The sequence below is a fragment of the Chiloscyllium plagiosum genome, unplaced genomic scaffold (genome assembly GCF_037043375.1).
Source record: "Chiloscyllium plagiosum isolate Xiang-an unplaced genomic scaffold, Cpla_swu_hap1 HiC_scaffold_39, whole genome shotgun sequence".
In the NCBI taxonomy this organism is placed as follows: domain Eukaryota; kingdom Metazoa; phylum Chordata; class Chondrichthyes; order Orectolobiformes; family Hemiscylliidae; genus Chiloscyllium; species Chiloscyllium plagiosum.
The window spans coordinates 5,981,739-6,125,917 of record NW_028270177.1 but is presented as its reverse complement, the minus strand read 5'-3'; the positions used below and the strand labels follow the sequence as shown (position 1 = coordinate 6,125,917).

Below are 144,179 nucleotides of genomic sequence, written 5' to 3'. Positions count from 1 at the left end.
TGCCTGAAACATCGATTTTCCTGCTCCTCGGATGCTGCCTGAGCTGCTGTGCTTTTCCAGCAACACTCTACTCCAGACACTGGTCTAAAAGGCATAGGACTATTGGTTCTGGAATCTGTACCATAACACAACAGTTACCAGAGCCGGTTGGATGTGGTCCATTACTCGGGTTTCTCACTTTCAATTAATACATGGCCCAAGGAAACCATTCTTCTGATTTGGTGTTTTGCTACAACCAATCAGAGAGCAAACAAAGTCAGTGTCACCTGATGGGTTAACTCTGGACTAAAATATTTTCACAACTAAAATTACTCAAAAAGCAGTTTTATTGCCACTATGATATCACCCCCACCCCACTCCACCCCCCCCCCCCCTCCCCTCCCCCAAACCATGCCTCACTCCACTGCGGTGTCCTGGAGATTAATTTCCGAGTCCTGGAAAGCTCTGGACACTCCCAGAAGGCTGCCAAACCTGTTATCGGGATGCAGCTGTTCCTGTGGAGATTTTATCTGGAACTGCAGGACTTATACACTTAATGGTAAGGTCCTGGGGAGTGTTGCTGAACAAAGAGACCTTGGAGTGCAGATTCATAGCTCCTTGAAAGTGGAGTCGCAGGTAGATAGGATAGTGAAGAAGGTGTTTAGTATGCTTTCCTTTACTGGTCAGAGTATTGAGTACAGGTGTTGGGAGGTCATGTTGCGGCTGTACAGATCATTGGTTAGGCCACTGTTGGAATATTGTGTGCAATTCTGGTCTCCTTCCTATCGGAAAGATGTTGTGAAACTTGAAAGGGTTCAGAAAAGATTTACAAGGATGTTGCCAGGGTTGGAGGATTTGAGCTATAGGGAGAGGCTGAACAGGCTGGGGCTGTTTTCTCTGGAGCATCGGAGGCTGAGGGGTGACCTTATAGAGGTTTACAAAATTATGAGGGGTATGGATAGGGTAAATAGGCAAAGTCTTTTCCCTGGGGTTGGGGAGTCCAGAACTAGAGGGCATAGGTTTAGGGTGAGAGGGGAAAGATATAAAAGAGACCTAAGGGGCAACCTTTTCACGCAGAGGGTAGTACGTGCATGGAATGAGCTGCCAGAGGAAGTGGTGGAGGCTGGTACAATTGCAACATTTAAGAAGCATTTGGATGAGTATATGATTGGAAGGGTTTAGAGGGATATGGGCCAGGTGCTGGCAGATGGGACTAGATTGGATGGGATATCTGGTCGGCATGGACGGGTTGAACCGAAGTGTCTGTTTCCATGCTGTACATCTCTATGACTCTATTTCTCTCTGTGTATAAAGGATCAATAGCTGTCAACCCTTTCCAAAACACGGATGAACACTTGTCAATATAAGTGACTGAAATGAGCAGCTTTTCAATACTTGCAGGAAGCTGGCAGTTCTGAGCTGATAGTGATGCTTGTCCCTCAGAGGAGATCCCAGCTGTTTTCTCCCTGGCTACTCTCAGATTGGAGTTTTTGGTGCCATCACAACCTGACTGCTACTTTCTTACTTTGCCCTTGTCTCTCTGACATTGACCTCACTCTCCAATGCAATGGGCTGACGTGGTGGCTCAGTGGTTAGCACTGATGCCTTACCGTGCTGGGGACCTAGATTCAATTCCACCCCCTGGGTGACTGTCTGTGTGGATTCCCGCTGGATGTTCTGGCTTCCTCCTGCAATCCAAAGATGTGCAGGTGAGGTGGATGGTCAATCGAAAATGTGGGGTTACAGGGATAGGATAGGCTGGGTGGGATGCTGTTCGGAGGGTTGGTGTGGCCTCAGTGGCCAATGTAGGCTGGTTTGGCCAGGCTACCATGCCAGCAGTGTTAAAGATATGGATCAGTGGGTCTCAGTCTTGTCTCTGGGCCAGAAGTAGTTGGTTCAATCTTCACTCCAGAAATCAGGGCTCAAAATGTGAAACTGGAACTTTTACAGAGGGAGCAACAGTTGTTGGGGACTTGGAGTTGGATGTTACACCTCCCCTTAGAGCCCAGCTCGTCAATATTACAGACTCTGCTATTGGAGAGGCCATCAGTGCACTGGTAATGCAGAGCCCCAGGGTAATGTTCTCCGGACATGGGTTTGAACCCAACCTTTGTAGATTGTGAATATTTTATTTTACGAAGTCTGAAATTAAAAAGCTAATCTAATGGCAAATTGTCAGCATTGTTGTTTATTTATTCCCTCACAGGATGAGGGGGTCACTGTCCAGGCCAGCATTTATTGCCCAACCCTAATTGCCCAGAGAGCAGTTTAACAGTCAACCACATTGGCTGTGGGTCTGGAGTCACACTAAGGCCAGACCAGTGAAGGATGGCAGTTTCCTTCCCTAAAGGACATTATTGAACACAGCAATCAACAATGGTTCCATGGTCATCATTGGACCAGATACTTTACCGAATTCAAATTCCACCATCTGTCATAGCAGGATTTGAACCCAGGACACTGGGAACATTCCCTGGGTTTTTGAATTTGTAGGAGAAAGTGAGGACTGCAGATGCTGGAGATCAGAGCTGAAAATGTGTTGCTGGAAAAGCGCAGCAGGTCAGGCAGCATCCAGGGAACAGGAGAATCAACGTTTCGGGCATAAGCCCTTCTTCAGGAATTTTTCCTGAAGAAGGGCTTATGCCCGAAACGTCGATTCTCCTGTTCCCTGGATGCTGCCTGACCTGCTGCGCTTTTCCAGCAACACATTTTCAGTTTTTGAATTTGTAGTCCAGCGATAACACCACTAGGACATTGCCTCCCTGATATTGGCTAATGTTGTCAACTAATATAAAACCCATCTGATTCACTACTGTACCCTTAAGAAATTATATCTGCTATTCTTACCTGGTCTGGCCTCCATGTGACTCCAGCCCCACAGTAATGTGACTAACTCAGAACTGCCCTCTGGAATGGCCTGGTAAATCACTCCATTCAGAGAGCAGTTGGGGATGGGTAATAGATGTTGACCTTGCTAGTGATGCCCACATCTCATGGAAGAATAAAAATTACTGCATTCTCACAAAGAGTGTACAACCTCAGAATTGACTCATGTCAAATCCTTGCAATGTCTCCTCTCCCCATGACCACTGACATCATTAGTGGGCGGAGTTGCTCACACTCTTCCAGATGTTAACCCTTTCTACACCCTTTCACTGCAGCAATATCCCATCTGCATTGTTGTCTTTTGATGTTAAACATTGATCCTGTCTGTCATCTCTGGATGATGTGAAGGATCTTGTGACACGATTTAGAAATCGAGCAGAAGAGTTGTCCCTGGTGTGCTGGCCAACATTTATCCTTCAGCCAATATCACCAGAGACCATCTGGTCATTATTGCGTTACTATCTGTGGGATCTTGATGTGTAGAAATTGGCTGCCATGTCTCCTATTTTGCAACAGAACTTTGGCCTGTAAGGTGCTATGTAAATGAAGGGCTGAAGATGTGTTGCTGGAAAAGCGCAGCAGGTCAGGCAGCATCCAAGGAGCAGGAGAATCGATGTTTCAGGCATGAGCCCTTCTTCAGGAATGTTCCTGCTCCTTGGATGCTGCCTGACCTGCTGCGCTTTTCCAGCAACACATTTTCAGCTCTGATCTCCAGCATCTGCAGTCCTCACTTTTTCTCCTCCACTATGTAAATGAAGTCTTTCAATTTCCTTTTTGGTCAGATTGCCTAACAATGTGTATGAGATCCAGAGAGAGCTGTGTCTGCTGTCAAAGAGTTGCTAAGGTGCTGCTCCCTCTACATGTTCATAGTTCTGGTCTATATTTTACAAAGAGGACAGAGGAAAGTGGGAGAACATTCAAAAAAGATGGACATGGGTGGATCCCAGAACTGAAAGGGTAAAGACCATTTGGCCCATCAAGCACTAAGTAAGATTTTGATTGATTTGTTTCTGCAACACAGAATCCCTACAGTGTGGAAGAGGTCATTTGACTCATCAAGTCTGCACCAATCATCCAAAGAGTGTTCCACCCAGACCCAACCCTAGAATCTCACAATTTCCCATGGCTAACCCACCTAGCCTGCAAATTTCCTGACACTATGGGGAATTCAGCATGGCCAATCCACCCTAACCTGCACATGTTTGGACTGTGGGAGGAAACTGGAACACCCAGTGGAAAGCCACGTGGACAACATACAAACATCACACAGACAGTCGCCCAAAGGTGGAATCGAACCTGGGTCCCTGGCGCTGTGAGGCAGCACTGCTAACCACTGAGCCACTATGTCACTCCTTCCCACTCCCTTTCCATATCAACAATCAGGAAGGTTTGTCAGGTTTGTGTTCTTTTATATAGAAAAGCAAAGACTGAGAATTAACATGCTAAGGCCTTCAAGCCTCTGGAGTGATCTGATAGGATAAACATAGAGTAGAGGTTTCTACTGAGAGATCAAGAAACTATCCAAATAAGACTGTCACTAGATGCTCATGGGAGAATGGTGAAGAACCTGGAGCACTCCACCATCTTCAAGGCATTGAAGATGAGGTTAGATAAGGATATGGGGGAGAAAGGGGCAGAAGGCTAAGCTGATTGAGAATTGAGAGTGAACACACATGGACCATAAACAACAGTGTGGGTCTGATGAGCTGGATGGCCAGTTTCCATCTAATAAAACTCAGTAAAATTTGACGTTCAGATTGGTTATAGCGTCATAGAGTCATACAGCACAGGGTTAGACCCTTCGGTCCAACTCATCCATGCCAACCAGACATCCTAAATTAATCTATTTCCCATTTGCCAGTATTTGGCCCAAATCCATCTAAACCCTTCCTATTCATATACCCATCTAGATGCTTTTTAAATGTTGTCATTGTAACCAGCCTCCACCACTTCCTCTGGCAGCTCATTCCATATACTCACAACCGTCTAAGTTAAAAAGTTGTCCTTTAGGTTCCTTTTAACTGTTTTCCCTCTCACCTTAAACCAATGCTCTCTAGTTTTGGACTCCTCAACCCTGGGGAAAAATAACCTTGGCTATTCACCCTTTCCATGTCCCTCATAGTGTTATAAACTTATGTCGATCACCCCTCAGCCTCCAACACTTCAGGATAAAACCTGAGACCTATTTGGCCTCTCCCTATAGCTCAAACCCTTCACTCCCCACAATATAATTGTAAATCTCTTCTCAACCCTTTCAAGTTTCACAACATCTTTCCTGTTTCCTTCCGTAGAAAAAGCCCTAATGGGGCTTTCAAGAGCATTTCCACTTTTCACGCAGCTGAAGCTCTGAGTAGGAAGGTGACACCCATCTCTCTCTGACCTTGGAAGGGGAGGAACTACTAAATCTCCCCTGCCTGGCGCAGGGTGATTTGGTGAGATTCCCTGAGGGACATGGACATGGACAGAGGGAATGCGTGAAAAAACCTAAAGAGAATTAAAACTAAATAATTGACACATCCTTGTAACATGTTCAGTTTTTTGATTTGCAATTCATGCTCCAAACGTAAGGAATCTGGTGGGGAATCAGTGGATAAATCTGATGATTGGGGAATGTTCCAAGTTTGTTGGAGCCATTGTGCATTGTCATTGACTATATTTAAGCCGGAGATAGATATGTTCTTGATTGTAAAGGGGATTCAAGGGTTACTGGGAGAAAGTGAGAGAATAGGGTTGAGAAACGATTCCTGATGAAGGGCTTATGCCCAAAACATCAACTCTCCTGGTCCTCGGATGCTGCCTGACCTGCTGTACTTTTCCAGCACCACACTCTCAACTTTGATCTCCAGTATCTGCAATCCTCACTTTCTACTCTATACTGAGAAACGTATCAGCCATGATTGAATGGTGGAGCAGACTCGATGGGCTGAATGGCCTAATTTCTGCCCCTATGCCTTATTGTCTTATTTCAGTGTTAGGTTTGGGGCAGGAGCTATCCACCAAAGTATATCAGTGGGAAATGGATAGATGTGACGCTGGAAGATCACAGCAGGTCAAACAGCAACTGAGGAGCAGGAGAGTCAACATTTTAGCCTGATTTTTCTATGCCCCCTTTATCTATTTGTAGATGGGGTCAGGAGGGTGAGGAGGGGCTTGTATGTTCCGAGAGGCAGAACGTACGAGTGAAACGACAGGGAAACCTCACCCAGAAAGCAGGACTCGCAGTCAGGGCAAGATGGTTACGTAATATAAATGTTGTGTGTAAAATTAATGCCAGTCATTTATAGCAATGTAAATTTTAGGCTTGATTGGTGAGAGAATTACTCAATTGTGTCCAACCTGATTTATGATGTAACTATATGGAACCAATCTTTAATTATAATTTTAATAGTTGTCCAGCTACAGGTAATTAGGAAGTATTTTAAGTTCATGAATATTTCAAATGGAGCCCTTTAACCATTATTCATTAACCTGTCTAGCAGTCCCCCACAAATTAAGAATGCAGACACAATTTGCTATCTTCTATGGACATGAGACAATGCCTAAAATTAATTGCTCATTAGAAGAATGTCTGGTGTAGAAAATGAGGCAGCACTTACAGATAGTGAGTAAATCAGTCACACACTCATAGAAGTAAAATCACTTTATTGATCAAAGCGTCTTGCTTATAACCCAATCATTGCATCACCAGTGGGGAATAAGGTCCATGTTACTGGATTTAATGTCAGTCTGATCCCACCACATGGTACTCCGTCAGTTCTGCTCTGTTCAGTTATGGAACAAACACAGAAAGTGCTGGAGGAACTCAGCGGGTCCGGCAGCGTCTGTGGAGAGAGAAACGAAGTTAATGTTTCGAGTCCAGTGTGACTCTTCGTCAGAACTCTGATGGCCGAGGAGGCAATGGCCTCATGGTTTATTCGCTAGGCCATTAGTCCAGAGACCCAGGTAATGATTAGATTACATTACAGATTACATTAGATTAGATTAGATTACATTACATTACAGTGTGGAAACAGGCCCTTCGGCCCAACAAGTCCACACCGACCCGCCGAAGCGCAACCGACCCATACCCCTACATTTACCCCTTACCTAACACTACGGGCAATTTAGTATGGCCAATTCACCTGACCTGCACATCTTTGGACTGTGGGAGGAAACCGGAGCACCCAGAGGAAACCCACGCAGACACGGGGAGAACGTGCAAACTCCACACAGTCAGTCGCCTGATCTGGGGACCTGGCTTCGAATCGTACCAAGGTAGATGGTGGAATTTGAATTCAGTAATCTGGGAATAAGAGTTTAATGATGACCAGGAAACCATTGCCGATTGTTGGGAAAAACCCATCTGGTTCACGAATGTCCTTTAGGGAAGGAAACTGCCACCCTCACCTGGTCTGGCCCACATGTGACTCCAGACCCACAGCAATGTGGTTGACTCTAAACTGCCCTCTGGACAATTAGGAATGGGCAATAAATGCTGCCCTAGCCAGTGACACCCTCATCCCCTGAATAAAAAAACGAACAGTCGAACTTAACCCTGCTTCTCTGCATTTCCCCAGCATTTTCTGTATTTGTTTCAGATTTCCAGCATCCACATTCATCAGTTTGGTTATACTCTCTCTTCCCTCTGTGTCTGCATGTTATGGGTTTCAGCTTCACTCCAGAGTCACATCTACTTCTTGCAGAGAGCCATCATGGACGTGATGGGTGGAATAGCCTGCCTCTGTACTGTAATCATTCTCTGATTTTTTATTTACCCATCAATGTAAAGTATCCAGCTATATTTGTTTTATAAAAGACTCACTAATTTTAAGACTTGAAACAATTTAGTTTATAAATGTTCCTGTATGTTGATCTGAACAATGTGAAGCCATTAAGATTGCAATTATGCAGAACTGATTCCATTTACTGTCGCTCAAACTGCTGCTAGTGATGACTTAAAGGAGGTAATTCTATCACAGTTTCTTAATGAACTGTTACAGCTGAGTGGGTTTAAGCAATGCAAGCAGAACATCTAATGCCATTCCGGGATATCTGAGATACGTGAAGGATTAGCAGTAGACGCAATATGATTCCTGTAGGCCTCCCCTCAAACAGACCTGCCAAGAGGCTTCTTCAAGTATGGGCTGATTGTTCAACTACTACTATGGCACCACAACTTGGCACCTCAAACTTTCACTGCACTGCACTCACACATTTCCAGGAAACCCTCAATAACTTTGACAGAACCTTAAAGAAAAGACAAACTTGGAGCACACTTTGTGAAAGGTACAACCTATATGTTATTTATAACAGCAGATATCGAAAATCAGAAATAAAAACAAAAAGTGCTGGAAACGCTCAGCAGGGTCTGAGTGAGAAAGGGAGTTAACATTTCAGATTGAGCCATAAGATGTAGAAGTAGGTGGAGGCCATTTGGCCCGTTGAGACTGGTCTCCTTTCACTGATCTGGCTCCAAGGCTAATCTGATAATCCTCAACTCCACTTTTTTAAGAACATTACAGCGCAGTACAGGCCCTTTGGCCTCAATGTTGCGCCAGCTGGTGAAATTAGTCTGATGCCCATCTATCCGACACTGTTCCACTATTGTCCATTATGTATGTCCGATGCCCGTTTAAATGCCCTTAACGTTGGCGAGTTTACAACTTTACAACTGTTGCAGGCAGGCCATTCCATGCCCCTACTACTCTCTGAGTAAAGAAACCACCCCTGCTATCTGTCCTAAACCTGTCACCCCTAAATTTAAAGCTATGGCCCCTCATGTTAGCCTTCACCATTCAAGGAAAAAGGCTCTCACTATTTACCCTATCTAAACATAAAACATAGAACATAGAACAATACAGCGCAGAACAGGCCCTTCGGCCCTCGATGTTGCACCGACCTGTGAACTATTCTCAGCTCGTCCCCCTACACTATCCCATCATCATCATCCATGTGCTCATCTAAGGATTGTTTAAATCTCCCTAATGTGGCTGAGTTGACTACATTAGCAGGTAGGGCATTCCACGCCCTTACCACTCTCTGCGTAAAGAACTTGCCTCTGACATCTGTCTTAAATCTATCACCCCTCAATTTGTAGTTATGCCTTTTCATACAAGCTGATATCATCATCTTAGGAAAAAGTTGTTCATTGTCTACCCTATCTAATCCTCTGATCATCTTGTATGTCTCTATCAAATCCCCTCTTAGCCTTCTTCTTTCCAATGAGAACAGACCCAAGTCTCTCAGCCTTTCCTCATAAAACCTTCCCTTCAGACCAGGCAACATCCTGGTAAATCTCCTTTTCCAATGCTCCCTGTAATGGGGCGACCAGAACTGTACACAATATTCCAAGTGTGGCCACACCAGTATTTTGTGCAGTTGCAGCATGATATTGCGGTTCCAGAACTCAGTCCCTCTGCCAATGAAACCTAACTTACCGTATGCCTTCTTAACAGCACTATCAACCTGGCTGGCAACTTTCAAGGATCTATGCACATGGACTCCAAGATCCCTCTGCACATCCACACTACCAAGAATCTTTCCATTGACCAAGTACTCTGTCATCCTGTTATTCTTCCCAAAGTGCATCACCTCACATTTAGCTGCATTGAACTTCATTTGCCACCTCTCAGCCCAATTCTGCAGTTTATCCAAGTCCCCCTGCAACCTGTAACATTCTTCCAAACTTGTCCACTACTCCACCGACTTTAGTGTTGTCTGCAAATTTACTAATCCATCCACCTATGCCTGTGTCTAAGATATTTATAAAAATGACAAACAGCAGTGGTCCCAAAACGGATCCTTGTGGAACACCACTAGTAACTGGACTCCAGACTGAATATTTTCCATCAACCATCACTTGTTGCCTTCTTACAGAAAGCCAGTTTCTAATCCAAACTGCTAAATCACCCTCAATTCCATACCTCTGCATTTTCTCCAACAGCCTACCATGTGGAACCTTATCAAAGGCTTTACTGAAGTCCAAGTATACCACATCAATTGCCCTACCTCATCTACATGCTTGGTCACCTTCTCAAAAAACTCAATGAGGTTTGTGAGACACGACCTGCCCTTGACGAAACCATGTTGACTATCTGAAATCAAATTGTTGCTTGCTAGATGATTATAAATCTTATCTCTTATAATCCTTTTCTAAACCTTTCCTACAACAGAAGTAAGGCTCACTGGTCTATAATTACCTGGGTCATCTCTGCTGCCCTTCTTGAACAAGGGCACAACATTTGCAATCCTCCAGTCCTCAGGTACTAAACCTGTAGACAATGACGACTCAAATATAAAAGCCAAAGTCTCTGCTATCTCCTCCCAGCTTCCCAGAGAATCCTCGGATAAATCCCATCCGGCCCAGGGGACTTGTCTACTTTCACTCCTTCTAGAATTGATAACACCTGTTCGTAACTAACCTCGATCCTTTCCAGTCTAATATCTCGTACCTCATTCTTTTCCTCTACAATATTTTCCTTTTCCTGAGTGAACACCAATGAGAAATGTTCATTTAGCACCTCTCTGATCTCTACAGGGTCCACACTCAACTTCCCACTTCTGTCTTTGACTGGCCCTATTCCTACCCTGGTCATCCTTTTATTCCTCACGTACCTATAGAAAGCTTTAGGGTTCTCCTTTATTCTATTTGCTAAAGACTGTTCATGTCCTCTCTTTGCTCTTCATAACTCTCTCTTTAAATCCTTCCTAGCTGATCTGTAACTCTCCATCACCTCATCTGAACCATCTTGCCTCATCAACACATAATCCTCCTTCTTCTTCTTAACTAGAGATGCAATTTCTGTAGTAAACCTTTGATCATCTTATACATCTTGATTAAGTCACCTCTCAACCTTCTTCTCTCCCTCAGCCTTTCCTCATAAGACCTTCCCTCCATACCAGGCAACATCCTAGTAAATCTCCTCTGAACCCTTTCCAATGCTCCCACATCCTTCTTATAATGTGGTGACCAGAACTGTACGCAATACTCCAGGTGTGGCCTTACCAGTGTCTTGTACAGCTGAAGCATGACCTTGTGGCTCCAAAACTCAACCCCCCTATCAATAAATACCAACACACCGTATGCCTTCTTAACAACCCTATCAACATAGGTGGCAACTTTCAGGGATTTATGCACCTGGGCATGGACATCTCTCTGTTCATCTACACTGCCAAGAATTTCACCATTAGCCCAGTACTCTGTATTCCTGTTACTTCTTCTGAAGTGAACTACCTCACACTTTTCTGCATTAAACTGCATTTGCCACTTCTCAGCCCAGTTCTGCATTTTATCTGTGTCCCTCTGTAACCGACAACATCCTTCTGCACTTTCCACAAGTCTGCCTACCTTAGAGTCATCCGCAAATTTACTAACCCATCCTTCTATGCCCACATCCAGGTCATTTATAAAAATGACAAACAGCAGTGGCCCCAAAACAGATCCTTGTGGCACACCACTGGTAACTGAGCTCCAGGATGAACATTTGCTATGAACCACCACCCTCTGTCTTCTTTCAGCTAGCCAATTTCTGATCCATGTTCCTGCCTGTACCCTATAACCCTTGACTTCTTTACTGATTAAAAATCTGTCTCTCTAAACCTTGAATATAATGAACGACTCAGCCTTGATTGCCCTCTGTGGTAAATAATTTCACAGGTACATCACCCACTGAGATTTAAAAAAAAATTCATCTCATCTTTGTCTTAAACAGGCAACTCCTTACTCTGAGATTGTACCTCCTGGTCCTAGATTCTCCCACTCTTTCACTGGAACCGACGAGATCATTGAGCAGAAATGTTAATTCTGTTTCTCTCTCCACAGATCTTGCCTGTTCAGTTGAGTATTCCCAGCATTTTGTTTAACCTCCTTTCTCCAAGTTCTGTTTGGTCCTGTCTACAAAATGTCTTGATGCATCACAACTAGTCTTCTTGGGCAGCACCTCCATCGCTGTGACTCCATCGTCAGGAGGACAAGAGCAATAAATGCCAGCAAGCTCCTCCAGCTGCAAACTCTTTTTACTTCATCAGGGGATGAGGGTGTCGCTGGTCAGGCCAATATTTATTGCCTACCTCACAAGTTGCCCACAGGGCAGTTAAGAGTCAACCACATTGCTGTGGGTCTGGAGTCACATGTAGGCCAGACCAGGTAAGGATGGCAGTTTCTTTCCCTAAAGGACATTAGTGACCCACATGGGCTTTTCCAATAATTGACGATGGCTCCATGGTCATCATTAGATTCTTAATTCCAAATGCTACTGAATTCAAATTCCACCATCAACAATGGCAGGATTCAAACCCTAGACACCAGGTAAATTACCTGGGGCTCTGGATTAACAATCCAGTGATAATATCACTAGACCATCGCCTCCCCTGAGACACCATCTTGACTTGGAAATGTATCACTGCTCCTTCACTGTGACAGGATCAAAATGCCCTGAAAATCCACCACCCTCCATGACGCACGGTGACTCAGTGGTTAGCACTGGGGCCTCACAGCGCCAGGGACCTAGGTTCGATTCCAGCCTTGGCTGACTGTCTGTGTGGGGTTTGCACATTCTCCCCGTGTCTGCGTGGGTTTCCTCCGGGAGCTCCAGTTCCCTCCCACATTCCAAAGATATGCAGATCGGGTGAATTGCCCATAGTGTTCAGGGATGCGCATTAGTCAAGTGTAAATGTAAACTTATAGGGTAAGGGAATGGGTTTGGATGGGATCATCTTCAAAGGGTCAGTGTGGACATGTTGGGCCAAAGAGCCTGTTGTCACACTGAAGGGATTCTATGATTATGACAGCACAGTGGGAGAATCATCACCATACATTCTGCTAAAAACAGACACCTCAACTTTCTCAGAGCAACTCATGGTGAGCATTCAGTGCTGACTAACTGAACTCTGAAATAGACAATTCTGTCCGACTGGTGTATGGCAGTTGCTTATTATTGTAGTCTTCTGCTTTCATCCTACACTACCACCATATCCCATTATAATTTCCCTCTCATCTATAAAGATAGTTTCCCATTGATCTGTGTTGGTTCACCAAGCCACTTCATGTGAGAATGATTTCCACATTCTAAGCAATCTCTGAGTGCTGGGATTGGGAAATATATAACAGCATTTGACATCAATGCTGACCCAGTGAGATCCACACATAATTCCGAGTTCCCTGAAATAACAGTAGGACAATGAACGACAGAGATAATTGTTGTAATCCGAGTTCCCTGAAATAACAGTAGGACAAGAAACGACAGAGACAATTGTTGTAACGCACAGAGGGAGACAATCATTAAACTCCAATTGTTGGAAATTACATTATAACAGATTAAATTCCATTATAATTGATGGAGTGTGTTTTAACCACAATCACTGGCTGAATGACAACATTCTATGTCATCATCTATCTTGGCAACATAATATTAGAATTCAGGCTGCAGCATCAAGAAAAGTAACAATTGATCGCTGTCAGATCAATAACAGTTCTGTTGTGGTCTAACGCCCTGAAATATACTCCACAAACATGATGGACCTTCTGCCTATGTGGTAGTATAAGCATCACGGATGTGTTTCTAGAAAGCAGTTATAAAAAAACACTGGTTAGTCTATACTTGGAGCATGGTGAGCAGATCTGGGCATACACCTTGGTGAGGCTATATCAACCTTGGAGGGAGTACAATGTATGATTGCTGGACTTCAGGGGTTAAGTTAAAGAGAGATTATACAAATTAGGCCTAAACGTTAGAAGGTTTGGGATGATCTGATCAAAGTCTTCATTTTATTAATAGGAAAGGACAGGATAGATAAAGATAAATTATTTCCACTGGTTGGGGATTCTAGATATAGTCTGGGAATTAGGGCCAGGCTGTTCAGGAGAGATTAGGAGGCATTTCGACACACAAAGGGTAGGAGATGTTTGGAACTCTCTTCCACGAACAGCAGTGGATGCTGATCAGTTGTTAATATTAAATCTGAAACAGATACCTTTTGTTAAGCAAAGATGTTAAGAGAGATAGTCGAAAGACAGGTAGATGGAGTTCAGTCTCAAACCAGTCACTGAATGATGCCTCAGGTTAAAGGGGCTGAATGGCCTACTCCTGTTCCTATATCCCTAAAACAAAGAACTGCAGATGCTGAAGATCAGAAACAAAAGAAGAATCTTAGCAGCTCTGGAGGCATCTGTGGAAAGAGAAACAGAGTGAACATTTAGTACCATGTTCTAAAGAAGGGTCACTGGACTCAAAACGTTAACTGTTTTCTTTGCACAGACGTTGCCACACCTGCTGAGTTTTCTCTCGCAATTTCTGTTTTGGTTACATATTTATTTCAGCTGCTAACTTCAACCTTGAATCTTGTCCTGTAGGTATTGGCTCCGTCAGGAGACCAAGCCAATCATTGTTTCCCAACCTCAATCAAAGGGATAACATTAACACTGACTGCCAGAGCATTGACCAGATGGTTTGGGCATGGAAGGGACATCTCTGGCCCATTCCAAAACCTCCCTTATGTGAACATCTACACATAGTGCTTTTGAATGGATATCATTGGATGGTATTTAGGAAGGACAATCATATCTTACCCATCCTCAGCTGAGGGACACTGAGAGAACTTTGCAGAGTCACTAGTGAATCTGTAGTTATGTCTCACCAACCGAGTACTAACTGGGAGTCAAAGCTGGTACCTTCTCATGTGCATGGTTTAGCTATCTTCCATCGGTCCCTCTTCCCCAGTGGAGCCTTTGAGAATAAGGCCACTGTTGTAATTTGGAACGGAGAGCTATTGTCTCTGTTATTCTTGTTTTGATAAGTGGAGGAACACACAAAGATCAGTCATTGACCTAACTTCATTACTCTGCAGAAGTAATTCATCTACAAATTTTAACAATGCAGCTTTTAAGAACAATCTCTAACTCTGAAGATTCAAGGCCTCTTCAAATACAACCCCGAGACTCAATGCAATGCTCTCAAGTCGAATTTTTTTGTAACGTTTAGTGTGATTGGCTATGAACAATCTGAGCTGAAAATGTGTTGCTGGAAAAGCGCAGCAGGTCAGGCAGCATCCAGGGAACAGGAGAATCGACGTTTCGGGCATAAGCCCTTCTTAACAGTGCTATCAGGTAGCACCTGCTCAGCAATAACCTGCTCAGTGATGCTCAGTTTGGGTTCAGTAAGGGCCATTCAGCTCCTGTCCACATTACAGCCTTGGTTCAAACATGGACAACAGAGTTTATTCCAGAGGGGGAGGGGAGACTGACTGCTCTTGACATCAAGACTCCATTCGAATGAATGTGGCATCAAGGAGCCCTAGCAAAATGGGAATCATTGGGTAGTAGAGGGCAAACTCTGCATTGATTGGAGTCATACCTGTCACATAAGAAGATTGTTGTGGTCGGTGGATGTAAGTCAGCTCCAGGACATCTCTACAGGAGTTCCTCAGGATAATGTCCTAGGCTTAACCATCTTCAGCAGCTTCATCAATGACCTTGCCTCTATTATAAGGCCAGAAGTAGGGATGTTCAGCAATGATTGCACCATGTTCAGCGTCATTCATGACTCCTCAGATATGTGTTCAAATTTAACAAGATCTGGGCAGTATCCAGGCATGGGCTGACAACTAGCAAGTAAGATTCACATCACACAAACACCAGGCTATGTCCATCTTCAATAAGGGACAGTCTAATCATCACTGCTTGACATTCAGTATTGTTACCATCACTGAGTCCCCCATAATCAATATCCTTGGGATTACCATTGACCAAAAACTGAACTGGAATTGCTACATAAACAGTGTAGCAGCTCAGAGGCTGGGAATACTCCAACAAATACTGTATCTCTCGGCTCCCCAAAACCTGCCCACCATCTACAAGGCACAAGTTAGGAGTGTGATGGAATACTCCCCACTTGTCTGGATGGATACATCCTCAACAACATTCAAGAAGCTTGACACCATCCAGGACAAAGCAGCCCACTTGATTGGTATCACATCCACAAGAATTCATTCCCTCCACCACTGATGCTCAGTAGCAGCATGTTGTACTATCTACAAGGTGCACTGAAGAAATTCACCAAAGATCCTGAGGCAGCACCTTCCTAACACATGACCACATCCATCTAATAGGACAAGAGCAGCAGATACGTGGAACCACCACCTTCACTCTGAGCCACCCACTATCCCGACTTGGAAATATATCACCGTTCCATCGGTATTACTGGGTCAAAAACCTGGATCTCCCTCCTTAAAGGCATGGTAGGTGAACTGCAGCAATTCACTCCCACTTCTCCAGGGGCAATTAGGGATGAGCAATAAGACCAGAAGATCATAAATCCTAAGGGCAAAAATTAGGCCATTCAACCCATTGAGTCTGCTCTGCCATTGAATCATGGCTGATAAGTTTCTCAACCCCATTCTCCTGCTTTCTCCCCGTAACCTTTGATCCCCTGACTATCAAGAAACTATCTCTCATTGTCTTAAATATACTCAATGACCTGGCCTCCACAGCCTTCTGTGGCTGCGAATTCTATAGATTCACCACTCTCTGGCTGAAGGCGTTTCTCCTTATCTCCATTATAATGAATATTTCCATTACTCGAAGGTTGTGCCCTAGAGTCCTAGTCTGTCCTGCTCATGGAAACATCTTCCACTCTGTTCAGGCTGTTCGTTATTCTGTAAGTTTCAATCAGATCCCCCCTCATCCTTCTAAATTCCATTGAGTATAGTCCCAGAGTCCTCAAACGTTCCTCGTAAGTTAAGCCTTTCATTCTCGTGAATCTCCTCTGGATCCACTCCACATCCTTTCTGTGATCTGGGGCTCAAAACAGTGCACAATACTCCAAATGTGGTCTGACCAGAGCCTCAGAAGTACATCCCTGCTTTTATGATCAAGTCCTCTCAGAGTAAATGCCAACATTGTATTTGCCTTCCTAACTACTGACTCAAACTGCAAGTTTACCTTGAGAGAATCCTGGACTAGAACTCCCAAGTCTCTTTGCACTTCAGACTTCTGAATTTTCTCCCCATGCCTCTATTCTTCCTACCAAAGATCATGACCTCACACTTTCCCACATTGTACTCCATCAGCCACTATTTTGCCCACTCTCCTAATCTATCCAAATCCTTCTGCAGCCTCCCTGCCTACTCAATGCTACCTGTCCCTCCATCTATCTTTGTATCATCTGCAATTTTAACCAGAATGCCCTCAGTTCCTTCATCTAGATCATTAATGTATAAAGTGAAAAGTTGTGGTCCCAACATTAACCCTTGTGGAATACCATTAGTCATCGGCTGTCATCCTGAGAAGGACCCTATTATCCCCACTATCTGCTTTCTGCCAGAAAGCCAGGCTTCTATCCATGGTAACAACTTGACTCTAACACCATGCACTCATATCTTACTCAGCAGCCACCTGTGTGGCACCTTATCAAAGTCCTTCTGGAATTCGAAGTAGATAACATCTACTGGGTCTCATTGGTCTAATCTGTTCATTACCTCCTCAAGGAATTCTAATAGATTTTTCAGGTATGACCCCCCCTCCCTCCCCCAGATGAGACCATGCTGACTTTGCCCTATTTTACCGTACACTTTCAACTACTCAGAAATCTCATCCTTCATATCAAACTCCAAAGTCTTGCCAACAACTCATGAGTTAGGTGGGCGGCACGGTGGCACAGTGGTTAGCACTGCTGCCTCACAGCGCCAGAGACCCGGGTTCAATTCCCGCCTCAGGCGACTGACTGTGTGGAGTTTGCACGTTCTCCCTGTGTCTGCGTGGGTTTCCTCCGGGTGCTCCGGTTTCCTCCCACAATCCAAAAGATGTGCAGGTCAGGTGAATTGGCCATGCTAAATTGCCCGTAGTGTTAGGTTAGGGGTAAATGTAGGGGTAGGGGTATGGGTGGGTTGCGCTTCGGCGGAGCGGTGTGGACTTGTTGGGCCGAAGGGCCTGTTTCCACACTGTAAGTAATCTAATTCTCTAAAAAAAAACTGAGGTCAGGCTAATCAGTCTGTAACTTGCTGTCTTCTGCCTTACTCCCTTCTTAAACAGGGGGGTTACATTAGTGATTTTTCAGTCCTCTGGGACCCTCCCGGACTCCAGTGATTCCTGAAAGGTCACAACTAATGCCTCCACTATCTCTTCAGCCACCTCCTTCTGAAGTCTGGGGTGTAGTCTATCTGGTCCAGGTGATTTATCCACCTTCAGACCTTTCAGTTTTTCTAGCTTGCTGATGCTTACCCTCATATTTAATCTCTCCCTCCTTATTTCTTTTTTAGTTGTCTCTGGTCTTTATAGGCTTCCCAATCCTCTGGCTTCCCACATCTGCATTATATGCTTTCTCTTTTCCTTTAATGCTATCCCTGACTTCCCTAGTCAGCCATTTGTTGCCTCATCCTCCCTGTACCATACTTATTTTTCCTCGGGATGAATCTCTGCTGTGTCTCCTGAATTACTCCCAGAAATTCCTGCCATTCCTGTTCCTGCTAGGCTCCTCTCCCAGTCAATTCTGATCAGCTCATGCCTCTGTAGTTGCTTTTATTCAACTGTAAGGTGTTGAAAAATGTGGTACTGGAAAAACACAGCAGGTCAGGCAGCATCCGAGGAGCAGGAGAATCGACGTTTCGGGCATAAGCCCTTCTTCAGGAATTTTATTCAACTGTAAAACTGTTACAATTGATTCCAGTTTCTCCCTCTCAAATTGCAGAGTAAATTCTATCATATTATGGTCACTGCCTCCTAAAGGCTCCTTCACCTTAAGTCTGCCTCATTGCACATCACTAAATCCAGAATTGCCTGTTGCTAATAAATGCTGGCCCAACCAGCAAAACCCACGCCCAACGAAGTGAACAAAAAAAACTGCATTGTGTTAATAAAAAGATGTCTATTTTCTCCTGTTATTTACCAGAAAAATGAAGATTTATATACAAATTTTATCTATTTTGAGTGAGGAGACATTTGATCAATAAGTGAAGTTATATATTGAGTCAATATATAGCATTTCCATCGTGTTTCATTGAGACAAAATGTTGCTTTTTGTAAAGTGCTTTTAAATCCCCCAAAGTGTTTTGCAGCTGAATATGTCACCAAGCGACATAGAGATATCAAAACAAAAGCTTGGTCAAAGACACAAGCTTAAAGGGATATCTAATGCAACAAGCATTGTGAATCAGCACAGTAAAAAAAACTTCCTCTGGAGAGAATGTCCACATAAGAAAAACCCAGTGGTACAAGATAGAAGAGGGATCATTTCTAATCTCCTTCCTCTACTTGTTTTGTGGATAATGTGCTGTTAATCTAACAAATTTTTTTTGTCCCTTTCATCCATGAATTTGATTTGTTCCAAAAGTTTGTATTTCTTAATTTTAATTATTGTATCTGAGGAGGGTTTGTGATGCATCGAGTACACAGACATGTGCGGCGGTGTAATGAATCAAGGCTGCTGTAAACCAGGAGCAATTAGATAAATCTGAATTGAACTTGGTGATGCAGGAAGAAATTTAATCTCGCATCTAAAATCAATTATAATGCTGTAATATTTAATTTCATTTGGGCCATGCAACGTATATTTTTAGGTTTTTACTGGGATTTTGTTACAGATTTATAATGTTTATCGGACTTTGTTTGCAGTTCCGTGTGTAGCCGAGGTAAATATTCCCAAAGGGAAAGCTAAAGAATTCCTGAAATTGTAGGAAGTCTATTCCCTAATTGCTGAAAAGCTTAATGGAGACAATTTCTCACAGATTTGTCAATAAGTGAAAATGTGTAGCTCTGGATTGTGATGGTGATGTTCTTAATGTTCCTCCATAATTAAAGTATGAAGCGCAGTATCAATGCCATTCTATGTATCAAACAGTTATAAAGCGAAATGACTAAATTAATAACAATCATTGTATTGGTGGAGCATCTTACCAGATCATATCATATTAAAAGACTATAGACTTTGAAGGGAAGTGATGATTGTTATACATCAAATTTTGTTTTAACTGGCACTTTATGAAGTGGTCACCATGCTACCAGAATGATGTGGATGTTTTGGGGAGGGTACAGAAAAGGTTTACCAGGATGTTGCCTGCTTTGGGGGGTTTTTAGCTCTGAAGAAAGTTTGGATAGACTGGGTTTGTTATCACTGGAACGCAGGAGGTTGAGGAGTGACCTGATAGAAGTTTATAAGATTGTGAATTGCACGGATAGAGTGGAAAGTATGAGGCGTTTTCCCAGGGTGGAGGGGTCAATTACTGGGGGACACAGGTTCAAGGTGAAGGGGCGGGCAAATTTAAAAGAGATGTGTGAGGCCAGTTTTTCACACAGAGGGTGGTGAGTGCCTGGAACACTCTGCCAGAGAAGGTGGTGGAAGCAGACACAACAACAGCATTCAGGAAGCAGCTGGACGAATACATGAATAGGAAGGGAATCGAGGGATACAGATCCTGTAAATGAATCCAGTTTTAGTATGGAAGATATGTCTGCCCAGGCTTGGAGGGCTGAAGGCCCTGTTCTTGTGCTGTATTGTTCTTTGTTCTCTTTGAACCAGTGCTCTCAATGAATTAGCAAAAATTATATACCTAAAATACTGGAAGTTTACTGCATTACCGCAACCTACCACAATGTCTGAATAGTCAGCCGAGGGTGTGAGTGAGAAAGTTCTTTGCCAGTAAGTTTTATTTAAGGCAAAGTTGCATTATTATTTAAGTGATTAATGATGTTAATAAAGTATAGCAGCGATGTGTCTAGCCCCTGCATTACATTGATTATGTGGTCTTCTTGATCAACTGGAGTATTTGATATACAGGGTATACTCAAGGTCCCACACAGGCTGCTTAATACAAACATTGCTGTATATGGACACACCATTTGCCAAGAGCAACTCCCTTTGTGTGTCAGTGTTGGCACTACCCACCTTGGAGCCAGATATCTTGGGTTCAGGTCTGTATCCAGCAAGAGGAAAGGTAGACTTGCACTGGTGTAGCATCTGTCATGCTGTCTGGTTGAGGGAAGGAAGGACGGCCTAAAGTGCCATCTTTCAACTAAGACATTAAACCAAGGGCACCACTGAGGATTGAACTACTTTCAGACAGGGTAATCAAGGCATCAAGGGAATTCCTTATTCAATGCAATGAGTTATGGGAATCATGCCCATTGGTCAAAATGTACCACTGGCCACATCAGTGGTTCGTTAAGTGGACAATCCCAGCTTTGTGAGTGATGGGAAGAGATGGGCTCACAGCGTACAAGTTAAAATCTCTTGAGGAACAATATGGGATAGATCACAGTTATATTAACTTGTTACAGTCACTGTACCTCAAGGCTTCTATGCAACATGGCTGAATTAAATTGACAATTATCCTTCATTTCACTCCCACCCCGAAGTTAAAGTCAGTTTTCAATCATGCAGCAAAGGCAGTGGAGAAGAGGAAAAAAATTCAATAACTATCAATAGGTAAAAAGCACCAGATAAGTGGATAAAAATTAATGGGAATAAAGGTTGATAAGTCCCTTGGATGTGATTGGTTGCATCCTAGGATTTTAAAGGCAGAGATCATAGATGCACCGATAAATCTTAGATTTGGAAAAAGTCCTAGATGATTGAAAAACTGCCAACGTAATATGTTTGTTTGAGACGACAAAAAAATAAGGTAATTGTAGGTGAGTTAGCTTAACGCTGATCAATGGGAAGAAGTTAGAGTCTGTAATGAAGAATATAACAGCAGAGTAATTAGAAATACAAAACATAATCAAACAAAATTAGCATGGCTTCATGAAAGGGAAATGATACATGCCAAATTCACTCAAATATTTTGAGGAGATAGCAATCAGAATAAATAAAGGGAAACCAGTAGATGTGATACATTGACATTTGCAAAAGGTATTTGATAAGGTACGGTGAATTAGACTACTTAAGAAGTGTTAACATGGATAGCGAATTGGCTAATTCATAGAAGACAGAGAGTTGGGATTACGGGGGCATTTTCAGGATGGCAACCTGTAACCAATAGAGTGCTACAGGGATAAGTGCTAGGATCAGAATTCTTTACAAAATACATTCATGACTTGGATGAGGAAAGCACTATATAAATACGGAAAGAACTGTGGATGCTGTAAATCCGAAACAAAAACAGAAGTTGTTAGAAAAGCTCAGCAGGTCTGGCAACATCTGTGGAGAGAAATCAGAGCTAATGTTTCAGGTCAGGCGACCCTTCCTCGGACGTTCTGAAAAAGCCCAGAACTCTGTTGGATTCCCAAAGCCAGTTCATCACCACCTTTTAGAGATGGGAAATAAATGCTGAGTTTGCAAGTGATGCCACATCCACAATTTTTTAAAAAGAATAACTGAGTGCCATGTCTCTGTCCTGATCTCTTTAACTTTATTAATATGATCTTGGATTTCTATCAATTTTAAAACTCTGTTTTGTGCCATTTCAAGGCTGAGACCAAAATAGAACCTGATAGAAAATATCGTCTTGGGCTGCACAATACCCTGACATTGTGGTCACAAGTGTCCCAAACTCACTTCAGAAAGGTATTTGGAGGTAAGGAAGTCAACTCTCCAATAAGCCAGCTGCATAATCAGTTTGATCTTTTCTTCAGAAAAGGATGGTCTTTTATAAAAGGAGAAAGTGAGGTCTGCAGATGCTGGAGATCAAAGTTGAAACTTTATTGCTGGAACAGCACAGCAGGTCAGGCAGCATCCAGGGAACAGGAGATTCGACGTTTCGGGCACAGGCCCTTCTTCAGGAATGAGCAGAGAGTGTTCAGCAGGAGAAGATAAAAGGTAGGGAGGAGGGACTTGGAGGAGGGGTGTTGGAAATGTGATAGGTGGAAAGAGGTCAAGGTGAGGGTGATAGGTCGGAGTAGGATGGAGGCGGAGAGGTCAAGAAGAAGACTGCAGGTCAGGAAGGCGGTGCCGGGCTGGAGGGATTCGGCTGAGACAAGGTGGGGGGAGGGGGGATGAAGAAACTGGTGAAGTCCAAGTTCATCCCCTGCGGTTGGAGGGTTCCCAGTCGGAAGATAAGACGCTCCTCCTCCGACCGTCGGGTTGTTGTGGTTTGGCGGTGGATGAGTCCAATGACCTGCATATCCTCGGTGGAGTGGGAGGGGGAGTTGAAATGCTGTGCTACAGGTTGGTTGGGTTGGTTCGTCCGGGTGGCCCAGAGGTGCTCTCTGAATCGCTCCGCAAGTAGGCGGCCTGTCTCCCCAATATAGAGGAGGCCACACCGGCTGCAGCGGATGCAGTAGATGATGTGGGTGGAGGTGCAGGTGAATCTGTGGCGGATATGGAAGTTTCCTTTGGGGCCTTGGAGAGAAGTGAGGGGGGAGGTGTGGGCGCAAGTGTTGCACCTCCTGCGGTTGCAAGGGAAGGTGCCGGGAGTGGAGGTTGGGTCGGTGGGGGGTGTGGATCTGACAAGGGAGTCGCGGAGGGAGTGGTCTCTACGGAAAGCTGATAGGGGAGGGGAGGGAAATATATCCTTGGTGCTGGGGTCTGTTTGGAGGTGGCGGAAGTGACGGCGGATGATGCGCTGTACATGGAGATTGGTGGGGTGGTAGGTGAGGACCAGTGGGGTTCTGTCCTGGTGGCGGTTGGAGGGGCGGGGCTCAAGGGCGGAGGAGCGGGAAGTGGAGGAGATGCGGTGGAGGGCACCGTCGACCACGTCGGGGGGGAAATCTCACCTTCGTTCCCACACGTTCTCGGGTCAATGAATTCAATACACGGAGTGACACCGAACAATTCTTCCGCCGCCTTCGCCTCCGTGCCTTCTTCTTCAATCAAGACTCCCGCCCACCCTCTGACGACCCCTTCTCCCGCCTCCAACACACCCCGTCCACCTGGACACCCCGTGCTGGCCTCCTACCTGCCCTCGACCTCTTCATAGCAAACTGCCGCCGCGATATTAACCGCTACCTGAACTCCCCCACCCCTCCCACCCACTCTAACCTCTCACCCTCGGAACGCGCAGCCCTCCACTCCCTCCGTTCCAACCCCAACCTCACTATCAAACCAGCTGACAAGGGAGGCGCAGTAGTAGTTTGGCGCACTGACCTTTACACCGCTGAGGCCAAACGCCAGCTCGCAGATACCTCCTCCTACTGCCCCCTTGACCATGACCCCACCCCCCATCACCAAACCATCTCCCAGACCATCCATAACCTCATCACCTCAGGGGACCTCCCATCCACCGCCTCCAACCTCATAGTCCCACAACCCCGCACCGCCCGTTTCTACCTCCTGCCCAAAATCCACAAACCTGACTGCCCCGGACGACCCATTGTCTCAGCCTGCTCCTGCCCAACCGAACTCATCTCGGCATACCTCGACACGGTCCTGTCCCCATTAGTCCAAGAACTCCCCACCTACGTTCGTGACACCACCCACGCCCTCCACCTCCTCCAGGATTTCCGCTTCCCCGGTCCCCAACGCCTCATCTTCACCATGGACATCCAGTCCCTGTACACCTCCATCCCCCATCACGAAGGACTCAAAGCACTCCGCTTCTTCCTTTCCCGCCGTACCACCCAGTACCCTTCCACCGACACCCTCCTTCGACTGACCGAACTGGTCCTCACCCTGAACAACTTTTCTTTCCAATCCTCCCACTTTCTCCAAACAAAAGGAGTAGCCATGGGCACCCGCTTGGGCCCCAGCTATGCCTGCCTCTTCGTAGGGTATGTGGAACAATCCATCTTCCGCAACTACACTGGCCCCACCCCCCATCTTTTCCTTCGCTACATTGATGACTGTATCGGCGCTACCTTGTGCTCCCACGAGGAGGTTGAACAGTTCATCCACTACACTAACACCTTCCACCCCGACCTCAAATTCACCTGGACAGTCTCGGACTCCTCCCTCCCCTTCCTAGACCTTTCTGTTTCTATCTCAGGCGACCGAATCAACACGGACATCTACTACAAACCAACCGACTCCCACAGCTACCTGGACTACACCTCCTCCCATCCTGCCCCCTGTAAAAACGCCATCCCATTCTCCCAATTCCTTCGTCTCCGCCGCATCTGCTCCCAGGAGGACCAGTTCAAAATACGTACAACACAGATGGCCTCCTTCTTCAAGGACCGCAATTTCCCCCCCGACGTGGTCGACGGTGCCCTCCACCGCATCTCCTCCACTTCCCGCTCCTCCGCCCTTGAGCCCCGCCCCTCCAACCGCCACCAGGACAGAACCCCACTGGTCCTCACCTACCACCCCACCAATCTCCATGTACAGCGCATCATCCGCCGTCACTTCCGCCACCTCCAAACAGACCCCAGCACCAAGGATATATTTCCCTCCCCTCCCCTATCAGCTTTCCGTAGAGACCACTCTCTCCGCGACTCCCTTGTCAGATCCACACCCCCCACCGACCCAACCTCCACTCCCGGCACCTTCCCTTGCAACCGCAGGAGGTGCAACACTTGCGCCCACACCTCCCCCCTCACTTCTCTCCAAGGCCCCAAAGGAAACTTCCATATCCGCCACAGATTCACCTGCATCTCCACCCACATCATCTACTGCATCCGCTGCAGCCGGTGTGGCCTCCTCTATATTGGGGAGACAAGCCGCCTACTTGCGGAGCGATTCAGAGAGCACCTCTGGGCCACCCGGACGAACCAACCCAACCAACCTGTAGCACAGCATTTCAACTCCCCCTCCCACTCCACTGAGGATATGCAGGTCATTGGACTCATCCACCGCCAAACCACAACAACCCGACGGTCGGAGGAGGAGCGTCTTATCTTCTGACTGGGAACCCTCCAACCGCAGGGGATGAACTTGGACTTCACCAGTTTCTTCATCCCCCCTCCCCCCACCTTGTCTCAGCCGGATCCCTCCAGCCCGGCACCGCCTTCCTGACCTGCAGTCTTCTTCTTGACCTCTCCGCCTCCATCCTACTCCGACCTATCACCCTCACCTTGACCTCTTTCCACCTATCACATTTCCAACGCCCCTCCTCCAAGTCCCTCCTCCCTACCTTTTATCTTCTCCTGCTGAACACTCTCTGCTCATTCCTGAAGAAGGGCCTGTGCCCGAAACGTCGAATCTCCTGTTCCCTGGATGCTGCCTGACCTGCTGTGCTGTTCCAGCAATAAAGTTTCATCTTTTATAAAAGCACAGACAGAGTTGCTTTATCCCACCTCCTGTAAAGAGGGGGTTAAGAGATAGGAGTGGAAGTGACTACATTTTTGTTGTCCCACTCACAATAATTATGAACCAGAAGGATAATTAGTGAGTAACAAATTGTTCTGTGCTTTTTGTGACCAACATTTGGAGCCATGAAACCTAATTAGAGTGCAAAGATAATGATGAAGTATCTGAAAGAATTTGCATTCAGTGTTAGTGCTAATGGGCTAGGTGAAGCCATTTATTATCCTTATTAGTCCAAGGGCTTTTGTCATACAAACACAAATCTCAAATTAATTTAAATCATCCACATTGACACACCTGCAGTCTATCCCAGTTGATGGGTGGGAAGCAATGGCTGCAGTACACAGTGAGCTGCAAGCTGGATAATGAACTGACAACTGATTGGCCATAGCGACTGGCCAAAATGGGTGAGGCATCATTCTGGCTACATGACTCTAGTTAAATGGGGAGGAGCATGTGACCAAGGGGCAGCGCTCCAAAAGCTTGTGATTTCAAATAAACCTGTTGGACTACATCCTGGTGTTGTGTGACTTTTAACTTTGTCCACCCCAATCCAACACCGGACCTCCACATCAGAAGTGAGGACGGTGAGGTAAGTGACATCAGTGGGTTACATCTTATCGATTTTACAAGAATGACATACAAAATTCAACAATTATTTGCTTTTATTGTTTGGACTTTAGCTCAATCCTAAACCAAAGGTCGTCTCTCCTGGTAAATTAGTTGCAGGTTTATCAGTGGTTAGCAAGTTTATCAATGGTTAGTTGCATGTTAACGAGTTTAATATTTCCACAGATTTCAACTGAGATCAGATTTATGACCTGGCTCAGGGGCCACATGTCAATTCACTCATAATCAACACATTTCCATCCTTGTGTTTAATGCCTTTCCACGCCCCCCTGTTTCTGTAAGTCTCCTTTAACTGTGCACAGAACCTCTCCAGCTCCTAACAATGCCAACTTTCTGTTGCTATACCTTCATGCTCCTGTCTCCTGCATTGCTTTCCTTTGCCCCATCATTGAAGGTCCAGTCGCTAGTTGATAAAGTGTGGAGCTGGTAAAAGCACAGCAGGTCAAGCAGCATCAGAGGAGCAGGAGAGTCGATGTTTCAGATAGGACCCTTCATCAGGACCTGACGAAGAGTCCCTACCTGAAACGTCAACTCTCCTTCTCCTCTGATGCTGCTTGACCTGCTGTGCTTTTTCCAGCTCCACACCTTATCGACTCTGACTTCCCAGCATCTGCAGTTCTCTCTATCTCCAAGGTGCAGTCACCAACCTCACATCTTCTGGAACTTTCTCCTGAAAGCTCTCCATCCTCCTCCCTTTGTTTAAAGCCCCCAAGAAAAACTAAGCCCCGTATGGGAATGACTCAATCAGCATTCAACCCCATTACTGGAGAATGAAAGCAGATTTAACGTGCGGTTCTGAAGAAGGGTCACTGAACTCAGTAAGGCTAACTCTGCTTTCTCTCTACAGATGCTGCCAAGCCTTCTGGGTTTTTCCGGCAAATTCTGTTTATGTTCCAGATCTTCAGCATCTGCAGTTCTTCACTTTCTTCCATGTATGATAACATCTGCGACAGCGTCCCCAATCTTGGGGGTAATTAACTGGCTATAACGTTACCAGGACATTGCAAGGATGGGATAAGGCAGGATGTGAGATTGCTTTTGCGTGCTTACCTGAGCTGGGCATTCATAGTCAATAGGTTACAATACTGTGTCCCTGTACCATCCTCTCTGTCTAATTAACACATTCAGATGAGTGACAACAAACAATAAACAAAGCATGCAGTTCAGAAGTGTGTCTGATTACAACTGTTAACTGGCTAATTAAATGCAAATTCCTGCATTAACGATGGTGTCTCTTACATTAACAATGCACTTGCTATCATAGAACCAGAGTTAGATTAATGTTAAATACATGCAAATTTCTGATTTTTCAAAACGGCATCTTATTACATTAATGATATGTTGCTGTCACAATACTGGCGGCAAATTAATTATAATTATCATTTGGTAATGTGCCTGTGCTTTTGTCGATGACTGATTTAAAATTTGACGTATTTAATTCCTTTCTGGTGCAAAGCCTCACTGTCAAAGAACAAAAGACATTGGAATAATTTCAGGAATTAGAAAGTGATACATTGAAGACTTCTGTCTCAAGGATGGGAATGGGTGGGAGAGGGCTGGTGGGGGGGTGGGGGAGCGAAACCAGATTTCTGCTTTTTAATTAGCTTTTAATTGCCATGCTGGAGGCAATTAGAGTAAATTCATTGTTTAGCAGGAGTTGTCAGTGTGAAAAGTGAGGTGGTACTACAAAGATAGACTGTGTGACAAATTCTGATCCATTCTGCCTCACTGGTCTATGCTGAGGTTTAAGCTGCTCCCGAGTAACTTAGTTTCACCCTCTCAGAACTTGTATTTATATACAGCACTGTGGTACCATTTATAAAAAGTCCCAAGGCACTCCATCAGAACATTATAAACAGCATGACACTGTCCCAAACGTCTCCACTGATTGCTATGTGCAGTGACTGTCACTGACCGAGATGCTGCATGTTGGATTCACCAAAGATTAGAAGATACATAACGTGAGCAATTCAAAACAGGTGGATAACCAATAAATGTGTTCCTCTTCAAATGTTTCATTCAGAGATTTAAATGGTGTGAGATTTTTCATTGTCGGCCAATCATTACAGGTTGGATTGTAGGTCAGACAGGCACAAGCTGCCCAGCAAGCTGGGTCCAGAGCAGCATGATGGGCTGACACTGAGGGCTATGATAGGAGAAAGGTTAACAGAGACAATTAACTAAACAATACCGAAACAGTCAAGCCCTTTATCAGGGGGATGCTGTGTCTATCCCCTGTATCAGGGGGTGCTGTTTCTCTCCTCTGTATCAGGGGGTACCCTGTCCATCCCCTGTATCAGAGGGTGCTGAGTCTATCCCCTGTGTCAGGGGGGTGTTGTGTCTATCCCCTGTATCAGGGGGGTGTTGTGTCTATCCCCTGTATAAGGGGGGTGCAGTGTCTAACCCCTGTATCAGGGGGTTCTGTTTCTCTCCTCTGTATCAGGGGGTACCCTGTCTATCCTCTGTATCAGGGGGTACCCTGTCTATCCCCTGTATCAGGGGGTACCCTGTCTATCCCCTGTATCGGGGGGGTTGTTGTGTCTATCCCCTGTATCGGGGGGGGTGTTGTGTCTATCCCCTGTATCGGGGGGGTGTTGTATCTATCCCCTGTATCGGGGGGGTGTTGTGTCTATCCCCTGTATCGGGGGGGTGCTCTGTCAATCCCCTGTATCAGGGGGGTGCTGTGTCTATCCCCTGTATCGGGGGGGATGTTGTGTCTATCCCCTGTATCGGGGGGGATGCTGTGTCTATCCCCTGTATCAGGGGGGTGCTGTGTGTATCCCCTGTATTGGGGGGGGTGCTGTGTCTATCCCCTGTATTAGGGGGTGCTGTATCTATCCCCTGTATCGGGGGTGCTGTGTCTATCCCCGTGTATCGGGGGGGTGCTCTGTCAATCGCCTGTATCAGGGGGGTGCTGTGTCTAACCCCTGTATCGGGGCGGGGGGGGGGGGGGGGGGGGGTACTGTGTCTATCCCCTGTATCAGGGGGTGCTGTGTCTATCCCCTGTATCAGGGGGAGTGCTGTGTCTATCCCCTGTATCAGGGGGAATGCTGTATCTATCCCCTGTATCAGGGGTGCTGTATCTATCCCCTGTATCAGGGGGGTGCTGTATCTATCCCCTGTATCAGGGGGGTGCTGTATCTATCCCCTGTATCGGGAGGGGGGGGTGCTATATCTATCCCCTGTATCGGGGGTGCTGTGTCTATCCCCGTGTATCGGGGGGGTGCTCTGTCAATCGCCTGTATCAGGGGGGTGCTGTGTCTAACCCCTGTATCGGGGCGGGGCGGGGGGGGCGGCGGTACTGTGTCTAGCCCCTGTATCAGAGGGGTGCTGTGTCTAACTCCTGTATCAGGGGGTGCTGTGTCTATCCCCTGTATCAGGGGGGTGCTGTATCTATCCCCTGTATCAGGGGAGTGCTGTATCTATCCCCTGTATCAGGGGGGTGCTGTATCTATCCCCTGTATCGGGGGGTGCTGTATCTATCCCCTGTATCGGGAGGGGGGGGTGCTATATCTATCCCCGTGTATCGGGGGGGTGCTCTGTCAATCGCCTGTATCAGGGGGGTGCTGTGTCTAACCCCTGTATCGGGGCGGGGGGGGGGGGGGGGGGGGTACTGTGTCTAGCCCCTGTATCAGAGGGGTGCTGTGTCTAACTCCTGTATCAGGGGGTGCTGTGTCTAACTCCTGTATCAGGGGGTGCTGTGTCTATCCCCTGTATCGGGGGAATGCTGTGTCTATCCCCTGTATCAGGGGGGTACTGTGTCTAGCCCCGTATCAGAGGGGTGCTGTGTCTAACTCCTGTATCAGGGGGTGCTGTGTCTATCCCCTGTATCAGGGGGAATGCTGTGTCTATCCCCTTTATCAGGGGTGCTGTATCTATCCCCTGTATCGGGGGGTGCTGTATCTATCCCCTGTATCAGGGGGGTGCTGTATCTATCCCCTGTATCAGGGGAGTGCTGTATCTATCCCCTGTATCAGGGGAGTGCTGTATCTATCCCCTGTATCAGGGGGTGCTGTGTCTATCCCCTGTATCAGGGGGAGTGCTGTGTCTATCCCCTGTATCAGGGGGAATGCTGTATCTATCCCCTGTATCAGGGGTGCTGTATCTATCCCCTGTATCAGGGGGGTGCTGTATCTATCCCCTGTATCAGGGGGGTGCTGTATCTATCCCCTGTATCGGGAGGGGGGGGTGCTATATCTATCCCCTGTATCGGGGGTGCTGTGTCTATCCCCGTGTATCGGGGGGGTGCTCTGTCAATCGCCTGTATCAGGGGGGTGCTGTGTCTAACCCCTGTATCGGGGCGGGGCGGGGGGGGCGGCGGTACTGTGTCTAGCCCCTGTATCAGAGGGGTGCTGTGTCTAACTCCTGTATCAGGGGGTGCTGTGTCTATCCCCTGTATCAGGGGGGTGCTGTATCTATCCCCTGTATCAGGGGAGTGCTGTATCTATCCCCTGTATCAGGGGGGTGCTGTATCTATCCCCTGTATCGGGGGGTGCTGTATCTATCCCCTGTATCGGGAGGGGGGGGTGCTATATCTATCCCCGTGTATCGGGGGGGTGCTCTGTCAATCGCCTGTATCAGGGGGGTGCTGTGTCTAACCCCTGTATCGGGGCGGGGGGGGGGGGGGGGGGGGGTACTGTGTCTAGCCCCTGTATCAGAGGGGTGCTGTGTCTAACTCCTGTATCAGGGGGTGCTGTGTCTAACTCCTGTATCAGGGGGTGCTGTGTCTATCCCCTGTATCGGGGGAATGCTGTGTCTATCCCCTGTATCAGGGGGGTACTGTGTCTAGCCCCGTATCAGAGGGGTGCTGTGTCTAACTCCTGTATCAGGGGGTGCTGTGTCTATCCCCTGTATCAGGGGGAATGCTGTGTCTATCCCCTTTATCAGGGGTGCTGTATCTATCCCCTGTATCGGGGGGTGCTGTATCTATCCCCTGTATCAGGGGGGTGCTGTATCTATCCCCTGTATCAGGGGAGTGCTGTATCTATCCCCTGTATCAGGGGAGTGCTGTATCTATCCCCTGTATCAGGGGGGTGCTGTATCTATCCCCTGTATCAGGGGGGTGCTGTATCTATCCCCTGTATCAGGGGGGTGCTGTATCTATCCCCTGTATCAGGGGGATGCTGTGTCTATCCCCTGTATTGGGAGGGGGGGGTGCTATATCTATCCCCTGTATCGGGGGGTGCTGTATCTATCCCCTGTATCAGGGGTGTGCTGTATCTATCCCCTGTATCGGGGGGTGCTGTATCTATCCCCTGTATCGGGGGGATGCTGTGTCTATCCCCTGTATTGGGAGGGGTGCATGCTATATCTATCCCCTGTATTAGGGGGTGCTGTATCTATTCCCTGTATCAGGGGGGTGCTGTATCTATCCCCTGTATCAGGGGGGTGCTGTATCTATCCCCTGTATCAGGGGGGTGCTGTATCTATCCCCTGTATCAGGGGGGTGCTGTATCTATCCCCTGTATCAGGGGGGTGCTGTATCTATCCCCTGTATCAGGGGGTGCTGTATCTATCCCCTGTATTAGGGGGATGCTGTGTCTATCCCCTGTATCGGGAGGGGGGGGGGTGCTGTATCTATCCCCTGTATCAGGGGGGTGCTGTATCTATCCCCTGTATCAGGGGGGTGCTGTATCTATCCCCTGTATCAGGGGGGTGCTGTATCTATCCCCTGTATCAGGGGGGTGCTGTATCTATCCCCTGTATCAGGGGGGTGCTGTATCTATCCCCTGTATCAGGGGGGTGCTGTATCTATCCCCTGTATCAGGGGGGTGCTGTATCTATCCCCTGTATCAGGGGGATGCTGTGTCTATCCCCTGTATCGGGAGGGGGGGGGTGCTATATCTATCCCCTGTATCGGGAGGGGGGGGTGCTATATCTATCCCCTGTATCGGGAGGGGGGGGGTGCTATATCTATCCCCTGTATCAGGGGGGTGCTATATCTATCCCCTGTATCAGGGGGGTGCTGTATCTATCCCCTGTATCAGGGGGGTGCTGTATCTATCCCCTGTATCAGGGGGATGCTGTGTCTATCCCCTGTATCGGGAAGGGGGGGTGCTATATCTATCCCCTGTATCGGGAGGGGGGGGGTGCTATATCTATACCCTGTATCGGGAGGGGGGGGGTGCTATATCTATCCCCTGTATCAGGGGGGTGCTATATCTATCCCCTGTATCAGGGGGGTGCTGTATCTATCCCCTGTATCAGGGGGGTGCTGTATCTATCCCCTGTATCAGGGGGGTGCTGTATCTATCCCCTGTATCAGGGGGGTGCTGTATCTATCCCCTGTATCAGGGGGGTGCTGTATCTATCCCCTGTATCAGGGGGTGCTATATCTATCCCCTGTTTCGGGAGGGGGGGCTGCTATATCTATCCCCTGTATCGGGGGTGCTGTGTCTATCCACGTGTATCGGGGGGGTGCTCTGTCAATCGCCTGTATCAGGGGGGTGCTGTGTCTAACCACTGTATCGGGGCGGGGGGGGGGGGGGGGGGTGGTACTGTGTCTAGCCCCTGTATCAGAGGGGTGCTGTGTCTAACTCCTGTATCAGGGGGTGCTGTGTCTATCCCCTGTATCGGGGGAATGCTGTGTCTATCCCCTGTATCAGGGGGGTACTGTGTCTAGCCCCGTATCAGAGGGGTGCTGTGTCTAACTCCTGTATCAGGGGGTGCTGTGTCTATCCCCTGTGTCAGGGGGAATGCTGTGTCTATCCCCTTTATCAGGGGTGCTGTATCTATCCCCTGTATCGGGGGGTGCTGTATCTATCCCCTGTATCAGGGGGGTGCTGTATCTATCCCCTGTATCAGGGGAGTGCTGTATCTATCCCCTGTATCAGGGGGGTGCTGTATCTATCCCCTGTATCAGGGGGGTGCTGTATCTATCCCCTGTATCAGGGGGATGCTGTGTCTATCCCCTGTATTGGGAGGGGGGGGTGCTATATCTATCCCCTGTATCAGGGGGATGCTGTGTCTATCCCCTGTATTGGGAGGGGGGGGTGCTATATCTATCCCCTGTATCGGGGGGTGCTGTATCTATCCCCTGTATCAGGGGTGTGCTGTATCTATCCCCTGTATCGGGGGGTGCTGTATCTATCCCCTGTATCGGGGGGATGCTGTGTCTATCCCCTGTATTGGGAGGGGTGCATGCTATATCTATCCCCTGTATTAGGGGGTGCTGTATCTATTCCCTGTATCAGGGGGGTGCTGTATCTATTCCCTGTATCAGGGGGGTGCTGTATCTATCCCCTGTATCAGGGGGGTGCTGTATCTATCCCCTGTATCAGGGGGGTGCTGTATCTATCCCCTGTATCAGGGGGGTGCTGTATCTATCCCCTGTATCAGGGGGGTGCTGTATCTATCCCCTGTATCAGGGGGGTGCTGTATCTATCCCCTGTATCAGGGGGTGCTGTATCTATCCCCTGTATCAGGGGGATGCTGTGTCTATCCCCTGTATCGGGAGGGGGGGGGGTGCTGTATCTATCCCCTCTATCAGGGGGGTGCTGTCTCTATCCCCTGTATCAGGGGGGTGCTGTATCTATCCCCTGTATCAGGGGGGTGCTGTATCTATCCCCTCTATCAGGGGGGTGCTGTATCTATCCCCTGTATCAGGGGGGTGCTGTATCTATCCCCTGTATCAGGGGGGTGCTGTATCTATCCCCTGTATCAGGGGGGTGCTGTATCTATCCCCTGTATCAGGGGGGTGCTGTATCTATCCCCTGTATCAGGGGGGTGCTGTATCTATCCCCTGTATCAGGGGGATGCTGTGTCTATCCCCTGTATCGGGAGGGGGGGGTGCTATATCTATCCCCTGTATCGGGAGGGGGGGGGTGCTATATCTATCCCCTGTATCGGGGGTGCTGTGTCTATCCACGTGTATCGGGGGGGTGCTCTGTCAATCGCCTGTATCAGGGGGGTGCTGTGTCTAACCCCTGTATCGGGGCGGGGGGGGGGAGGGGTACTGTGTCTAGCCCCTGTATCAGAGGGGTGCTGTGTCTAACTCCTGTATCAGAGGGGTGCTGTGTCTAACTCCTGTATCAGGGGGTGCTGTGTCTATCCCCTGTATCGGGGGAATGCTGTGTCTATCCCCTGTATCAGGGGGGTACTGTGTCTAGCCCCGTATCAGAGGGGTGCTGTGTCTAACTCCTGTATCAGGGGGTGCTGTGTCTATCCCCTGTATCAGGGGGAATGCTGTGTCTATCCCCTTTATCAGGGGTGCTGTATCTATCCCCTGTATCGGGGGGTGCTGTATCTATCCCCTGTATCAGGGGGGTGCTGTATCTATCCCCTGTATCAGGGGAGTGCTGTATCTATCCCCTGTATCAGGGGGGTGCTGTATCTATCCCCTGTATCAGGGGGGTGCTGTATCTATCCCCTGTATCAGGGGGATGCTGTGTCTATCCCCTGTATTGGGAGGGGGGGGTGCTATATCTATCCCCTGTATCAGGGGGATGCTGTGTCTATCCCCTGTATTGGGAAGGGGAGGTGCTATATCTATCCCCTGTATCGGGGGGTGCTGTATCTATCCCCTGTATCAGGGGTGTGCTGTATCTATCCCCTGTATCGGGGGGTGCTGTATCTATCCCCTGTATCGGGGGGATGCTGTGTCTATCCCCTGTATTGGGAGGGGTGCATGCTATATCTATCCCCTGTATTAGGGGGTGCTGTATCTATTCCCTGTATCAGGGGGGTGCTGTATCTATCCCCTGTATCAGGGGGGTGCTGTATCTATCCCCTGTATCAGGGGGGTGCTGTATCTATCCCCTGTATCGGGGGGTGCTGTATCTATCCCCTGTATCGGGGGGATGCTGTGTCTATCCCCTGTATTGGGAGGGGTGCATGCTATATCTATCCCCTGTATTAGGGGGTGCTGTATCTATTCCCTGTATCAGGGGGGTGCTGTCTCTATCCCCTGTATCAGGGGGGTGCTGTCTCTATCCCCTGTATCAGGGGGGTGCTGTATCTATCCCCTGTATCAGGGGGGTGCTGTATCTATCCCCTGTATCAGGGGGGTGCTGTATCTATCCCCTGTATCAGGGGGGTGCTGTATCTATCCCCTGTATCAGGGGGGTGCTGTATCTATCCCCTGTATCAGGGGGGTGCTGTATCTATCCCCTGTATCAGGGGGTGCTGTATCTATCCCCTGTATCAGGGGGATGCTGTGTCTATCCCCTGTATCGGGAGGGGGGGGGTGCTATATCTATCCCCTGTATCAGGGGGGTGCTGTATCTATCCCCTGTATCAGGGGGGTGCTGTATCTATCCCCTGTATCAGGGGGGTGCTGTATCTATCCCCTGTATCAGGGGGGTGCTGTATCTATCCCCTGTATCAGGGGGGTGCTGTATCTATCCCCTGTATCAGGGGGTGCTGTATCTATCCCCTGTATCAGGGGGATGCTGTGTCTATCCCCTGTATCGGGAGGGGGGGGGTGCTATATCTATCCCCTGTATCAGGGGGGTGCTGTATCTATCCCCTGTATCAGGGGGGTGCTGTATCTATCCCCTGTATCAGGGGGGTGCTGTATCTATCCCCTGTATCAGGGGGGTGCTGTATCTATCCCCTGTATCAGGGGGGTGCTGTATCTATCCCCTGTATCAGGGGGATGCTGTGTCTATCCCCTGTATCGGGAGGGGGGGGTGCTATATCTATCCCCTGTATCGGGAGGGGGGGGGTGCTATATCTATCCCCTGTATCGGGAGGGGGGGGGTGCTATATCTATCCCCTGTATCAGGGGGGTGCTGTATCTATCCCCTGTATCAGGGGGGTGCTGTATCTATCCCCTGTATCAGGGGGATGCTGTGTCTATCCCCTGTATCGGGAGGGGGGGGTGCTATATCTATCCCCTGTATCGGGAGGGGGGGGTGCTATATCTATCCCCTGTATCGGGAGGGGGGGGATGCTGTGTCTATCCCCTGTATCGGGAGGGGGGGGGTGCTATGTCTATCCCCTGTATCAGGGGGGTGCTGTATCTATCCCCTGTATCAGGGGTGTGCTGTATCTATCCCCTGTATCAGGGGGGTGCTGTATCTATCCCCTGTATCAGGGGGATGCTGTGTCTATCCCCTGTATCGGGAGGGGGGGGTGCTATATCTATCCCCTGTATCGGGAGGGGGGGGGTGCTATATCTATCCCCTGTATCGGGAGGGGGGGGGTGCTATATCTATCCCCTGTATCAGGGGGGTGCTATATCTATCCCCTGTATCAGGGGGGTGCTGTATCTATCCCCTGTATCAGGGGGGTGCTGTATCTATCCCCTGTATCAGGGGGGTGCTGTATCTATCCCCTGTATCAGGGGGATGCTGTGTCTATCCCCTGTATCGGGAGGGGGGGGTGCTATATCTATCCCCTGTATCGGGAGGGGGGGGTGCTATATCTATCCCCTGTATCGGGAGGGGGGGGGGTGCTATATCTATCCCCTGTATCAGGGGGGGTGCTATATCTATCCCCTGTATCAGGGGGGTGCTGTATCTATCCCCTGTATCAGGGGGGTGCTGTATCTATCCCCTGTATCAGGGGGGTGCTGTATCTATCCCCTGTATCAGGGGGGTGCTGTATCTATCCCCTGTATCAGGGGGGTGCTGTGTCTATCCCCTGTATCAGAGGGCGCTGTGTCTGTCCCCGTGTGTCGGGCGGGTGCTGTGTCTATCCCCTGTATCAGTTGGGTGCTGTGTCTATCCCCTGTATCAGAGGGTACTGTGTCTATCCCCGTGTATCGGGCGGGTGCTGTGTCTCTCCCCTGTATCAGGGGGGTGCTCTGTCTATCCCCCTGGACCAGTGGGTGCTGTGTCTATCCCCCTGGACCAGTGGGTGCTGTGTCTATCCCCCTGGACCAGTGGATGCTGTGTCTATCCCCCTGTACCAGTGGGTGCTGTGTCTATCCCCCTGTACCAGTGGGTGCTGTGTCTATCCCCCTGTACCAGTGGGTGCTGTGTCTGGCCCCTGTTTTCCTTGCAGACTAACAACATCACCTCCACTACCTGCTCCCTCACCCAAAGCAGTGGCAAGATTGTCTCCAAAAGTGATCTCAGAGGAACAGGATTCCAAGTGCGCTGGAAATCTGAAAGAAAAATAATCCCACTGGGAACCTGTAGGCCTCAGCTGTAGGCCTCACGTCAATGGCCAGAATCGAATCAACAGTGAGGGTCCAGCAGGAGATGTGAAGCTTGGTTACAGAGTTGTGTTTTGAGGAGTATAGAGAAGTGCAGAGGAATTGGGTGGTTATCCTAGAGCCTCGGCACTCGGTAACTGAAGGCACAGCTCAGCAATAGCAAAGGGATTAAAATCAGGAATGCTATCCAGGCTAATGTTTGATGAGTGCAGAAATCAAGAGTTGTGGGACTGATCGGGAGCACCCAGACTGTTCATTGGAATGGGAAAAAGGATCAGATGTTAAACACCAAAGTATTGCTCACTAAAGTCACAGTGAGCACAGGGAGTGATTGGTGTGATCCTGACCCTAAACAGCAGAGTTTTGCACAGGCTAGAGGGGAGGCCAGGCAATGGTGCATTGGATCAGGGACCTCCCTGATACCACTGAACCTAGAAACAGGAGTAGGCCACTTAGGCCCTCCAGCTGTTCTATCATTTAGTGGCTTATATGTGACCTAACTCCATATACCTGCCCTTGGCCTGTACCCCTTAATACCTTGGATTTGTTTTGTTTCACATTCTCAGATGTAAAATTAAAATTAACACCTGATCCAGCATTCACTGTTGACTGTGGAAACCTCTCCCACCCTTTGTGCATCAAAGTGTTTCCTAACGTCTCGGACATGTGGGCGGCACGGTGGCACAGTGGTTAGCACTGCTGCCTCACAGCGCCTGAGACCCGGGTTCAATTCCCTCCTCTGGCGACTAACTGCGTGGAGTTTGCACGTTCTCCCCGTGTCTGCGTGGGTTTCCTCCGGTTGCTCCGGTTTCCTCTCACAGTCCAAAGATGTGCAGGTCAGGTGAATTGGCCATGCTAAATTGCCCGTAGTGTTAGGTAAGGGGTAAATGTAAGGGTGTGGGTGGGTTGCGCTTCGGCGGGTCGGTGTGGACTTGTTGGGCCGAAGGGCCTGTTTCCACACTGTAATCTAATCTAATCTAGTCTCTCCTGAATGGTTTGTCCCTCATTCTCAGACTGTCCACTAGTTCTAGAATTCCCAAACAGTGGGAATAATTTCTCTTTATTTACCCTGTCTTCTTCAGTTAATACCACAAGAAATAGGAACAGGAGTAGGCCATTCGGCCCCTCGTGCCTGCTTCCCTATTCAATAAAATCATGGCTGATCCAACAGTCCTCACTTCCATTTTCCTGCCCTTTCCCCGTGACCCTTGTTTCCCCGACTGATCAAGAATCTCTCTCAGCCTTAAAGATACACAAGGACTCTACCTCCACAGCCCTCTCTGTGGCCAAGAGCTCCAAAGACTCACAACCCTCAGAGAGAAGAAATTCCTCCTCATCTCAGTCTTAAATTGGCACCCCTTTATTCTGAGACAGTGGTCTCTGGTCTTCGACTTTCCCATGAGGGGAAGCATCCTCTCAGCAATGACCCTGTCAAGCTCCTTAAGAATCCTGTATGTTTCAATGAGATCACATCTCATTCTTAAACACCAGTGAGTTGGGTCCCAGCCTGTTTCGCCTTTGGTCATAAGAGAATCTTTCCATATCAAGAATCATCCCAGTGAACCTATTCTGAATCACCTCCAGTAAAATGATACCTTTCCTTAAATAAGGGGACCAAAACTGTTCTTAGTACTCCAGATGTGGTCTTCCCAGCCATTTGTATAGTTGCAGTAAGACTTCCTTACTCTTATACTCCAGGCTCCTTGAAATAAGAGCCAACATTCCATTACCCTGCCCGATTCCTTGCTGCCCCTCTGTGCTAGCTTTCTGTGTTTCATGTACAAGTCCCTTCGTGTTGCAGCTTTCTTGACGACTTCAATCAGATCACCTCTAAACCTTCTAAATCATGAAAAAAAACAGGCCTGATTTGTATAATCTCTCCCTTAAACGTAACTCCTGAAGTCCAGGTATCACTCTTGTAAACTATGTTGTATCCCCTCCAAGGCCAATATATCCTTCCTGAGGTGTGGAGTATTTGGAGAATTGTGCGCAGTTTTGGACCCCATATCTCAGGAAGGATGTACTGGCCCTGGAGTGGGTCCAGAGAAGGTTCACAAGAATTGTCCCAGGAATGAAAAGTTTACCATAAGAGGAACATATGAGTTCTCTGGGTTTATACTTGATGGAGTTTAGAAGGATGAGGGGGGAATCTAATTGAAACATACTGAATCCTGAATGGTCTGGACAGAGTGGATGTTGGAAAGATGTTTCCATTGGTAGGAGAGACTGGGACCTGAGGATACAGCCTTAGAGTAAGGGGAAGACCTTTTAAAACAGAGATAAGGAGAGACTTCTTCAGCCAGAGAGTGGGGAATCTAGGGAATTCATTGCCACAGAAGGCTGTGTAGGCCAGGTCATTGAGTGTGTTTAAGACAGAGATAGATAGGCTCTTGATAGTCAGGGGATCAAGGATTATAGGGAGAAAGCGGGAGAATGGGGTTGAGAAACTTATCAGGCATGATTGAATGGCGAGTAGACTCGATGGGCTTAATGGCCTAATTTCTGCTCCTATGTCTTATGGTCTTTTGTGCGGTGCCCAGAGCTGCTCACAATGCTCCAAGTGGGGTCTGACCATAGTGTTGCAGCATACCCTCCACATCTCTTTGTTTCTTGTCCCTCATGCACTTATCAAGCTTCCCCCTCAATGCATCGGCCTATTCATCACAGCCTGTTTTCCAGAGACGTGCCTTCATGGCTGACCAATCCCTTATCGAGTTAAGTGCTGGTCAATGTATTAAACTCCAGTCACATGTGCATAATTGAGAATCCAGATGTGGCTAATTGCATTTCTGATGAGCAAATGTAAAACTCTCAATGGGGGAGAAGAATCTCTCAATGGGCCAGTGGTGTGATTTCATGAGCTTGTCTGGTGTTTGAATGTGGACTGTCACCTTTTCTGTCAGCCTGTTTGTGAAAATATCAAAGACATTTTGAGTGTTTCATGATGGCTGTGGAATGTTTTGTGTTGAAGGATGATGGCTGTTCATCAAGTTAAATCCAGATTTAAATCTAGAGCTGTAAATCCTTTCAGACTTTGTTCACATAAGCCCTGGTTTGAATTAAAAGGCTGAAGGAGGTTTTTTTTATATCAGACGTGCAAATTTCCAAAGCAGTTTTTGACCAAATGGATTCTTTTTCAAAGTTCGATTGCTATATTTGTGTAGGTAATCACAGCAGCTGAGTAGAAATCTCGTCCTGTGTGAGCCCGAATAATAAATATTAATAGCTGTGATTAGCTGTAGCGAATGATGCTGCTTTATATGATAGGCTGAATGGCCTCCTCACGCACAGTAAGACTTCTGCAATGGGCCTGTGGCCTTTTCTCTCCTGGTTTTAAATTATTCCTTGGAACTTACCAGACTTTTGTTCAGAGAATCCCTACAGTCCACAAAGAGGCAATTCAACCTATCGAGTCATAAAGTCATAGAGATGTACAGCACAGAAACAGACCCTTCAGTCCAACTCATCCATACCGGCCAAATATCCCAACCCAATCTAGTTCCCACCTGCCAGCACCCGGCCCATATCTCTCTAAACCCTTCTGATTCATGTACCCATATGCCTTTTAAATGTTGCAATTGTACCAGCCTCCACCACTTCCTCTGGCAGCTTATTCCACACACGTACCACCCTCTGCGTGAAAAAGTTGCCCTTTAGGTCCCTTTTATATCTTTCCCCTTTCACCTTAAACCTTCTAGTTCGAGACTCCCCCACCACAGGGAAAGGACTTTGTCTGTTTGTCCCGAGTCTGCACTGATCCTCCAAAACCATCCCACCCAGATCCCCATAGTCAATCCACCTAATCTTTGGACTTGGGGAGGACCCAAAGGAAACCCACGCAGACACAGGGAGAATGTGCGGACGCCATACAGATGGTCGCCTGAAGCTGGAATCGAACTCTGGCGCTGTGAGGTAGCAGTGCCAACCACTGAGCCACTGTGCTCCCCTGTTAGCTCACCTGATCTAAAATCTCCTCGTGCTCTGACCAAGGTCTGACAGATACTGCTGCAATCCCCAGGATATTTTTCTCCTACTGTAAAGGTGCTATATGAATGCAGTCATTGCTGTTTTTATCCATCAGCGAGTCTTTGTCCTTTTTCAGTTTAAACCAGTAGGATTTTCCAAGACATCATGGTGCAATTGTGAGAAACTGCAGCCCAAGTGAGATTGGAAACAAACTGAATATGGGGAAAATGGCAAAGCTGATTGCAAGGTGCCAAGTGCTGACTGGTCCCTTGAGAAGCTGATGGCGAGAAGCAGGCAGCTAGTTACATACGTTAATATAATCCATGGGTGCGGGTGCTCTTATGGTGCAGTTGTATTGTCCCTGCCTTCAAGCCAGAATGTACAAGTTCAAGTCCCACCTGCTCCAGTGGTGTCGATAACATCTCTGAACAGATTGATTAGGAAAATATCTATCAGAAAGGAAAAATAACTTGTGTGCACGAGCTGCCTATCAATCAGGGTTAAGGGAATATTGTAGTTCAGGGCCAATTGATTTTCTCCCGTAGGCATCTCTCTTCATTAGGCATTCAGTGAGAGAGAGTTTGAAGCCAGGATAGCTCAGGTTCACAAAGTAACAGCAGTCTGCTGACACGCACAGCAACAAAAGAGACAGATAAGTCCTGCTCCCCTCTCCCTCTCCCTCTCTCTCTCTCTCTCTCTCACATCTAATTGCTTCACCAAGTGTCCAATGTTTGGCTCAATCTGTCTCCATTAATGAGGTAACATTGCAAAGAAGGGAAAAGCGATGATTACAATCCTAATGGGATCTGCCTGAGAGGAGCAGCCATGCTCCAGTACTTCATTGGATTGTTAGCACTGTCAGGCACTCTGGGATTATCCTGCTGGACAAGCAGGTCCTCACTGTCTTGGCTAAACTCAATTGATCCTGAATAATAAATTTGGGCATGTGGTTAATTAACTCTTCCTTTGGCAAGAGGCAGATGGGCTGTTAGGTAAACAGCAGCTGAGACAACAAGCTCCCAAGTGGCCATGTGACAAATCTTGTTTATATGCAATTGGAACGCAGCCAAACTGGAATTAGGTCCCATCACATCAGAACAATGCAATCTCCTCTCTGACCTTTCCCAATTGGATGTAAGTTGGGATTTGCCGTTGTCTGAAAATACATTTTCTTTTTGAATACTTCTGTAGGATTTAAATTTTAGTCACTGGGGTCCCGAGGTTATTCTGTATGTCTGAGAACACACAGCCGCTCAACCAGATCTTCTTGATTGACCTTTCTGAGCAGCGACGCTAATCCATTTATTTTAACTGGTTAATCTCCTGCTAAAGCCACTAAGAGAGCAATTACTGTATGCTAAGGTAACGAGGGGTTAGCAAGGATTTACTTAAGGAGGGAACAAGCTCAGGGAGTTTTGTCTGATAAATTCACTGGAGCATTGGAAAAAGTTGGTGGCAGTAGAATTTCTGTGTGGATGTCATTTCCTTTAAAAGTGCATGCACAGGATATGGATGTCACAGCTGTGTTGCCCATCCCTAGCTGATCCTGAATGGAGTTGCCTTCTAAGTCATTTCAGAGAATAGTTCAGGCCCACCCATATTGGCTCTGTGTTTAGGGTCGCAATTAGGCCAGACCAGGTAAGGACAGTAGATTTCCTTGCAACTAATGGACATTAGTAAACCAGTAGGGGTTTAGAGACAATCGGTAGCAAAATAGAATCCCTCCAGTGTGGAAACAGGCCATTCAGCCCAACAAATCCACACCACCCCTCTGAAGAGTATCCCACCCAGACCCAGCCCCTCTACCCATAACACTGTATTTCCCATGGCTAATCCATCTACCCTACACACTATGGGCAATTTCCCATGGCCAATCCACCCTAACCCGCACATCTTTGGATTGTGGGAGGAAATCAGAGCACCCAGAGGAAACCCATGCAGACACGGGGAGAATGTGTAAACTCCACACAGATAGTCACCCGAGGCTGGAATCAAACCCAAGTCTCTGGTGCTGTGAGGCAGCAGTGCTAACCACTGAGCCACCATGCCACCCCTTCTGTGGTTGCATAGTAGTTACATTGTCATTAGGCTTGCATTTATTTCCAAATTTTATTAAATTCAAATTTTACTGTCACAGCAGAATTTGAATCCATGACCCTTAAACATTAGTCTGGGTCTTTGGTTACTGTTCCTGTGTCATTAACACCTCAGCAAGGCTACTGTTGGTGATATCTAGGAGCAGGCACATTGATACCATTATCACTCATAAATATAGTTTCAGAAAGAGTGACAAATAATAGTTAATGATTGCATTTTAATGAAAGGATATATCAGGTAAGATCAACAAAGTTTTAAGCAAAGTAGAACTTTGCTTTTAACCTTTAAGAATCAGCTTCAAATTGTGCACATCTATCTTTGACGGTAATCATTGGTGCAATATGTCATTAACCATACCATCCACAATAGTACCATATCTCTGTTATGAGCTTGCAAGGCATGATGACAGAGATCACATTCTGAGCTGAGCTAGAAGGTGACTACACGAGTGAAATAACAGGATGATTGCTAAATCAGCCCATCTCCAAGTTCCAACATGAGTCCCCAGAGGAATGACCATATTGGAGGACCACAATGATCACAGAGGGTTATAGTATTGGAGGTGCTTGGTGAGGGACAAGACGGAAGCTAAATGCAAGGGAGAAAATGTTAAGTTGATGCATCGTCAGACATAGGCAAAACACACTTGAACAAAACCATACAGAAGGTCAAAATTAGACTAAGTGATTTAGTGATGACAGCGTTTTGGCTGATAGTAAATCTTTAATATCCTTAAATTTACTTGTTTCACCTACCGAAGGTTCTACTGGAACATAATTCCCTTGTCCAATGCCAGTAAGTGCAATTTAGTATGGAATGAGGGATGGTGGAGGCTGGTACAATTACAATATTGTTGGGTCACTGAATAGGAAGCATTTAGAGAGATATGGGCCAAATGCTGGTGAATGCAACTAAGTTCATTTAGGATATCAGCTCAGAATGGATGAGTTGGACCGAAGGGTCTGTTTCCATGTTGTACAATTACATGACTTTATAACTGGTTGTTCATCTTATTTTGGGATTGCACTGTGTAACTCATGTTTTTTGCTAGTATAAGCACGATGGGCAGAGTGACCTCCTTTTTTAGCAGAACGTTTTTCTATATTTTCTAAATACAGTCAGTTCTGCTGTTACGTGTCTTTCGTTAAAGCAAATTGGCTGTAATGTGATTGGGTGAATAGGGAACGCTGGTTCTAAAACATAAACTTTTTAAAAGATATTTTTATTGAAAATTTTAACGTTTTAACAAGTTTACAAAAGAAAACTAAAAAAAAGACCCAAGTATAAACATTGATATACAGTTGAATCTTAAATAAATGTTCACCAAAATCTATCAAACAAGAAAAAAAGATATACCAAGAGAAAAAAAAAGACAAAACTCAACTAACTACTCATCTAACTTACAACTAACCAGAATGTATCATTAAAATTCTTACATTATTCAAGAAAAAAAAAATCCAACGGGTAACACATAAATTGAGCAGTGATATACATGCTCGGAATGTGTTAACATCAGATCACAACAAAACCCGTATTTATCCAAAGTATCCCGAGCATAGAGCATATAAAATTCACAAAAATAAAAGCTTTATAGTACATTCAGATCAGTATAATAAAAAAAACTATTTCTAAATAGTAAAAAAAAGTATAAAACATATTTAAATGGAGATCTTCCCCCTTATTCCCAGGGGGCATCACTTCCTTTCCAAAAAACCCCATCGTAACCTCTCCCAACCAGTGCCCCACCCTTGACCCAGGCACCCCATGATAGGATAAAGAAAATTCAAGTATACTACTGAACTAGAGCTAACAGTGAGTACCCTATCCCCCACCCACCCCCACCCACACCAACACCTGGAAATATTTGGTAATGTTAATACCATATATGAACATATATGACTATAAAATTACAGCCTCAGTAAATAATATTTAAATATATTAATACAAAATAACAGGGGAAAAACAACCCCGCTCCCAAGGACAAAGATAAAATAAGATAAGGTAGCCACCTTCCCCCCATCTACATCAACTAGATCCCCTGGCCTATATATATATAAAACAAAATGGGGGGGGGAAAGTAAATCGCTAAGTAAAAGATGAATAAATAAACCCTTCTTCCCACCCCCTGGAGATAATATTAAACAGTAAGATCAGTATTTACTGTGAAAAAGGATATGAAAGATATAGACTGTAGGGAAATAGATGGTGACATCTTGCAAAATATCCAGATTACAGAGGAGGAAGTGCTGGATGTCTTGAAACGGTTAAAGGTGGATAAATCCCAGGACCTGATCAGGTGTACCCGAGAACTCTGTGGAAAGCTAGAGAAGTGATTGCTGGGCCTCTTGCTGAGATATTTGTATCATCGATAGTCACAGGTGAGGTGCCGGAAGACTGGAGGTTGGCAAATGTGGTGCCACTGTTTAAGAAGGGTGGTAAGGACAGCCAGGGAACTATAGACCGGTGAGAGGGAATCCTGAGGGACAGGCTGTACATGTATTTGGAAAGGCAAGGACTGATTCGGGATAGTCAACATGGCTTTGTGCATGGGAAATCATGTCTCACAAACTTGATTGAGTTTTTTGATGAAGTAACAAAGAAGATTGATGAGGGCAGAGCAGTAGATGTGATCTATATGGACTTCAGTAAGGCATTTGACAAGGTTCCCCATGTGAGACTGATTAGCAAGGTTAGATCTCATGGAATACAGGGAGAACTAGCCATTTGGAAACAGAACTGGCTCAAAGGTAGAAGACAGAGGATGGTGGTGGAGGGTTGTTTTTCATACTGGAGGCCTGTAACCAGTGGAGTGCCACAAGGTTCGGTGCTGGGCCCTCTACATTTTGTCATTTACATAAATGATTTGGATGTGAGCATAAGAGGTACAGTTAGTAAGTTTGCAGATGACACCAAAATTGGAGGTGTAGTGGACAGCGAAGAGGGTTACCTCAGATTACAACAGGATGGGGCAATGGGCTGAGAAGTGGCAGATGGAGTTTAATTCAGATAAATGCGAGGTGCTGCATTTTGGGAAAGCAAATTTTAGCAGGACTTATACACTTAATGGTAAGGTCCTAGGGAGTATTGTTGAACAAAGAGACCTTGGAGTGCAGGTTCATAGCACCTTGAAACTGGAGTCGCAGGTAGATAGGATAGTGAAGAAGGCGTTTGGTATGCTTTCCTTTATTGGTCAGAGTATTGAGTACAGGAGTTGGGAGGTCATGTTGTGGCTGTATAGGACATTGGTTAGGCCACTGTTGGAATATTGCATGCAATTCTGGTCTCCTTCCTATTGAAAAGATGTTGTGAAACCTGAAAGGGTTCAGAAAAGATTTACAAGGATGTTGCCAGGGTTGGAGGATCTGAGCTACAGGGAGAGGCTGAACAGGCTGAGGCTCTTTTCCCTGGAGCGTCGGAGGCTGAGGGGTGACCTTATGGAGGTTTACAAAATTATGAGGGGCATGGATAGGACAAATAGGCAAAGTCTTTTCCCTGGGGTTGGGGAGTCCAGAACTAGAGGGCATAGGTTTAGAGTGAGAGGGGAAAGATACAAAAGAGACCTAAGGGGCAACCTTTTCACGCAGAGGGTTGTATGTGTATGGAATGAGCTGCCAGAGGATGTGGTGGAGACTGGTACAATTGCAACATTTAAGAGGTATTTGGATGGGTATATGAATTGGAAGGGTTTGGAGGGATATGGGCTGGGTGTTGGCAGGTGGGACTAGATTGGGTTGGGATATCTGGTCAGCATGGAGGTGTTGGACCGAAGGGTCTGTTTCCATGCTGTACATCTCTATGACTCTATGACTCTATAATGAAAGGTAAAAAAAGGGGGTAAACCAGGGTGGGGGTAGGGCAAAACAACATCAATTAACTCTTATAATTTGTCTAAGAGAGTCCAAAAGTTCCTTGGCCTTCTCCGGTGATCCAAAGTTATACACAGACCCTTCATGGCTAAAGCGTAGTATAGCTGTGTAGCGCAAGGAGTATTGAATGTTTAATTCCCTTAAATGCTTCTTTGCTTCATCAAACACCGTCCTCTTTTGGACCAAAGCTGGGGAAGAGTCCTGAAATAACAATCTTGGATCCTTTATAAGTCATGGCTTGGGGATCTTTCCCAAGGTTTCTGGAGGCTTCCAAGAGCATCTGCCTCACCTTATAGCTCTGCAAACGGAACAGGACCGGGCAGGGGCGCTGGTTTGAGCCGGGCCCGCGTATTGCAACCCGGTAGGCCCATTCCACCCTTACCTGGTCTGATCCAGCCTCTAGATTTAACAGCTGTGGAAGCCACTGTTCAAGGAACCTTGTAAGCTGGCCTCCTTTTTCCTGTTTGGGAACGCCCAGCAAACGAATATTTTTTCGACGACCTCGATTCTCTAAGGTCCGGACTTACTGCCTGAGAGTCCGGATCCGATCCATGGCCGATTCTGCAGTGGCCTCAGAGGTCGCGAACTTTAGCTCCGCCCCTCCGACTCGGCATTCAATTTCTTCGATGACTCGGCCATGCTTTTGTAGCGCGGCCGAGAGTGAATTCCATCGACTTTGGGACTCTTCTATAAAAGCATCGATCTTCACGTCGAGTTTGGAGATTATTTCCGCGAGGCTCGCCACTGTAGGTAATTCCCCCGGGGCAGCTGCGGATGCCTCTGCTGCAGCTGGAGAGGTTGGGGGAGGGACTCCTGCCTGCTGAGAGCTGCAGGCTCCCTTCCCCCTAGTCATTTTTACAGGGGATTGAACTGTATAAATTTAGTACTAAACCACTAATTACATTTAGTAAAAACTATTTTTAATTGATTTGTTGAGTGTGGTGGAGGAGGGTGGCCCACTTTGCCTAGGTCTTGGGAGGAGCACTATAGACTCAGACTTGCTGAGTCGCCGCCATCTTGGATCTCCTCAAAATATAAACTTTTAACATGCGTGCTGGCTATACCACAATTACATCGCCAACATTTTAAGTGTATTTGTACTGGGCAATTTTCGTATAGCACGGGGTCACACGGGAATGCAACTGTTGTGTTCTGGAAGAAGTGACTGTAGCTGAAGAGAAGGATTGTGCAGTGATGTGGGGAGACAGCAGTGGGGGGAGGAGGGTAGTATGTGAATTGTTCCTGGGGAGGGCTAGTACAAACGCAACGTGTTGAATGGCATTCTTCCAGGCTGTAATAACTGTGCGATTCCAGTGCTGTCATTGCTCCTCAACACTGTTATCTCCAACCACGTACCAGCTCAAAGGTCAGCAAAGTGTTTGGAGATATTTTTCAAGATGGTCACACAGCTGAAGTCTCATGGCCACCAATGGTGAAGTGGTTAAAACTGGCCAATTAGGCCAGAATTGGAGGAACATAGGGATTCTGGAGGGACAGAGGAGAATTAAAAGCTGGGGAGGGTCAGGTCTATAGCAGAGGAACATAAGGGCGGCACAGTGGCTCACAGTGCCAGACACCCGGGTTCGATTCCAGCCTCAGGCGACTGTCTTTGTGGAGTCTGCACATTCTCCCCATGTCTGCATGGGTTTCCTCCCACAGTCCAAAGATGTGCAGGTTAGGTTGATTGGCCAAGTTAAATTGCCCATAGTATTAGGAGCATTAGTCAGAGGGAATTGGGTTTGGGTGGATTACTCTTCGGAATGTCAGTGTTGACATTTTGGGCCAAATGGCCTGTTTCCACACTAGATAATCTAATATAAACCAGAATGAGAATTCTATGGACCAGGAACTAAAGTAGGTCAGAAAACACAGGGATGTAGGTCGCTGGCTGTACACATTCCTCACAAGATCCTTCATCAAGTTTGAAGCCAGAGAAGGTCCTCATTCGAACATGGCAACAGGCGAATGCTCCAGTCAGCGTACTGCCATGAAATAGTGCATTGCAAACAAACACGGTGCAAGCTCACTCCTGAGCCACAGGATCTCCTCCTCCTGTGGGGTTTAACTGCCTCAAGGCCAAAATGCTGCCTCTTTGTGCCTCTTCCAGACACAGCTGTCTCAGGACCTTTCTCTTGTTCACAAGAGCCAGCCTGTGGTTGTCCGACATCCAGCAGCTAATCATCCTCAAAGTGGCAGAGGAAACTTCAATCATGTCTGGCTTCTTTCGCCAGAGGGAGGCTGGGCTGGTTTGAACTGTCAGCACCTCAGAGATGCTCCCAGCTTCACACACTCTGTCTGCCAGCTCACTCACTCACTCACTCATTGCATACTTCTGTGTCTCACTCTTGGAGTGGGGACCCAAACCAGCAAGCCTCTGACTCTGAGGCAGGACAGGCAAGTACCCACTGAGGCACAGCCAAAGATACTCAGTCCTGCTGGGACATGGGCCTGCCCACTGTCCAGCACCTTAGCCAAGAACCATCCCCCACTGGCAAGCTCAGACATTCAGCAGCACAGTCACTGGGAGACTCACAGCCAGAATTGAATCTGTTGACATTCAATGCCCAGAGCTGTACTGAAAGCATGTTCCCTAGCAATCGTGTTGTCTTTCAGATGAGAAGTTAGCTGAGACTCCCCGCGCCCTCTCAGATGGTTGTAAAAGGTCCCATTGCACCATACTGAAGAAGAAAAAGGAATTATCCCCAGTACCTTGATCAATATTTAGCCCTCAATCTACATCATTGAAATGGATTATATGTTCAATGTCACCTTGCACTGTGTTTCCTGCAAGACACTCAATAAAGAGTGCAGGAGGACATGCCAGGAGCAGCAACAGCCACATCTAAAAATACTCTATCAACCTGGTGAGGCTACAAAACAGGATTACCTGTGTGCCCAGCAGCTGAAGCAGCTCATGATGGAGATAATTGATCCCACAACCATCAAATCCGATCTGAGCTCTGCTGTCCTGCCACATCCAGTCATGAATGGTGGTGGACAATTCAACAGCTCATTGGAGGAGGAGGCTCCACAAATCTCCCCTCCCCCAATGATGGAAGAATCCAGGTCATCAATGCAAGAGGTAAGGCTGAAACTTTCTCAGCAACCCTCAGCCAGAAGGGCCAAGTGGATGATCCATCTCGGCCTCCTGTAATGGTCCCCAGCGTCACAGATATCAGTCTTTAGCCAATTTGATTTGCTTCATGTGATATCAAGAAATAGCTTAGACAGTGGAACCAGCAAAGACTATGTGTCCTAGCAGCATTAGAGTATTGGTGTTGAAGACATGTGCTCTGGAATTAGCTGCTCCTCCAGCCAAACCGATTGAGTACCATTAAAACACTGGCATCTCCCTGACTATGTGGAAAATTGCTCACTGTCCTGTTCACAAAAAGCAGAACAAATCCAACCCAGCCAAATACCACCCCATCGCCTACTCTTGATCATCAGTAAAGTGATGGAAGGTGTCATCAAACCACACAAGTTCCAGGCAATGGTTATCTCAGAGAGAGAGAGAGTGTGGTTCAAAATTGCCAGTTGACAACAGGTGGTATTAACATCATTAAATCTCCCAAAGTCAATATCTGGGAAGTTGCCATTGACCAGAAACTTGAACTGGACTAGCCATAGGAATACAAATGGCCATAATAGCTGCAAGAGCAGGTCAGAGGCTAGGAATCCTGCATTTCCGGGCTTTCCAAAGCCTGTCCACCATCTACAAGGCACAAGTCAGGAGTGTGATGGAATACTTCCCACTTGCCTGGATGGGTGCAACTTCAACAACACTCAACAAACTCAGCACCATCCAGGATAAAACAATCCCTTTGATTGACACAACATTCACAAGCATCGACACCCTGCACCACTGACACTCAGTAGCTGTAGTGTGTGCCATCTACAAGATGCACTGCAGAAATTCACCAAGAGTCCTTAGACAGCACCTTCCAAAACCATGACAACATCCACTTAGAAGGATAAAAGCAGCAGATACATGGGAACACCATGCTCTGTAAGTACCCCTCCAAGCCACTCATCATCCTGACTTAGAAATATATCACTGTACCTTCACTGTCCTTGGGTCAAAATACTGGAATGTCCTCCCTAAGGGCATTGTGGGTTAACCTATGGCACATGAACTTCAGAAGTTCAAGAAGGCAGCTCTCCACCACCTTCTCAAGGGCAACCAGGGACGAGGAATAAATGCTGGCCCAAACAGCGACGGCAATATCAACTGAATGGACAAAACACACAAACAGCAGTGACTACACATCATTGATTGTAAAGTGTTTTGGGATGTCAGGTGATGGTGAAAAGGTGCTATATAAATACACTGTTCTTTCCTATCCGGAGGAAAGAAACATGATGTGAGAAGGGATGGTTTTGGTCTCTGAGCTGACAATGCTGTGACCCAATGCAGTTTTCTTGGTGACATTCGCTGACCCAGGATGGTGGGCTCCATGGGGATGGGAGAGGAGGGGGTGATGTGAAGTGGCGGGAGGGATAGCTTTGGTTTCCAGCCATCATGTGGGAGTCCAGCCCTGTGACCGAGCAGTCAGAACATCATTGCAGCACCCTGGAAGGTGGGGTAGAGGGAAATAAGAGGGGGAGAAGATATTCAAAGGTGTAAAAAGCTTTCTGTTTTGTTGGAGGTTTGTTGAACTGCTAGAAGCGAGCAAAGAGCCCTCCCCAATCTCCCCGCTGTCCCCATTTGCTCAGAGATGTATTGGCATTCAGTTCCTGCCTCAGCCCTGGTTGAGGTTATAGTTACCATTAGACCACAGAAGCTAAGCTGATATTGAAGAACATAAAATCAGCAAATTCCTTTTTCTATTTCTCATTCATGGTGGCACAGTGGCTCAGGGTTAGTACTGCTGCCTCCCTGTGCTAGGGACCGGGTTCATTTCTCACCATTGGGTGACTGTGTGGAGTTTGCACATTCTCCCTGTGGGTTTCCTCCGGGTGCTCCGGTTTCCTCCCACAGTCCAAAGATCTGCAGGTCAGGTGGATTGGCCATGCTAAGTTACCAAGAATGTGCAGGTCAGGTGGGTGAGCCGTGGGAAGTGCAGGGTTACGGGGATAGGACATGTCTAGGTGGGAAGCTGTTCAGAGAGTGGGTGTGGATTTGATGGGCCGAATGGCCTGCTTCCACACTGTAGAGATTCTATGATCGAATCTAGTCAAGAAGCGCTCACCAGGCCTTGAGTGAGTGAGGAAAGAGCGAGCTTCACAAATTCAGGGTATCCCAGACAGCTTTGCATCCAGCGAAATACCTCTGACGTAAAATTAGGGCTGACAATTTCCAACAGCGATGGTCATTGTACAAATATCCTCCCACATCCATCTAGCAGGGAGGATTGTGCCTCTTACAAACTGTTGGGACGGCAAGTGAATTGGTGACGAGGACTCTGTGCTGTCAGTAGATGGAGCTAACAGCAAGTGGCCCAATAATCAGGATGATAAATCCATTATGGATTCATCGGAATTGAGCAGCAGGGAGTTAGATAACTGGAATGTGCAAATAGAGAAGCAAACAGGAGAGAGCAGCTTCAGGTTAGAGGTCTGCTCTGTGGGAAAGGAATGGGGAAGAATCAGACATTTGTGTGCCTGTTTCTGAGGAAGAAAGTGGGGTCACTGAAATCTAGCATCAGACATCAATACCTTGAGCTGAAACAACAGCCATTTTACCATTTGCATGTTGGTTGATCTGCTGATTACACATTAGTTAAAAATCATACAATACCAGGTTATAATCCAACAGGTTTATTTGGAAGCACCAGCTTTTGGAACGCTGCTCCTTAATGAGGTAGCTGATGAAGGAGCAGTGCTCTGAAAGCTAGTGCTTCCAAATAAACCTGTTGGATTATAACCTGATGAAGGGCTTTTGCCCGAAACATCGCTTTTCCTGCTCCTTGGATGCTGCCTGACCTGCTGTGCTTTTTCAGCACCACTCTAATCTTGACTCTAATCTCCAGCATCCACAATACCCACTTCCGCCTATACCCTGGTGTAGTGTGATTTTTAACTTTGTCCACCCCAGTCCAACACTGGCTCCTCCACATCATGATTACATATTAAACAGAGACTTGTACAGTGGCACCTGTTGGAGGTTAGCTATGTCCTAGCTCTGAAACTACATGGTTGATAGATAAGGCTGATGTTTGCTGCAGCTTAACATGGACCCCTGGGCGACTCGAGAGGTGTCACTGATACCCCAGCAAGGAGACACTGTCTTCAGAAAAGGAGCAAAGTGAGAGGACATCAGCAAATGAGAGAAATAAACGGGGGACGTTTTAAGAAAAATGGATCAATTGGAAACAGAAATGGGAAGTTAAAAAATAGAAAAATGAAATCAGAGAGGAGTGAATGGGGTAAGGAGGAAGCAGTTAGCATTTTTTGCTCATTGTGTTTAGTCTTGTTGACTGTAGCTGAGGGAATTGAGCAGTGAATATAACAGGAGCTGAAGGAAATCTCTCTGCAAGCCTGAAAGTGGATGGTGACTGTTGTGTTAAACAATTATAAATCACAGTTGGGTTGATGTGTTCAACTCTGGGGAACCCCCCCCCCCCTTCAGGAAAGGCTTTGGGTGAAGTTGGGCAGGAGATTTCTTGCAATGGTATCGGGTTGGGGTGTTGATGGGGTGCGGGGGTGGTGGTAGAGGCGATGCCAGATGTCAGTTATGCTGAGAACTTGGAGAAGCTCAGTTATTCTCCTGAAAGGCCTGTAGAGATTTAATAAAGACAATCAAGGGAGAGGCATGATGAGAATGGATATGGTAATGAGATGACGGTGTATATCATGTTGGTGACAGTTCTAACAGCAGTCATGTGGAAGGCACTGTGAAGAAAGTCTGGACTAGAGAGAGGTGGACTTCCAGAGAACATGATTATGACAATACTGCCTCTTTAACAAGGTTATTTTGTCCTTGGGTTTTTTTCAAGCGAGGTTGTAAAGGCAGAGGTGCCTAAATGTCTGGGCAAGAGTCGAGCTTAACAATTCTGGATTAGAGGTGCTGGAAAAGCACAGCAGTTCAGGCAGCATCCGAGGAGCAGTAAAATCAACGTTTCGGGCAAAAGCCCTTCATCAGGAATACCTACATTTATCTCGCTTAACAATGGCAGGGGAGTGGTCAGTTCTCCCAGTTCAGATTTCTTCCTCGTTGAGTTTAGCGGTAAAAGTGAGAAGCTGTCGCGGTGCATAAAGGTTGCAAGCTTCAGCAGGTGGTTCCTGACTGACTTTTTCTCTGAAATCTCTCCTCCTTGTAAGAATCTATGAGTTTAAATTTACCTTTTGCCAAGGGGTGTGTTTATGGGATGTTGGGGGAATTGGAACAGCTCCTTTCTATATCGAGTCGGTTGGGTTTTCAAATAGTTGTTATTCTAAATTCTGTTTTCTTTTGTTCATGTTTCAACTGTACTGTTTAAATAAATTCTGTTTTGCTTAAAATCAAGTGGTTTGACCAGCTGCATCACACGTGGAATATCCACTTCACTTAAAATAAGAAAAAGTTAGGGTCTGGGCTACCTTCTTCAAATATATTTGGGGGTGGGGGTCTGGTCCTTGAGAGTGTGGCAATAGTCACTCAGAGTGAGGGGTAACCGTTACAGGTGTATGTTACCAGCAGAGACTAAGATAGGTGTCTCTGTAATGTGCAGAAGAAAGCCCTTAACCATGAGCCTGGGTACAGTAAAACCATGACAATTGACAACAGTATCAGTAACAAGAGGACACAGGCTTAGACTCATTAGAAAAAGCACAGTGTCTCATTTGTTCAGCAGGCTGCTAGAACTGCAGACCCTAAAACTGAACGCACTTTGCTCCCATCGCATATGGAAGGGTTGAGCAGCAGCGGGCAGCAATGGCAGAGTGGGGTTTGATGGCAATGTGGGGGTCCTGTTGGCCAACCTTAAACTGATTGATTGGCGGGGGGAGGTGAGGAGATGGAGAAGGGGAGTCAGGGGGAGGGGAGGAAGTTGGAGGAAGTTGCCAATAGAATGAAGCACAGGAGAGAACAGGCTGTGTGAGCGCGGTCCTGTAAACAAAGACAATTTTATCAAGTGAATCCCATTGACAGCACTGTGAGGAAATCAGGACTGGCATGACTAGAAAAGGTTGTCACGATGCAGCTGCCAAACCTGTGCTGGAGTCAGTGATGCAGAAAGAGATGACAGCAGAGCTGTAATACTTTGTGGAGTGCGGTTAATGAATATATCAGTGCAAGGCATTCATGTGTGAAATATTAAGCTTCAGAAAACACTTCAGTGCAGAACCATCTGGTCAACTATTGTGTGCTAACAGCTTAGACTAATTTTTAATGTGCTTTTTATGTAAGTGCTGGATGTACTTGTCACCTTTGCCTCACTATTGGAAAGCACCTCAGTAGTAAAAAAAACTGAACGCAGTGAATAGCAAATAGTCAGTCCAAGTAAATGTGTCTGTCATAGCTTCAGCCGGGCTCCCAGTCACCGCTCCGATCAGGCCTGCCAAATTAAATTGCAATACTTAGAAGCTGCAGGAACATCATTTGAAGGTATCGATTGCTGTTTTAAATGATACATTGATGGAGCGAGTGTCTTCTTCTGAGATCATCAGTGAGTCAGGAGATGGAGGAAGGGGTGGGTAGGTGAGTGGGGGAGTGGGGAGGGTGCTCTTGTGGGTGAGGTTGAGTGGGGAGGCTTTAGCCCCAGGTTGTGAAGGAGTAGATGAAGATTCTCTCTTCGAGGTGGTGCTGTGGGAAGGGTGTGGTGGTGGGGAAGTAGTGGGGTAAGGTCCAAGTCCCAAAATTTATCCCCTACCCCCCGCCCCAAGAACAACCTAAATAGGGAGAAGCTCTTTGCATTGAAAGGGAAAGAACCAGAAGAAACCGACTCCAATGAAACAATGAGCACATGTGGTGACGCTTCTTTAGACACTGGGTGGTTTGGATGGCTCTTAGAGTGCAGTGATAGTGTCCCTGCCTCTGAGTCAGAAGACCCGGGTTCAAGTCCCACCTGCTCCAGAGGGTGTGCCACAGCATTTCTGAACAGAACATTTCCAGTGAGAAAAATAGTCTAAATAAAGTTTGGTTAGTATCCAGATTACACTCCCAGAGAGTGTGGTGGAGGCAGATTTAATCAAGGGCAACCTGTTCAGAAGAACAGGGAAAAGGCAAGAGTCCTGGATCAGCCATGCTGCCCTTGCAGAGAGCCAGGACTGACACGATGGGAAGAAAGGCCTCTTGCTAAGGTATTGTATGATTCTATGAAGTCTGGTCTCCACTTCAATACCAAACACAACTGCAAACCTGACCCTCAAAATGTAACTGAAAGGAGGGCGGGAGATGTTAGCCCTACCTCGATGGATGGAACCAGACATAGGCAGCCTTAGTGGAAGTGGATATGTCATTCACTGCTTTTAGCTGCTCGGATTGCTTTGCACATCCTTCTCAAAGAGGGGCGACTTAAACTGAATCAAATGGGAAATTTCAAATCAATCATCGTCCCAGTGAGAGAGCAGTAGATTGACCCAAATATCAGCTTCCTGGATCTGCTTCTGAACTGGGCTGCTGCCTCCGAGTCCCACGCAGGTCAATGTGACCTGAACAAACCTCAGTAATCAGCATGCCCTGTGAGTCAACATGATGTGAAAATCAAACAGTAATTAAAGATTGGCGAAAGGAAAATAAGTATACACAGTTTTTTAAAACCTCTTGAGGCAGTGGTTACGCTCTGGAATGTGCAGACCGACAGTGTGGTGAAAGCGGTTTACATTATTTAAATCCTGCCACAGCTTTGCCCACTCACTTAACCTGGCTCTGTCCCTTTGCAGAGTTTCTACCCCTTCTTCAGAACGCTTTCTTTCAGTCCTTCCTTAGATGGGCGGGTAACTGACTGGGCCAGCATTCATTCCCAGTTCCTAGTTGCCCCTTGAGAAGGTGGGGGTGAGCTGCCTTCTTGAACCACTGCAGTCCATCTGCTGCAGGTAGACCCACAATCCCCTTCGGGATGGAGTGCCTGGAGTTTGATCTAGTGACACTGAAGGGACAGTGATATATTTCCAAGACAGGATGGTGAATGGGTTGGAGGGGAAGTTGCAGGGGGTGGTGTTTCCACGTACCTGCTCTGTCCTTCCAGATGGTTGAAATCACAGATTTTTAGGTGCATATTAAGGGGCTTCTGTGTATTACTTTCCTATGTATTTTGGCATCTTACAGGCTCTTTTTAAATAGACTATGTGGATTGTTTGATACAATTTGCAGAGTCTGGTCATCTTCTCCAACATTTCGCTGATTTTCTGGTGTCAACTAATGTATTTTTATGCACTGACCGGTTGACCAACCGAAGTTGTCCCTATGAAATCCGGGAAGGATTTCAGAGATCTAATAGGGAACTTACACTTGCAACTGACTTCCAGGTAAGGAGTAAATTACTGCAGATGCTGGAATCCATACTGAAAACAGCAAATGCTGGAGGTCACAGTAGGTCAGGGATCCATGGATGCTGCCTGACCCACTGTGATCTCCAGCATTCATTGTTTTCAATGACTTCTAGCAAGGATTTTAGGAACAACAGAAAGCAATTTGAGAGATCATCATTACAACTGTTGACATGCATCGTACAACATCAATCAATTTACCATCTGAGAGTATGATGAAGGAGCAAACAGGAGATCTATTTTCTCAATCTGCTTTAGTAGGAAGAGAGAAAAACACTGGCAATGGAATCACTACAAGCTTTAGATAAACACTATTAAACTTAGTGTCACTAAATATTTTGGAGTGATTGTGTGTGCAATTATATGCATAATGCATAAGAGTAATTATGACCTGCAATCACAACAGAACTGAAGAGGGAAGGTGCTGTTTAATTTCACCCTGGCTGTAAAAAAACAAGAGGTTTTAAATTGTAGGATTATGTAAATGAACACTTGGTAATTATCCAAATTAACCCTAACCCAGTGGTCTGAATCATTTGAGATGACCTTGTGATTGCAGTGAGAGAGAAAATGATCCAGCTGAATGGATTCCTGTTGGATTATTCCAGTTTCCACACTCTGGTACTTTCCACTCCTTGATGTGCTGATGGTAACACTAACCTAATGTCTTGTACAAATAGTCATTCTTCACCCGTCAATCTGCATCCAGTGATATTAGGACAAGAGACTAGAATCCAGCCAAAGAGGTTGAAAGAGGAGTGTTAAAGGAGAAAGAGAGAGAGAAAGAGATTGGAAGATCTAGGAAGGGAATTTTAGAGCTCTAGCAAGCTGATGTTTTGTTTTGAAATCATAAATGAAATTTAAATCCATTGTATCTCACTGGGGGAGGCATCACACAGCTAAAGCAAGAATCCATTGGCCTGTGCATTGTTACTGGATAATGTTGAGATGTGTGATTTTCTTTTTTATTTTCTTTTCAAAGTCCAGACATAACACAGACATTCACCACTGCAGGTGAGGTCAGAAATATAGAACATGTACAAACTCTGAGCCTGCAACCTCTATAAAGCCCTGGGTGGGGCATTTAGCACTTGAGTCTTTTTTTTCAGAGTTAAAACACAAACAAGTCCTCTTCACTCGTCCTTTGGAGATGTTCTTATTGAATTCTTGCTCGGATTCAACGTAAAAACTGTGTGAGGGAGAGCTCTCTTTAACAATGTGCATTGTGCTTAATAATGATCCAAATATTAGAAAGACTTACATTTAATGAAGTGCTTTTCAAAAACTTGGGATGACCCAAATTCCCATCATGGCTTAAAAAAGGAGAGGTGATGGCCTAGTGGTATAATTGTTGGATTGTTAATCCAAAGGTTCCCAATAATGTTCTGGGATCTGTGTTCAAATCGTGCCACAGCAAGTGGTGAGTTTGAATTCAATTTTTTAAAAATCTGGATTTAAGAGGCTAATGGTTGTTGTTTGTTAGAGAAAAAAAAACATCTGGACCCACTAATGCCCTTTAGAGAAGGAAATCTGCCATTCTTACCTGGTCTGGCCTACATGTGACACCAGACCCACAGCAATGTGGTTGTCTCTTAACTACCCCCTGAGCAATTGGGCAATAATACCAGACTAGCCAGCAATGCCCTCATCCTGTGAATGAATAAATAAAGTAGGCAAACAGGGCTCTAATTTGGACACAGCACGCTCCAATGATCTGATAAATAATCTGATAATATGTTTTAGAAAGATGACTGAGGATTAAATATTGACCATAACCCTCCTGCCCTTATGTAGGTGCTGTCATGGGATTGTTTGTCCTCACTTGAAAGGAGAATAAGACCTCAGTTTAACATCTCAATGATGAAATATTACCTCTGACCAGCAGCATCCCCCTCAGTGTTGCACCTTTCACTCTATGGCTTAATACCATGACAGATTTTGGATTAGATTGGATTGGATAGGATAACCCTGAGTGTGCGAAGAATTACACTGACAATCAATTTAGAATTTTGAGCCAGGCTTGCAGTTTTGCGTAGTTGCACAGACTGGCAACTCCATATATTACCCACAGGGACCTGTTCCTTCTCGTCAGACAGGTGTACACCACTGCACCGGTTTCAACTCGCCAGAATGAGTGACAGCCAGATGTATTTTTCAGGGCAATGTGCTGACCAATCAGAGTTGACTTGCCTGATTTAAAATTTAAATGAAGTCTGGCAGCTAACTGACAATCAACATTAATGGGTGCATTCTTTAAGGTAGTACTTCCAATAATTACAATCCACTTGCCAACCAATCAGCACTCTGTTCTTATGCAGTGTAATTGTTGGTTTTCCCCTTGAATTGGTATTCTTGCAAAAAGTTCTGATGAGTGTAAAGGGCAAATAGTTTGTCATATAAACTCTAGTGACACCTCACTGTTTTACAATTAAGGGACAGATTTCTAAGACTGCAGAATTTGGCAGAACAAATAAATAAGATGATCTTTCAAACTGGCACATCACCCCCAGCTGGTTAGAGGCCTTATCCCATTGGCATGAAGGGTTACACCCAAAACATCAACTTCTCCCCCTCCTGATGCTGCTTGGCCTGCTGTGTTCTTCCAGCCTCCTGCTTGTTAACTAAGGGCTCAGTTTCAGGCAGCCCATCACACTGTACCAAACAGATGGTGGGAAATTTGGCAAACTGCTGTCTTGGTTGGCAGACTGACCCCGCTGGTGTTTGGTGGGTGTTAGAATATGTGTCGTGGTCCTTGAATAGGTTGAGACAGAGTTTGTACTCAGAGGACCCAGATGATACAGGGCCCACAAGAGAGACATAAAACCACAGAATGCTTAAGAACTGGAAGAGACCATTGAGCCCTTTGAGTCTGATCTGCTATTCAGTAAGGTCAGGGCTGCTCAGCTAGTGATCACAATTCTAATTTCCTCACTGCCTAGTGTAACACTCAGCTCCTATGTGAATCAAAAATCTATCTAAGTCCACCTTTAATAAAATCCTTGACCCAGCCTTCATACTTTTCTGTTCCAAAGACCAATGACCCTCTGAGATTGTTTATTCTTGAACTGTGTCCCTGAGGTCTCCTCTACCCCAAGAGAGGAGATATCCTTTGGGCACCAATTCTACTCAGTCACCTCAGGATCTGATACATTTTAATCAGATCACCTCCCATTTTGTTAAACTCTAATGGGGGATAAGCCCTACGTATTGAATGTTTCCTTTTGAAATCATTCCTTCACCCCCAGAAGTGAGCTGAGGACATCTTCATGAACTGGTGTGAATGGAACTGCATTTTCTTTTCAAGTAATGAGATACAAATTGTGCACAGTGCTCCAGCTGTAATCCCGCCAAGGCCCATTACACCTCCAGTAAAACATATCTACTTTTATATTCCATACCCCTAGCAATACATGATTACATTCCATTTGCTTTCCTAATCACTTGATGAACCTGCATACCAATTTTTTTAGGGTCGACTAAATGTGAAGCTGGCAAGGCACAATAGGTCAGGCAGCATCGGAGGAGCAGGAACATTGCTGTTTCAGATCAGGACCTTTCATCAGAACTGAGGAGGGGGAAGGGAGATGGGAAATCTAAAATCTCTACTTCTTTAGTGATTCATATACCATGACACTTAGATCCCTGAGTATCTACAGGTACTGCATTGTCTCTCTATTTAAATACTCAAGGTTACTGCACACTGCTTGTGTATTCTTCCTGCTAAGGTGGGCAAATTCACATGTTTTACTTCATCTGTCACATTTTTAACTGTGGAGTTAACCCGCCAATATCTCCTCTTGACAACTTGCTTCCTTACTAACTTGGAGTCATCTGCAAATTTTTATTTAGACCGCCCAATCAATTCATTGACGTTGATGGTAAATAGCTGAGACCCCAGCTCTGTTCCTTGTGGCATTCCACTTGTCAACCTGAAAATGACCCGTTTGTCCCCACTCTCTGCTTCCTGTCAGTTAAACAAGCTTTCACTCAGGCAAAATGTTGTTGGAAATTTTGATGATACCATCTCAGATTTTTGTACAGTCCAAAGAAAGTTTAACTTCTGAGAAAGCTATTCAAATTGTGTTACAAGCAGAAACCAGAGAGACACATGGACAGATCCTGCATTCATTTATCCACTTGTGGGATGTGGGATGTGAGATGTGGATGTTGCTGACTGGGCGAGCAGTTACTGACTGTTTCTATCTCCCTTTGAAAAGGCAGTCACTGCCTCTCAAACCACTACAGTTGATGTGCTGTATGTGGACCGATAATGCCATTGGTGAGTGCATTCCAGGATTTTGACCCAGTGACACTGAAGGGATCCTGATGTATATCCGAGACAGGATGGGGGGGGCTGGCTTGAAGGGGAATGTTTGGATGGAGACGTGTTTAAAAAAAACAGCACAACCTCAACAGGGTAACAGAGTCCATTCAGTTCAGAAGACATGGGCTGTCTAAAGAGGCCTGTGACAGGTTTAAACAAGAATGACCCAAGCACTTGAAGCCAAAGCCAAGAGCCAACGGCAGCATCACAGAACAGCAAGGCCTCACAGGTAGAGACAGTTACCTCGTACGCCATGAGACATTACCAATAGGCAGAGTTTTACTCAGTAATGGAATCAAAGTTTACAGGGAAAAGGCAGGAAAGTGAAGTTGAGGATTATCATGATGATGTGATTGAATGGTGGAGCAGACTCGATGGGCTGAATGGCCTACTTCTGTGCCAACATCTTATCGTCCTACATTAGCTTTTGGTGTGGTGCATTAATAACTGCCTTTTGTTATCCAAATACACCAAATCCTCAGGCTCCACTTTATCCAACTTGCATTTTATTTCGAAGCACTCTAATGAATTATGAAACCAAATTTCTCTTTCCCAGACTCTCTAATGTTCCAATGATCTCCAACCCTCTCTTTCAGGACTCCTGGCTAGGCTGCTTATTAATTTGTTATAATTCATTCCCAGGATATGGGTATAACCAGCACCTATTGCCCTCAGCACCTGTCACAATTGGGTAGAGTCCATCCTCCACCATTTGTATTCCAAATTTGAAACAAGGATTTGACAGCCAGCCCAGGACTCCCTTTTACAAACTGTATCAGCTTCTTACCTATTCCTGTTGAGCACGAAGATTCACATATTTAGAAGCCGGCTTAACAATTCTATCAGATGTTCCTTGATCTCAATAGGATATAGGCCCAAACCTGATCTCCAATCACTGGCTACCCCTCCATCAAGGTCTATCTGCCACTCTCTGACTCAAATCCATTGTGACAGATCTCAAAACTATGTAATTTATCTTCTCCTTTGTCTATTTTCTTCTGGTCTATAAACTATTGATGTTTAGATTTGAGCTCACAATTTCATCTTGAGTCTCTTGTCTTTGAAATTTCATTAGTGCACTGCATGTTGACCTTGGTCATAGAGTTATAGAGTCGAGAGTGTGGCACTGGAAAAGCACAGCAGGTCAGGCAGCATCCAAGGAGCAGGAGAATTGATGTTTCGGGCATAAGCCCTTCATCTGCACCACACTCTCGACTCTGATCTCCAGCATCATGCAGTCCTCACTTTCTCATAGAGTTATAGAGTTATACAGCACAAAACAGACCCTTCACTCCAACCAGTCCATGGCAATCATATTCCCAAATTCACCCTGGACCCTCATGGTGAAAATAAAGCACCATCTATTGCTGGTTTGGCTCCTTATTGTCTCTCTATCCCTGGCCATGCTGTTAACAGAATCATATTCAGACTTCTGCTATTTCCCAGACACACTATCAGACAAAACACGTCCAGAAACCCTCGCCACTCTCCCCTACATCAAAGACATCTTGGAAATGACTGTCAGACTACTCAGACCCCTTGGCATCATGGAAGCCCACAAACCCACCTACACACTAAAACAACAGCTAATGAACTTGAAAGACCCTATACAGACAACAAGCAAAACTGATGTCATTTACAAAATACCGTCCAAGGACTGTAACAAACACTACGTTGGACAAACAGGCAGAAAACTAGCCACCGGGATACGTGAACATCAACTAGCCACAAAAAGACATGACCCACTCTCATTAGCATCCTTACATACAGTTAAAGAAGGATACCACTTCAAATGGGATAACACATCCATCCTAGGACAAGCCAAACAGAGACACGCACGAGAATTCCTAGAAGCATGGCATTCCAACTGAAATTCCATCAACAAACATATTGACTTGGATCCCAATCACCACCCCCTGAGAAAAAGTACAGGAAATGATATCACCACAGGAAATGACATCACCAACCCTAGGCAACACAAACACATGATTAGAAAGCGGGTTATACCACCAGTGCTTCACCCGGAGGCTCACTGAAGATGTTACCTAGTATGGTGATGAAATGTCTGTAAACAAACCTTCCAGCTCTGCGAGCAAACCTACATCCAGACCCTCAACCTGAGCTACAAATCTTCTCAAAACTCATTTGGAAAGTAGTGTCCCGAGAGGGATAAGGGAATGGTATGATTGCTTTAACTATTGAGCACAGAGACCTGAAAAATCTTCATGGATCCATATGAATTTTGCCTGTCAACCGCTTCTGGAATTGGGTAAGGGGTGTAATATCAATATGCATTGAGAAGCTGCGTGCTGCTGGGAACCTTCTATGGATACATTCCTGTCTCTCTCAATCTCGTAGAGTCAGAGCTTGGAAATGAAAATAGCATTCTCTATATCTCACTCAGTGAGGTAGTCTAAAAGAGAACCTTAAGTATCAGGGTTCTGAGCAATGTTCAGTATTGCAACATAGAAAGACAGAATGGTGAAAGAGCCAAAAGTAACAGAAGGAAAAGTATTTTCACACAGCGAGTGGTTTAGGATGGAGCACACAGTGTGAAGGTCTGATGGAGGCAAATGTAATCGAGGGCTTCAAGACGGTGTAAGATGGGTCTTTGTAATTGAACCACTGCAGCGTTAGGCAGGATGGCACTACATGAGGAGCTCATTTGAAGAGCCAGCACAGACACTAGGGGCCAAATGGTCTCTTTCTGCACTATAACAGCTCTTTGAGGTTTAGGACAATAATGACGACACCATCATATTGGTAGAAAAGAAAGGTTTTCACAGAAGCACAGAATTGTTACAGTGCAGTAGGGGCCATTCTATCCATCACAACTGTACTAGCTCCCTGAATGAGCACCATCACTTAGTGCCAACCTCTTGCCCCTTCACCACAAACTCGCACTCAATGCTCTCCTGAATACCTCAACTGAATCTGCCTCTGCCACACTTTCAAGCATCCATCTCCTAATTACTCGCTGCGTGAAAACATTTCTTCACGCATCGCATTCACTTCTTTCGCAAATCTCTTTAAATCTTCTAACAGAGAGCAAACAGCCCATTATCATTGTGGGAACATGCCTCGGAATAAAACCAAAATTGCTGGAGCCATTCAGAAGGGTCAGGATGTGTTTCTAGAGAGAATGAAACAGTTAATATTCCAGGTTGATGACCTATTAATCTGACTGCCTGTGAATTTCAGACTCCTCTTGTAATGCTGCTTTTGCTGAAGGGACTATTGATTAGGCAACTAAAGAGCTGGAAATGGAACTAACAACAAGAGGATTGGAATTTATGGTAACCATAGCAATACATGGTTTTTATATCATCATCTGCCAAGGTTTAAACTACAGGCTGCACTTCAATCTTTTATTATTTGTGTATGAAAGGAGAATATTGCTGTGTTATTAGGGAGACTTTACAAGCTCTTGGATAAGGACCGAAGGTCAAGGGGAGATTTGATAGAGTTCAAATCATGAAGAGTTTTGAGAAAGTAAATAAGAAGAAACTGTTTCCTGGAGCAGGAGAGCCAGTAACCAAAGGGACACAGATTGAAGTTAATCGACAAAGGGATCAGAGGTATAATGGAGAGAAAAAATTACATAGCACGTTGTTGCAATCTAGAACATAGAACATAGAACATAGAACATAGAACATAGAACAATACAGCACAGAACAGGCCCTTCGGCCCACGATGTTGTGCCGAACTTCTAACCTAGATTAAGTACCCATCCATGTACCTATCCAAATGCCGCTTAAAGGTCGCCAATGATTCCGACTCTACCACTCCCACGGGCAGCGCATTCCATGCCCCCACCACTCTCTGGGTAAAGAACCCACCCCTGACATCTCCCCTATACCTTCCACCCTTCACCTTAAATTTATGTCCCCTTGTAACACTCTGTTGTACCCGGGGAAAAAGTTTCTGACTGTCTACTCTATCTATTCCTCTGATCATCTTATAAACCTCTATCAAGTCACCCCTCATCCTTCGCCGTTCCAATGAGAAAAGGCCGAGAACTCTCAACCTATCCTCGTATGACTTCCTCTCCATTCCAGGCAACATCCTGGTAAATCTTCTCTGCACCCTCTCCAAAGCTTCCACATCTTTCCTAAAGTGAGGCGACCAGAACTGCACACAGTACTCCAACTGTGGCCTAACCAAAGTCCTGTACAGCTGCAACATCACTTCACGACTCTTGAATTCAATCCCTCTGCTAATGAACGATAATACTCCATAGGCCTTCTTACAAACTCTATCCACCTGAGTGGCAACCTTCAAAGACCTATGAACATAGACCCCAAGATCCCTCTGTTCCTCCACCTGACTAAGAACCCTACCATTAACCCTGTATTCCGCATTCTTATTTGTTCTTCCAAAATGGACAACCTCACACTTGGCAGGGTTGAACTCCATCTGCCACTCCTCAGCCCAGCTCTGCATCATATCTAAGTCCCTCTGCAGCCGACAACAGCCCTCCTCACTGTCCACAACTCCACCTATCTTCGTATCATCTGCAAATTTACTGACCCACCCTTCGACTCCCTCATCTAAGTCATTAATAAAAATTACAAACAGCAGAGGACCCAGAACTGGCTGCCTGAAAGGAAGTAGATCTTACACTAACGTTCAGACAGGAATCAGTGGAAGGAGGTACATTTACAGAACTATGGGGAACTGTCAGGGCAATAGGCTACTTGAATATCTCTCTCAAAGAACCAGCACAACTTAATGGGCCGAGTGGCCTCCTGCATCTGGATCGTTTGATGGTCCTGGGAAAGCTGATTGCCTGCACACAACTTCCATCATCTTTTAACTGCTGCACAGGATACTGGTGACAGGATAAAGGTGTGTCCAATAATTAGAGTTGCTGAGGTTCCCCATCCTATTTGCACTTCCTCATTGTCTGGGTTCTAGACTCTTGGACCTAACGTGAAGTATTGTGAATTATTTATCTTTTTGGCAGAAGGACAATCATCCTGTAGTGATTGCAACGGGGTCAGCCAAGTGGACCTCATAGAATATGAGTTCCCTGATGGGGGCTATTAATCTGGTTCAGTCAGGGAGCCCTGGCTGACAGACAGAAACAGGAGTGTCAGAGGTTCTGCTCACTCTGAGAGCTGGCTCTGAGGGCGCTGGGTCAGTGTCAAGGACTCTCCCTGAGTAAATGAAGGGTGACTTGGTGATGGGATACCCACCTCTGCGGAGCTATTTCACATAAGAACATAAGAAGCAGGAACAGGAGTAGGCCATCTGGCCCATCGAATCTGCTCCACCTTTCAGTAAGATTGTGGCTGATATTATTGTGGACTCAGCTCCACTTACCCACCCACGCGCCAAAGCCCTTAATTCCTTTACTGTTCAAAAATCTATCTTTGCCTCAAAAACATTCAACAAGGTAATCTCAACTGCTTCCCTGGGCAGGGAATTCCACAGATTCACAACCTTTTGGTGAAGAAATTCCTCCTCGACCCAGTCCTAAGTCTGCTCCCCCTTAGTTTGAGGCCATGGCCCCTAGTTAGAATATAGAACATAGAACAGTACAGCACAGAACAGGCCCTTCAGCCCATGATGTTGTGCTGACCACTGATCCTCATGTATGCACCCTTAAATTTCTGTGACCATATGCATGTCCAGCAGTCTCTTAAATGTCTCCAATGACCTTGCTTCCACAACTGCTGCTGGCAACGCATTCCATGCTCTCACAACTCTCTGTGCAAAGAACCCACCTCTGACATCCCCTCTATACTTTTCTCCACCAGCTTAAAACTATGACCCCTCGTGTTAGTCATTTCTGCCCTGGGGAATAGTCTCTGGCTATCGAAAAGTTCTTTCCAGTATTTCACTTTTCCGTCTGCAATAACTCACTGTATGAAATAAGTTTGTCTCTCTGTTTCATTTTTGTTTTTAATCTGAATGTATGCCCTTTCACTATTGCTGGCAGAGGTGGCTTCTCTATATTGCTAACATTTAAACCTCTCATTACTTTGAAACCTCTGTAGAGCCTCTCATTTGAAGAAGATTGGGACAGTAATCCCAGGTGTTCTCACTAATATTTGTCCCTCAGTCAAGAGCCCTAAAGCAGACCATTTGGACATTGTCACATTGCTGTGTGGGATCTTGCTGTGTGCAAATTATGTTATTGTCTATCTACATTAAAACAACGATGACATTACAGAAGTACTCCATCAGCTGTAAAGGACTTGGGACATTGGGAGGTTGTAAAAGATACTATATAAATCCAACTCTCCTTTTTCGTATTCTTCATGTGAGTTCGGTATAATTATATTCTTAGCTGCTGAATAGAAAATTTAACCTCTACATATTTTTTGCATCACGCCATTATTAAATGGAACATTACCTGAGACCAGAAAACAATCTCATAAATATGAAAATAAAATTAAAAATTTATATCAAAATATTAAATTCAATGCTCTCCTATAATACACTATAATATCACTTTCATAAGAGAGAGAGAGAGAGAGAGTCACTGGATAAAGTGCAATGGCTAATCGAGCACATGGTGAATGAGACAGAGGGACGGACTGAGGAACCAGAGGTGACAATGTGAGGGAGACACATGGAATAGTACTTGGCAAAAGTGAGGACTGCAGATACTGAAGATCAGAGTCTAGATTACATAGAACATAGAACATAGAAAAATACAGCGCAGTCCAGGCCCTTCGGCCCTCGATGTTGCGCCGATCCAAGCCCACCTAACCTACACTAGCCCACTATCCTCCATATGCCTATCCAATGCCCGTTTAAATGCCCATAAAGAGGGAGAGTCCACCACTGCTACTGGCAGGGCATTCCATGAACTCACGACTCGCTGAGTAAAGAATCTACCCCTAACATCTGTCCTATACCTACCACCCCTTAATTTAAAGCTATTACAGTGGTGCTGGAAAAGCACAACCGGTCAGGCAGCATCCGAGGAGCAGGAAAATCGACGTTCCGTGTAAAAGCCCTTCATCAGGAATGAAGGCAGGGAGTGTCCAGGGCGGAGAGATAAATGGGAAAGGGGTTGGGGCTTGGGAGAAGGTAGCAAAGAGTACAATAGGTGAATGGGGGTGGGGATGAAGGTAATGAGTCTGAGAGGAGGGTGGGGGAAGGTAGCAAAGGGTACGATGGGTGGATGGGAGCGCTGACAGACCAGGAGAAAGAAAGGTGAATAGAGCAGAAAGCCTGCTGAGATAGAATGTGTGTGTGTGTATGAGAGAGAGAGAGAGAGCCACCATGTCTGTGTGTACAGACTTACAAATCACACAACACCAGGTTATATTCCAACAGGCTTATTTGGAAGAACTAGCTTTCAGAGAACTGCTCCTTCATCCTGATGAAGGAGCAGCGTTCCGAAAGCTAGTGCTTCCAAATAAAACTGTCGGACTATAAGCTGGTGTTGTGTGATTTTTCACTTGGTATGTGCATATGTGTATGTGTGAGAGTGTGTGTGTAAGAGACTGTGTGTGAGAGAAAGAGAGAGAGTGTGTGTGTGTGTCTGTGTGTGTGTTCAGGTATTTCATTCAGTTGAAATGCCCTACAGGATCAAATAACCTGTGACCACTCAGCTGACAATCTAACAAAGGGGATGAGCACAATAACTGAAAAGGCTGTGCCTACTCACAAGAATAAAGACCTTCATAGAAGGATGTTTGAAAACAGGAGTGAAGAACAATGCAGGAGGTAGATTTGGGAGGCTGTATACAGGATGTCTAAATGTCTTGAAATCATCTGCAGACTCCTTCTGGAGAAACTTCTGAATCTCAGCAAACATGCAGCAGCTTGGACCCACAGGCAGTCAAATTCCATGTTGCTAGCAGCAGCCAGCTTGCGAAACCTGACCAAAACCACAATAAACCTGCTCATAAAACTGCAACAGTATATATTATAAAAGATAACAGATACCAGAGAGTGATTTCAAAGGAGCAATCTAATCTTGGGTTCTAAGAAAAACTATAAAATGCTGAGGCTTTCTCCTGTGGTTTACGGTGTCATCTGATCTCCTTGATTACAGTCTTTGTAATTGCTGCCATGTATCTATTCTTCTATATTTAATCATTAGGTCATAATAATTTTGACACCAGTGATATGAGTAATTGTACTCCTGACCAACAGAAGCCCACACGAATTAGCTTAGGAGTGAGGCATATCCCTGTGATCCTGAGTGGGTCCTGCCATGCAAACAGTGAAGCACTATTGTAATTCAAGCATTCCAGTGAATTCCCACTCAACAAAGTCCCAATGGATCAAACCCTTCCCACTCACTCCCACTCTATAAATCCACTGGATCAAAACCCTTCCCATTCACCCCCACTCTACAAATCTCAATGGATCAAAGCCCTTCCCATTCACTCCCACTCTACAAATCCCAATGGATCAAAGCCCTTCCCATTCACTCCCACACTACAAATCCCAATGGATCAAAGCCCTTCCCATTCACTCCCACTCTACAAATCCCAATGGATCAAAACCCTTCCCTTCATTCCCACTGTACAAAGTACAATAACTTCATTTGAAAGACATTTGGACAGGTAAATGAATAGGTAACGTTCAGAGGGGTATGGGCCAAACACAGGCAAATGGGATTATTTCAGTATAGGAAGGGTGTTGGCATGGACGGGTTGGGCCGAAGCATCAGTTTCTGTGCTATATGACTCTCCAGCTCTATCCCAATGAATAAAACCCCATCCCATTCATTCCCACTATGCAAACTCTGATGGATCAAACTTCTTCCCATTCACTCCCACTGTATTGAATGCAATGGGTCAAAATCCTTCCCATTCACTCCCAACAGGTCAAATCCCTTCCCAATCCATTCCTATTGTGATAAAAAATTTACAACCTCAATTTTTAAAAATTCTTTCATGGGATGTGGGCACCACTCGATACCATTTGTTGCCTATCTTTCATTGCCCCTTTAAATAAGTACCTTGCTGGGTTATTTAAGAGGACAGTAAAGGACCAATCACATTGCTGTGTGTCTGGAGTCACTTGTAAACCAGACTGGGTAAGGATGGCAGCTTTCCTTCTCTAAAGGATATTAGTGACCGAGGTGGGTTTTTACCACAATGTTTCATAATCATCATCGTTGAGACAAGCTTTCAATTCTCGATTAAGTAATAACTTTTAAATTCATGATGGGATTTGAACCCAGAGTGTGAGTCGGATTGTTGGTTTAGTAGATCTTACGACTGAATCTATGAGTTTTTGGGAAAAATGAGGTCATCCATCCGTTAGAGAAGCTGGAATGATGGGGCTCATTGCTGTAGTGTGGCAGATTATCCATGTGCATACAAGGATTTGCTTTAAAAGAAACTGCAGTTATACAGTTGTTTACCTCATCTATTTCTCAAAGTTTTTGACCTACAATCAATCACTTTGAAATTGTCATATTGTCAAATATATAAAACCATTGTAAAAATAAAAACCTTTTTCAATAAAAAAAAATAGCCATTGCCTCAAACACAGACAGTTCCCACAAGAGAAATGAGTGACCACCCAATCCATCTTTGGTCTACATGTGACTCCAGGCACACAACAGTGAATGGATACACTGAGAATGTTTTAATCCAGCTTTTTATTTCGTAGATGTTGCCTGACCTTATGTATATTTTCAGCATTTTTCCAGGCTATATTTCAGGCTTCCAGCATTTGTAGGGCAATCCACTGACAGGTGGTGCTGTTCTGGGTAACAAGGATAAATAAATTCAAAAAGTGCTGAAAAGATCAACATATCTAGCAGTGTCTGTGGTCAGAGAAATAGAGTTAACATTTCAAGCCTAATATAACCCTTATTCTGAAATCTCTTAGAAAACTTTTGTGTTTTTATTTCCGATAACAGTTTTGTAGCTGTAACATTTCAAGTTGCTCCAGATCAGAGCACAGTCTCTTGGGATCTGGCTCCTAATGGGAAAAAGCTCATGAGTGTGAATATTTGATTTGGGACATTGTTAGTTACCCATTAATTTTCACATGTTTTTCTTGTACTTTTACAACAGTCCCCCACAGGAGAAGGAGGTAATTTGGAGTAGACCCCAACTGGAATTTAGCATGGTCATGAATGTGGCTCTAGATTAGAGAGGTGCTGGAAAAGCACAGCAGTTCAGGCAGCATCCGAGGAGCAGGAAAATTGACATTTCGGGCAAAAGCCCTTCATCAGGAATAGAGGCAGGATGCCTGCAGAGTGGAGAGATAAATGAGAGGGGAGTGGGTGTGGGGAGACAGTAGCATAGAGTACAATAGGTGAATGGGGGTGGGGATGGAGGTGATAGGTCAGAGAGGAGGGTCGGGGAAGGTAGCAAAGAGTACAATGGATGAATGTGGGTGGGGATGAAGGTCAGAGAGGAGGGTGGAGTGGATAGGTGGAAAGGAAAATAGGCAGGTAGGACAGGTCATGGGGACAGTGCTGAGCTGGAAGGTTGGAACTGGGGTGAGGTGGGGGAAGGGGAAATGAGGAAACTGTTGAAATCCACATTGATGCCCTGGGGTTGAAGTGTTCCAAGGTGGAAGATGAGGCGTTCTTCCTCCAGGCATTGGGTGGTGAGGGAGTGGTGGTGGAGGAGGCCCAGGACCTGCATGTCCTCGGCAGAGTGGGAGGGGGAGTTGAAATGAATGTGACTCTGTCAGGAATGAGTCAGGAGATTCCTTCTGGTGTCCTGACCAATATTCCTCAATCACCATCAAAAAGACTGATCATAGAATCCCTACTGTGTGGAAGCAGGCCATTCAGCCCAACACTTCCACACTAACTCTCCAAACAGCATCCCATCCAGGCTCAGCCCCCCTACCTTATCTCTATAACCCTGCATTTCCCATGACTAATCCATCTAATCTGAACACTGGGCAATTTAGGATGACCACTTCACCTAACCTGCACTTCTTTGGACATCGGGAGGAAACCCACAAGGACCCAGGGAGAACATACAAGCTCCAGTCGAGGCTTGAGTTGAACCTGGGTCCCTGGTGCTATGAGGCAGCAGTGCTAATCACTGAGCCATTATCTAGCCGTTGTCACATTGTTGCATGGGCTAGCTTGCTACGCCCAATTTGACTGCAATACTCCCTACATTACAACAATTCAAAGGTACCCAGATGATTGTTGAGCACTTTGGATGCCTGTGCTTATAAAAGGTGCTGCACGTAAGTCTTTCTTTGATTCGGTTTATACAGTATATTGCATTTAGTTGTTGTCCTCATTTACATTGTGACTGGAATTTGGTGCACCTTTCTTGTATGCACACTACAACATTAGGCTGTTTGTTTGCAATGAATATATTCACGCTATTGGCTCCTGGTCTCAGCAGCGGTCTGTATTGATGGATCAATACTCACTGTCCTGCGTGTATAGCCACGGGCACGCACATGTCATGATTCTTTCATGAAACTGGGGCATTGCAGGCATTTGCTGTCCATCCCTAATTGCCCCTGAACTGAGTGACTCACTTGACCATTTTAAAGAGCTGTTCAGAGTCATCCACATTGCCATTGGTGTGGAGTCACTTGCAGGCCAGACCAGATAAAGGTGGCAGATTCCCTTCCCTATAGAGTTATTAACAACAGTTCAGAGTGGTTACATGGTCACTGTTACTGAGACCAGCTTTTTATTATTGAACTTAAATTGTTTGTGTTGCCTTGGTGGGTCTTGAATCTCCATCCCCAAATCATTTGTCTACACTGTGGATTGCTATTCCAGGAGCATCACCATGACACCACCAGCCCCCCACATACAGACCGTGCATGAGCTGTGTTAAGCGGAGTCTGAGGATTGTGCAATATTACTGTCTATTCCAGCTTGTTTCTGTTCCCTTCGCCCTGAGGGTGCTGATGGAGCCTGAGCTATGTCTCCTCCAACTCTGAGCACTCTCATACCGCAACCCAGAAGCAACTCTTTATGCGTGAAATTTCACGGTGAGTTTTAGCAGCTTAAGGTAAAATCCAGGGGAGTTCTCCTAATTCCCTCACAATCTTATTTCTCAATTATGATTTGAAGGTGCCAGTGTTGGACTGGGGTGGACAAAATTAAAAATGAGGTAAAAACAACACCAGGTTTTAGTCCAACAGGTTTATTTGGAAGCACTAGCTTTCAGAGCGCCGCTCCTTCACCAGGTGATTGTGGAGAATAAGATTGTAAGACACAGAATTTATAGCAAAGGTTTACAGTGTGATGTAACTGAAATTATATATTGAAAAAGACCTGGATTGTTTGTTAAGTCTCTCATCTTGTAGAATGACCATATTGGTTTCAGTTCTTTCATATGTAAATCCCAGAAATTTTATTTAAAATTTACATTCTCAAGTGAACTTTAACAATAGGTGCCATGTCAGCTCAGATAATGCATTGAAGGTGTGAGGTGCCCAATGTGAAACTCCACAACCAGCTGATGAAGGAGCAGCGCTTCGAAAGCTAGTGCTTCCAAATAAACCTGTTGGGCTATAATCTGGTGTTGTGTGATTTTTAAATTTCTCAACCAGACGTTATTCACATTTGGCTGGTTTCGGGTGATTGACATTATCTGAAGATTCATTTGTGCCCCTGTAATTAGATACAGAATGGTAGTGCACTTGATGGATTAGGAGTATGTGCTTATAATGTGTGAATCTTGTAAATAAATGCTTATGAAAGTGTGTAAAGATGGGGTCCACTTTGATCCTTCACCACCATCATATTGCTGCCTGTGAGAGTGATCTGTGTGCAATAGCATCTATAACAGTGAGCACAAAACGGTATTCATCAAAATGGTTTATTGACTATAAAGCACTTCAGAAAAGAACTTTGTGCTTTAATAAGGTTGTAAAAAGGTGTTGTCTCAATGTGAGTTTGTATTTTCAACATTTCCACTACAGGAATATGTTCTGAAGTCGAGAATATCTCAAATATACCTCCAACAACCACAGTATTCACAAGCAAAGCAAGCATTTCAATTGGACTTGATCATTCACCTCCACCTCTCAATGGAATTCGACTCAACTGAGTTGCTGCAAAAGTTGAATGTGAATCAGTAAAAGCTCACTCACTCACTTATTTACATACTCACTCATATACTCACTCACTCATTTACTCACTCGCTCATTTACTCACTCACTCACTTGCTCACTCACTCATTTGCTCATTCACTGACTCACTCGCTCATTCACTCACTCACTCATTTACTTATTGATTCACTCACTCACGTGTTCTTTCATGTACTGACTCACTCATTCATTCACTCACTCATTAACTCACTCATGTACTTACTCATCACTCATTCACTCACTTATTCACTCATTCACTCACTCACTCATTCACGCACTCAATCACTCACTTGTTCACTCACATGTTCACTCACTCACTTATTTACTCACTCACTCACTCACTCACTCACTCACGTACTCACCCACTCATTTACTCACTCACTCATTTACTCACTCACTCACTCACTTACTCACTCACTCACTCATTTACTCACTCACTCACTCACTCACAGCTCGTGTTGCTTTAGGCTGAAGAGCCCAGTTCATGGCTCTATCAGATTACAGTTTAGAGATCAAAGCAACTTAATCAAAGCATTCATTCTTCAAAAACCAGTTTGGCTACTCCAAACGGTTTGTTCATCACAGTCTATGAATACTTAGAACTAAGGCAATGCCATGGACTGGGACCAAAGATCTATCAACTGCTGTGCCAAGAGCAAATGGACTGTGACCTGCTATTGAACAGAAGTTGCTGTTTGACCCTGGAGTGTAGTAAATGATGAATTTTTCACATTGCCCATTGAATTGACCATTACGTTGGAGCATTTGAAGTACATTTTAATTATTCTTTTTGCATCCTTGTGCCAACTTGAATTGCTATCGTACTGAAAACAGCAAAAAATGGAAGGTGAGTAGGCAAGGGAAAATGGAAAATTAAAGATAGGATTTACAAGCTTAGTCGGATGATTGTTTCAAAGCCAGAAGTAGTAAAGCTGAGGGAAATGGAATGCGAGTTCCAGAAAGACAGAGTGTTGTTAGTGAAACAAGGGTCAAGTAAGGTCGGCAGAGGACAGCAGCAGGTTAATTTTAGACAGACAAAGGCTAAGGACAGAGGTGTCAGACTGTTTGAGGTCGATGGAAAGGTGAGGCCATGGAGGTAAGGTGAGGGGACAGGAGGTCAGAGGGGTGCCAAAATAGGGGTAGACCATGGAAGGATTTGAAAAGCAAGGCTAGAATATATAAGTCAATGTGCTCATCATAGAGAAGAGTGGGAACTGGAACCACATGTGAATGAGGAGATAGCCAGCAGAGAGCTGAAGGATTTGAAGCTTTTGGAACGTGGAGGCAGAGAATGAAGTTAGAATAAGATGTTTGAGTGAAGAAGGACTTGGAAGAAGAAATGAGGCCATGAAATGGATGGTGAGCTCCTGACAACGCAAAATCAATTCTAGATGGTGTCATGTGATAGGGTAACCTGCTGTGTCTACAAGATGCTGTAGGTTTCCCTTCACCCCATGGACTGCAGAAAATCAAGAAGGAAGCTCACCACCACATTCTCTACGGCAACTAGAGATTGACAATAAACATTGGACCTGCCACTGATACCCACATTCCTTTGAACAAATAATAAAAGTTGACAACCATTGTAATCTGCCTGGTATTCCGACCAGGCTATTCATCCAGAGACCTTAGAGTCTTTTTTGGACCCAGAGCATAATCCCATTATGCCAGTTTCTTTTTTTTAAAATTGAGATTCTACTGATAACTATGAAACTTATTGCTGCTTGTTGTGAAGTCCCATCTAGTTCACTAATGTCCATTAAGGAAGGAAACTGCTGTTCTTACCTGGTCTGGCCTGCATGTGAGTCTAGACCATCAGCAATGTTATTGAATCTTAACTACTCTCTGGGCAATTAGGGATGGACAATAAATCCCAGCCAAGACAATGACAGGTACATGCTGTGAATGAATAAAAACTAAAATGGCAATCCTAATAGCTCAATCACAAGTATAGTCTTTAGCAACAAAATAGATTTTTTAAAAAACTCTTCTAGCAGATTTGTCTGACTTACTATGACCTTCGTTCTTAAGATGCAAAGCGTAGCATTCCTTTCATTGTCAGAACTTTATAGAATGTGTAACCTTTCTCAAAAATGTTGCGAATAAGTCTTATGCCTGCTCAGACCAAGTGACAATCCAATTGCAAACCTAAATGAGAGCAATCCAGGTGAATTGGTCAATGGGCCCTCCAAGACAAACGGAGGGCCCATTGAAGGAGGGAGGTGTGGGATAAGAGCTTAAGAACATAAATTTATTCAGCCTCTGAGATCTGCCGCAATTCAAGTCCATCCCTTGCCTTCTGTACACTTTAAAGGTGTAATTCTGATGAATTCTCAGTCTAGGCTGTTTGACTCGGAGGTTGGTTAGCTCAGTTGGCTGTGCAGATGGTTTGTAATGCAGAGTGATACTAACAGCATAGGTTAAACTGCTACAATGGCTGAAGTTGCCATCAAGGTCTTACCTTCTCATTCTCACCCTTTGCCTGAGGTGTAGTGACCCTCAGGTTAAACTCATCACCACACCTGTCTCCCTCCCATGAGAGTGCTTCTCTGGAACTACAGTGGCTTTGCCATCATAACATCTCATTTGTACTCTTGCCAACTGAGAGCTGCCATGTAGTCATTGGAAGCTTCAGGAGAGGCCACAGGTCTTGTCTCAACTTGGGTAATTGATCCAGAAAGCACCTGGTTGAGCTGATAACATTTGGTTCTGAGAAGTCTTAGAGAATCTGCCAAAGTCATCAGCAAAATATCAATGGACTATTGTACATTGTGGGGCACCAACTGAGACTGTCATTGAGACTATTCCTTGCACTTTGAGGAAAGGGTTGAGTAACCAAAGATTGCAAGAATTAATGCCCTATTCCAGAACATCATCCTGAGGACTTCATAAAACCCAGAGCAGATAAAGAAAAGGCCATCAAAAATTTCCATGTATTGGTCTCGCTGTGCAGTTACTGATTGAGTCAATGTACTCTGTGCCCAGCTTTTTGATTTAATCAACATTAAATGAGTGACTTTAAGCTCCAGCACCCCAAGGGAAGCCCAAGAATATAAATAGGCCAAGTCCACTTCATTAACTCTTGATTTTCCATATGTTGAAAGGCTAAGTATGTATAATTTCTTGACTTGTACTCCTGATATATGTTGAAAGCAATAACAGAAAAATGTACAAATCAAATTCCTCCCCTGCTTTAAAGAAATTTCTATTAGTCAAGTAATTCTATCATTAATTCTTAGAAACCTTCAGCCCCACCATGATCAAATGGTCTAGCTCAGTTCAGAGGGCAGCTGGTGAGTGATGGGAGCAGCTTGGGTTCAGCTCCCACACAGCTGAAGTCATTATGAAAAGCCCTCCTTTTCAGTATCCCCCCTCACCTCAGGAATGCTGGCCCTCAGCTTAAACCACCACCAGTTATCTCCCTCAAATGAGACATTGGAGTGTGGTACCTTTGCTCTCAAAAATCAAAGGGTGCACTAGCCTCTTCTCATACTTTCTGCTGTGATAATGTTTTTGAGCTGTCTGAGTTTAGATTAGTTTAATTTCTGTTTTGGTAACAGTGTGTGTCCAGATAATGCAAAGTTTTGAATGGGATGCACTGGTTTGGACTTTATAATTATTTTGCCGCTCTCTTACTGTCTGGCGTTTTTAATATTCCTTTCTCATTAACTTTTAAGTTTGATGTTCTCCTTTCCTCCCACAGTGCTTGTTCTTGCCAAGACAACAGGCAAAAGGTCAGATTTCAGTGCTCTCCCACAATCTTTGCCAACACTTCTTTCACCAGGATGCACAAGAGAGTGACTGGAGGCAACATATCTCCTTCCATTTTGTTCCTTCCCTATACCCCAGGATCTGAGATTAGGAACTCGATTGTGAGGGGAGAGGGCAGGCTTTGGTATCTCCTGTTATGCTTGAAGAACAATTTCAGTGTGAGCGATGTGGGTCATGGGATTCCTATATCACAACCCAGAAATATCTGGGCCAAAATCCAACTTGGATTCACATTAGAGACGAGCTGTTTTTTTTTCTTGTACTGAATTCAGCAGAGGTCACACCAACTTGACCAAAAATGCAATGATGTCACCACATGATCGACCAAGCCTGAAGCTGCACAATTCCTTCATTTTCTTTTCTTTCCTGCCTGGTCTTCGCTCTTTCTCTTCTCTTCCCAAGCTGATGTGTCCTTGCTGGGATTCTACTCTGTTGGAGTTCTTTGCCAATTTACTGCCACCTCACCTGATGGCCCACCTTTGTGGTTGAATGTAGTAACTGTCTAAAGGTGATTTGCAAAACAAAATGTGTTTACATTGTACCTGACACAAAAGCTTTAAGCAGTAACCTTTGTTAAGTACCTTTGAGGAGTAACCATTGTTATAATGTAGGAAATATGGCACCCACTGTGTGCACAGCAAGCTCCCACAAACAGTGATGTGATAACAACCACAAATTCCGTTCTTGTGATGTTAAGTGTTTGACAATGATATTAGGGATAACTTCCCTGCTCCACATCATCCTAGGCAGTTAGACAAGGCCTCTGTTTGACACCTCATCAAGAGTGATAGCATCTGCAACAATGCGGCACTCTCGCACCGCTGCACTGGAGAGTCAGCTTTGGCTTTTGTGTTCAAGACTTGGAGTTCTGCTTAAATTCAGGACGCCAAAACTCAAAGGTCAAGGGGCTACCAACTGAGTTGTAACTGACACATGTGAGCAATGGGGGGAGGTGGGCAATGGGGCAGGTGGACGGTTCATGAAAGCAGAACAAGTTCTCACTCTGTGCCCACGCACACTTCTGTCTGGGGCCACCCATTGGTCATATCGAAAGGGGGACTGCAGTTAACATTCCCACTCTCTACCCCCATGGATCGGCAAGTCTCTGTAGCAAAAGCACGCCTGCCTCCTCGTGTTAATTCAAATCATTCCATTGTGTTCCTTGAGTTGACACTTAGGAAAAAAGTCATGGAAAAGGTACCATATTCCTGACCATGTCTAAGTTGTGCAGGGTCACCTTGCACTGACGGAATCAACCGGATGGCCAATCCCCATTCAAATGTCACTGGTCATATGTGAACATACAAATAAGGAGCAGGAGTAGACCCTTCAGCCCCTCAAACCTCCACTGCTGTTCAATAGGATTATAGCTGATCTGATTATAACCTCAAATTCACATTCAGACCAACGCCTGATAACTTTTCACCTCCTTGTTAACAAGAACCTACCCACCTCTGCTGTAAAAAATATTCACCACCTCTGCTTCTGTCATCTGTTCAGGAAAATAATTATAAACATCCATTCCTAGCACCTACTCACCTCCCCCCACAGCCCCACCCCCCCACACACCACCGAGAGGAAATATTTTATTTTGCAATAATCTATGATGTGACCCTTCATCAAATGCCTTCTGGAAATCTAAGTACAGTACATCCATTGGTTCCCCATTATTCCCAACACGAGTTATCCCCCTCAAAGAACTCCAACAGATCGGCCAACTGGAACTTTGTGTGGAGGACATCAGCAACAGTTATTCTGGGAGAAGGCTTGGGCTACATTCTCTGCTTCCTCATGGCACAGAAGGATCTTACATTGCCATTGAGCTGTATTGATGGGCTGAATGGCCTAACTCTGTTCCTATTTCTGATGGTTTTGCAGTCTCTGTGTCAAACACATCCATTGATTGGCCAGGCTGCATGATGTACTCTTGTCCTGAAGAGTGCTTTAACCTGTGACTGCCTGAACCAAGCTGCCACTGGGATTAGCTGGATCAAGGGTCAATCACAAACATTCAGAATTGTTTGCCACTCACTACACATGGGGGATATGATGGCCTTGTGTTGCTGTCACTGGCATGGTAGATTTTGATTTGAATAAAAATTTAGAATTAAGAATCTAATGATTACCATGATTTGTCGGAAAAACCTATCTGGTTCACTAACGTACTGTAGGGAAGGAAACTTCCATCTTACCTGGTCTGGACTACATGTGACTCCAGAGCCACAGCAAAGTGATTGATTCCTAACTGCCCTCTGGGCAATTAATATTGGCCTGACCAGTGACACCCACATCCCACGTATGAAATGAAACATGTTGGCTTTACACACCAGCTATCAGGGAGTCTGCGTGTGCTTCCAGTTGCTTTAGTCCCATTAAGGCCCTTAGAGAAGTGGCCATTTAAAATGGAAAGTATGTGTAAATGTCTGAAATGAAGATTCGATGGTAGAGGCTGAGAGGATGTTTCCCTTGCAGGGACAATCTGGAGCTCGGGACACAGTTTCAAAATAAAAGTTTCTGCCTTTTAAGGTGGAGATATGGACGGATCTCTTATTTCAGACGATTGTTATAGAGTCATACAGTCATAAAGAAACAACCAGTCTGTGCCAAACATAATCCCAAACTAAACTAGTCCCACTGGCCTGCTCCTAGCCCATATCCTCCAAACCCTTCCTAACCATGTGCCCGTCCAAATGTCTTTTAAATGTTGTAATTGTATTACATCATCAATTCTTCTGACAGGTCATTCCTCATATAAAACTCCCTTTTAAATCTTTCTCCTCAAGCCTTAAAAATATATCCCCGGTTTTGAATTCCCCCACCTCAGGGAAAGATCTTTGTTATTCACCTTACCTATGCCCCTCATGATTTTATAACTTTATATAAGATCACCCTTCAACCTCCTCGTCTCCAGTGAAAAATATCCCAGCCTATTTTTAAAAGTCAAACCCTCCATTCCCAGCAACATCCTGGTAGATCTTTTCAGAACTCTCTCCAATTTAATAATATCCTTCCTGTAGCAGGGCGCCCAGAACTGGACACAGTATTCCAGAAGAGGCCTCACCAATGTCCTGTACAACCTCAACATGACGTCCCCAACTCCTACACTCAAAGGTCTGAGCAATGAAGGCAAGTTGCTAGTGTTTGGAGTTGTCTTCCTCAAAGAGCATCGCTGGGGTCTGTGGGCGGTGGGTATTAAGTACCTTGAAGGCTGCAGTAGACAGAGTTTTGATTGATGCAGGAGTCAAAGGTCATGGGGTAGGGGGTAGGGGGTATGAAGTGGGAGTGGCCAGCTGGAAAGAGAAATTGAACCGTAATCAGGTTGGCCCTGATCTTATTGAACGCGACAACAGGCTGTAGGGACTGAATGGCCTGCACTCGCTGCTGCCTTCAAATGTTCTTTCCTTGTTCTTTTCTTTGAGAGAGATTTAAAGCAACAGATGCATTATATTTAGTATTCAGCAACTGATACCTAGAAACAAAAATTCATAGTGAACTGGAGGGACAAGTAGCTACAGAAAATCGAATGGATTGATTTACATCAGAGCATCCTTAAGCATAATGTCTTGTTGGTGATGTCCCCTATGTAAGTGCTTAGCCCAGCCTTCTGCTTTTCAATGACTTCCTTTCAATCTACAGCTACAATTGATGAACCAATCTTTTTTTGTCAATAAACCCACTCTGATCTGGCCATCGCTGTAGGGATAATATTTATAGATCTGACTGTAATGATGTTTAATTTGATGCTGTTTCTGCATTCCATTAATAGTTTGGTAGTTCTGTCTCTCTAATCCATTAGCCAGGCTTTCAGACCTTCCAGCAATGCACTTTCTCTAGATTCCCAGTGGTTTCAGAATCGTTTTTCATTTGATCATTGCAGCCTGATGTTTTTTAATCCAATCGAAGCAATCCATATCAACATTGGCCTGTGGTGATTCTTTGGAAAATGTAGTGAGAACACCATTGCTTCAGTCCCAACGGACCGAGCCTGCCAAATGATGATAAGGGAATTGGATTCTTCAAAGCAAGGCCACAGGTTGAGAGAGAGAGAAAAAAAAATCAGAGGTCCGGAATACTTACGTTTAAAAAAAAAATTATGCACTCTAGTCTGGTTTCTGACAGAAACGGCAGTCTGTTGTTTCCTCTGCCTTGATTCTCTGGCTCTCTCCTTCCATCTAAAACTGTCAGAAACAGGTAATATTTCAGTACAAGGTGGTGTTTGCTCAGAGAGTTTTGATGGAGAGACAAGCAATATTTCACCATTGCAGTGTGTTTGGCTGCTCCAGTAATCATCAGGCTCAATCACTTGTGCCATGCTTTATGAATTAATAAAAGGCCCTTTGGGGAGTCAGTAGGGAGACACAAAAGGCAATCCATAGAACTTTAATGAGCTCCACGGGGAATTGCTGCCATGGGCTTCTCTTTTACTTTCAAAATCCTTTCTGCGTGCCACTCTAAATCATTGTCACAAATATTAAGAACTACACATCTGTGAGTCCCCTTCTCCGTTTTCTGAGCTGAATTGCTATCATTATGTAAATCAGCCCATCCCAAAGCACACCTGCTTCTGGGTTGTTGATAGTACAGACTCCAATTTGTCATCTTTATCCTTTTCGACCCTCCTCTCTGTTCAGTTACATGTGGTGACTGAAAGCGTTGTTCATCGAACAAATGCTCCTTGCTGAACAGTAAAAAGGGTGATAACATGTTACGGAGCGAGATGGAATCACAGGGAAAAGTCACAAAGAAATGCACTCAATGTGTTGACTCTTGGGAATATGGGAGCATGAGAAAGCCATTCAGCCCCTCCTGTCTGTTCTGCTACTCAATGTTGTAGATAACGGGGAACCAGTGGATGTACTTTACTGAGACTTCTACAAGGTATTTCCCATCCAAGATTCTTGTGGAAAATGAAAGCTCATGGTATCAGTGGGAGTAGGGGGGTATAAGGTTAGCACATCCTGGGTGGCACGGTGGCTCAGTGGTTAGTACTGGATTAGTGGTGCTGGAAGAGCACAGCAGTTCAGGCAGCATCCCTGGAGCTTCGAAATTGACGTTTCAGGCAAAAGCCCTTACCTCAGCGGTTAGTACTGCTGCCTTACAGCATCAGGGACCTGGGTTCAATTCCAGCCTTGGGCAACTGTCTGTGTGAAGTTTGCACATTCTCCCCGTGGGTTTCCTCCGGGTGCTCTGGTTTCCTCCCACAGTCCAAAGATGTGCAAGTCAGGTGAATTGGCCACGCTAAATTGCCCGTAGTGTTCAGGGATGTGTAGGTTAGGTGCATTAGTTAGGAGTAAATGTAGAGTAATAGGGGAATGGGTCTGGTTGGATAATTCTTCAGAGAGTCAGTGTGGACTTGTTGGTCCAAATGGCCTATTTCCACACTGAAGGGATTCTATGATGAGCATGGATGGAAGATCAGCTGGAGAACAAGAAGCAGAGATGAGGCATAAAGAGGTCATTTTAGGGTGGTCATGATGTAACAAGTCATAGAGCTGTACAGCACAGAGACAGACCCTTCAGTCCAACTCGTCCATGCTGACCAGATATCCTAAACTAGTCTAGTCCCATTTGCTAGCACTTAGCCCATATCCATCTAAACCCTTCCTATTCACGTACCCATCCAGATGCGTTTTAAATGCTGTAATTGTACCAGCCTCCACCACTTTCTCTGGAAACTCATTCCATACATGCACCACCCTCTGCGTGAAAATGGTGCCCCTTAGGTACCTCTTATATCTTTCCCATTTCATCCTAAACCTATGCCCTCTAGTTCTGGTCTCCCCCACCCTGGGGAGAATGGTGTGTCCCGAGGATTGGTTTTGGGACCTCAGTTGTTCTGGGGAATGTTCTGTGTACACTCTCAAAGACCGACACATCCATCCGAAAGTGTGGTGAGCAGAACCGAACAGCAGGGACCGAACCAGAGATTTACCAGGGTAACGTTGCTGCTCTTGTATTCGGTAACGTTGCTGCTCTTGTATTCGGTAACGTTGCTGCTCTTGTATTCGGTAACATTGCTGCTCTTGTATTCGGTAACATTGCTGCTCTTGTATTCAGTAACGTTGCTGCTCTTGTATTCGGTAACGTTGCTGCTCTTGTATTCAGTAACGTTGCTGCTCTTGTATTCAGTAACGTTGCTGCTCTTGTATTCGGTAACATTGCTGCTCTTGTATTCAGTAACGTTGCTGCTCTTGTATTCAGTAACATTGCTGCTCTTGTATTCGGGAACGATGCTGCTCTTGTATTCGGTAACATTGCTGCTCTTGTATTCGGTAACATTGCTGCTCTTGTATTCGGTAACATTGCTGCTCTTGTATTCGGTAACGATGCTGCTCTTGTATTCGGTAACATTGCTGCTCTTGTATTCGGTAACATTGCTGCTCTTGTATTCGGTAACATTGCAGCTCTTGTATTCAGTAACGTTGCTGCTCTTGTATTCAGTAACATTGCTGCTCTTGTATTCGGTAACATTGCTGCTCTTGTATTCAGTAACATTGCTGCTCTTGTATTCGGTAACGATGCTGCTCTTGTATTCGGTAACATTGCTGCTCTTGTATTCGGTAACATTGCTGCTCTTGTATTCGGTAACATTGCTGCTCTTGTATTCAGTAACGTTGCTGCTCTTGTATTCGGTAACATTGCTGCTCTTGTATTCGGTAACGTTGCTGCTCTTGTATTCGGTAACATTGCTGCTCTTGTATTCAGTAACGTTGCTGCTCTTGTTTCGGTAACATTGCTGCTCTTGTATTCGGTAACGTTGCTGCTCTGGTATTCGGTAACGTTGCTGCTCTGGTATTCAGTAACGTTGCTGCTCTTGTATTCGGTAACATTGCTGCTCTTGTATTCAGTAACGTTGCTGCTCTTGTATTCAGTAACGTTGCTGCTCTTGTATTCGGTAACATTGCTGCTCTTGTATTCGGTAACATTGTTGCTCTTGTATTCAGTAACGTTGCTGCTCTTGTATTCGTTAACATTGCTGCTCTTGTATTCGGTAACGTTGCTGCTCTTGTATTCGGTAACATTGCTGCTCTTGTATTCAGTAACGTTGCTACTCTTGTATTCAGTAACATTGCTGCTCTTGTATTCAGTAACGTTGCTACTCTTGTATTCAGTAACGTTGCTGCTCTTGTATTCGGTAACGTTGCTGCTCTTGTATTCAGTAACGTTGCTGCTCTTGTATTCAGTAACGTTGCTGCTCTTGTATTCAGTAACATTGCTGATCTTGTATTCGGTAACATTGCTGCTCTTGTATTCGGTAACGTTGCTGCTCTTGTATTCGGTAATATTGCTGCTCTTGTATTCGGTAACATTGCTGCTCTTGTATTCGGTAACGTTGCTGCTCTTGTATTCGGTAACATAGCTGCTCTTGTATTCAGTAACGATGCTGCTCTTGTATTCAGTAACATTGCTGCTCTTGTATTGGTAACGTTGCTGCTCTTGTATTCAGTAACGTTGCTGCTCTTGTATTCGGTAACATTGCTGCTCTTGTATTCGGTAACGTTGCTGCTCTTGTATTCTGTAACATTGCTGCTCTTGTATTCAGTAACGTTGCTACTCTTGTATTCAGTAACATTGCTGCTCTTGTATTCAGTAACGTTGCTACTCTTGTATTCAGTAACGTTGCTGCTCTTGTATTCGGTAACATTGCTGCTCTTGTATTCGATATAGTTGCTGCTCTTGTATTCGGTAACGTTATGCTCTTGTATTCAGTAACATTGCTGCTCTTGTATTCGGTAACATTGCTGCTCTTGTATTCGGTAACATTGCTGCTCTTGTATTCAGTAATGTTGCTGCTCTTGTATTCAGTAACGTTGCTGCTCTTGTATTCGGTAACGTTGCTGCTCTTGTATTCGGTAACGTTGCTGCTCTTGTATTCAGTAACGTTGCTGCTCTTGTATTCAGTAACGTTGCTGCTCTTGTATTCGGTAACGTTGCTGCTCTTGTATTCGGTAACGTTGCTGCTCTTGTATTCGGTAACGTTGCTGCTCTTGTATTCTGTAACATTGCTGCTCTTGTATTCGGTAACGTTGCTGCTCTTGTATTCGGTAACGTTGCTGCTCTTGTATTCAGTAACGTTGCTGCTCTTGTATTCGGTAACGTTGCTGCTCTTGTATTCGGTAACGTTGCTGCTCTTGTATTCGGTAACGTTGCTGCTCTTGTATTCGGTAAGGTTGCTGCTCTTGTATTCGGTAACGTTGCTGCTCTTGTATTCGGTAAGGTTGCTGCTCTTGTATTCGGTAACGTTGCTGCTCTTGTATTCGGTAACGTTGCTGCTCTTGTATTCGGTAACATTGCTGCTCTTGTATTCGGTAACGTTGCTGCTCTTGTATTCGGTAACATTGCTGCTCTTGTATTCGGTAACATTGCTGCTCTTGTATTCGGTAATGTTGCTGCTCTTGTATTCGGTAACGTTGCTGCTCTTGTATTCGGTAAGGTTGCTGCTCTTGTATTCGGTAACGTTGCTGCTCTTGTATTCGGTAACGTTGCTGCTCTTGTATTCGGTAAGGTTGCTGCTCTTGTATTCGGTAACGTTGCTGCTCTTGTATTCGGTAACGTTGCTGCTCTTGTATTCGGTAACGTTGCTGCTCTTGTATTCAGTAACGTTGCTGCTCTTGTATTCGGTAACGTTGCTGCTCTTGTATTCGGTAACGTTGCTGCTCTTGTATTCGGTAACATTGCTGCTCTTGTATTCGGTAACGTTGCTGTTCTTGTATTCGGTAACATTGCTGCTCTTGTATTCGGTAACATTGCTGCTCTTGTATTCGGTAACGTTGCTGCTCTTGTATTCAGTAACGTTGCTGCTCTTGTATTCGGTAACGTTGCTGCTCTTGTATTCGGTAACATAGCCGCTCTTGTATTCGGTAACTTTGCTGCTCTTGTATTCTGTAACGTTGCTGCTCTTGTATTCGCTAACGTTGCTGCTCTTGTATTCAGTAACGTTGCTGCTCTTGCATTCGGTAACGTTGCTGCTCTTGTATTCAGTAACGTTGCTGCCCTTGTATTCAGTAACGTTGCTGCTCTTGTATTCGGAAACGTTGCTGCTCTTATTCGGTAACATTGCTGCTCTTCTATTCGGTAACGTTGCTGCTCTTGTATTCGGTAACATTGCTGCTCTTGTATTCAGTAACATTGCTGCTCTTGTATTCAGTAACGTTGCTGCTCTTGTATTCGGTAACGTTGCTGCTCTTGAATTCGGTAACATTGCTGCTCTTGTATTCAGTAACATTGCTGCTCTTGTATTCGGTAACGTTGCTGCTCTTGTATTCGGTAACATTGCTGCTCTTGTATTCGGTAACATTGCTGCTCCTGTATTCGGAAACGTTGCTGCTCTTGTGTTCGGTAACGTTGCTGCTCTTGTATTCTGAAACATTGCTGCTCTTGTATTCGGTAACATTGCTGCTCTTGTATTCGTTAACATTGCTGCTCTTGTATTCAGTAACGTTGCTGCTCTTGTATTCAGTAACGTTGCTGCTCTTGTATTCAGTAACATTGCTGCTCTTGTATTCGGTAACATTGCTGCTCTTGTATTCGGTAACATTGTTGCTCTTGTATTCAGTAACGTTGCTGCTCTTGTATTCGTTAACATTGCTGCTCTTGTATTCAGTAACGTTGCTGCTCTTGTATTCAGTAACGTTGCTGCTCTTGTATTCAGTAACGTTGCTGCTCTTGTATTCGGTAACATTGCTGTTCTTGTATTCGGTAACATTGTTGCTCTTGTATTCAGTAACGTTGCTGCTCTTGTATTTGGTAACATTGCTGCTCTTGTATTCGGTAACGTTGCTGCTCTTGTATTCAGTAACATTGCTGCTCTTGTATTCGGTAACGTTGCTGCTCTTGTATTCAGTAACATTGCTGCTCTTGTATTCGGTAACATTGCTGCTCTTGTATTCGGTAACATTGCTGCTCTTGTATTCGGTAACATTGCTGCTCTTGTATTCGGTAACATTGCTGCTCTTGTATTCGGTAACGTTGCTGCTCTTGTATTCGGTAACATTGCTGCTCTTGTATTCGGTAACATTGCTGCTCTTGTATTCGGTAACATTGCTGCTCTTGCATTCGGTAACATTGCTGCTCTTGTATTCAGTAACGTGCTGCTCTTGTATTCAGTAACGTTGCTGCTCTTGTATTTGGTAACATTGCTGCTCTTGTATTCGGTAACGTTGCTGCTCTTGTATTCAGTAACATTGCTGCTCTTGTATTCGGTAACGTTGCTGCTCTTGCATTCGGTAACATTGCTGCTCTTGTATTCAGTAACGTTGCTGCTCTTGTATTTGGTAACATTGCTGCTCTTGTATTCGGTAACGTTGCTGCTCTTGTATTCAGTAACATTGCTGCTCTTGTATTCGGTAACATTGCTGCTCTTGTATTCGGTAACGTTGCTGCTCTTGCATTCGGTAACATTGCTGCTCTTGTATTCGGTAACGTTGCTGCTCTTGCATTCGGTAACATTGCTGCTCTTGTATTCAGTAACGTTGCTGCTCTTGTATTTGGTAACATTGCTGCTCTTGTATTCGGTAACGTTGCTGCTCTTGTATTCAGTAACATTGCTGCTCTTGTATTCGGTAACATTGCTGCTCTTGTATTCGGTAACGTTGCTGCTCTTGTATTCGCTAACGTTGCTGCTCTTGTATTCAGTAACGTTGCTGCTCTTGCATTCGGTAACGTTGCTGCTCTTGTATTCAGTAACGTTGCTGCCCTTGTATTCAGTAACGTTGCTGCTCTTGTATTCGGTAACGTTGCTGCTCTTATTCGGTAACATTGCTGCTCTTGTATTCGGTAACGTTGCTGCTCTTGTATTCGGTAACATTGCTGCTCTTGTATTCAGTAACATTGCTGCTCTTGTATTCAGTAACGTTGCTGCTCTTGTATTCAGTAACGTTGCTGCTCTTGTATTCGGTAACGTTGCTGCTCTTGAATTCGGTAACATTGCTGCTCTTGTATTCAGTAACATTGCTGCTCTTGTATTCGGTAACGTTGCTGCTCTTGTATTCGGTAACATTGCTGCTCTTGTATTCGGTAACATTGCTGCTCCTGTATTCGGAAACGTTGCTGCTCTTGTGTTCGGTAACGTTGCTGCTCTTGTATTCTGTAACATTGCTGCTCTTGTATTCGTTAACATTGCTGCTCTTGTATTCAGTAACGTTGCTGCTCTTGTATTCAGTAACGTTGCTGCTCTTGTATTCAGTAACGTTGCTGCTCTTGTATTCGGTAACATTGCTGCTCTTGTATTCGGTAACATTGTTGCTCTTGTATTCAGTAACGTTGCTGCTCTTGTATTCGTTAACATTGCTGCTCTTGTATTCAGTAACGTTGCTGCTCTTGTATTCAGTAACGTTGCTGCTCTTGTATTCAGTAACGTTGCTGCTCTTGTATTCGGTAACATTGCTGCTCTTGTATTCGGTAACATTGTTGCTCTTGTATTCAGTAACGTTGCTGCTCTTGTATTTGGTAACATTGCTGCTCTTGTATTCGGTAACATTGCTGCTCTTGTATTCAGTAACATTGCTGCTCTTGTATTCGGTAACGTTGCTGCTCTTGTATTCTGTAACATTGCTGCTCTTGTATTCGGTAACATGGCTGCTCTTGTATTCGGTAACATTGCTGCTCTTGTATTCGGTAACATTGCTGCTCTTGTATTCGGTAACAATGCTGCTCTTGTATTCGGTAACGTTGCTGCTCTTGTATTCGGTAACATTGCTGCTCTTGTATTCGGTAACGTTGCTGCTCTGGTATTCAGTAACGTTGCTGCTCTTGTATTCGGTAACATTGCTGCTCTTGTATTCAGTAACGTTGCTGCTCTTGTATTCAGTAACGTTGCTGCTCTTGTATTCGGTAACATTGCTGCTCTTGTATTCGGTAACATTGTTGCTCTTGTATTCAGTAACGTTGCTGCTCTTGTATTCGTTAACATTGCTGCTCTTGTATTCAGTAACGTTGCTGCTCTTGTATTCAGTAACATTGCTGCTCTTGTATTCGGTAACGTTGCTGCTCTTGTATTCGGTAACATTGCTGCTCTTGTATTCAGTAACGTTGCTACTCTTGTATTCAGTAACATTGCTGCTCTTGTATTCAGTAACATTGCTGCTCTTGTATTCAGTAACGTTGCTGCTCTTGTATTCGGTAACATTGTTGCTCTTGTATTCAGTAACGTTGCTGCTCTTGTATTCGTTAACATTGCTGCTCTTGTATTCAGTAACGTTGCTGCTCTTGTATTCAGTAACGTTGCTGCTCTTGTATTCAGTAACGTTGCTGCTCTTGTATTCGGTAACATTGCTGCTCTTGTATTCGGTAACATTGTTGCTCTTGTATTCAGTAACGTTGCTGCTCTTGTATTTGGTAACATTGCTGTTCTTGTATTCGGTAACGTTGCTGCTCTTGTATTCGGTAACGTTGCTGCTCTTGTATTCAGTAACATTGCTGCTCTTGTATTCGGTAACATTGCTGCTCTTGTATTCGGTAACATTGCTGCTCTTGTATTCGGTAACATTGCTGCTCTTGTATTCGGTAACATTGCTGCTCTTGTATTCGGTAACGTTGCTGCTCTTGTATTCGATAACATTGCTGCTCTTGTATTCGGTAACATTGCTGCTCTTGTATTCGGTAACGTTGCTGCTCTTGCATTCGGTAACATTGCTGCTCTTGTATTCAGTAACGTGCTGCTCTTGTATTCAGTAACGTTGCTGCTCTTGTATTTGGTAACATTGCTGCTCTTGTATTCGGTAACGTTGCTGCTCTTGTATTCAGTAACATTGCTGCTCTTGTATTCGGTAACGTTGCTGCTCTTGCATTCGGTAACATTGCTGCTCTTGTATTCAGTAACGTTGCTGCTCTTGTATTTGGTAACATTGCTGCTCTTGTATTCGGTAACGTTTCTGCTCTTGTATTCAGTAACATTGCTGCTCTTGTATTCGGTAACATTGCTGCTCTTGTATTCGGTAACGTTGCTGCTCTTGTATTCGCTAACGTTGCTGCTCTTGTATTCAGTAACGTTGCTGCTCTTGCATTCGGTAACGTTGCTGCTCTTGTATTCAGTAACGTTGCTGCCCTTGTATTCAGTAACGTTGCTGCTCTTGTATTCGGTAACGTTGCTGCTCTTATTCGGTAACATTGCTGCTCTTGTATTCGGTAACGTTGCTGCTCTTGTATTCGGTAACATTGCTGCTCTTGTATTCAGTAACATTGCTGCTCTTGTATTCAGTAACGTTGCTGCTCTTGTATTCAGTAACGTTGCTGCTCTTGTATTCGGTAACGTTGCTGCTCTTGAATTCGGTAACATTGCTGCTCTTGTATTCAGTAACATTGCTGCTCTTGTATTCGGTAACGTTGCTGCTCTTGTATTCGGTAACATTGCTGCTCTTGTATTCGGTAACATTGCTGCTCCTGTATTCGGAAACGTTGCTGCTCTTGTGTTCGGTAACATTGCTGCTCTTGTATTCTGTAACATTGCTGCTCTTGTATTCGTTAACATTGCTGCTCTTGTATTCAGTAACGTTGCTGCTCTTGTATTCAGTAACGTTGCTGCTCTTGTATTCAGTAACGTTGCTGCTCTTGTATTCGGTAACATTGCTGCTCTTGTATTCGGTAACATTGTTGCTCTTGTATTCAGTAACGTTGCTGCTCTTGTGTTCGTTAACATTGCTGCTCTTGTATTCAGTAACGTTGCTGCTCTTGTATTCAGTAACGTTGCTGCTCTTGTATTCAGTAACGTTGCTGCTCTTGTATTCGGTAACATTGCTGCTCTTGTATTCGGTAACATTGTTGCTCTTGTATTCAGTAACGTTGCTGCTCTTGTATTTGGTAACATTGCTGCTCTTGTATTCGGTAACATTGCTGCTCTTGTATTCAGTAACATTGCTGCTCTTGTATTCGGTAAGGTTGCTGCTCTTGTATTCGGTAACGTTGCTGCTCTTGTATTCAGTAAGGTTGCTGCTCTTGTATTCTTTAACGTTGCTGCTCTTGTATTCGGTAACGTTGCTGCTCTTGTATTCAGGAACGTTGCTGCTCTTGTATTCAGTAACGTTGCTGCTCTTGTATTCGGTAACGTTGCTGCTCTTGAATTCGGTAACATTGCTGCTCTTGTATTCGGTAACGTTGCTGCTCTTGTATTCGGTAACGTTGCTGCTCTTGTATTCGGTAACGTTGCTGCTTTTGTATTCGGTAACGTTGCTGCTCTTGTATTCAGTAACATTGCTGCTCCTGTATTCGGTAACATTGCTGCTCTTGTATTCGGTAACGTTGCTGCTCCGGTATTCGGTAACATTGCTGCTCTTGTATTCGGTAACGTTGCTGCTCTTGTATTCAGTAACATTGCTGCTCTTGTATTCGGTAACGTTGCTGCTCTTGAATTCGGTTACATTGCTGCTCTTGTATTCGGTAACGTTGCTGCTCTTGTATTCAGTAACATTGCTGCTCTTGTATTCAGTAACGTTGCTGCTCTTGTATTTGGTAACATAGCTGCTCTTGTATTCGGTAACGTTGCTGCTCTTGTATTCAGTAACATTGCTGCTCTTGTATTCGGTAACGTTGCTGCTCTTGCATTCGGTAACATTGCTGCTCTTGTATTCAGTAACGTTGCTGCTCTTGTATTTGGAAACATTGCTGCTCTTGTATTCGGTAACGTTGCTGCTCTTGTATTCAGTAACATTGCTGCTCTTGTATTCGGTAACATTGCTGCTCTTGTATTCGGTAACGTTGCTGCTCTTGCATTCGGTAACATTGCTGCTCTTGTATTCAGTAACGTTGCTGCTCTTGTATTTGGTAACATTGCTGCTCTTGTATTCGGTAACGTTGCTGCTCTTGTATTCAGTAACATTGCTGCTCTTGTATTCGGTAACATTGCTGCTCTTGTATTCGGTAACGTTGCTGCTCTTGTATTCAGTAACATTGCTGCTCTTGTATTCGGTAACATTGCTGCTCTTGTATTCGGTAACATTGCTGCTCTTGTATTCGGTAACATTGCTGCTCTTGTATTCGGTAACATTGCTGCTCTTGTATTCGGTAACGTTGCTGCTCTTGTATTCGGTAACATTGCTGCTCTTGTATTCGGTAACATTGCTGCTCTTGTATTCGGTAACGTTGCTGCTCTTGTATTCGGTAACATTGCTGCTCTTGTATTCGGTAACATTGTTGCTCTTGTATTCAGTAACGTTGCTGCTCTTGTATTCGTTAACATTGCTGCTCTTGTATTCAGTAACGTTGCTGCTCTTGTATTCAGTAACGTTGCTGCTCTTGTATTCAGTAACGTTGCTGCTCTTGTATTCGGTAACATTGCTGCTCTTGTATTCGGTAACATTGTTGCTCTTGTATTCAGTAACGTTGCTGCTCTTGTATTTGGTAACATTGCTGCTCTTGTATTCGGTAACATTGCTGCTCTTGTATTCAGTAACATTGCTGCTCTTGTATTCGGTAAGGTTGCTGCTCTTGTATTCGGTAACGTTGCTGCTCTTGTATTCAGTAAGGTTGCTGCTCTTGTATTCTTTAACGTTGCTGCTCTTGTATTCGGTAACGTTGCTGCTCTTGTATTCAGTAACGTTGCTGCTCTTGTATTCGGTAAGGTTGCTGCTCTTGTATTTGGTAACATTGCTGCTCTTGTATTCGGTAACATTGCTGCTCTTGTATTCGGTAACGTTGCTGCTCTTGTATTCGGTAACATTGCTGCTCTTGTATTCGGTAACGTTGCTGCTCTTGTATTCAGTAACATTGCTGCTCTTGTATTCGGTAACATTGCTGCTCTTGTATTCGGTAACGTTGCTGCTCTTGTATTCAGTAACATTGCTGCTCTTGTATTCGGTAACATTGCTGCTCTTGTATTCGGTAACATTGCTGCTCTTGTATTCGGTAACATTGCTGCTCTTGTATTCGGTAACATTGCTGCTCTTGTATTCGGTAACGTTGCTGCTCTTGTATTCGGTAACATTGCTGCTCTTGTATTCGGTAACATTGCTGCTCTTGTATTCGGTAACGTTGCTGCTCTTGTATTCGGTAACATTGCTGCTCTTGTATTCGGTAACATTGTTGCTCTTGTATACAGTAACGTTGCTGCTCTTGTATTCGTTAACATTGCTGCTCTTGTATTCAGTAACGTTGCTGCTCTTGTATTCAGTAACGTTGCTGCTCTTGTATTCAGTAACGTTGCTGCTCTTGTATTCGGTAACATTGCTGCTCTTGTATTCGGTAACATTGTTGCTCTTGTATTCAGTAACGTTGCTGCTCTTGTATTTGGTAACATTGCTGCTCTTGTATTCGGTAACATTGCTGCTCTTGTATTCAGTAACATTGCTGCTCTTGTATTCGGTAAGGTTGCTGCTCTTGTATTCGGTAACGTTGCTGCTCTTGTATTCAGTAAGGTTGCTGCTCTTGTATTCTTTAACGTTGCTGCTCTTGTATTCGGTAACGTTGCTGCTCTTGTATTCAGTAACGTTGCTGCTCTTGTATTCGGTAAGGTTGCTGCTCTTGTATTCAGTAACGTTGCTGCTCTTGTATTCAGTAACGTTGCTGCTCTTGTATTCGGTAACGTTGCTGCTCTTGTATTCGGTAACGTTGCTGCTCTTGTATTCGGTAAGGTTGCTGCTCTTGTATTCAGTAACGTTGCTGCTCTTGTATTCGGTAACGTTGCTGCTCTTGTATTCGGTAACGTTGCTGCTCTTGTATTCAGTAACGTTGCTGCTCTTGTATTCAGTAACGTTGCTGCTCTTGTATTCGGTAACGTTGCTGCTCTTGTATTCGGTAACGTTGCTGCTCTTGTATTCAGGAACGTTGCTGCTCTTGTATTCAGTAACGTTGCTGCTCTTGTATTCGGTAACGTTGCTGCTCTTGAATTCGGTAACATTGCTGCTCTTGTATTCGGTAACGTTGCTGCTCTTGTATTCGGTAACGTTGCTGCTCTTGTATTCGGTAACGTTGCTGCTTTTGTATTCGGTAACATTGCTGCTCTTGTATTCAGTAACATTGCTGCTCCTGTATTCGGTAACATTGCTGCTCTTGTATTCGGTAACGTTGCTGCTCCGGTATTCGGTAACATTGCTGCTCTTGTATTCGGTAACGTTGCTGCTCTTGTATTCAGTAACATTGGGGCTCTTGTATTCGGTAATGTTGCTGCTCTTGAATTCGGTTACATTGCTTCTCTTGTATTCGGTAACGTTGCTGCTCTTGTATTCAGTAACATTGCTGCTCTTGTATTCAGTAACGTTGCTGCTCTTGTATTTGGTAACATAGCTGCTCTTGTATTCGGTAACGTTGCTGCTCTTGTATTCAGTAACATTGCTGCTCTTGTATTCGGTAACGTTGCTGCTCTTGCATTCGCTAACATTGGTGCTCTTGTATTCAGTAACGTTGCTGCTCTTGTATTTGGAAACATTGCTGCTCTTGTATTCGGTAACGTTGCTGCTCTTGTATTCAGTAACATTGCTGCTCTTGTATTCGGTAACATTGCTGCTCTTGTATTCGGTAACGTTGCTGCTCTTGCATTCGGTAACATTGCTGCTCTTGTATTCGGTAACGTTGCTGCTCTTGTATTTGGTAACATTGCTGCTCTTGTATTCGGTAACGTTGCTGCTCTTGTATTCAGTAACATTGCTGCTCTTGTATTCGGTAACATTGCTGCTCTTGTATTCGGTAACATTGCTGCTCTTGTATTCGGTAACGTTGCTGCTCTTGCATTCGGTAAAATTTCTGCTCTTGTATTCAGTAACGTTGCTGCTCTTGCATTCGGTAACATTGTTGCTCTTGTATTCAGTAACATTGCTGCTCTTGTATTCAGTAACGTTGCTGCTCTTGTATTCAGTAACGTTGCTGCTCTTGTATTCAGTGACGTTGCTGCACTTGTATTCAGTAACGTTGCTGCTCTTGTATTCTTTAACGTTGCTGCTCTTGTATTCGGTAACATTGCTGCTCTTGTATTCGGTAACGTTGCTGTTCTTGTATTCGGTAACATTGCTGTTCTTGTATTCAGTAACGTTGCTGCTCTTGTATTCGGTAACATTCCTCCTCTTGTATTCGGTAACATTGCTGCTCTTGTATTCGGTAACATTGCTGCTCTTGTATTCGGTAACGTTGCTGCTCTTGCATTCGGTAACATTGCTGCTCTTGTATTCAGTAACGTTGCTGCTCTTGCATTCGGTAACATTGTTGCTCTTGTATTCAGTAACATTGCTGCTCTTGAATTCAGTAACGTTGCTGCTCTTGTATTCGGTAAGGTTGCTGCTCTTGTATTCAGTAACGTTGCTGCTCTTGTATTCAGTTACGTTGCTGCTCTTGTATTCGGTAACTTTGCTGCTCTTGTATTCGGTAACGTTGCTGCTCTTGTGTTCGGTAACATTGCTGCTCTTGTATTCAGTAACGTTGCTGCTCTTGTATTCAGTAACGTTGCTGCTCTTGTATTCGGTAACTTTGCTGCTCTTGTATTCGGTAACGTTGCTGCTCTTGTATTCGGTAACGTTGCTGCTCTTGTATTCAGTAACGTTGCTGCTCTTGTATTCGGTAACTTTGCTGCTCTTGTATTCGGTAACGTTGCTGCTCTTGTATTCGGTAACATTGCTGCTCTTGTATTCGGTAACGTTGCTGCTCTTGTATTCAGTAACGTTGCTGCTCTTGTATTCGGTAACTTTGCTGCTCTTGTATTCGGTAACATTGCTGCTCTTGTATTCGGTAACGTTGCTGCTCTTGTATTCAGTAACATTGCTGCTCTTGTATTCGGTAACATTGCTGCTCTTGTATTCAGTAAAGTTGCTACTCTCGTATTCAGTAACATTGCTGCTCCTGTATTCGGTAACATTGCTGCTCTTGTATTCGGTAACGTTGCTGCTCTTGTATTCGGTAACGTTGCTGCTCTTGTATTCCGTAACATTGCTGCTCTTGTATTCGGTAACGTTGCTGCTCTTGTATTCGGTAACGTTGCTGCTCTTGTATTCGGTAACATTGCTGCTCTTGTATTCGGTAACGTTGCTGCTCTTGCATTCGGTAACATTGCTGCTCTTGTATTCAGTAACGTTGCTGCTCTTGCATTCGGTAACATTGTTGCTCTTGTATTCAGTAACATTGCTGCTGTTGTATTCAGTAACATTGCTGCTCTTGTATTCGGTAAGGTTGCTGCTCTTGTATTCGGTAACGTTGCTGCTCTTGTATTCAGTAACGTTGCTGCTCTTGTATTCTTTAACGTTGCTGCTCTTGTATTCGGTAACGTTGCTGCTCTTGTATTCAGTAACGTTGCTGCTCTTGTATTCGGTAGGGTTGCTGCTCTTGTATTCAGTAACGTTGCTGCTCTTGAATTCAGTAACGGTGCTGCTCTTGTATTCGGTAACGTTGCTGCTCTTGTATTCGGTAACGTTGCTGCTCTTGTATTCGGTAAGGTTGCTGCTCTTGTATTCAGTAACGTTGCTGCTCTTGTATTCGGTAACGTTGCTGCTCTTGTATTCAGTAACGTTGCTGCTCTTGTATTCAGTAACGTTGCTGCTCTTGTATTCGGGAACGTTGCTGCTCTTGTATTCGGTAACGTTGCTGCTCTTGTATTCAGTAACGTTGCTGCTCTTGTATTCAGTAACGTTGCTGCTCTTGTATTCGGTAACGTTGCTGCTCTTGAATTCGGTAACATTGCTGCTCTTGTATTCGGTAACGTTGCTGCTCTTGTATTCGGTAACGTTGCTGCTCTTGTATTCGGTAACGTTGCTGCTTTTGTATTCGGTAACGTTGCTGCTCTTGTATTCAGTAACATTGCTGCTCCTGTATTCGGTAACATTGCTGCTCTTGTATTCGGTAACGTTGCTGCTCCTGTATTCGGTAACATTGCTGCTCTTGTATTCGGTAACGTTGCTGCTCTTGTATTCAGTAACATTGCTGCTCTTGTATTCGGTAACGTTGCTGCTCTTGAATTCGGTAACATTGCTGCTCTTGTATTCGGTAACGTTGCTGCTCTTGTATTCAGTAACATTGCTGCTCTTGTATTCAGTAACGTTGCTGCTCTTGTATTCGCTAACGTTGCTGCTCTTGTATTCGATAATGTTGCTGCTTTTGTATTCAGTAACGTTGCTGCTCTTGTATTCGGTAACGTTGCTGCTCTTGTATTCAGTAACATTGCTGCTCCTGTATTCGGTAACATTGCTGCTCTTGTATTCGGTAACGTTGCTGCTTTTGTATTCAGTGACGTTGTTGCTCTTGTATTCAGTAACATTGCTGCTCTTGTATTCGGTAACGTTGCTGCTCTTGTATTCGGTAACGTTGCTGCTCTTGTATTCGGTAACATTGCTGCTCTTGTATTCGGTAACGTTGCTGCTTTTGTATTCAGTAACGTTGCTGCTCTTGTATTCAGTAACATTGCTGCTCTTGTATTCAGTAACGTTGCTGCTCTTGTATTCGGTAACATTGCAACTCTTGTATTCAGTAACGTTGCTGCTCTTGTATTCGGTAACATTGCTGCTCTTGTATTCGATAATGTTGCTGCTTTTGTATTCAGTAACGTTGCTGCTCTTGTATTCGGTAACGTTGCTGCTCTTGTATTCAGTAACATTGCTGCTCCTGTATTCGGTAACATTGCTGCTCTTGTATTCGGTAACGTTGCTGCTTTTGTTTTCAGTGACGTTGTTGCTCTTGTATTCAGTATCATTGCTGCTCTTGTATTCGGTAACGTTGCTGCTCTTGTATTCGGTAACGTTGCTGCTCTTGTATTCGGTAACATTGCTGCTCTTGTATTCGGTAATGTTGCTGCTTTTGTATTCAGTAACGTTGCTGCTCTTGTATTCAGTAACATTGCTGCTCTTGTATTCAGTAACGTTGCTGCTCTTGTATTCGGTAACATTGCAACTCTTGTATTCAGTAACGTTGCTGCTCTTGTATTCGGTAACATTGCTGCTCTTGTATTCAGTAACATTGCTGCTCTTGTATTCGGTAACGTTGCTGCTCTTGTATTCGGTAACGTTGCTGCTCTTTTATTCGGTAACATTGCTGCTCTTGTATTCGGTAACATTGCTGCTCTTGTATTCAGTAACGTTGCTACTCTTGTATTCGGTAACATTGCTGCTCCTGTATTCGGTAACATTGCTGCTCTTGTATTCGGTAACGTTGCTGCTCTTGTATTCGCTAACGTTGCTGCTCTTGTATTCGGTAACGTTGCTGCTCTTGTATTCGTTAACGTTGCTGCTCTTGTATTCAGTAACGTTGCTCCTCTTGTAATCGGTAAAGTTGCTGCTCTTGTATTCAGTAACGTTGCTACTCTTGTATTCAGTAACATTGCTGCTCCTGTATTCGGTAACGTTGCTGCTCTTGTATTCGCTAATGTTGCCGCTTTTGTATTTGGTAACGTTGCTGCGCTTGTATTCTGTAACGTTGCTGCTCTTGTATTCGGTAACATTGCTGCTCTTGTATTCGGTAACGTTGCTGCTTTTGTATTCGGCAACGTTGCTGCTCTTGTATTCAGTAACATTGCTGCTCTTGTATTCGTTAACTTTGCTGCTCTTGTATTCGGTAACGTTGCTGCTCTTGTATTCAGTAACATTGCTGCTCTTGTATTCAGTAACGTTGCTGCTCTTGTATTCAGTAACGTTGCTGCTCTTGTATTCGGTAACGTTGCTGCTCTTGTATTCGGTAACATTTCTGCTCTTGTATTCGGTAACGTTGCTGCTCTGGTATTCGGTCACGTTGCTGCTCTTGTATTCGGTAACGTTGCTGCTCTTGTATTCGGTAACGTTGCTGCTCTTGTATTCAGTAACTTTGCTGCTCGTTTATTCAGTAACGTTGCTGCTCTTGTAAACGGTAACATTGCTGCTCTTGTATTCAGTAACGTTGCTGCTCTTGTATTCGGTAACGTTGCTGCTCTTGTATTCGGTAACGTTGCTGCTCTTGTATTCGGTAACATTGCTGTTCTTGTATTCAGTAACGTTGCTGCTCTTGTATTCGGTAACATTGCTGCTCTTGTATTCGGTAACGTTGCTGCTCTTGTATTCGGTAACGTTGCTGCTCTTGTATTCGGGAACTTTGCTGCTCTTGTATTCGGTAACGTTGCTGCTCTTGTATTCGGTAACGTTGCTGCTCTTGTATTCTGTAACATTGCTGCTCTTGTATTCGGTAACGTTGCTGCTCTTGTATTCGGTAACGTTGCTGCTCTTGTATTCGGTAACATAGCCGCTCTTGTATTCGGTAACGTTGCAGCTTTTGGTTTCGGAAACTTTGCTGCTCTTGTATTCGGTAACGTTGCTGCTTTTGTATTTGGTAACGTTACTGCTCTTGTATTCGGTAACGTTGCTGCTCTTGTATTCGGTAACGTTGCTGCTCTTGTATTCAGTAACATAGCCGCTCTTGTATTCGGTAACGTTGCTGCTTTTGGAATCGGTAACTTTGCTGCTCTTGTATTCGGTAACGTTGCTGCTTTTGAATTCGGTAACGTTGCTGCTTTTGTATTCGGTAACGTTGCTGCTCTTCTGTTCGGTAACATTGCTGCTCTTGCATTCGATAACGTTGCTGATCTTGTATTCGGGAACATTGCTGCTCTTGTATTCGGTAACGTTGCTGCTCTTGTATTCGGTAACATTGCTGCTCTTGTATTCGGTAACGTTGCTGCTCTTGTATTCAGTAACGTTGCTGCTCTTGTATTCAGCAACGTTGCTGATCTTGTATTCTGTAACGTTGCTGCTCTTGTATTCGGTAACGTTGCTGCTCTAAAATTCGGTAACATTGCTGCTCTTGTATTCGGTAACATTGCTGCTCTTGTATTCGGTAACGTTGCTGCTCTTGTATTCGGTAACGTTGCTGCTCTTGTATTCGATATAGTTGCTGCTCTTGTATTCGGTAACGTTATGCTCTTGTATTCAGTAACATTGCTGCTCTTGTATTCAGTAACATTGCTGCTCTTGTATTCGGTAACATTGCTGCTCTTGTATTCGGTAACGTTGCTGCTCTTGTATTCGATTTAGTTGCTGCTCTTGTATTCGGTAACGTTATGCTCTTGTATTCAGTAACGTTGCTGCTCTTGTATTCAGTAACATTGCTGCTCTTGTATTCGGTAACATTGCTGCTCTTGTATTCGGTAACGTTGCTGCTTTTGTATTCCGTAACATTGCTGCTCTTGTATTCGGTAACGTTGCTGCTTTTGTATTCAGAAGTGTTGCTGCTCTTCTATTCAGTAACATTGCTGCTCTTGTATTCGGTAACGTTGCTGCGCTTGTATTCGGTAACATTGCTGCTCTTGTATTCAGTAACATTGCTGCTCTTGTATTCGGTAACGTCGCTGCTTTTGTATTCGGTAACGTTGCTGCTCTTGTATTCAGTAACATTGCTGCTCTTGTATTCGGTAACATTGCTGCTCTTGTATTCAGTGACATTGCTGCTCTTGTATTCGGTAACGTCGCTGCTTTTGTATTCAGTAACGTTGCTGCTCTTGTATTCGGTAACGTTGCTGCTCTTGTATTCGGTAACGTTGCTGCTCTTGAATTCTGTAACATTGCTGCTCTTGTATTCGGTAACATTGCTGCTCTTGTATTCGGTAACGTTGCTGCTCTTGAATTCTGTAACGTTGCTGCTCTTGTATTCAGTAACGTTGCTGCTCTTGTATTCAGTAACATTGCTGCTCTTGTATTCTGTAACGTTGCTGCTCTTGTCTTCAGTAACGTTGCTGCTCTTGTATTCTGTAACGTTGCTGCTCTTGTATTCTGTAACGTTGCTGCTCTTGTATTCAGTAACGTTGCTGCTCTTGTATTCAGTAACGTTGCTGCTCTTGTATTCTGTAACGTTGCTGCTCTTGTATTCAGTAACGTTGCTGCTCTTGTATTCTGTAACGTTGCTGCTCTTGTATTCAGTAACGTTGCTGCTCTTGTATTCGGTAACGTTGCTGCTCTTGTATTCGTTAACGTTCCTGCTCTTGTATTCGGTAACATTGCTGCTCTTGTATTCGGTAACATTGCTGCTCTTGTATTCAGTAACGTTGCTGCTCTTGTATTCAGTAACGTTGCTTTTCTTGTATTCGGTAACGTTGCTGCTCTTGAATTCTGTAACGTTGCTGCTCTTGTATTCGGTAACGTTGCTGCTCTTGAATTCTGTAACGTTGCTGCTCTTGTATTCAGTAACGTTGCTGCTCTTGTATTCAGTAACGTTGCCGCTCTTGTATTCGGTAACGTTGCTGCTCTTGTATTCAGTCACAGTGCTGCTCTTGTATTCAGTAACATTGCTGCTCTTGTATTCAGTAACGTTGCTGCTCTTGTATTCAGTAACATTGCTGCTCTTGTATTCGGTAACGTTGCTGCTCTTGAATTCTGTAACATTGCTGCTCTTGTATTCAGTAACGTTGCTGCTCTTGAATTCTGTAACATTGCTGCTCTTGTATTCTGTAACGTTGCTGCTCTTGTATTCAGTCACAGTGCTGCTCTTGTATTCAGTAACATTGCTGCTCTTGTATTCAGTAACGTTGCTGCTCTTGTATACAGTAACATTGCTGCTCTTGTATTCAGTAACATTGCTGCTCTTGTATTCAGTAACGTTGCTGCTCTTGTATACACTAACATTGCTGCTCTTGTATTCAGTAACATTGCTGCTCTTGTATTCGGTAACGTTGCTGCTCTTGAATTCTGTAACATTGCTGCTCTTGTATTCGGTAACGTTGCTGCTCTTGTATTCGGTAACGTTGCTGCTCTTGTATTCGGTAACGTTGCTGCTCATGTATTCGGTAACGTTGCTGCTCTTGTATACAGTAACATTGCTGCTCTTGTATTCAGTAACATTGCTGCTCTTGTATTCAGTAACATTGCTGCTCTTGTATTCGGTAACGTTGCTGCTCTTGTATTCGGTAACGTTGCTGCTCTTGTATACAGTAACATTGCTGCTCTTGTATTCAGTAACATTGCTGCTCTTGTATTCAGTAACGTTGCTGCTCTTGTATTCTGTAACGTTGCTGCTCTTGTATTCAGTCACAGTGCTGCTCTTGTATACAGTAACATTGCTGCTCTTGTATTCAGTAACATTGCTGCTCTTGTATTCGGTAACGTTGCTGCTCTTGTATTCAGTAACTTTGCTGCTCGTTTATTCAGTAACGTTGCTGCTCTTGTAAACGGTAACATTGCTGCTCTTGTATTCAGTAACGTTGCTGCTCTTGTATTCGGTAACGTTGCTGCTCTTGTATTCGGTAACGTTGCTGCTCTTGTATTCGGTAACATTGCTGTTCTTGTATTCAGTAACGTTGCTGCTCTTGTATTCGGTAACATTGCTGCTCTTGTATTCGGTAACGTTGCTGCTCTTGTATTCGGTAACGTTGCTGCTCTTGTATTCGGGAACTTTGCTGCTCTTGTATTCGGTAACGTTGCTGCTCTTGTATTCGGTAACGTTGCTGCTCTTGTATTCTGTAACATTGCTGCTCTTGTATTCGGTAACGTTGCTGCTCTTGTATTCGGTAACGTTGCTGCTCTTGTATTCGGTAACATAGCCGCTCTTGTATTCGGTAACGTTGCAGCTTTTGGTTTCGGAAACTTTGCTGCTCTTGTATTCGGTAACGTTGCTGCTTTTGTATTTGGTAACGTTACTGCTCTTGTATTCGGTAACGTTGCTGCTCTTGTATTCGGTAACGTTGCTGCTCTTGTATTCAGTAACATAGCCGCTCTTGTATTCGGTAACGTTGCTGCTTTTGGAATCGGTAACTTTGCTGCTCTTGTATTCGGTAACGTTGCTGCTTTTGAATTCGGTAACGTTGCTGCTTTTGTATTCGGTAACGTTGCTGCTCTTCTGTTCGGTAACATTGCTGCTCTTGCATTCGATAACGTTGCTGATCTTGTATTCGGGAACATTGCTGCTCTTGTATTCGGTAACGTTGCTGCTCTTGTATTCGGTAACATTGCTGCTCTTGTATTCGGTAACGTTGCTGCTCTTGTATTCAGTAACGTTGCTGCTCTTGTATTCAGCAACGTTGCTGATCTTGTATTCTGTAACGTTGCTGCTCTTGTATTCGGTAACGTTGCTGCTCTTGAATTCGGTAACATTGCTGCTCTTGTATTCGGTAACATTGCTGCTCTTGTATTCGGTAACGTTGCTGCTCTTGTATTCGGTAACGTTGCTGCTCTTGTATTCGATATAGTTGCTGCTCTTGTATTCGGTAACGTTATGCTCTTGTATTCAGTAACATTGCTGCTCTTGTATTCAGTAACATTGCTGCTCTTGTATTCGGTAACATTGCTGCTCTTGTATTCGGTAACGTTGCTGATCTTGTATTCGGGAACATTGCTGCTCTTGTATTCGGTAACATTGCTGCTCTTGTATTCGGTAACGTTGCTGCTCTTGTATTCAGTAACGTTGCTGCTCTTGTATTCAGCAACGTTGCTGATCTTGTATTCTGTAACGTTGCTGCTCTTGTATTCGGTAACGTTGCTGCTCTTGAATTCGGTAACATTGCTGCTCTTGTATTCGGTAACATTGCTGCTCTTGTATTCGGTAACGTTGCTGCTCTTGTATTCGGTAACGTTGCTGCTCTTGTATTCGATTTAGTTGCTGCTCTTGTATTCGGTAACGTTATGCTCTTGTATTCAGTAACGTTGCTGCTCTTGTATTCAGTAACATTGCTGCTCTTGTATTCGGTAACATTGCTGCTCTTGTATTCGGTAACGTTGCTGCTTTTGTATTCCGTAACATTGCTGCTCTTGTATTCGGTAACGTTGCTGCTTTTGTATTCAGAAGCGTTGCTGCTCTTCTATTCAGTAACATTGCTGCTCTTGTATTCGGTAACGTTGCTGCGCTTGTATTCGGTAACATTGCTGCTCTTGTATTCAGTAACATTGCTGCTCTTGTATTCGGTAACGTCGCTGCTTTTGTATTCGGTAACGTTGCTGCTCTTGTATTCAGTAACATTGCTGCTCTTGTATTCGGTAACATTGCTGCTCTTGTATTCAGTGACATTGCTGCTCTTGTATTCGGTAACGTCGCTGCTTTTGTATTCAGTAACGTTGCTGCTCTTGTATTCGGTAACGTTGCTGCTCTTGTATTCGGTAACGTTGCTGCTCTTGAATTCTGTAACATTGCTGCTCTTGTATTCGGTAACATTGCTGCTCTTGTATTCGGTAACGTTGCTGCTCTTGAATTCTGTAACGTTGCTGCTCTTGTATTCAGTAACGTTGCTGCTCTTGTATTCAGTAACATTGCTGCTCTTGTATTCTGTAACGTTGCTGCTCTTGTCTTCAGTAACGTTGCTGCTCTTGTATTCTGTAACGTTGCTGCTCTTGTATTCAGTAACGTTGCTGCTCTTGTATTCTGTAACGTTGCTGCTCTTGTATTCAGTAACGTTGCTGCTCTTGTATTCGGTAACGTTGCTGCTCTTGTATTCGTTAACGTTCCTGCTCTTGTATTCGGTAACATTGCTGCTCTTGTATTCGGTAACATTGCTGCTCTTGTATTCAGTAACGTTGCTGCTCTTGTATTCAGTAACGTTGCTTTTCTTGTATTCGGTAACGTTGCTGCTCTTGAATTCTGTAACGTTGCTGCTCTTGTATTCGGTAACGTTGCTGCTCTTGAATTCTGTAACGTTGCTGCTCTTGTATTCAGTAACGTTGCTGCTCTTGTATTCAGTAACGTTGCCGCTCTTGTATTCGGTAACGTTGCTGCTCTTGTTTTCAGTCACAGTGCTGCTCTTGTATTCAGTAACATTGCTGCTCTTGTATTCAGTAACGTTGCTGCTCTTGTATTCAGTAACGTTGCTGCTCTTGTATTCAGTAACATTGCTGCTCTTGTATTCGGTAACGTTGCTGCTCTTGAATTCTGTAACATTGCTGCTCTTGTATTCAGTAACGTTGCTGCTCTTGAATTCTGTAACATTGCTGCTCTTGTATTCTGTAACGTTGCTGCTCTTGTATTCAGTCACAGTGCTGCTCTTGTATTCAGTAACATTGCTGCTCTTGTATTCAGTAACGTTGCTGCTCTTGTATACAGTAACATTGCTGCTCTTGTATTCAGTAACATTGCTGCTCTTGTATTCAGTAACGTTGCTGCTCTTGTATACACTAACATTGCTGCTCTTGTATTCAGTAACATTGCTGCTCTTGTATTCGGTAACGTTGCTGCTCTTGAATTCTGTAACATTGCTGCTCTTGTATTCGGTAACGTTGCTGCTCTTGTATTCGGTAACGTTGCTGCTCTTGTATTCGGTAACGTTGCTGCTCTTGTATTCGGTAACGTTGCTGCTCTTGTATACAGTAACATTGCTGCTCTTGTATTCAGTAACATTGCTGCTCTTGTATTCAGTAACATTGCTGCTCTTGTATTCGGTAACGTTGCTGCTCTTGTATTCGGTAACGTTGCTGCTCTTGTATACAGTAACATTGCTGCTCTTGTATTCAGTAACATTGCTGCTCTTGTATTCAGTAACGTTGCTGCTCTTGTATTCTGTAACGTTGCTGCTCTTGTATTCAGTCACAGTGCTGCTCTTGTATACAGTAACATTGCTGCTCTTGTATTCAGTAACATTGCTGCTCTTGTATTCGGTAACGTTGCTGCTCTTGAATTCTGTAACATTGCTGCTCTTGTATTCAGTAACATTGCTGCTCTTGTATTCAGTAACGTTGCTGCTCTTGTATACAGTAACATTGCTGCTCTTGTATTCAGTAACATTGCTGCTCTTGTATTCGGTAACGTTGCTGCTCTTGAATTCTGTAACATTGCTGCTCTTGTATTCGGTAACGTTGCTGCTCTTGTATTCGGTATCATTGCTGCTGTTGTATTCGGTAACGTTGCTGCTCTTGTATTCGGTAACGTTGCTGCTCTTGTATTCAGTAACGTTGCTGCTCTTGTATTCGTTAACATTGCTGCTCTTGTATTCAGTAACTTTGCTGCTCTTGTATTCAGTAACATTGCTGCTCTTGTATTCAGTAACATTGCTGCTCTTGTCTTCGCTAACGTTGCTGCTCTTGTATTCGGTAACGTTGCTGCTCTTGTATTCGGTAACATTGCTGCTCTTGTATTCGGTAACGTTGCTGCTCTTGTATTCGCTAAAGTTGCTGCTCTTGTATTCGGTAACGTTGCTGCTCTTGTCTTCGGTAACGTTGCTGCTCTTGTATTCGGTAACCTTGCTGCTCTTGTATTCGGTAACCTTGCTTCTCTTGTATTCGGTAACGTTGCTGCTCTTGTATTCGGTAACATTGCTGCTCTTGTATTCAGTAACGTTGCTGCTCTTGTATTCGTTAACCTTGCTGCTCTTGTATTCGGTAACTCTCTGCTCTTGTATTCAGTAACGTTGCTGCTCTTGTATTCAGTAACGTTGCTGCTCTTGTATTCGGTAACGTTGCTGCTCTTGTATTCGGTAACGTTGCTGCTCTTGTATTCGGTAACGTTGCTGCTCTTGTATTCGGTAACGTTGCTGCTCTTGTATTCGGTAACCTTGCTGCTCTTGTATTCGGTAACGTTGCTGCTCTTGTATTCAGTAACGTTGCTGCTCTTGTATTCAGTAACGTTGCTGCTCTTGTATTCAGTAACATTGCTGCTCTTGTATTCGGTAACGTTGCTGCTCTTGTATTCGGTAACGTTGCTGCTCTTGTATTCGGTAACGTTGCTGCTCTTGTATTCGGTAACGTTGCTGCTCTTGTATTCCGTAACATTGCTGCTCTTGTATTCAGTAACATTGCTGCTCTTGTATTCGGTAACGTTGCTGCTCTTGTATTCGGTAACATTGCTGCTCTTGTATTCTGTAACGTTGCTGCTCTTGTATTCCGTAACATTACTGCTCTTGTATTCCGTAACATTACTGCTCTTGTATTCAGTAACATTGCTGCTCTTGTATTCGGTAACGTTGCTGCTCTTGTATTCAGTAACGTTGCTGCTCCTGTATTCAGTTACGTTGCTGCTCTTGTATTCCGTAACATTGCTGCTCTTGTATTCAGTAACATTGCTGCTCTTGTATTCGGTAACGTTGCTGCTCTTGTATTCGGTAACATTGCTGCTCTTGCATTCTGTAACGTTGCTGCTCTTGTATTCGGTAACGTTGCTGCTCTTGTATTCAGTAACATTGCTGCTCTTGCATTCTGTAACGTTGCTGCTCTTGTATTCGGTAACATTGCTGCTCTTGTATTCGGTAACGTTGCTGCTCTTGTATTCGGTAACGTTGCTGCTCTTGTATTCGGTAACATAGCCGCTCTTGTATTCGGTAACTTTGCTGCTCTTGTATTCTGTAACGTTGCTGCTCTTGTATTCGGTAACGTTGCTGCTCTTGTATTCAGTAACATTGCTGCTCTTGTATTCAGTAACGTTGCTGCTCTTGCATTCGGTAACGTTGCTGCTCTTGTATTCAGTAACGTTGCCGCTCTTGTATTCAGTAACGTTGCTGCTCTTGTATTCGGTAACGTTGCTGCTCTTATTCGGTAACATTGCTGCTCTTGTGTTCGGTAACGTTGCTGCTCTTGTATTCTGTAACATTGCTGCTCTTGTATTCGGTAACATTGCTGCTCTTGTATTCGGTAACATTGCTGCTCTTGTATTCTGTAACATTGCTGCTCTTGTATTCGGTAACATTGCTGCTCTTGTATTCAGTAACGTTGCTGCTCTTGTATTCGTTAACATTGCTGCTCTTGTATTCAGTAACGTTGCTGCTCTTGTATTCAGTAACGTTGCTGCTCTTGTATTCGGTAACATTGCTGCTCTTGTATTCAGTAACGTTGCTGCTCTTGTATTCGTTAACATTGCTGCTCTTGTATTCAGTAACGTTGCTGCTCTTGTATTCAGTAACATTGCTGCTCTTGTATTCGGTAACGTTGCTGCTCTTGTATTCGGTAACCTTGCTGCTCTTGTATTCGGTAACGTTGCTGCTCTTGTATTCAGTAACGTTGCTGCTCTTGTATTCAGTAACATTGCTGCTCTTGTATTCGGTAACGTTGCTGCTCTTGTATTCAGTAACATTGCTGCTCTTGTATTCGGTAACGTTGCTGCTCTTGTATTTGGTAACCTTGCTGCTCTTGTATTCGGTAACATTGCTGCTCTTGTATTCGGTAACGTTGCTGCTCTTGTATTCGGTAACATTGCTGCTCTTGTATTCAGTAACATTGCTGCTCTTGTATTCGGTAACTTTGATGCTCTTGTATTCGGTAACGTTGCTGCTCTTGTATTCAGTGACGTTGCTGCACTTGTATTCAGTAACATTGCTGCTCTTGTATTCGGTAACGTTGCTGCTCTTGTATTCAGTAACATTGCTGCTCCTGTATTCGGTAACATTGCTGCTCTTGTATTCGGTAACGTTGCTGCTCTTGTATTCGTTAACGTTGCTGCTCTTGTATTCGGTAACGTTGCTGCTCTTGTATTCAGTAACATTGCTGCTCTTGTATTCGGTAACGTTGCTGCTCTTGTATTCGGTAACATTGCTGCTCTTGTATTCGGTAATGTTGCTGCTTTTGTATTCAGTAACGTTGTTGCTCTTGTATTCAGTAACATTGCTGCTCTTGTATTCAGTAACATTGCTGCTCTTGTATTCAGTAACGTTGCTGCTCTTGTATTCGTTAACATTGCTGCTCTCGTATTCAGTAACATTGCTACTCTTGTATTCAGTAACGTTGCTGCTCTTGTATTCGGTAACATTGCTGCTCTTGTATTCAGTAACATTGCTGCTCTTGTATTCGGTAACATTGCTGCTCTTGTATTCAGTAACGTTGCTACTCTTGTATTCAGTAACATTGCTGCTCCTGTATTCGGTAACATTGCTGCTCTTGTATTCGGTAACGTTGCTGCTCTTGTATTCGTTAACGTTGCTGCTCTTGTATTCGGTAACGTTGCTGCTCTTGTATTCGGTAACGTTGCTGCTCTTGTATTCGGTAAGGTTGCTGCTCTTGTATTCGGTAACGTTGCTGCTCTTGTATTCGGTAATGTTGCTGAATTGTATTCGGTAACATTGCTGCTCTTGTATTCAGTAACGTTGCTGCTCTTGTATTCAGTAATGTTGCTGCTCTTGTATTCGGTAACGTTGCTGCTCTTGTATTCGGTAATGTTGCTGCTCTTGTATTCGTTAACGTTGCTGCTCTTGTATTCAGTAACGTTGCTGCTCTTGTATTCGGTAACGTTGCTGCTTTTGTATTCGGTAACGTTGCTGCTTTTGTATTCGGTAACATTGCTGCTCTTGTATTCGGTAACGTTGCTGCTCTTGTATTCGGTAACATTGCTGCTCTTGTATTCGGTAACGTTGCTGCACTTGTTTTCAGGAACATTGCTGCACTTGTATTCGGTAACATTGCTGCTCCTGTATTCGGTAACGTTGCTGCTCTTGTATTCAGTAACGTTGCTGCTCTTGTATTCGGTAACGTTGCTGCTTTTGTATTCGGTAACGTTGCTGCTTTTGTATTCGGTAACATTGCTGCTCTTGTATTCGGTAACGTTGCTGCTCTTGTATTCGGTAACATTGCTGCTCTTGTATTCGGTAACGTTGCTGCACTTGTTTTCAGTAACATTGCTGCACTTGTATTCGGTAACATTGCTGCTCTTGTATTCGGTAACGTTGCTGCTCTTGTATTCGGTAACGTTGCTGCTCTTGTGTTCGGTAACGTTGCTGCTCTTGTATTCGCTAACGTTGCTGCTCTTGTATTCGGTAACGTTGCTGCTCTTGTATTCGGTAACGTTGCTGCTCTTGTATTCGGTAACATTGCTGCTCTTGTATTCGGTAACATTGCTGCTCTTGTATTCGGTAACGTTGCTGCTCTTGTATTCGGTAACATTGCTGCTCTTGTATTCGGTAACTTTGCTGCTCTTGTATTCGGTAACGTTGCTGCTCTTGTATTCGGTAACATTGCTGCTCTTGTATTCGGTAACGTTGCTGCTTTTGTATTCGGTAACGTTGCTGCTCTTGTATTCGGTAACGTTGCTGGTCTTGTATTCGGTAACATTGCTGCTTTTGTATTCAGTAACGTTGTTGCTCTTGTATTCAGTAACATTGCTGCTCTTGTATTCAGTAACGTTGCTGCTCTTGTATTCAGTAACATTGCTGCTCTTGTATTCAGTAACATTGCTGCTCTTGTATTCGGTAACGTTGCTGCTCTTGTATTCGGTAACGTTGCTGCTCTTGTATTCGGTAACGTTGCTGCTCTTGTATTCGGTAACGTTGCTGCTCTTGTATTCGGTAACATTGCTGCTCTTGTATTCGGTAACATTGCTGCTCTTGTATTCAGTAACGTTGCTGCTCTTGTATTCGGTAACATTGCTGCTCTTGTATTCAGTAACATTGCTGCTCTTGTATTCGGTAACGTTGCTGCTCTTGTATTCGGTAACATTGCTGCTCTTGTATTCGGTAACATTGCTGCTCTTGTATTCAGTAACGTTGCTGCTCTTGTATTCGGTAACATTGCTGCTCTTGTATTCAGTAACGTTGCTGCTCTTGTATTCGGTAACATTGCTGCTCTTGTATTCGGTAACATTGCTGCTCTTGTATTCGGTAACATTGCTGCTCTTGTATTCAGTAACGTTGCTGCTCTTGTATTCGGTAACATTGCTGCTCTTGTATTCAGTAATGTTGCTGCTCTTGTATTCGGTAACATTGCTGCTCTTGTATTCAGTAACATTGCTGCTCTTGTATTCAGTAACATTGCTGCTCTTGTATTCTGTAACGTTGCTGCTCTTGTATTCGGTAACGTTGCTGCTCTTGTATTCGGTAACATTGCTGCTCTTGTATTCGGTAACATTGCTGCTTTTGTATTCAGTAACGTTGTTGCTCTTGTATTCAGTAACATTGCTGGTCTTGTATTCAGTAACATTGCTGCTCTTGTATTCGGTAACATTGCTGCTCTTGTATTCGGTAACGTTGCTGCTCTTGTATTCGGTAACGTTGCTGCTCTTGTATTCGGTAACATTGCTGCTCTTGTATTCGGTAACTTTGCTGCTCTTGTATTCGGTAACGTTGCTGCTCTTGTATTCGGTAACATTGCTGCTCTTGTATTCGGTAACGTTGCTGCTTTTGTATTCGGTAACGTTGCTGCTCTTGTATTCGGTAACGTTGCTGGTCTTGTATTCGGTAACATTGCTGCTTTTGTATTCAGTAACGTTGTTGCTTTTGTATTCAGTAACGTTGTTGCTCTTGTATTCAGTAACATTGCTGGTCTTGTATTCAGTAACATTGCTGCTTTTGTATTCAGGAACGTTGTTGCTCTTGTATTCAGTAACATTGCTGGTCTTGTATTCAGTAACGTTGTTGCTCTTGTATTCAGTAAAATTGCTGGTCTTGTATTCAGTAACGTTGTTGCTCTTGTATTCACGAACGTTGCTGCTCTTGTATTCAGTAACATTGCTGCTCTTGTATTCACTAACGTTGCTGCTCTTGTATTCAGTAACATTGCTGCTCTTGTATTCAGTAACGTTGCTGCTCTTGTATTCGGTAACGTTGCTGCTCTTGTATTCGGTAACGTTGCTGCTCTTGTATTCGGTAACGTTGCTGCTCTTGTATTCAGTAACATTGCTGCTCTTGTATTCGGTAACGTTGCTGCTCTTGTATTCGGTAACGTTGCTGCTCTTGTATTCTGTAACATTGCTGCTCTTTTATTCGGTAACATTGCTGCTCTTGTATTCAGTAACGTTGCTGCTCTTGTATTCGTTAACATTGCTGCTCTCGTATTCAGTAACGTTGCTGCTCTTGTATTCAGTAACGTTGCTGATCTTGTATTCAGTAACATTGCTGCTCTTGTATTCAGTAACATTGCTGGTCTTGTATTCGGTAACGTTGCTGCTCTTGTATTCGGTAACGTTGCTGCTCTTTTATTCGGTAACATTGCTGCTCCTGTATTCGGTAACATTGCTGCTCTTGTATTCGGTAACGTTGCTGCTCTTGTACTCGTTAACGTTGCTGCTCTTGTACTCGTTAACGTTGCTGCTCTTGCATTCGGTAACGTTGCTGCTCTTGTATTCAGTAACATTGCTGCTGTTGTATTCGGGAACGTAGCTGCTCTTGTATTCAGTAACGTTGCTGCTCTTGTATTCGGTAACGTTGCTGCTTTTGTATTCGGTAACGTTGCTGCTCTTTTATTCGGTAACATTGCTGCTCCTGTATTCGGTAACATTGCTGCTCTTGTATTCGGTAACGTTGCTGCTCTTGTACTCGTTAACGTTGCTGCTCTTGTATTCGGTAACGTAGCTGCTCTTGTATTCGGTAACGTTGCTGCTCTTGTATTCAGTAACGTTGCTGCTCTTGTATTCGGTAACATTGCTGCTCTTGTATTCAGTCACGTTGCTGCTCTTGTATTCGGTAACGTTGCTGCTTTTGTATTCAGTCACGTTGCTGCTCTTGTATTCGGTAATGTTGCTGCTTTTGTATTCGGTAACGTTGCTGCGCTTGTATTCGGTAACGTTGCTGCTCTTGTATTCTGTAACGTTGCTGCTCTTGTATTCTGTAACGTTGCTGCTCTTGTATTCGGTAACGTTGCTGCTCTTGTATTCTGTAACATTGCTGCTCTTGTATTCGGTAACGTTGCTGCTCTTGTATTCGGTAACGTTGCTGCTCTTGTACTCGTTAACGTTGCTGCTCTTGTATTCGGTAACGTAGCTGCTCTTGTATTCAGTAACGTTGCTGCTCTTGTATTCGGTAACATTGCTGCTCTTGTATTCAGTAACGTTTCTGCTCTTGTATTCGGTTACGTTGCTGCTCTTGTATTCAGAAACATTGCTGCTCTTCTATTCAGTAACATTGCTGCTCTTGTATTCGGTAACATTGCTGCTCTTGTATTCGGTAACATTGCTGCTCGTGTATTCAGTAACGTTGCTGCTCTTGTATTCGGTAAAGTTGCTGCTCATGTATTCAGTAACATTGCTGCTCTTGTATTCAGTAACGTTGCTGCTCTTGTATTCAGTAACGTTGCTGCTCTTGTATTCGGTAACATTGCTGCTCTTGTATTCAGTAACATTGCTGCTCTTGTATTCGGTAACGTTGCTGCTCTTGTATTCGGTAACATTGCTGCTCTTGTATTCAGTAACGTTGCTGCTCTTGTATTCGGTAACAATGCTGCTCTTGTATTCAGTAACGTTGCTGCTCTTGTATTCGTTAATATTGCTGCTCTTGTATTCGGTAACATTGCTGCTCATGTATTCAGTAACGTTGCTGCTCTTGTATTCAGTAACATTGCTGCTCTTGTATTCAGTAACGTTGCTGCTCTTGTATTCAGTAACATTGCTGCTCTTGTATTCAGTAACATTGCTGCTCTTGTATTTGGTAACACTGCTGCTCTTGTATTCGGTAACGTTGCTGCTCTTGTATTCGGTAACATTGCTGCTCTTGTATTCGGTAACGTTGCTGCTCTTGTATTCAGTAACATTGCTGCTCTTGTATTCGGTAACGTTGCTGCTCTTGTATTCGGTAACGTTGCTGCTCTTGTATTCGGTAAAGTTGCTGCTCTTGTATTCAGTAACATTGCTGCTCTTGTATTCGGTAACGTTGCTGCTCTTGTATCCGGTAACGTTGCTGCTCTTGTATTCGGTAACATTGCTGCTCTTGTATTCGGTAACATTGCTGCTCTTGTATTCGGTAACGTTGCTGCTCTTGTATTCAGTAACATTGCTGCTCTTGTATTCGGTAACGTTGCTGCTCTTGTATTCAGTAACATTGCTGCTCTTGTATTCGGTAACGTTGCTGCTCTTGTATTCAGTAACGTTGCTGCTCTTGTATTCAGTAACGTTGCTGCTCTTGTATTCGGTAACATTGCTGCTCTTGTATTCGGTAACGTTGCTGCTCTTGTATTCGGTAACATTGCTGCTCTTGTATTCGGTAACGTTGCTGCTCTTGTATTCGGTAACGTTGCTGCTCTTGTATTCGGTAACGTTGCTGCTCTTGTATTCAGTAACATTGCTGCTCTTGTATTCAGTAACGTTGCTGCTCTTGTATTCAGTAACGTTGCTGCTCTTGTGTTCGGTAACGTTGCTGCTCTTGTATTCAGTAACATTGCTGCTCTTGTATTCGGTAACGTTGCTGCTCTTGTATTCAGTAACATTGCTGCTCTTGTATTCAGTAACATTGCTGCTCTTGTATTCGGTAACGTTGCTGCTCTTGTATTCAGTAACATTGCTGCTCTTGTATTCGGTAACGTCGCTGCTCTTGTGTTCGGTAACGTTGCTGCTCTTGTATTCGGTAACGTTGCTGCTCTTGTATTCGGTAACGTTGCTGCTCTTGTATTCGGTAACATTGCTGCTCTTGTATTCAGTAACATTGCTGCTCTTGTATTCAGTAACGTTGCTGCTCTTGTGTTCGGTAACGTTGCTGCTCTTGTATTCGTTAACGTAGCTGCTCTTGTATTCGGTAACGTTGCTGCTCTTGTATTCAGTAACGTTGCTGCTCTTGTATTCGGTAACATTGCTGCTCTTGTATTCAGTCACGTTGCTGCTCTTGTATTCGGTAACGTTGCGGCTTTTGTATTCAGTCACGTTGCTGCTCTTGTATTCGGTAATGTTGCTGCTTTTGTATTCGGTAACGTTGCTGCGCTTGTATTCGGTAACGTTGCTGCTCTTGTATTCTGTAACGTTGCTGCTCTTGTATTCTGTAACGTTGCTGCTCTTGTATTCGGTAACGTTGCTGCTCTTGTATTCTGTAACATTGCTGCTCTTGTATTCGGTAACGTTGCTGCTCTTGTATTCGGTAACGTTGCTGCTCTTGTACTCGTTAACGTTGCTGCTCTTGTATTCGGTAACGTAGCTGCTCTTGTATTCAGTAACGTTGCTGCTCTTGTATTCGGTAACATTGCTGCTCTTGTATTCAGTAACGTTTCTGCTCTTGTATTCGGTTACGTTGCTGCTCCTGTATTCAGAAACGTTGCTGCTCTTCTATTCAGTAACATTGCTGCTCTTGTATTCGGTAACATTGCTGCTCTTGTATTCGGTAACATTGCTGCTCGTGTATTCAGTAACGTTGCTGCTCTTGTATTCGGTAACGTTGCTGCTCATGTATTCAGTAACATTGCTGCTCTTGTATTCAGTAACGTTGCTGCTCTTGTATTCAGTAACGTTGCTGCTCTTGTATTCGGTAACATTGCTGCTCTTGTATTCAGTAACATTGCTGCTCTTGTATTCGGTAACGTTGCTGCTCTTGTATTCGGTAACATTGCTGCTCTTGTATTCAGTAACGTTGCTGCTCTTGTATTCGGTAACATTGCTGCTCTTGTATTCAGTAACGTTGCTGCTCTTGTATTCGTTAATATTGCTGCTCTTGTATTCGGTAACATTGCTGCTCATGTATTCAGTAACGTTGCTGCTCTTGTATTCAGTAACATTGCTGCTCTTGTATTCAGTAACGTTGCTGCTCTTGTATTCAGTAACATTGCTGCTCTTGTATTCAGTAACATTGCTGCTCTTGTATTTGGTAACACGGCTGCTCTTGTATTCGGTAACGTTGCTGCTCTTGTATTCGGTAACATTGCTGCTCTTGTATTCGGTAACGTTGCTGCTCTTGTATTCAGTAACATTGCTGCTCTTGTATTCGGTAACGTTGCTGCTCTTGTATTCAGTAACGTTGCTGCTCTTGTATTCGGTAACGTTGCTGCTCTTGTATTCAGTAACATTGCTGCTCTTGTATTCGGTAACGTTGCTGCTCTTGTATTCGGTAACGTTGCTGCTCTTGTATTCGGTAACATTGCTGCTCTTATATTCGGTAACATTGCTGCTCTTGTATTCGGTAACGTTGCTGCTCTTGTATTCAGTAACATTGCTGCTCTTGTATTCGGTAACGTTGCTGCTCTTGTATTCAGTAACATTGCTGCTCTTGTATTCGGTAACGTTGCTGCTCTTGTATTCAGTAACGTTGCTGCTCTTGTATTCAGTAACGTTGCTGCTCTTGTATTCGGTAACATTGCTGCTCTTGTATTCAGTAACATTGCTGCTCTTGTATTTGGTAACACTGCTGCTCTTGTATTCGGTAACGTTGCTGCTCTTGTATTCGGTAACATTGCTGCTCTTGTATTCGGTAACGTTGCTGCTCTTGTATTCAGTAACATTGCTGCTCTTGTATTCGGTAACGTTGCTGCTCTTGTATTCGGTAACGTTGCTGCTCTTGTATTCGGTAACGTTGCTGCTCTTGTATTCAGTAACATTGCTGCTCTTGTATTCGTTAACGTTGTTGCTCTTGTATTCGGTAACGTTGCTGCTCTTGTATTCAGTAACATTGCTGCTCTTGTATTCAGTAACGTTGCTGCTCTTGTATTCAGTAACGTTGCTGCTCTTGTATTCAGTAACGATGCTGCTCTTGTGTTCGGTAACGTTGCTGCTCTTGTATTCAGTAACATTGCTGCTCTTGTATTCGGTAACGTTGCTGCTCTTGTATTCAGTAACATTGCTGCTCTTGTATTCAGTAACATTGCTGCTCTTGTATTCGGTAACGTTGCTGCTCTTGTATTCAGTAACATTGCTGCTCTTGTATTCGGTAACGTCGCTGCTCTTGTATTCGGTAACGTTGCTGCTCTTGTATTCAGTAACATTGCTGCTCTTGTATTCGTTAACGTTGTTGCTCTTGTATTCGGTAACGTTGCTGCTCTTGTATTCAGTAACATTGCTGCTCTTGTATTCAGTAACGTTGCTGCTCTTGTATTCAGTAACGTTGCTGCTCTTGTATTCAGTAACGATGCTGCTCTTGTGTTCGGTAACGTTGCTGCTCTTGTATTCGGTAACGTTGCTGCTCTTGTATTCGGTAACGTTGCTGCTCTTGTATTCGGTAACATTGCTGCTCTTGTATTCAGTAACGTTGCTGCTCTTGTATTCAGTAACGTTGCTGCTCTTGTGTTCGGTAACGTTGCTGCTCTTGTATTCGGTAACGTTGCTGCTCTTGTATTTGGTAACATTGCTGCTCTTGTATTCAGTAACGTTGCTGCTCTTGTATTCGGTAACGTTGCTGCTCTTGTATTCGATAACGTTGCTGCTCTTGTATTCAGTAACATTGCTGCTCTTGTATTCGGTAACTTTGCTGCTCTTTTATTCGGTAACATTGCTGCTCTTGTATTCGGTAACACTGCTGCTCTTGTATTCGGTAACGTTGCTGCTCTTGTATTCGGTAACGTTGCTGCTCTTGTATTCAGTAACGTTGCTGCTCTTGTATTCGGTAACGTTGTTGCTCTTGTATTCGGTGACGTTGCTGCTCTTGTATTCAGTAACGTTGCTGCTCTTGTATTCGGTAACATTGCTGCTCTTGTATTCGGTCACGTTGCTGCTCTTGTATTCAGTAACATTGCTGCTCTTGTATTCGGTAACGTTGCTGCTCTTGTTTTCGGTAACGTTGCTGCTCTTGTTTTCGGTAACATTGCTACTCTTGTATTCGGTAACATTGCTGCTCTTGTATTCGGTAACGTTGCTGCTCTTGCATTCGGTAACATTGCTGCTCTTGTATTCAGTAATGTTCCTGCTCTGGTATTCGGTAACGTTGCTGCTCTTGTATTCGGTAACATTGCTGCTCTTGTATTCGGTCACGTTGCTGCTCTTGTATTCAGTAACATTGCTGCTCTTGTATTCGGTAACGTTGCTGCTCTTGTTTTCGGTAACGTTGCTGCTCTTGTTTTCGGTAACATTGCTGCTCTTGTATTCGGTAACATTGCTGCTCTTGTATTCGGTAACGTTGCTGCTCTTGCATTCGGTAACATTGCTGCTCTTGTATTCAGTAATGTTGCTGCTCTGGTATTCGGTAACGTTGCTGCTCTTGTATTCGGTAACGTTGCTGCTCTTGTATTCAGTAACGTTGCTGCTCTTGTATTCGGTAAAGTTGCTGCTCTTGTATTCAGTAACGCTGCTGCTCTTGTATTCGGTAACGTTGCTGCTCTTGCATTCGGTAACATTGCTGCTCTTGTATTCAGTAACGTTGCTGCTCTTGTATTCAGTAACGTTGCTGCTCTTGTATTCAGTAACGTTGCTGCTCTTGTATTCTGTAACGTTGCTGCTCTTGTATTCAGTAACGTTGCTGCTCTTGTATTCGGTAACATTGCTGCTCTTGTATTCAGTAACGTTGCTGCTCTTGTATTCAGTAACGTTGCTGCTCTTGTATTCGGTAACGTTGCTGCTCTTGTATTCAGTAACGTTGCTGCTCTTGTATTCAGTAACGTTGCTGCTCTTGCATTCGGCAACATTGCTGCTCTTGTATTCAGTAACGTTGCTGCTCTTGTATTCAGTAACGTTGCTGCTCTTGTATTCGGTAACGTTGCTGCTCTTGTATTCGGTCACGTTGCTGCTCTGGTATTCGGTAACGTTGCTGCTCTTGTATTCGGTAACGTTGCTGCTCTTGTATTCAGTAACGTTGCTGCTCTTGTATTCGGTAACGTTGCTGCTCTTGTATTCAGTAACGTTGCTGCTCTTGTATTCGGTAACGTTGCTGCTCTTGCATTCGGTAACATTGCTGCTCTTGTATTCGGTAACATTGCTGCTCTTGTATTCAGTAACGTTGCTGCTCTTGTATTCAGTAACGTTGCTGCTCTTGTATTCTGTAACGTTGCTGCTCTTGTATTCAGTAACGTTGCTGCTGTTGTATTCGGTAACATTGCTGCTCTTGTATTCTGTAACGTTGCTGCTCTTGTATTCTGTAACGTTGCTGCTCTTGTATTCAGTAACATTGCTGCTCTTGTATTCGGTAACATTGCTGCTCTTGTATTCAGTAACGTTGCTGCTCTTGTATTCAGTAACGTTGCTGCTCTTGCATTCGGTAACATTGCTGCTCTTGTATTCGGTAACATTGCTGCTCTTGTATTCAGTAACGTTGCTGCTCTTGTATTCAGTAACGTTGCTGCTCTTGTATTCTGTAACGTTGCTGCTCTTGTATTCAGTAACGTTGCTGCTCTTGTATTCGGTAACATTGCTGCTCTTGTATTCTGTAACGTTGCTGCTCTTTTATTCTGTAACGTTGCTGCTCTTGTATTCGGTAACATTGCTGCTCTTGTATTCGGTAACATTGCTGCTCTTGTATTCAGTAACGTTGCTGCTCTTGTATTCAGTAACGTTGCTGCTCTTGCATTCGGTAACATTGCTGCTCTTGTATTCAGTAACGTTGCTGCTCTTGTATTCAGTAACGTTGCTGCTCTTGTATTCGGTAACGTTGCTGCTCTTGTATTCGGTCACGTTGCTGCTCTTGTATTCAGTAACGTTGCTGCTCTTGTATTCTGTAACGTTGCTGCTCTTGTATTCTGTAACGTTGCTGCTCTTGTATTCGGTAACATTGCTGCTCTTGTATTCAGTAACATTGCTGCTCTTGTATTCAGTAACGTTGCTGCTCTTGTATTCGGTAACGTTGCTGCTCTTGTATTCGGTCACGTTGCTGCTCTGGTATTCGGTAACGTTGCTGCTCTTGTTTTCGGTAATGTTGCTGCTCTTGTATTCAGTAACGTTGCTGCTCTTGTATTCGGTAACGTTGCTGCTCTTGTATTCAGTAACATTGCTGCTCTTGTATTCGGTAACGTTGCTGCTCTTGCATTCGGTAACGTTGCTGCTCTTGTATTCGGTAACATTGCTGCTCTTGTATTCAGTAACGTTGCTGCTCTTGTATTCAGTAACGTTGCTGCTCTTGTATTCTGTAACGTTGCTGCTCTTGTATTCAGTAACGTTGCTGCTCTTGTATTCGGTAACATTGCTGCTCTTGTATTCAGTAACGTTGCTGCTCTTGTATTCAGTAACATTGCTGCTCTTGTATTCGGTAACATTGCTGCTCTTGTATTCAGTAACGTTGCTGCTCTTGTATTCAGTAACGTTGCTGCTCTTGCATTCGGTAACATTGCTGCTCTTGTATTCAGTAACGTTGCTGCTCTTGTATTCAGTAACGTTGCTGCTCTTGTATTCGGTAACGTTGCTGCTCTTGTATTCGGTCACGTTGCTGCTCTTGTATTCAGTAACGTTGCTACTCTTGTATTCGGTAACGTTGCTGCTCTTGTATTCTGTAACGTTGCTGCTCTTGTATACTGTAACGTTGCTGCTCTTGTATTCGGTAACATTGCTGCTCTTGTATTCAGTAACATTGCTGCTCTTGTATTCAGTAACGTTGCTGCTCTTGTAATCGGTAACGTTGCTGCTCTTGTATTCTGTAACGTTGCTGCTCTTGTATTCTGTAACGTTGCTGCTCTTGTATTCTGTAACGTTGCTGCTCTTGTATTCGGTAACATTGCTGCTCTTGTATTCAGTAACATTGCTGCTCTTGTATTCAGTAACGTTGCTGCTCTTGTATTCTGTAACGTTGCTGCTCTTGTATTCGGTAACGTTGCTGCTCTTGTATTCAGTAACATTGCTGCTATTGTATTCGGTAATGTTGCTGCTCTTGTATTCAGTAACGTTGCTGCTCTTGTATTCAGTAACGTTGCTGCTCTTGTATTCGGTAACGTTGCTGCTCTTGTATTCAGTTACGTTGCTGCTCTTGTATTCGGTAACGTTGCTGCTCTTGTATTCGGTAACCTTGCTGCTCTTGTATTCGGTAACATTGCTGCTCTTGTATTCGGTAACGTTGCTGCTCTTGTATTCGGTAACATTGCTGCTCTTGTATTCAGTAACATTGCTGCTCTTGTATTCGGTAACTTTGATGCTCTTGTATTCGGTAACGTTGCTGCTCTTGTATTCAGTGACGTTGCTGCACTTGTATTCAGTAACATTGCTGCTCTTGTATTCGGTAACGTTGCTGCTCTTGTATTCAGTAACATTGCTGCTCCTGTATTCGGTAACATTGCTGCTCTTGTATTCGGTAACGTTGCTGCTCTTGTATTCGTTAACGTTGCTGCTCTTGTATTCGGTAACGTTGCTGCTCTTGTATTCAGTAACATTGCTGCTCTTGTATTCGGTAACGTTGCTGCTCTTGTATTCGGTAACATTGCTGCTCTTGTATTCGGTAATGTTGCTGCTTTTGTATTCAGTAACGTTGTTGCTCTTGTATTCAGTAACATTGCTGCTCTTGTATTCAGTAACATTGCTGCTCTTGTATTCAGTAACGTTGCTGCTCTTGTATTCGGTAACATTGCTGCTCTTGTATTCAGTAACATTGCTGCTCTTGTATTCGGTAACGTTGCTGCTCTTGTATTCGGTAACGTTGCTGCTCTTTTATTCAGTAACATTGCTGCTCTTGTATTCGGTAACATTGCTGCTCTTGTATTCAGTAACGTTGCTACTCTTGTATTCAGTAACATTGCTGCTCCTGTATTCGGTAACATTGCTGCTCTTGTATTCGGTAACGTTGCTGCTCTTGTATTCGTTAACGTTGCTGCTCTTGTATTCGGTAACGTTGCTGCTCTTGTATTCAGTAACGTTGCTGCTCTTGTATTCGGTAAGGTTGCTGCTCTTGTATTCGGTAACGTTGCTGCTCTTGTATTCGGTAATGTTGCTGAATTGTATTTGGTAACGTTGCTGCTCTTGTATTCGGTAAGGTTGCTGCTCTTGTATTCAGTAACGTTGCTGCTCTTGTATTCAGTAACGTTGCTGCTCTTGTATTCAGTAATGTTGCTGCTCTTGTATTTGGTAACGTTGCTGCGCTTGTATTCGGTAATGTTGCTGCTCTTGTATTCGTTAACGTTGCTGCTCTTGTATTCAGTAACGTTGCTGCTCTTGTATTCGGTAACGTTGCTGCTTTTGTATTCGGTAATGTTGCTGCTTTTGTATTCGGTAACATTGCTGCTCTTGTATTCGGTAACGTTGCTGCTCTTGTATTCGGTAACATTGCTGCTCTTGTATTCGGTAACGTTGCTGCACTTGTTTTCAGTAACATTGCTGCACTTGTATTCGGTAACATTGCTGCTCCTGTATTCGGTAACGTTGCTGCTCTTGTATTCAGTAACGTTGCTGCTCTTGTATTCGGTAACGTTGCTGCTTTTGTATTCGGTAACGTTGCTGCTTTTGTATTCGGTAACATTGCTGCTCTTGTATTCGGTAACGTTGCTGCTCTTGTATTCGGTAACATTGCTGCTCTTGTATTCGGTAACGTTGCTGCACTTGTTTTCAGTAACATTGCTGCTCTTGTATTCAGTAACGTTGCTGCTCTTGTATTCAGTAACATTGCTGCTCTTGTATTCAGTTACGTTGCTGCTCTTGTATTCGGTAACGTTGCTGCTCTTGTATTCGGTAACATTGCTGCTCTTGTATTCGGTAACATTGCTGCTCTTGTATTCGGTAACGTTGCTGCTCTTGTATTCAGTAACATTGCTGCTCTTGTATTCGGTAACGTTGCTGCTCTTGTATTCAGTAACATTGCTGCTCTTGTATTCAGTAACGTTGCTGCTCTTGTATTCAGTAACATTGCTGCTCTTGTATTCAGTAACATTGCTGCTCTTGTATTTGGTAACACTGCTGCTCTTGTATTCGGTAACGTTGCTGCTCTTGTATTCGGTAACATTGCTGCTCTTGTATTCGGTAACGTTGCTGCTCTTGTATTCAGTAACATTGCTGCTCTTGTATTCGGTAACGTTGCTGCTCTTGTATTCGGTAACGTTGCTGCTCTTGTATTCGGTAAAGTTGTTGCTCTTGTATTCAGTAACATTGCTGCTCTTGTATTCGGTAACGTTGCTGCTCTTGTATTCGGTAACGTTGCTGCTCTTGTATTCGGTAACATTGCTGCTCTTGTATTCGGTAACATTGCTGCTCTTGTATTCGGTAACGTTGCTGCTCTTGTATTCAGTAACATTGCTGCTCTTGTATTCGGTAACGTTGCTGCTCTTGTATTCAGTAACATTGCTGCTCTTGTATTCGGTAACGTTGCTGCTCTTGTATTCAGTAACGTTGCTGCTCTTGTATTCGGTAACATTGCTGCTCTTGTATTCGGTAACGTTGCTGCTCTTGTATTCAGTAACGTTGCTGCTCTTGTATTCGGTAACATTGCTGCTCTTGTATTCGGTAACGTTGCTGCTCTTGTATTCGGTAACGTTGCTGCTCTTGTATTCGGTAACGTTGCTGCTCTTGTATTCAGTAACATTGCTGCTCTTGTATTCAGTAACGTTGCTGCTCTTGTATTCAGTAACGTTGCTGCTCTTGTGTTCGGTAACGTTGCTGCTCTTGTATTCGGTAACATTGCTGCTCTTGTATTCGGTAACATTGCTGCTCTTGTATTCGGTAACGTTGCTGCTCTTGTATTCAGTAACATTGCTGCTCTTGTATTCGGTAACGTCGCTGCTCTTGTGTTCGGTAACGTTGCTGCTCTTGTATTCGGTAACGTTGCTGCTCTTGTATTCGGTAACGTTGCTGCTCTTGTATTCGGTAACATTGCTGCTCTTGTATTCAGTAACGTTGCTGCTCTTGTATTCAGTAACGTTGCTGCTCTTGTGTTCGGTAACGTTGCTGCTCTTGTATTCAGTAACGTTGCTGCTCTTGCATTCGGCAACATTGCTGCTCTTGTATTCAGTAACGTTGCTGCTCTTGTATTCAGTAACGTTGCTGCTCTTGTATTCGGTAACGTTGCTGCTCTTGTATTCGGTCACGTTGCTGCTCTGGTATTCGGTAACGTTGCTGCTCTTGTATTCGGTAACGTTGCTGCTCTTGTATTCAGTAACGTTGCTGCTCTTGTATTCGGTAACGTTGCTGCTCTTGTATTCAGTAACGTTGCTGCTCTTGTATTCGGTAACGTTGCTGCTCTTGCATTCGGTAACATTGCTGCTCTTGTATTCGGTAACATTGCTGCTCTTGTATTCAGTAACGTTGCTGCTCTTGTATTCAGTAACGTTGCTGCTCTTGTATTCTGTAACGTTGCTGCTCTTGTATTCAGTAACGTTGCTGCTGTTGTATTCGGTAACATTGCTGCTCTTGTATTCTGTAACGTTGCTGCTCTTGTATTCTGTAACGTTGCTGCTCTTGTATTCAGTAACATTGCTGCTCTTGTATTCGGTAACATTGCTGCTCTTGTATTCAGTAACGTTGCTGCTCTTGTATTCAGTAACGTTGCTGCTCTTGCATTCGGTAACATTGCTGCTCTTGTATTCGGTAACATTGCTGCTCTTGTATTCAGTAACGTTGCTGCTCTTGTATTCAGTAACGTTGCTGCTCTTGTATTCTGTAACGTTGCTGCTCTTGTATTCAGTAACGTTGCTGCTCTTGTATTCGGTAACATTGCTGCTCTTGTATTCTGTAACGTTGCTGCTCTTTTATTCTGTAACGTTGCTGCTCTTGTATTCGGTAACATTGCTGCTCTTGTATTCGGTAACATTGCTGCTCTTGTATTCAGTAACGTTGCTGCTCTTGTATTCAGTAACGTTGCTGCTCTTGCATTCGGTAACATTGCTGCTCTTGTATTCAGTAACGTTGCTGCTCTTGTATTCAGTAACGTTGCTGCTCTTGTATTCGGTAACGTTGCTGCTCTTGTATTCGGTCACGTTGCTGCTCTTGTATTCAGTAACGTTGCTGCTCTTGTATTCTGTAACGTTGCTGCTCTTGTATTCTGTAACGTTGCTGCTCTTGTATTCGGTAACATTGCTGCTCTTGTATTCAGTAACATTGCTGCTCTTGTATTCAGTAACGTTGCTGCTCTTGTATTCGGTAACGTTGCTGCTCTTGTATTCGGTCACGTTGCTGCTCTGGTATTCGGTAACGTTGCTGCTCTTGTTTTCGGTAATGTTGCTGCTCTTGTATTCAGTAACGTTGCTGCTCTTGTATTCGGTAACGTTGCTGCTCTTGTATTCAGTAACGTTGCTGCTCTTGTATTCGGTAACGTTGCTGCTCTTGCATTCGGTAACGTTGCTGCTCTTGTATTCGGTAACATTGCTGCTCTTGTATTCAGTAACGTTGCTGCTCTTGTATTCAGTAACGTTGCTGCTCTTGTATTCTGTAACGTTGCTGCTCTTGTATTCAGTAACGTTGCTGCTCTTGTATTCGGTAACATTGCTGCTCTTGTATTCAGTAACGTTGCTGCTCTTGTATTCAGTAACATTGCTGCTCTTGTATTCGGTAACATTGCTGCTCTTGTATTCAGTAACGTTGCTGCTCTTGTATTCAGTAACGTTGCTGCTCTTGCATTCGGTAACATTGCTGCTCTTGTATTCAGTAACGTTGCTGCTCTTGTATTCAGTAACGTTGCTGCTCTTGTATTCGGTAACGTTGCTGCTCTTGTATTCGGTCACGTTGCTGCTCTTGTATTCAGTAACGTTGCTGCTCTTGTATTCGGTAACGTTGCTGCTCTTGTATTCTGTAACGTTGCTGCTCTTGTATACTGTAACGTTGCTGCTCTTGTATTCGGTAACATTGCTGCTCTTGTATTCAGTAACATTGCTGCTCTTGTATTCAGTAACGTTGCTGCTCTTGTAATCGGTAACGTTGCTGCTCTTGTATTCTGTAACGTTGCTGCTCTTGTATTCTGTAACGTTGCTGCTCTTGTATTCTGTAACGTTGCTGCTCTTGTATTCGGTAACATTGCTGCTCTTGTATTCAGTAACATTGCTGCTCTTGTATTCAGTAACGTTGCTGCTCTTGTATTCTGTAACGTTGCTGCTCTTGTATTCGGTAACGTTGCTGCTCTTGTATTCAGTAACATTGCTGCTATTGTATTCGGTAATGTTGCTGCTCTTGTATTCAGTAACGTTGCTGCTCTTGTATTCAGTAACGTTGCTGCTCTTGTATTCGGTAACGTTGCTGCTCTTGTATTCAGTTACGTTGCTGCTCTTGTATTCGGTAACGTTGCTGCTCTTGTATTCGGTAACCTTGCTGCTCTTGTATTCGGTAACATTGCTGCTCTTGTATTCGGTAACGTTGCTGCTCTTGTATTCGGTAACATTGCTGCTCTTGTATTCAGTAACATTGCTGCTCTTGTATTCGGTAACTTTGATGCTCTTGTATTCGGTAACGTTGCTGCTCTTGTATTCAGTGACGTTGCTGCACTTGTATTCAGTAACATTGCTGCTCTTGTATTCGGTAACGTTGCTGCTCTTGTATTCAGTAACATTGCTGCTCCTGTATTCGGTAACATTGCTGCTCTTGTATTCGGTAACGTTGCTGCTCTTGTATTCGTTAACGTTGCTGCTCTTGTATTCGGTAACGTTGCTGCTCTTGTATTCAGTAACATTGCTGCTCTTGTATTCGGTAACGTTGCTGCTCTTGTATTCGGTAACATTGCTGCTCTTGTATTCGGTAATGTTGCTGCTTTTGTATTCAGTAACGTTGTTGCTCTTGTATTCAGTAACATTGCTGCTCTTGTATTCAGTAACATTGCTGCTCTTGTATTCAGTAACGTTGCTGCTCTTGTATTCGGTAACATTGCTGCTCTTGTATTCAGTAACATTGCTGCTCTTGTATTCGGTAACGTTGCTGCTCTTGTATTCGGTAACGTTGCTGCTCTTTTATTCAGTAACATTGCTGCTCTTGTATTCGGTAACATTGCTGCTCTTGTATTCAGTAACGTTGCTACTCTTGTATTCAGTAACATTGCTGCTCCTGTATTCGGTAACATTGCTGCTCTTGTATTCGGTAACGTTGCTGCTCTTGTATTCCTTAACGTTGCTGCTCTTGTATTCGGTAACGTTGCTGCTCTTGTATTCAGTAACGTTGCTGCTCTTGTATTCGGTAAGGTTGCTGCTCTTGTATTCGGTAACGTTGCTGCTCTTGTATTCGGTAATGTTGCTGAATTGTATTTGGTAACGTTGCTGCTCTTGTATTCGGTAAGGTTGCTGCTCTTGTATTCAGTAACGTTGCTGCTCTTGTATTCAGTAACGTTGCTGCTCTTGTATTCAGTAATGTTGCTGCTCTTGTATTTGGTAACGTTGCTGCTCTTGTATTCGGTAATGTTGCTGCTCTTGTATTCGTTAACGTTGCTGCTCTTGTATTCAGTAACGTTGCTGCTCTTGTATTCGGTAACGTTGCTGCTTTTGTATTCGGTAACGTTGCTGCTTTTGTATTCGGTAACATTGCTGCTCTTGTATTCGGTAACGTTGCTGCTCTTGTATTCGGTAACATTGCTGCTCTTGTATTCGGTAACGTTGCTGCACTTGTTTTCAGTAACATTGCTGCACTTGTATTCGGTAACATTGCTGCTCCTGTATTCGGTAACGTTGCTGCTCTTGTATTCAGTAACGTTGCTGCTCTTGTATTCGGTAACGTTGCTGCTCTTGTATTCGGTAACATTGCTGCTCTTGTATTCGGTAACGTTGCTGCACTTGTTTTCAGTAACATTGCTGCACTTGTATTCGGTAACATTGCTGCTCCTGTATTCGGTAACGTTGCTGCTCTTGTATTCAGTAACGTTGCTGCTCTTGTATTCGGTAACGTTGCTGCTTTTGTATTCGGTAACGTTGCTGCTTTTGTATTCGGTAACATTGCTGCTCTTGTATTCGGTAACGTTGCTGCTCTTGTATTCGGTAACATTGCTGCTCTTGTATTCGGTAACGTTGCTGCACTTGTTTTCAGTAACATTGCTGCTCTTGTATTCAGTAACGTTGCTGCTCTTGTATTCAGTAACATTGCTGCTCTTGTATTCAGTTACGTTGCTGCTCTTGTATTCGGTAACGTTGCTGCTCTTGTATTCGGTAACATTGCTGCTCTTGTATTCGGTAACATTGCTGCTCTTGTATTCGGTAACATTGCTGCTCTTGTATTCAGTAACATTGCTGCTCTTGTATTCGGTAACGTTGCTGCTCTTGTATTCAGTAACATTGCTGCTCTTGTATTCAGTAACGTTGCTGCTCTTGTATTCAGTAACATTGCTGCTCTTGTATTCAGTAACATTGCTGCTCTTGTATTTGGTAACACTGCTGCTCTTGTATTCGGTAACGTTGCTGCTCTTGTATTCGGTAACATTGCTGCTCTTGTATTCGGTAACGTTGCTGCTCTTGTATTCAGTAACATTGCTGCTCTTGTATTCGGTAACGTTGCTGCTCTTGTATTCGGTAACGTTGCTGCTCTTGTATTCGGTAAAGTTGTTGCTCTTGTATTCAGTAACATTGCTGCTCTTGTATTCGGTAACGTTGCTGCTCTTGTATTCGGTAACGTTGCTGCTCTTGTATTCGGTAACATTGCTGCTCTTGTATTCGGTAACATTGCTGCTCTTGTATTCGGTAACGTTGCTGCTCTTGTATTCAGTAACATTGCTGCTCTTGTATTCGGTAACGTTGCTGCTCTTGTATTCAGTAACATTGCTGCTCTTGTATTCGGTAACGTTGCTGCTCTTGTATTCAGTAACGTTGCTGCTCTTGTATTCGGTAACATTGCTGCTCTTGTATTCGGTAACGTTGCTGCTCTTGTATTCAGTAACGTTGCTGCTCTTGTATTCGGTAACATTGCTGCTCTTGTATTCAGTAACGTTGCTGCTCTTGTATTCGGTAACGTTGCTGCTCTTGTATTCGGTAACGTTGCTGCTCTTGTATTCAGTAACATTGCTGCTCTTGTATTCAGTAACGTTGCTGCTCTTGTATTCAGTAACGTTGCTGCTCTTGTGTTCGGTAACGTTGCTGCTCTTGTATTCGGTAACATTGCTGCTCTTGTATTCGGTAACATTGCTGCTCTTGTATTCGGTAACGTTGCTGCTCTTGTATTCAGTAACATTGCTGCTCTTGTATTCGGTAACGTCGCTGCTCTTGTGTTCGGTAACGTTGCTGCTCTTGTATTCGGTAACGTTGCTGCTCTTGTATTCGGTAACGTTGCTGCTCTTGTATTCGGTAACATTGCTGCTCTTGTATTCAGTAACGTTGCTGCTCTTGTATTCAGTAACGTTGCTGCTCTTGTGTTCGGTAACGTTGCTGCTCTTGTATTCGGTAACGTAGCTGCTCTTGTATTCGGTAACGTTGCTGCTCTTGTATTCAGTAACGTTGCTGCTCTTGTATTCGGTAACATTGCTGCTCTTGTATTCAGTCACGTTGCTGCTCTTGTATTCGGTAACGTTGCGGCTTTTGTATTCAGTCACGTTGCTGCTCTTGTATTCGGTAATGTTGCTGCTTTTGTATTCGGTAACGTTGCTGCGCTTGTATTCGGTAACGTTGCTGCTCTTGTATTCTGTAACGTTGCTGCTCTTGTATTCTGTAACGTTGCTGCTCTTGTATTCGGTAACGTTGCTGCTCTTGTATTCTGTAACATTGCTGCTCTTGTATTCGGTAACGTTGCTGCTCTTGTATTCGGTAACGTTGCTGCTCTTGTACTCGTTAACGTTGCTGCTCTTGTATTCGGTAACGTAGCTGCTCTTGTATTCAGTAACGTTGCTGCTCTTGTATTCGGTAACATTGCTGCTCTTGTATTCAGTAACGTTTCTGCTCTTGTATTCGGTTACGTTGCTGCTCTTGTATTCAGAAACGTTGCTGCTCTTCTATTCAGTAACATTGCTGCTCTTGTATTCGGTAACATTGCTGCTCTTGTATTCGGTAACATTGCTGCTCGTGTATTCAGTAACGTTGCTGCTCTTGTATTCGGTAACGTTGATGCTCATGTATTCAGTAACATTGCTGCTCTTGTATTCAGTAACGTTGCTGCTCTTGTATTCAGTAACGTTGCTGCTCTTGTATTCGGTAACATTGCTGCTCTTGTATTCAGTAACATTGCTGCTCTTGTATTCGGTAACGTTGCTGCTCTTGTATTCGGTAACATTGCAGCTCTTGTATTCAGTAACGTTGCTGCTCTTGTATTCGGTAACATTGCTGCTCTTGTATTCAGTAACGTTGCTGCTCTTGTATTCGTTAATATTGCTGCTCTTGTATTCGGTAACATTGCTGCTCATGTATTCAGTAACGTTGCTGCTCTTGTATTCAGTAACATTGCTGCTCTTGTATTCAGTAACGTTGCTGCTCTTGTATTCAGTAACATTGCTGCTCTTGTATTCAGTAACATTGCTGCTCTTGTATTTGGTAACACTGCTGCTCTTGTATTCGGTAACGTTGCTGCTCTTGTATTCGGTAACATTGCTGCTCTTGTATTCAGTAACATTGCTGCTCTTGTATTCGGTAACGTTGCTGCTCTTGTATTCGGTAACGTTGCTGCTCTTGTATTCGGTAACGTTGCTGCTCTTGTATTCAGTAACATTGCTGCTCTTGTATTCGGTAACGTTGCTGCTCTTGTATTCGGTAACGTTGCTGCTCTTGTATTCGGTAACATTGCTGCTCTTGTATTCGGTAACATTGCTGCTCTTGTATTCGGTAACGTTGCTGCTCTTGTATTCAGAAACATTGCTGCTCTTGTATTCGGTAACGTTGCTGCTCTTGTATTCAGTAACATTGCTGCTCTTGTATTCGGTAACGTTGCTGCTCTTGTATTCAGTAACGTTGCTGCTCTTGTATTCAGTAACGTTGCTGCTCTTGTATTCGGTAACATTGCTGCTCTTGTATTCAGTAACATTGCTGCTCTTGTATTTGGTAACACTGCTGCTCTTGTATTCGGTAACGTTGCTGCTCTTGTATTCGGTAACATTGCTGCTCTTGTATTCGGTAACGTTGCTGCTCTTGTATTCAGTAACATTGCTGCTCTTGTATTCGGTAACGTTGCTGCTCTTGTATTCGGTAACGTTGCTGCTCTTGTATTCGGTAACATTGCTGCTCTTGTATTCGGTAACGTTGTTGCTCTTGTATTCGGTAACGTTGCTGCTCTTGTATTCAGTAACATTGCTGCTCTTGTATTCAGTAACGTTGCTGCTCTTGTATTCAGTAACGTTGCTGCTCTTGTATTCAGTAACGTTGCTGCTCTTGTATTCAGTAACGTTGCTGCTCTTGTGTTCGGTAACGTTGCTGCTCTTGTATTCAGTAACATTGCTGCTCTTGTATTCGGTAACGTTGCTGCTCTTGTATTCAGTAACATTGCTGCTCTTGTATTCAGTAACATTGCTGCTCTTGTATTCGGTAACGTTGCTGCTCTTGTATTCAGTAACATTGCTGCTCTTGTATTCGGTAACGTCGCTGCTCTTGTGTTCGGTAACGTCGCTGCTCTTGTATTCGGTAACGTTGCTGCTCTTGTATTCGGTAACGTTGCTGCTCTTGTATTCGGTAACATTGCTGCTCTTGTATTCGGTAACGTTGCTGCTCTTGTATTCAGTAACGTTGCTGCTCTTGTGTTCGGTAACGTTGCTGCTCTTGTATTCGGTAACGTTGCTGCTCTTGTATTCGGTAACGTTGCTGCTCTTGTATTCAGTAACGTTGCTGCTCTTGTATTCGGTAACGTTGCTGCTCTTGTATTCGATAACGTTGCTGCTCTTGTATTCAGTAACATTGCTGCTCTTGTATTCGGTAACTTTGCTGCTCTTTTATTCGGTAACATTGCTGCTCTTGTATTCGGTAACACTGCTGCTCTTGTATTCGGTAACGTTGCTGCTCTTGTATTCGGTAACGTTGCTGCTCTTGTATTCAGTAACATTGCTGCTCTTGTATTCGGTAACTTTGCTGCTCTTTTATTCGGTAACATTGCTGCTCTTGTATTCGGTAACACTGCTGCTCTTGTATTCGGTAACGTTGCTGCTCTTGTATTCGGTAACGTTGCTGCTCTTGTATTCAGTAACGTTGCTGCTCTTGTATTCGGTAACGTTGTTGCTCTTGTATTCGGTAACGTTGCTGCTCTTGTATTCAGTAACGTTGCTGCTCTTGTATTCGGTAACATTGCTGCTCTTGTATTCGGTCACGTTGCTGCTCTTGTATTCAGTAACATTGCTGCTCTTGTATTCGGTAACGTTGCTGCTCTTGTTTTCGGTAACGTTGCTGCTCTTGTTTTCGGTAACATTGCTACTCTTGTATTCGGTAACATTGCTGCTCTTGTATTCGGTAACGTTGCTGCTCTTGCATTCGGTAACATTGCTGCTCTTGTATTCAGTAATGTTGCTGCTCTGGTATTCGGTAACGTTGCTACTCTTGTATTCGGTAACATTGCTGCTCTTGTATTCGGTCACGTTGCTGCTCTTGTATTCAGTAACATTGCTGCTCTTGTATTCGGTAACGTTGCTGCTCTTGTTTTCGGTAACGTTGCTGCTCTTGTTTTCGGTAACATTGCTGCTCTTGTATTCGGTAACATTGCTGCTCTTGTATTCGGTAACGTTGCTGCTCTTGCATTCGGTAACATTGCTGCTCTTGTATTCAGTAATGTTGCTGCTCTGGTATTCGGTAACGTTGCTGCTCTTGTATTCGGTAACGTTGCTGCTCTTGTATTCAGTAACGTTGCTGCTCTTGTATTCGGTAAAGTTGCTGCTCTTGTATTCAGTAACGCTGCTGCTCTTGTATTCGGTAACGTTGCTGCTCTTGCATTCGGTAACATTGCTGCTCTTGTATTCGGTAACATTGCTGCTCTTGTATTCAGTAACGTTGCTGCTCTTGTATTCAGTAACGTTGCTGCTCTTGTATTCTGTAACGTTGCTGCTCTTGTATTCAGTCACGTTGCTGCTCTTGTATTCGGTAACATTGCTGCTCTTGTATTCAGTAACGTTGCTGCTCTTGTATTCAGTAACGTTGCTGCTCTTGTATTCGGTAACGTTACTGCTCTTGTATTCAGTAACGTTGCTTCTCTTGTATTCAGTAACGTTGCTGCTCTTGCATTCGGCAACATTGCTGCTCTTGTATTCAGTAACGTTGCTGCTCTTGTATTCAGTAACGTTGCTGCTCTTGTATTCGGTAACGTTGCTGCTCTTGTATTCGGTCACGTTGCTGCTCTGGTATTCGGTAACGTTGCTGCTCTTGTATTCGGTAACGTTGCTGCTCTTGTATTCAGTAACGTTGCTGCTCTTGTATTCGGTAACGTTGCTGCTCTTGTATTCAGTAACGTTGCTGCTCTTGTATTCGGTAACGTTGCTGCTCTTGCATTCGGTAACATTGCTGCTCTTGTATTCGGTAACATTGCTGCTCTTGTATTCAGTAACGTTGCTGCTCTTGTATTCAGTAACGTTGCTGCTCTTGTATTCTGTAACGTTGCTGCTCTTGTATTCAGTAACGTTGCTGCTGTTGTATTCGGTAACATTGCTGCTGTTGTATTCTGTAACGTTGCTGCTCTTGTATTCTGTAACGTTGCTGCTCTTGTATTCGGTAACGTTGCTGCTCTTGTATTCAGTAACGTTGCTGCTCTTGTATTCAGTAACGTTGCTGCTCTTGCATTCGGCAACATTGCTGCTCTTGTATTCAGTAACGTTGCTGCTCTTGTATTCAGTAACGTTGCTGCTCTTGTATTCGGTAACGTTGCTGCTCTTGTATTCGGTCACGTTGCTGCTCTGGTATTCGGTAACGTTGCTGCTCTTGTATTCGGTAACGTTGCTGCTCTTGTATTCAGTAACGTTGCTGCTCTTGTATTCGGTAACGTTGCTGCTCTTGTATTCAGTAACGTTGCTGCTCTTGTATTCGGTAACGTTGCTGCTCTTGCATTCGGTAACATTGCTGCTCTTGTATTCGGTAACATTGCTGCTCTTGTATTCAGTAACGTTGCTGCTCTTGTATTCAGTAACGTTGCTGCTCTTGTATTCTGTAACGTTGCTGCTCTTGTATTCAGTAACGTTGCTGCTGTTGTATTCGGTAACATTGCTGCTGTTGTATTCTGTAACGTTGCTGCTCTTGTATTCTGTAACGTTGCTGCTCTTGTATTCAGTAACATTGCTGCTCTTGTATTCGGTAACATTGCTGCTCTTGTATTCAGTAACGTTGCTGCTCTTGTATTCAGTAACGTTGCTGCTCTTGCATTCGGTAACATTGCTGCTCTTGTATTCGGTAACATTGCTGCTCTTGTATTCAGTAACGTTGCTGCTCTTGTATTCAGTAACGTTGCTGCTCTTGTATTCTGTAACGTTGCTGCTCTTGTATTCAGTAACGTTGCTGCTCTTGTATTCGGTAACATTGCTGCTCTTGTATTCTGTAACGTTGCTGCTCTTGTATTCTGTAACGTTGCTGCTCTTGTATTCAGTAACATTGCTGCTCTTGTATTCGGTAACATTTCTGCTCTTGTATTCAGTAACGTTGCTGCTCTTGTATTCAGTAACGTTGCTGCTCTTGCATTCGGTAACATTGCTGCTCTTGTATTCAGTAACGTTGCTGCTCTTGTATTCAGTAACGTTGCTGCTCTTGTATTCGGTAACGTTGCTGCTCTTGTATTCGGTCACGTTGCTGCTCTTGTATTCAGTAACGTTGCTGCTCTTGTATTCGGTAACGTTGCTGCTCTTGTATTCTGTAACGTTGCTGCTCTTGTATTCTGTAACGTTGCTGCTCTTGTATTCGGTAACATTGCTGCTCTTGTATTCAGTAACATTGCTGCTCTTGTATTCAGTAACGTTGCTGCTCTTGTATTCGGTAACGTTGCTGCTCTTGTATTCGGTCACGTTGCTGCTCTGGTATTCGGTAACGTTGCTGCTCTTGTTTTCGGTAATGTTGCTGCTCTTGTATTCAGTAACGTTGCTGCTCTTGTATTCGGTAACGTTGCTGCTCTTGTATTCAGTAACGTTGCTGCTCTTGTATTCGGTAACGTTGCTGCTCTTGCATTCGGTAACATTGCTGCTCTTGTATTCTGTAACGTTGCTGCTCTTGTACTCAGTAACGTTGCTGCTCTTGTATTCAGTAACGTTGCTGCTCTTGTATTCTGTAACGTTGCTGCTCTTGTATTCAGTAACGTTGCTGCTCTTGTATTCGGTAACATTGCTGCTCTTGTATTCAGTAACGTTGCTGCTCTTGTATTCAGTAACATTGCTGCTCTTGTATTCGGTAACATTGCTGCTCTTGTATTCAGTAACGTTGCTGCTCTTGTATTCAGTAACGTTGCTGCTCTTGCATTCGGTAACATTGCTGCTCTTGTATTCAGTAACGTTGCTGCTCTTGTATTTAGTAACGTTGCTGCTCTTGTATTCGGTAACGTTGCTGCTCTTGTATTCGGTCACGTTGCTGCTCTTGTATTCAGTAACGTTGCTGCTCTTGTATTCGGTAACGTTGCTGCTCTTGTATTCTGTAACGTTGCTGCTCTTGTATACTGTAACGTTGCTGCTCTTGTATTCGGTAACATTGCTGCTCTTGTATTCAGTAACATTGCTGCTCTTGTATTCAGTAACGTTGCTGCTCTTGTAATCGGTAACGTTGCTGCTCTTGTATTCTGTAACGTTGCTGCTCTTGTATTCTGTAACGTTGCTGCTCTTGTATTCGGTAACATTGCTGCTCTTGTATTCAGTAACATTGCTGCTCTTGTATTCAGTAACGTTGCTGCTCTTGTATTCTGTAACGTTGCTGCTCTTGTATTCGGTAACGTTGCTGCTCTTGTATTCAGTAACATTGCTGCTATTGTATTCGGTAATGTTGCTGCTCTTGTATTCAGTAACGTTGCTGCTCTTGTATTCAGTAACGTTGCTGCTCTTGTATTCGGTAACGTTGCTGCTCTTGTATTCAGTTACGTTGCTGCTCTTGTATTCGGTAACGTTGCTGCTCTTGTATTTGGTAACCTTGCTGCTCTTGTATTCGGTAACATTGCTGCTCTTGTATTCGGTAACGTTGCTGCTCTTGTATTCGGTAACATTGCTGCTCTTGTATTCAGTAACATTGCTGCTCTTGTATTCGGTAACTTTGATGCTCTTGTATTCGGTAACGTTGCTGCTCTTGTATTCAGTGACGTTGCTGCACTTGTATTCAGGAACATTGCTGCTCTTGTATTCGGTAACGTTGCTGCTCTTGTATTCAGTAACATTGCTGCTCCTGTATTCGGTAACATTGCTGCTCTTGTATTCGGTAACGTTGCTGCTCTTGTATTCGTTAACGTTGCTGCTCTTGTATTCGGTAACGTTGCTGCTCTTGTATTCAGTAACATTGCTGCTCTTGTATTCGGTAACGTTGCTGCTCTTGTATTCGGTAACATTGCTGCTCTTGTATTCGGTAATGTTGCTGCTTTTGTATTCAGTAACGTTGTTGCTCTTGTATTCAGTAACATTGCTGCTCTTGTATTCAGTAACATTGCTGCTCTTGTATTCAGTAACGTTGCTGCTCTTGTATTCGTTAACATTGCTGCTCTCGTATTCAGTAACATTGCTACTCTTGTATTCAGTAACGTTGCTGCTCTTGTATTCGGTAACATTGCTGCTCTTGTATTCAGTAACATTGCTGCTCTTGTATTCGGTAACGTTGCTGCTCTTGTATTCGGTAACGTTGCTGCTTTTGTATTCGGTAACGTTGCTGCTTTTGTATTCGGTAACATTGCTGCTCTTGTATTCGGTAACGTTGCTGCTCTTGTATTCGGTAACATTGCTGCTCTTGTATTCGGTAACGTTGCTGCACTTGTTTTCAGTAACATTGCTGCACTTGTATTCGGTAACATTGCTGCTCCTGTATTCGGTAACGTTGCTGCTCTTGTATTCAGTAACGTTGCTGCTCTTGTATTCGGTAACGTTGCTGCTTTTGTATTCGGTAACGTTGCTGCTTTTGTATTCGGTAACATTGCTGCTCTTGTATTCGGTAACGTTGCTGCTCTTGTATTCGGTAACATTGCTGCTCTTGTATTCGGTAACGTTGCTGCACTTGTTTTCAGTAACATTGCTGCACTTGTATTCGGTAACATTGCTGCTCTTGTATTCGGTAACGTTGCTGCTCTTGTATTCAGTAACATTGCTGCTCTTGTATTCAGTAACGTTGCTGCTCTTGTATTCGGTAACGTTGCTGCTCTTGTATTCGCTAACGTTGCTGCTCTTGTATTCGGTAACGTTGCTGCTCTTGTATTCGGTAACGTTGCTGCTCTTGTATTCGGTAACATTTCTGCTCTTGTATTCGGTAACATTGCTGCTCTTGTATTCGGTAACGTTGCTGCTCTTGTATTCGGTAACATTCCTGCTCTTGTATTCGGTAACTTTGCTGCTCTTGTATTCGGTAACGTTGCTGCTCTTGTATTCGGTAACATTGCTGCTCTTGTATCCGGTAACGTTGCTGCTTTTGTATTCGGTAACGTTGCTGCTCTTGTATTCGGTAACGTTGCTGGTCTTGTATTCGGTAACATTGCTGCTTTTGTATTCAGTAACGTTGTTGCTCTTGTATTCAGTAACATTGCTGCTCTTGTATTCAGTAACGTTGCTGCTCTTGTATTCAGTAACATTGCTGCTCTTGTATTCAGTAACATTGCTGCTCTTGTATTCGGTAACGTTGCTGCTCTTGTATTCGGTAACGTTGCTGCTCTTGTATTCGGTAACGTTGCTGCTCTTGTATTCGGTAACGTTGCTGCTCTTGTATTCGGTAACATTGCTGCTCTTGTATTCGGTAACATTGCTGCTCTTGTATTCAGTAACGTTGCTGCTCTTGTATTCGGTAACATTGCTGCTCTTGTATTCAGTAACATTGCTGCTCTTGTATTCGGTAACGTTGCTGCTCTTGTATTCGGTAACATTGCTGCTCTTGTATTCAGTAACGTTGCTGCTCTTGTATTCGGTAACATTGCTGCTCTTGTATTCGGTAACGTTGCTGCTCTTGTATTCGTTAACGTTGCTGCTCTTGTATTCGGTAACGTTGCTGCTCTTGTATTCAGTAACGTTGCTGCTCTTGTATTCGGTAAGGTTGCTGCTCTTGTATTCGGTAACGTTGCTGCTCTTGTATTCGGTAATGTTGCTGAATTGTATTCGGTAACATTGCTGCTCTTGTATTCAGTAACGTTGCTGCTCTTGTATTCAGTAATGTTGCTGCTCTTGTATTCGGTAACGTTGCTGCTCTTGTATTCGGTAATGTTGCTGCTCTTGTATTCGTTAACGTTGCTGCTCTTGTATTCAGTAACGTTGCTGCTCTTGTATTCGGTAACGTTGCTGCTTTTGTATTCGGTAACGTTGCTGCTTTTGTATTCGGTAACATTGCTGCTCTTGTATTCGGTAACGTTGCTGCTCTTGTATTCGGTAACATTGCTGCTCTTGTATTCGGTAACGTTGCTGCACTTGTTTTCAGTAACATTGCTGCACTTGTATTCGGTAACATTGCTGCTCCTGTATTCGGTAACGTTGCTGCTCTTGTATTCAGTAACGTTGCTGCTCTTGTATTCGGTAACGTTGCTGCTTTTGTATTCGGTAACGTTGCTGCTTTTGTATTCGGTAACATTGCTGCTCTTGTATTCGGTAACGTTGCTGCTCTTGTATTCGGTAACATTGCTGCTCTTGTATTCGGTAACGTTGCTGCACTTGTTTTCAGTAACATTGCTGCACTTGTATTCGGTAACATTGCTGCTCTTGTATTCGGTAACGTTGCTGCTCTTGTATTCAGTAACATTGCTGCTCTTGTATTCAGTAACGTTGCTGCTCTTGTATTCGGTAACGTTGCTGCTCTTGTATTCGCTAACGTTGCTGCTCTTGTATTCGGTAACGTTGCTGCTCTTGTATTCGGTAACGTTGCTGCTCTTGTATTCGGTAACATTTCTGCTCTTGTATTCGGTAACATTGCTGCTCTTGTATTCGGTAACGTTGCTGCTCTTGTATTCGGTAACTTTGCTGCTCTTGTATTCGGTAACGTTGCTGCTCTTGTATTCGGTAACGTTGCTGCTCTTGTATTCGGTAACGTTGCTGCTTTTGTATTCGGTAACGTTGCTGCTCTTGTATTCGGTAACGTTGCTGGTCTTGTATTCGGTAACATTGCTGCTTTTGTATTCAGTAACGTTGTTGCTCTTGTATTCAGTAACATTGCTGCTCTTGTATTCAGTAACGTTGCTGCTCTTGTATTCAGTAACATTGCTGCTCTTGTATTCAGTAACATTGCTGCTCTTGTATTCGGTAACGTTGCTGCTCTTGTATTCGGTAACGTTGCTGCTCTTGTATTCGGTAACGTTGCTGCTCTTGTATTCGGTAACGTTGCTGCTCTTGTATTCGGTAACGTTGCTGCTCTTGTATTCGGTAACATTGCTGCTCTTGTATTCGGTAACATTGCTGCTCTTGTATTCAGTAACGTTGCTGCTCTTGTATTCGGTAACATTGCTGCTCTTGTATTCAGTAACATTGCTGCTCTTGTATTCGGTAACGTTGCTGCTCTTGTATTCGGTAACATTGCTGCTCTTGTATTCAGTAACGTTGCTGCTCTTGTATTCGGTAACATTGCTGCTCTTGTATTCAGTAACGTTGCTGCTCTTGTATTCGGTAACATTGCTGCTCTTGTATTCGGTAACATTGCTGCTCTTGTATTCGGTAACATTGCTGCTCTTGTATTCAGTAACGTTGCTGCTCTTGTATTCGGTAACATTGCTGCTCTTGTATTCAGTAATGTTGCTGCTCTTGTATTCGGTAACATTGCTGCTCTTGTATTCAGTAACATTGCTGCTCTTGTATTCTGTAACGTTGCTGCTCTTGTATTCGGTAACGTTGCTGCTCTTGTATTCGGTAACATTGCTGCTCTTGTATTCGGTAACATTGCTGCTTTTGTATTCTGTAACGTTGTTGCTCTTGTATTCAGTAACATTGCTGGTCTTGTATTCAGTAACATTGCTGCTCTTGTATTCGGTAACATTGCTGCTCTTGTATTCGGTAACATTGCTGCTCTTGTATTCGGTAACGTTGCTGCTCTTGTATTCGGTAACATTGCTGCTCTTGTATTCGGTAACTTTGCTGCTCTTGTATTCGGTAACGTTGCTGCTCTTGTATTCGGTAACATTGCTGCTCTTGTATTCGGTAACGTTGCTGCTTTTGTATTCGGTAACGTTGCTGCTCTTGTATTCGGTAACGTTGCTGCTCTTGCATTCGGTAACATTGCTGCTCTTGTATTCAGTAATGTTGCTGCTCTGGTATTCGGTAACGTTGCTACTCTTGTATTCGGTAACATTGCTGCTCTTGTATTCAGTAACGTTGCTGCTCTTGTATTCAGTAACATTGCTGCTCTTGTATTCAGTAACATTGCTGCTCTTGTATTCGGTAACGTTGCTGCTCTTGTATTCGGTAACGTTGCTGCTCTTGTATTCGGTAACGTTGCTGCTCTTGTATTCGGTAACGTTGCTGCTCTTGTATTCGGTAACGTTGCTGCTCTTGTATTCGGTAACATTGCTGCTCTTGTATTCGGTAACGTTGCTGCTCTTGTATTCAGTAACGTTGCTGCTCTTGTATTCGGTAACATTGCTGCTCTTGTATTCAGTAACATTGCTGCTCTTGTATTCGGTAACGTTGCTGCTCTTGTATTCGGTAACATTGCTGCTCTTGTATTCAGTAACGTTGCTGCTCTTGTATTCGGTAACATTGCTGCTCTTGTATTCAGTAACGTTGCTGCTCTTGTATTCGTTAATATTGCTGCTCTTGTATTCAGTAACGTTGCTGCTCTTGTATTCGGTAACATTGCTGCTCTTGTATTCAGTAACGTTGCTGCTCTTGTATTCGGTAACATTGCTGCTCTTGTATTCGGTAACATTGCTGCTCTTGTATTCGGTAACATTGCTGCTCTTGTATTCAGTAACGTTGCTGCTCTTGTATTCGGTAACATTGCTGCTCTTGTATTCAGTAATGTTGCTGCTCTTGTATTCGGTAACATTGCTGCTCTTGTATTCAGTAACATTGCTGCTCTTGTATTCTGTAACGTTGCTGCTCTTGTATTCGGTAACGTTGCTGCTCTTGTATTCGGTAACATTGCTGCTCTTGTATTCGGTAACATTGCTGCTTTTGTATTCAGTAACGTTGTTGCTCTTGTATTCAGTAACATTGCTGGTCTTGTATTCAGTAACATTGCTGCTCTTGTATTCGGTAACATTGCTGCTCTTGTATTCGGTAACGTTGCTGCTCTTGTATTCGGTAACGTTGCTGCTCTTGTATTCGGTAACATTGCTGCTCTTGTATTCGGTAACTTTGCTGCTCTTGTATTCGGTAACGTTGCTGCTCTTGTATTCGGTAACATTGCTGCTCTTGTATTCGGTAACGTTGCTGCTTTTGTATTCGTTAACGTTGCTGCTCTTGTATTCGGTAACGTTGCTGGTCTTGTATTCGGTAACATTGCTGCTTTTGTATTCAGTAACGTTGTTGCTTTTGTATTCAGTAACGTTGTTGCTCTTGTATTCAGTAACATTGCTGGTCTTGTATTCAGTAACATTGCTGCTTTTGTATTCAGGAACGTTGTTGCTCTTGTATTCAGTAACATTGCTGGTCTTGTATTCAGTAACGTTGTTGCTCTTGTATTCAGTAAAATTGCTGGTCTTGTATTCAGTAACGTTGTTGCTCTTGTATTCACGAACGTTGCTGCTCTTGTATTCAGTAACATTGCTGCTCTTGTATTCACTAACGTTGCTGCTCTTGTATTCAGTAACATTGCTGCTCTTGTATTCAGTAACGTTGCTGCTCTTGTATTCGGTAACGTTGCTGCTCTTGTATTCGGTAACGTTGCTGCTCTTGTATTCGGTAACGTTGCTGCTCTTGTATTCAGTAACATTGCTGCTCTTGTATTCAGTAACGTTACTGCTCTTGTATTCGGTAACGTTGCTGCTCTTGTATTCGGTAACGTTGCTGCTCTTGTATTCGGTAACGTTGCTGCTCTTGTATTCGGTAACGTTGCTGCTCTTGTATTCTGTAACATTGCTGCTCTTTTATTCGGTAACATTGCTGCTCTTGTATTCAGTAACGTTGCTGCTCTTGTATTCGTTAACATTGCTGCTCTCGTATTCAGTAACGTTGCTGCTCTTGTATTCAGTAACGTTGCTGATCTTGTATTCAGTAACATTGCTGCTCTTGTATTCGGTAACATTGCTGGTCTTGTATTCGGTAACGTTGCTGCTCTTGTATTCGGTAACGTTGCTGCTCTTTTATTCGGTAACATTGCTGCTCCTGTATTCGGTAACATTGCTGCTCTTGTATTCGGTAACGTTGCTGCTCTTGTACTCGTTAACGTTGCTGCTCTTGTACTCGTTAACGTTGCTGCTCTTGCATTCGGTAACGTTGCTGCTCTTGTATTCAGTAACATTGCTGCTGTTGTATTCGGGAACGTAGCTGCTCTTGTATTCAGTAACGTTGCTGCTCTTGTATTCGGTAACGTTGCTGCTTTTGTATTCGGTACCGTTGCAGCTCTTTTATTCGGTAACATTGCTGCTCCTGTATTCGGTAACATTGCTGCTCTTGTATTCGGTAACGTTGCTGCTCTTGTACTCGTTAACGTTGCTGCTCTTGTATTCGGTAACGTAGCTGCTCTTGTATTCGGTAACGTTGCTGCTCTTGTATTCAGTAACGTTGCTGCTCTTGTATTCGGTAACATTGCTGCTCTTGTATTCAGTCATGTTGCTGCTCTTGTATTCGGTAACGTTGCTGCTTTTGTATTCAGTCACGTTGCTGCTCTTGTATTCGGTAATGTTGCTGCTTTTGTATTCGGTAACGTTGCTGCGCTTGTATTCGGTAACGTTGCTGCTCTTGTATTCTGTAACGTTGCTGCTCTTGTATT

General features: G+C 44.3%; 1 pseudogene; it reads right to left on the bottom strand.

Moving 5' to 3' along the window:
• Positions 1-47,772: 47,772 nt before the first annotated feature.
• Positions 47,773-48,465, bottom strand: LOC148138624 (uncharacterized; annotated as a pseudogene).
• Between the last annotated feature and the right edge of the window lie 95,714 nt (positions 48,466-144,179).